Source organism: Mustela putorius, unplaced genomic scaffold, assembly GCF_011764305.1.
Source record: "Mustela putorius furo isolate JIRA1106 unplaced genomic scaffold, ASM1176430v1.1 tig00003845_pilon_pilon_pilon, whole genome shotgun sequence".
In the NCBI taxonomy this organism is placed as follows: Eukaryota; Metazoa; Chordata; class Mammalia; order Carnivora; family Mustelidae; genus Mustela; species Mustela putorius.
Window position 1 is genome coordinate 91,565,948 of NW_025421998.1, and position 123,786 is coordinate 91,689,733.

Genomic DNA, 123,786 nt, shown 5'->3' on the forward strand with positions numbered 1-123,786 from the left:
AGTTTAGTGTTAGAAAATATTTAATTTTCTCAAGGTAAATAAGAAAACTGAGACTCTGTGACTGCCCAAGCATTATACTCCCAGAAGATCCATTCAGCTAGACGCATATCAAAACCACCTTTTCAGGCACTTAAGGATGCATGCTCTGTATAACATGCAGACTTTTCTGTTTGTGGTTCTTTTTTTTGTTTTTTAAAGAGAATCTTTTTTTTTAAATTATTATTATTTTTTAAAATTTATTTGACACAGAGAGAGAGAGAGATCACAAGTAGGCAGAGAGGCAGGCGGGGTGGTGGGGGGAAGCAGGCTCCCTGCTAAGCAGAGAGCCCAATGTGGGGCTCGATCCAGGACCCTGAGATCGTGACCTGAGCCAAAGGCAGAGGCTTAACCCACTGAGGCACCCAGGCGCCCCTATCTGTGGTTCTCATAGGGTGTTGATTCTAAATGTATTCAAGTAAGTAGTACCTGGACGTATTATTGTGTATCTCTTGTCATCTGACCAGTGGACATTTCTTTTTTTAGTCAATTCCTTTTTTAAATCAATTTTTTATTCAGTATCTGTATCTATTGCAAAATGATCACCACAATAAGTCTAGTTAACAACCATCACCATAGAGAGTTATAATTTTTTTTCTTGTAAGGAGAACTTTTAAGCTTCTAAGTCTATCAGCATCTTTCAAATATGTAATACAACATTATCAACTATAGTCACCATGCAGTACATTACAGCCCATGCCTTATTTTTTTAATAACTAAAAGTCCGTGCCTTTTGACCCCCTTCCCCCGTTTCACCTACCCCTAACTTCCTGACCCCCCCGTCTCTGGCAGCCATGAATCTATTCTCTGTATCTATGACCTCTATGGGGTTGTTTTTTTTTTTTTTTTGAAGGGGGGGCTGTTTGTTGTTTGTTTAGAAACTAAATACAAGGGATGCCTGGGTGGCTCAGTAGGTTAAGCAGCTGCCTTCGGCTCAGGTCATGATCCCAGCGTCCTGGGATCGATTCCCACATCAGGCTCCTTGCTCAGCAGGGAGCCTGCTTCTCCCTCTGCCTCTGCCTGCCATTCTGTCTGCCTGTGCTCGCTCTCTCTCCCCCTCTCTCTCTGATAAATAAATAAAATCTTAAAAAAAAAAAAAAAGAAAGAAACTAAATACAAGTAAGATCATATGGTATTTATCTTTCTCCGTCTGACTTATTCACTTAGGTTAATACCCTTGAAGACCATCGTGTTGTCACAGATGGCAAGATTTCTTCTTTTCTTATGGTTGAATAATATCCCCTTGTATGTATACACTACATTTAGTTATTCTAGGATTTTATTCCATTTTAGTGTTTCAGAGGAATATTTTAAATTTTTTCAATCATTCTTATAATAAGAGATAGGCTTTTTTCTTTGGGGGGTAAGTCTATTTTTCAAGTCAAAATGTGAGAAGTTGAAGAGCCATATTGAACAGTTAAAACTTAAATTTTATCATGTTATGTGGCCAACAGCCCCTGATGGTTTTTCAAAGTCTCCATAGAGCTTGGTGAAAAAAACTCCACAGTGAATGAATTCTATTACTTATCATTATAATGTCTTCACCTTGGATGTTTCTGGAATGTTCGTGAGCCTGAAATACTTAGAACTGTCCATTTGGTTACATTTTGTGATATTTTCCTCTTTTCATTATTCTCATTAAATTAAGTGTGGTTTTGTTGCTATTGTTTTTAGGATTACAAATCCTTTTGTGGAATCTTTCACAAATAAAATTTCTTCTTTATGTACAAGGAATTCTAAGGGGCGAAAGTCTCCGCTTCTCTGTATCGACAGCTTTCTTTGTTGCCAAACCAGGCTTTGCTGCCACTTTTCCCTAAGGAGTCTGCCACACATATTTTCAAGTACTACCTTGTGTTCATGTAGCCATTATAAAGTGCTATTGTGTCTGTCTTCCATTAGCGATTTTTGTTTTTGTTTTTGTTTTGAGGAAACTCCGTATTCTTTTCCATAGAGGCTGCACCAGTTTACATTCCTACCGATAGTATAAAGGGTTCCCTTTCCCCTACATTCTCAAAAAATCCCATTATCTTTTCTACGTCTCCCCCTCCTCCTTCCCCTTCTTCTTCCCCTTCTTCTTCTTCTCCTCCTCCTTTTCCTCCTCTTCCTCCTCCTCCTCCTCCCCTTTCTTCTTCTTCTTGATAGCAGCCATCCCAACATATAAGGGGATACTTCATTGTGGTTTTGATTTGACTTTCCCTGATAATTAATGATGCGAGAACATTTTCATATACCTGCTGGCCATCTGTATCTCTTCTTTGAAGAAATACCTATTCGATTCCTTTTCCCATTTTTAAAATCATTTGTTTCATTTTGTTTTTGCTGTACTTTGGGTATTAATCATTTACCAGATACATGGTTTGCCAGTATTTTCTCCTGTTCTGTAGGTTTCTTTTTCTTTGTGTTAATTGTTTCCTTTGCCATGCAGAATCTTTTAGTTTGATGTCCATTGCAAAAAGAATAACTAAAAAACTGTAGCTATATTATACAATATAATTATGGAGCATTTTAAAAGGAGGTAGTTTGGAAAACCTGGATGACTCAATCAGCTGGGCATCCAACTCTTGATTTCGGCTCAAGTCATGATTTGGGGGTCATGGGATCAGCTCCAGATCAGCCTCCAGGCTCAGCACAGAGACTGCTTGTCCCTCTCCCTCTGCTCCTCTTCCCCGTCTTGTGCTCTCTTCCTCCAAAATAAATAAGTAAAGTCTTAAAAAAAAAAAAGAAAAAGGAGGTAGTTTTATATATACTAGGTAACATTCATCCCAGTCTACCCAGTTTAGACTGGATCTCCAATTCATGCTCTAAAGTACCCCATTGGATAGATCCTATTTTTGAGTGGTGGGGGGGGGGAAGCAGGAAACCCAAAGCTACAAAGTGGGTGGCTTAAAATAACAGAAATTCATTGTTTCGTAGTTCTGGGGGCTAGAAGTTCAAAATCAAGGTGTCAGCAGAACTATGCCCCTTTTGAAAGCTATAAGGGAATCCTTCCTCCTCCTAGGGGGAATATGCTTCCTAGCTTCTGGTGGCTCCACGTGTTCTCCGCTTAGGGCAGCCTAACTCCTGTCCTCCATCTTCACGTGACAGTCTCCCTGTGTCTTCACATTGTCTTCCCTCTGTATGTGTCTGTCTCCATGTCCAAATTTCCCTCTACGTAAGGACACCAGCCCTACTTTGGTAAACCAATAAATATTTCTACCTCTTAATTCTGTTTTCAGAAGAAACCACTGTTTAACTATTAGCTGCATCTCTTAATACTTACCTTTGTTGATTTAAATAACACACTTAAGGAGATGGAATAATTTCTGCCTCATAGCATCACTGAGAGGAGCAAATGAATTATTCCATGTCAAGAACTTAGAACTGTGCTTGGCACATTAATACTTAATATAGGTTGGCTGTTAGTATTTTCATTATACTATTGTTTTGTCACTTATCCATTTTAGACATTACTTATTGACTTCAGGAGAGATACCACTCTCTCCCTCTCTCATCATCTCAATTGTTTAATCTATTCAACCACTGATTAACTCAGTTTGAAGTTCTTCCAAGTTGTTGTAATTCTCCCATTGCTTCAGCTTCAAACCCACCACTACCTAGCAGGCTTTTGTCAGAATTACTGCCCTAAAATCTGGAAGAGATTCCAGTTGCCTTGATTGTGGAGAAGTGGCTTTTAATTTATTGCAAAAGCTCCCTCTTTCTCGGCTTTTTCTTTTGTAAATTGAACTAGATAGACTATTACTGTTCTATTCTGTATCCCTTCAGCTTCTAGAGATCTAGTTTCAGAGTACTGACCTAAAGGATACTGTCAACAATACATATCTGTTACATAGGGAATATAGTCAACAATACTGCAATAACTTTGTATGGTGTTGTGTGGTAACTAGGCTGATTGTGGGGATCGTGTCAAAATGTATAAAAATTCTGAATCACTGTGAAGTACACCTAAAACTCATAAGATATTGTATGTCAATTGTCCTTGAATAAAAAAATAAATATTTGTTGATGGACTGCAGGCTCTTTTATTATTGTTTTTACTATAATGATGTGTTTTAGTCTTACTAAGCTACACTTGAACTCACTGTGAAAACCTACTCACAACCCACATATCAAGTTATTACATTTCCCATGTGCAAGTTATTCTTCACAACACTGTATGGGAAGATCTAATTTTTTTTTAAAACAGAGCTTTTTAAAAACAAAATTTATGTATTTGGCAGAGAGAGAAAGATCACAAGTAGGCAAAGAGGCAGGCAGATGGGGGTGGGGGTGGGGGGCGAACTCTCCATCGTGCTGAGAGCTCAATGCAGGGCTCAATCCCAGGACCCTGAGACCATGCAAGACCTGAGCAAAGGCTTAACCCACTGAGCCACCCAGGCACCTGGAAAATCTGATATTTATAAGACCTCTTTATTTTAAAACATTTTATTGTGGCTTAAATATATACAAAATAAGAGAATAGTATAATGACCTGGTACTTCTCTTATCACCTTGATTAAAAGTATATCGACATATAACCAATCTTATTTATATATAATCCTGTATACTCCCCTTCCCAAACTGGTTTTTTTATTTACTTACTTAATTTATTCTTATTATTTTTTTCAAACTGAATCATTTTAAAGTGAATTCCAGATTTCACCTATGGATATGTAGGAGATCAGAATATGCCACCCAAAATATGCCACTGGTAGCACGAGGATTGAAAAAGACACAGGATGAACTGTCTGCCGTCCTTCTATCTTCCTGAAGCCACCGTAGATCCTCCTTCCAAAGATGCATGCCCCTTTCCCATACCAGGGAGAGAATAACAACCTGAGGAGAAACGGCAGCAAGAAAGAGTTTATACAAATAAACGTTGCACCTTATTTTCCACTAGTTTCCCCCATTTACTTGCCTTCCTACAACTTGCCACCTTTTTTTTTTTTTTTTTTTTTAGATTTTATTTATTTATTTGACAGAGAGATCACAAGTAGGCAGAGAGGCAGGCAGAGAGAGAGAGGGAAGCAGGCTCCCCGCTGAGCAGAGAGCCCGATGCGGGGCTCGGTCCCAGGACCCTGAGATCATGACCGGAGCCAAAGGCAAAGGCTTAACCCACTGAGTCATGCAGGTGCCCCAACTTGCCACTTCTTGAAGCTCCAAACCTCTTTCCTTTGTCTTGTCATTTCTCTTGTAATTTATCCTCTCTTGGCAGATTAGTGCCTCCAAGCTTACCCATTTCTTGGGGGGGGGGGGTTCTTCACTCTACACAGTCCCTCTCTCATGCTCTGCAAAATGTTTAACATCAAATAAATGTGTGTGTCTTTTGACCTGTTAATCTCTCTTTTTGTCAGTTTATTTTGCAGATCCAGCTGGAGAATCTAAGAGTTTAGAGGGAAATTTTCTGCCCCAAAGAATTTGAGTTTGTATTTCTAAGATCTCCTCTCTCTCATTCTCCCCTTTAGCATCGCCAAAAATCATTTACCATATTTCCTTCATATCGTTAAATAATATAATATCCAATCAGTGTTTCAACTTCTATCATCTCATAAACATTTGTTTTTTACAATTTTTTTTTCTAAAGGATACAAACAATGTCTTCTTCCTATTGCACATGGTTGATGTATTTCTTAGGTCTCTTTTAACCTATAGTCTGCCTTTCTCTCTCTCTGTCACTTTGCTGCTGATGTTGAAGAACGTAGGTTATCTGTGTTTATACTTCCCATTTTCTGACTATTAGCCAGTTCTCTACCTCCACCCTACAATGTTCTTCAATTTTCTGAATTTCCTATAAACTGGTTAGATATAGAGCCTTGATTATCACTTCTGATTTTTCCCCCCAAAATAGTTTATTGGTGGTAATATACGTTCTACTACCTCCAGACACATGGAATGTAATTGATGTTCTTTCTTTCTGTGATATTAAGATTGACCTTTGGTTTCTAGTATCTTTTCTTTATAAAGTTGCCCACCAACTTTTCACCCAATGATTTTCACAGCCATTAACAATCAATTCCTAGAGCTATTATTTCATTAAGAGATGTGTGGTGATGTTGTAACTGTATAAAACGTTCTGTACTTCCAATCTAGAATTCGTCTACAAGGAAGAATTTTCGCACATGATTTCCCCGAGGTACAGTTCTTATGGAGAGGTGGTGTCGGAGGCAGGCCCCTGGCCAGGGCGGCCTCCGCCATTAAAAGATGGCGCCTGGCTAGTTGCCAGGTTAGGATTGCCTCGTGAGACTAAGCAGAACGCCCAAAGAGGAAGTAAACAGCATTGGTTGCTAGCGAAGTTGTTGGTTTAGGTGCACAGCCTGATTCGCTCCCTGCTGTACCCTGCTTGCTGATTGGTCATGTAAGCGTATATAAGTGTGTAGACTTGTGGAAATAAAGAGAGAGAAGAGAGAGAAGATGCATCCGAACCAGGGTTCTTGTCGTCCTTGTGCGCCGAGGGCGATAAATGGCGCCGGACCCCGGGAACTAAATAAAGGAATCTTGCAAGGTAATCCGCAGGAAAGCAGGGAGTAAAGGTCTGCAGGTAAGCGGGGACATTAGCCACGTTCAAAAGTGGGAATTCCGCGGTAAAGCGGGGAGTAAAGGCCACGTTCAAGTGGAAATTCCGCGGTAAAGCGGGGAGTAAAAATAGAAAAACCTTGCAAGGGAGAAGTCAGCAGGTAAGCTGGGTAAAACCATGACAAAGGTGGTAGGAAACTTGTACAAGTCCGCAATAAGAAGCGGGGCGGCCTTAGAGCCGGGATTTAGCGGCGAGTCTTTAACGTCTGCGTCTGTTGTCTGTGTGTTCATAATGGGATCTGAAGTATCTAAAGTGCGGTTGGAAGGGTCTTTAGAAGACCTGCTGAAAGCCAATGGAACTCCACTAAAAGCAAAAACTGCTGGGCCTTTTTGAATACAGTGGAAAAGGCGGCTCCATGGTTCCTAGATGAAGGCTTGCTAAACATACCTCAATGGGACCACTTAGGGGAGGATTTGAAGAAACAGGATGCTTGAACTCTTCGCCTCAAATTTAACATAACAAAAGCACAGGCACGGGACATAGTAGTCTCCTGCAGAAATTGCGTGATCTTACTACCTGCACCGTCCTTGGGGGTTAATACCAAGGGTTTGTTACCTAATCATATATGGCATATGGATGTCACATATGTTTCAGAATTTGGAAAGTTAAGATATGTTCATGTCTCTGTAGATACCTGCTCTGGAAAAATTTTCACCTCAGTGCATACGGGGGGAAAAATCCAGAGATGTTATCGCCCATTGCCTACAGGCTTTCGCGGCATGGGGAAAGCCACGCCAATTAAAGACAGATAATGATCCAGGCTACACCTCACAACCCTTTAAAGCCTTCCTACAACAACTTGACATTCACTTGATACATGGAATACCCTATAACCCACAAGGACAGGGTGTTGTGGAGCGTGCGCATCTTACAATAAAAAATGCGCTTTATAAACAAAAAGGGGGAATAGGGGACACCTTCAGGTCCCCTAAAGATAAGCTCAACACCATTCTCTTTATTTTGAATTTTTTAATGTTGGACAAAACGGGTAAATCAGCTGCAGACAGACATGCAAGTGATGCTGCTGCTTCCCTTAAGCCTTTAGTACTTTGGAAGGACATCCTCACAGGAAAGTGGAATGGACCAGATCCAGTGTTAGTATGGAGTAGGGGGTCTGAATATGTTTTTCCACAGGAAAAGGAGGCTCCAATTTGGATCCCAGAGCGGCTGGTGCGTGCAGCCTTGCTTCCAAACACCAGTCATGATGCTGAAGATGCTGATGATAACTCTGGGGATGCTAAACCTCCTGCGGCAGACTCAAGCCAGAGAGCTGTGAGCAGTGGTTAAAGCATGGCTATATCCTTTACCAGTGACTAACTCTTCTCTCATATTCCCTCCTCTCCCTTTGATGCATGGCAGGTCTGTAACTTGCTAGGAGCATGTACTGATATCTCAGCAGTGTCCATGTTAAATGGTGGCAAATTCCTCAACTGTTCTTATAAACAAAATGACTCTAGTATCTTTGAGACAACAGTTAATGTGTCTTGTCCCAATAATATTACTTATCAGCCCACTCCCATATGCGTCTGGCCACCGTTCCCTTTCCTCGTAACAAATGCTAGTGAGCTGAATGATACGTAGAATTGCACTAAGAATTGCTATCTTTCCCAGTGCTGGAATGTCATGGCCTTCAAGCTGGCTGTGATTATGCGTATCCCTACCCATGTTCCTATCCCAGTTTCCATTCCAGAGGACAAGTTACCGGTGGTGCTATCCAGAAAGAAGAGAGATTTTGGTATCACAGCCGCCATTGTGACAGCATTGGCTATATCTACAGCAGCTGCCACGGCAACAACAGTCTCGCTTGCTGCAACTATACCCACTGCAGAAGCTGTGAACACCCTTGCAGAAGGAACGGCGGCTGCCCTTCAAACACAGACTCAGATCAATGCACATCTGCAAGCAGGAATCCTGATAGTCAACCCGAGAGTGGATTTGGTTCAAGAACAAGTGGACATATGGGGGGCCCTATTGGGACTGGGATGTATAGTACCCTTCCCGGCAATTTGTGTAACTCCCATAGCCTATACTAATATGAGTGACTAACAGAATGTCTCCTGACAGCTCTCCCAATACTTGCGGGGGAATTAGTCCGCAGAATTCCAAAACTATACTCAGCACCTGCTACTAGGCATAACAAGGATAAATAACACCAGAGTTGAGCTTGCAACCCTCCCAGAGATAATCAAAACATTGCAAGATGTGTTAACCTTTACGAAACAATGGGCTAGCATAATTGGTCTGATGACAATCCTCGTAGTGGGCTTGATTCTACTAGTAAGGAAACTGCAAATTTGGAGGCGACAGCAACATAGGCAACAGCAAGCCATGGTGCAGGCCTTGTTAGCCATCGAGGCTGGAACATCCCCCCAAGTGTGGCTAAGTATGCTGGATCGGTAGTCAACGACGGGTAAGATTGGTGGGGGAAATATACCAACCTAAGACAGGATGCAGATCATTGATATCTGCCGTCTGATGATGGGTAAGGATATTCCCCGCCACTGACAACCTAAGACAGGCACAATCCCTGCCATAAAAGAAAAAAGGGGGAGATGTCGGAGGCAGGCCCCTGGCCAGGGCTACCTCCGCCATGAAAAGATGGCGCCTGGCTAGTTGCCAGGTTAGGATTGCCTCGTGAGACTAAGCAGAACGCCCAAAGAGGAAGTAAACAGCATTGGTTGCTAGCGAAGTTGTTGGTCTAGGTGCACAGCCTGATTCGCTCCCTGCTGTACCCTGCTCACTGATTGGTCATGTAAGCATATATAAGTGTGTAGACTTGCGGAAATAAAGAGAGAGAAGAGAGAGAAGATGCATCCGAACCAGGGCGTCTTGTCGTCCTTGCGGGGCGAGGGCGATAAGGTGGGATAACTTTGGTTAGTCGGCAAATGAGTTGGTTCTCTGGCATCCCCAAAGATGTTCAGTGTGATTTAGTGTTAACTATATATGAATACTTAAGCTTTCATACCTGATGATATGTTTAATTCATTGTGGTTATCATTCTCCTTCTTAATGTTCAAATTATCACTTTTGTCAATGGAAGCCTCTTCAAGTTGGTTCCTGTATTCTTTTGATGTGACCAACAGTAGTCTTTCACAGTTTCTTTGCTTTCTGGTTAGAACAAGATTTTCTAGGATCATTTTAGACATTTCCTGCTCTAAATCTGAGATCAGTCATTTCTCCAAGGAGTCCTGGCTTAAAGAGCCTAACCAAAGTCTATCAAAAAATTGCTTAAAACATTTTCTTAGAAATGCTAGATACTTCCCAGAAAGTGGTTTTATTATTACATCACAATGAAGTTCTACTCTAAATCACTTTTTTTTTCAAATTTGATACATTTTTATTTCCCTTAAATAGTAAAATGTTTCATAAATTATTTAAAAAGCTATATAAAATATAGACTTAAAATTATGCATGGTCCCAATGTTTTAAAGAAGATGTGATTTAGAGGGCCCCTGGGTGACTCAGTTGGTCAGGGGACTACCTTTGGCTCAGGTCATGATCCTAGAGTCCTGGGATAGAGTCCCACTGATCTCTCTCCTCTCATGCTCTCTCTCTCTCATTCTTTCTCGCTCTCTCTCTCAAATAAATTTTTTTAAAAATCTTAAAAAAAAAAAAAAAGAAGATGTGAGATGAGATTTAGAGAATAAAAAGAGATGAGCAGAATAGAGATGATTAACAAAATCAGGAGATTAGTTACTGAATCTACCACTTGACCCAACATCAGTACCTATGCTTTGACTTTCTCCCCTTTTATTTCTTATGTATTTATCTGTACTTATTTTAATAAACTTTCATTTTTAGAGCAGTCTTAGGTCACAGCAAAATTGAGTAGAAGGTCCAGAGACATCCTATATACTCCCTACTTTCACATATGTATAGCTTCCTCCGCTATCAACATTCCCTACCAAAGTGATACATTTGTTACAACTGGTAAACCCACAATGACACAGCATTATCACCCAAAGTGCATAGTTTACATTAGGGTATGTTCAGGGTTGTTTTGAATTTTTTTTTAAAGATTTTATATTTATTTATTCATTTGTCAGAAAGAGAGAGAGAGAAAGTACACAAGCAGGCAGAGAGGCAGGCACAGGCAGAGAGAGGCAGGCTCCCTGCCAAGCAAGGAGCCTGATGTGGGACTCGATCCCAGGACTCTGTGATCATGACCTGAGCCGAAGGCAGTGGCTTAACCCACTGAGCCACCCAGGCATCCCTTGAATTTTTATTTATTAAAATCTGTTGCCTGATTTTAAAAGAAAATTTATTATCTAAAATCTTGGAAAAGCAGAAAAGCACATAGAAGATAATAAAAAGCACTTGCACTCTTACTCAGGAAAAGACCACTGAAATATAGACCTCTGGTATAGAGAGATTTCAGATCTTTCCTTCCTTTTTTCCTTCTTTTTTTTCTTTCTGTCTTTTGAAACTTAGTTGGTCACCTATTGACAAGAGAATATTTTAAGGCTACATAGTATTTCATTACGTGGTTGCAACACAATTTATTTATGCAAACTTAGTACTGGTTTATAGGTTATTTCTACTTATTTGACTATCATAATCACTATTATTATTTTTTAAACTGTACATATGCAATTATTTACATGTGTGCAAACTTTTTCATAAAATAAAGTTTTAATTTGGGGGGCAAATTTATACATGCAATTAAGATTTTAGCTATAGGAATGCCTGGCTTGCTCAGTGGGAAAAGCACGTGACTTTTGATCTCAGGTAATGTGTTGGAGCCTCACACTGAGTGTAGAAATAATTTAAATGAATAAGTAAAAACTAAAAAAAAAAAAAGATTTTTGGTACATATTTCAAGTTGAACTGATTTATACTCCCACTAGTGCACTCCTATTTTTTTTTTTTTTTTGGCACTCCTACTTCTATAGTGCCATGCCTTCATAAAAAGAAATGGCAGATAGCACCTTCTGGTCATGTGGTCTAGAGAAACTAAATTGATATACTTTTCCAATTCCAAGGAATGAGTGCTCACCAGTATGAGGGTCAAACTGGCATCATTCATTGTACAACTCAGTAAAAAAGTGCCTTGAAGCTCTAAAAAGTTCTGAAATCAACTATTCTGATAGAAAACAAGACTTCAAATTGCATATTTTATTACCAAATCTCATTTGTAGTGATTCAATTCAAATATTTATGAGCAATGAATAATGAATTGAGTGTAATAAATAGTTCTTTCTCTTAATGATTGAAGTGTGATCAGACCTCGGGATTTCAACATTAATTTGTTTTTTCCTATGCAACAAATTGTAGGAAATCATGGTTTGAGAGAACCCTTTCCCTTACTTTGAGGGAGGAGAGGTGTTGGGGAGGAAGTCTGAAATAATGGAAAAGTTGTTCAACAGATTTCCAAAGATAAAAAATTACTCCAGGTGGAAGAGCATTCAGCTCATAGCTGTTGAACCCCTACCACGTTCAAGGTCCTATGCTAGGCAAGCGGGGGTAGTGAGATGATTAAGCTGAGCTTCTGACCCTTAAAATCTAATGAGGAGACAATTAATCATAACACAAAATAAGTCACATTGGCGTTCTGAAAAGAAGAATGAATTCTCCTTGGGAGGCAGGTAGGAGAGGGGGCAGGGCTCCTCAAGGAAGACCTCACAACTTCCCAGGGCATCCTGTCATAAAGTCTGTCACAGGCAACACTTCACAACGATTATAATGTTAAAAACAGGCCAGAGACAGTGTTCCCATGAGATTACTTTTTAGGCTTGTGAGGGGTTAAGAATACATATAATCACAGAGCTATGAACTGATGTTATCTTTTTAAAAATCAAGTGAATACTATGGATACAATTTCAGGATTGGTAATATTTTTTCCTTATAATCTAACGGCTCTTTCCCCATTGTCTTGTAGCTTCCCATGTGGCTGTTGGGAAGTTTGATTCCATCAGACTCACAGGCCTTTATATCTGAGCTGTTCATCTTCTCTTTAGAAGCTTTGAGGATGTCTAGTTCCCTCTTATTCTAAGTTGTACCCCCTTCTCTCCTATTTCTGTATTTTAAACATGGGCATGCACACTTCCTTCCATTCCCAATGGTGACAGCTAAGACATGGCTGGAACATTGAACAAGACTTAAATGCTTAAAGATTTCAGAATGGAATTCAACACATCAGGCTAAATTTTTTGAATTTATCATTCTTGACCCATAGTGACTATTCAGTATACTACAACTTTTCACCACAATAGCTATAATGGCACTTTTCTGACAAGTCATGTTTCCAGTACAGCATATTTTCACTCAAAAACATTAAACAAATATTCTACAAACAGCGGTATTTTGACATTATCGTTTTAAACAAAGACCCACTCACCAATTCACTTGACACAACAATTTCTAGCTAAAGAGTATCATGTGGATACTCTTTAATGTGAATTATGTGCTATGTTTGACTTGTATTGTGTGTGTTTTTCATGTCCATTAAGTGAGAGGGATTCTTCAGTGTTTTGAAGTGCTTTTCTGCTTAGCCTTCATTTTGTCCTAAAGGGTCTTTCGTATTACAACTTTATTTTTAAGAGCATCACAAGTACAAAGCAGTATGAGCCTTCAAAATGTTCAAATATTGGTGGAAAGGAAATGGTACAGAAAGAAGAGAAGAATGAGAAACTTAGCCATTCAGAAAAGATGGGTGTGATAAGCAAAATGAAAAGGGAGAGAAGGCAACTCTTTCTGCCCAGGGGTCCTGTTCCCATGATAAAACCACATTTCTTTGGGGGGAAAAAGGAGAAAGAACAAAATACTTCAAATGTTTTTAAGGGGGAGTTCATCATATTGGGTATGAAATTTTTGCAAATTATGAGAAGATTAAGTCTGAATCAGTCGTATCTTCTGGGAAATCAATCACGTCCACAAAAGAAACCATTTCTAGTTGTAGTCTCAAGAAAGAGAAAATTATTATCAAGTGTGTCTCACTCTGATCTTGAATGTCTGGGTGGAAGTTTCCTTAGGTTCCCCCGCTTCCTCCTCCTCTACCCACCACGAGGTCCTTAATTCATCTGTTGGCAAGTACATTAAACCTTCATTACATTATGCTTTACACACAAATCATGTTCATTTATTTTCAAATTGTTCTTTGTTACTTATACAAATTTGTATTATTTAGTTGTTCTATTTTTCTGCAAAAAAATATAGGATCTGGGCTGGGATTTAAGGCATCATAATTCTTCCCTTTAAAACAAGTGAAAATTATTTTTTTGAAAATGGATTTTTAATTAGCACCCGTGTTTCGGGGAATGAGTTAAAGATGTTCAGTAAAAGGATAGTTGTATCTGGTATTTCTCAAACTCTGTAGGTCCAAGTCCTAACTGGGGTCTTACACTAGGAGTCTCTGAGCCTGGCCACAAGCCAAACTGCAGGGCTAGTTTACTGCTCAGTAAAAGGAGTGACCTTGAACTAGAATAACCAAATATTTATTGTGCAAACTAGACACTTGTCAGCAGTGAAGGGGGAGCTATTAATACTTACATCAGGAAAATGGTGGTGTAATGAGACTGTCCCAGGCAAATGAGGGATGTGTTTGAGTCCATCTCTTTTACCCGGAGTCAGTAATGTGTCCATAGATGTTGAACAACTAACTCTCTAGGGGGCGAGAAGCCCATTTCAGTGTTTGCTTTTACCTGCTAGAAAAAGCCCATTTCGATGTTTGCTCCTATCTAGTAGATTTCCATAGTGCAAATATTCCCACCAGGGCCAATTTTAAGGTACTAACAGTCTAACAACCAGCTTGCAAGACTCTTGAAAACTTGGCAGCCGTTTTATGCCAGCCAAGAACCAGCACAACACAAGCCAGATACAGTACACCAATGCCTGGAGTGCAGACATTAAATTATTTGCAGTTCAGAGTAGAATTCCTCTTCCCTTCATCTATATCCTATATTCCTGTTTCCTCTCCGTGGAATTCTTCCTAGCAGACTAGAAATTCTATTATCTTCAGAGGAATCCCCATTCTCAGCCACAGACAGGGTCTTGCTTTTTCATCCCTCCAAACATCGTTTACTTAATCTATTCAAGAAGTGTTTCATGTGTTTTCAGTACTCTGGGGTATCGTGGTATATAAGAAGACAGCAACCCAGTATCAGTCGTGTTATCAGAGTCCAGGATATTCCATCTTGAATGAAATCATGTGCTATCCACAGTCCAGTTGGTGTCAGGCAGCATCAAGATCAGCATGGTTTGGGGCAGGTTCCTGGGTGGCTCAGTGGGTTAGGCCTCTGCCTTTGGCTCAGGTCATGATCTCGGGGTCCTGGGATCAAGTCCCGCATCAGGCTCTCTGCTCGGCAGGGAGCCTGCTTCCTCCTCTCTCTCTCTGCCTGCCTCTCTGCCTGCTTGTGATCTCTCTATCAAAAAAATAAATAAAATCTTTAAAAAAAAAAAAGATCAACATGGTTCCTTGAACAATTTCTCCTGCACCATTTATTATGCACCAGGCTTGCATAATATTTCAGGGTTTTTTTTTTACTTCCTGTGGGCAACTAATGGTATAAATGGTCTAACTACAGATATGGCCCAAGAATGTGCAAAAGTCATTACATGGGACAATTGGAATCCGGGAAGCAAACGTTTCTCTAAACGAGAATATAAAGGAAACACAATATTCAGACACAGTTCTTTCCAGCTAGAAGACAAATGTTATAGAATTATGAAGAGTGCTTTAGCTCCTAGACCACAGCTCCTTACTTTACTTTGCACAACAGAAGCAAAATTAGGTTTACCTAAACTCGTGGATGGTCTTCCTCCACGTACATCAAATCTCTCCTTCTAGGAGACAGATGCTTGTTTATACATTTTAAGCAATGATTTTTTTTTTTTTTCAGTTTTCAATGTCTACTCCTGCTGGATCTCAGTCTTAATATAGCCCACCTTCTTATATATCAAGTACGTTCTCTCTCCTTAATTATATCCCAGGACTTTGGGCTGTATTCTTGGCACTGGGCTGCAAAGAGAAGCGAACACAAATACTGTCCCCAAGAAGTTCACACTTCTATTGGGGAGAGAGAGACAATTCTATGTACCATTAACCATAAAATAATAATAATAATAAGAGAAAAATAGAGGTACAAATCAAAGACAGAATTAATGGTCAGGACATAAACTAAGGACATAAGGATCATAAATTCATTCTCTACTACCCATTAGCATCTATGTGCTGTCTGCTTTGTCTGCTTTCCAGTGTGCACACATTCACTTTGAATTTTGCATCAGACCCATGTATTTCCTGTTCAAAAATACTTTATTTCATTTTTAAAAATCACTACTAGGTTTTTTATGGAACTTGACAAACTGATCACAAAATGTACGTGTATGGTGATGTGGTATTTCCCTGACGGTGTGAAGTTTACGTTATAGATCCTGACTAGAATACATACGATTGTGCAAAACAAAATTTGTATTCCTATTCAAATTGCTTCCGAGAAGCGAAATGCTAAACACATTATGGAAGGTAATAAAGATACTTTGTTTCCTTGCAGAAACAAATATGTGGAATAGTAAATATATAAGAATAGTTTAAACAATTTGAAAAGAGAAATAAGAGGGAGGGTGGACTTACTCTTAACAATCCATTTAATAGAGATGTAGATAGTATTCAGAAAGAAACCAATCAATCTCTGAAATAACATCTGAAACAGATCCATGCATATACGGAAATCTGGCATCAACTACAGGTAGCATTTCAATTTAGGAAGAGATAGATGAACCATTTAATGATTGTAGTTGGTCATCCGTAGAGAAACAAGAATGAATTTGCTTTTCCTTTCCTTCTAAATAACAAACGTTCACGTCACAGAGCTGTTACCACATTATGTGGTTGTTAAAAAGAATGAAGTACATTTATGTGTAAAAATATGAAATGATCTTCAGACTATAAAGTAAAAAGAGCAAGTCATAAAAGCAATTTATATAACACAGTCTTATTCACATGTATTCGGGTGGGGCGGGGGTTGACAAACGTGAAACCTGCGATACACACATATATATGAACACACATGTGTAGAAAAAGGGTCTGGAAGTATATACAACCAACTACTACCATGGTGACACAAGGAGGCGTATAAGAGCAGGCTTGGGATATCTGTGGGAACATATTAGTCTTTATTCCAAACTTCCATAACTGTTTAATTCAGAAAGAAATAGTACTGTGAAGCAGTCACATGGAAAAGGCTATCAAAATTACAAATCACTAAATAAGTATGTAATTATTGAAAAAGAATCTGTTCAGCTAGCTTTCATGCAGTCTTCCCTCTCCTAGTAATGGGCTGGCTCAGTGGTTTTCTAATGTGGTCTGGGAACTCCTGAAGGTTTCTAGTGCCATCTCAGGGGGTCCATGAGGTCAAAACCATTTTAAAAATAAAACTTTTTTTTCCCCCCTTTTTCTGCTCTCCTGAGTTTACAGTGGACTTTCCAGAGGAGGAGGAAGGTCATGGGGTCAATGAGATTGAAGAGGCCAGATCGAATAGCAAGATTTTTCACTGGGTAGTTTTATATTTTTGTTTTCATACCATACAAATGTGTTACCCATTAAAATATATATCTTAGAAGATAATATTTGTATAATCTCTGGATGGGAGGCATTTCTGATTATGCACAAAACTGAAATCCAGAAAGCCAAAAAACAATACATTGGACTATATGAAAAGTTAACAGTTTTGCCTAGCAGAATAAGAAATCTGCAAATTAAAAGACCAACGACACATAGGCAACTTTTTTTTTTTTTTTTGCAAGATATGGTGTGTGAAAAACAACAATCCCTTTCAAATCAGTAAGAAAAATGATGAGCACCCAATGGAAAAATAGGCCAAGGCCATGATCAGGTAATCTCAAATGAAAAAGATACAAATGCCCCCATATATATGAAGATATGTTCTGTCTCAGCGTTAATCAAAGATGAAAATAATATCAATACTGGGTTACTTTTTTTTAGACATTCAGATTAGCAAAGATTAACTAGAATAATGGCAAAGAGGTAGGGAAATTGGCATTTATGTAAAACATTGGTAGAGTGTGGTATAAATTATTCCTGAAGGGCAGTGTGGCAATAAATACAGAGATATTAATTGTGCAACCCTTGTTCTAAGAGTTTCACTTCTAGGAATTCAGGGTAAGGTCATAGAGATAAGTGAAATGCTGAAAACAATCATATGTTAGATTACTAATTTTTGTCCCCATCTACCCAGATCCAACTTTCCCTTATCCCTTTACTAATAGAATGTCTACTTCTGCTGAGTTTTTTTGTTTGTTTGTTTATTTATTTTATTTCTTTTCAGCGTAACAGTATTCAGTGTTTTTTTTTAATTTTTTATTTTTTCAGCGTAACAGTATTCATTGTTTTTGCCCCACACCCAGTGCTCCATGCAGTCTGTGCCCTCTCCAATACCCACCACCTGGTTCCCCCAACCTCCCACCCCCCACCCCTTCAAAACCCTCAGATTGTTTTTCAGAGTCCATAGTCTCTCATGGTTCACCTCCCCTTCCAATTTCCCCCAACTCCCTTCTCCTCTCCATCTCCCCTTGTCATCCATGCTATTTGTTATGCTCCACAAATAAGTGAAACCATATGATAATTGACTCTCTCTGCTTGACTTCTTTCACTCAGCATAATCTCTTCCAGTCCCGTCCATGTTGCTACAAAAGTTGGGTATTCATCCTTTCTGATGGAGGCATAATACTCCATAGTGTATATGGACCACATCTTCCTTATCCATTCGTCCGTTGAAGGGCATCTTGGTTCTTTTTTTTTTATTTATTTTTTATTTTTTTCAGCATAACAGTATTCATTATTTTTGCACCACACCCAGTGCTCCATGCAATCTGTGCCCTCTCCAATACCCACCACCTGGATCCCCCAATCTCTGCTGAGTTTTAAGATGTATGACTATTCCACTGAAGAGGACATTTCCCAGCTTACCTTGAAGCTAGGTGTGGCCCCGTGACAACATAGTGTGAGTGGAAGCAAACTCCCAACTATTGTGTTACCTGATGGAAATTGCCAGTTCCTCTCCTCAGGTGAAGACATAGTACTTGTGGGCCCAATCTGGCCATGTTGACAAAGACACCATTTTAAGGGATGACAAAATAACAAGCTAGAAGAACTGTTGCTTTGAATGATTGAGAAACAGAGCTGGGGACCTACAGTGGGGCATAGTACATGACAGAAAAATTAACTTGATATTGTTTGAGCTGCTGGAATTGTCATACCAGCTCAGCCCATAATTTAATTAATACAGATTTAAATGTCGGTCAATATAGTCTTTTAAACATAAATTTTGTTATAATGGAAGCATAAGCAATCATTAAAAGTAATTTCATAAATCTTTAAATGTCTACCTGCATTGTTGTGGTTTTTTAGGCTTTTTTTTTTTTTTAAAGATTTTAATTTATTTATTTGGCAGAGATCACAAGCAGCAGTTTGGGGGTGGGGGGTAAGCAGGCTCCCTGCTGAGCAGAGAGCCCAATGAGGGGTTCAATCCCAGGACCCTGAGATCATAACTTGAGCCAAAGGCAGAGACTTAACCCACTGAGCCACCCAGATGCCCCCTTTTTAGGCTTCTTGAGCTGCTATAATAACGTACTATAGATGGAAGGATTTAAACAACAGAAACTTACTTCTCACAGTTCAGGAGGCTAGGAAGTATAAGATCAAGGTTCTAGCCAATGCAGTTTCTGATGAGAGCTCTCCTCCTGGCTTGCAGATGGCCGTCCTGCTAGGTCTTCACATGGTCTTTCCTTGTTGTATGTGCTAGGGGGTGGGAGAGGCAGGGGAGGAGAATGCACTCTGGTCTCTTCCTACTCTTACAAGGACACCAACCCAATCAGACTAGATCTCTACTCTGATGACCTCATTTAATCTTAATTAAGTCCCAAGGACCCTATCTCCAAAAACACTCACATATGGGATTAGAGTTTAAACATTTGAATTTAAAGGACGACACAATTCAGTTCATAGCATTGATTTTAAAAAATTACTAAAATCATGTGTATTATGACTCCAGTTATGTCAAATTATATATGTGTTGGTGTGTATGTATGGAATATGTTTACATAGATTCCGAAAACATGTGCCTCAGAAGCAATAAATTCTTAGGGGGGCTATGTCAGACACCTTTGGGCTAAATTAAGAACAAGTTATAGAAAGGAAGAACAGGCAGAGCTAAAAGTAGTCCTTGATACACATCACATCATAAAAGCAGACAAAAAGCTATGTAACAAATGAAGATTTGTTTCATATGGGGTAAATGTTAGGGGGAAAAAAAAACCTCAAAAGAATGACAATTTCCAAAAGTACAGATGTGTACCAGGAATTCTATTATCACATGAAATATTTCTTGGGAAGAAGAAATGGCCTCTGCTCTGTTTGTGTTTTATGTCGGGTTGTGCTAGGATACATTTTTTATAAGTTATTTCTCGGAATACACCATGTCATCAGTTTCAGAGTTCTTTCAAATCCCCACTGTGGTCCACCCACTCATTTCTCACCTATTTTCCCCCTTTCCCCACAGAGGGTTATGAATCTCCTCATTGTCTTTCCAGCTGCTAGCTACTCCACTTTTTCTTCTCTTGTTATCTGCAGTTGTTACTCCTTTTTCCTTTTATTCTATTTGTTTTCTTTCATTTGTTCCCGTATTATCTTCTTTGTTCTCACCCTCTTTTTTTTCCCCCCTTGGTCATCTGATTGACTTGCACTTGATCTATGAGTTTTCTGTTGCTTCTTTCTTCTTTTTCTTCTCTGCAATTCTTAATCTCATAATAAAACCCGAAGTGCTTCCACAGAGCAGGCAGAATATTAAAATGTGGGGCTGCTCTCTGCTCTTAGATATTCCCAGAATGGTCTGCAGAGGTATTGCTCCCAGCACCTAAGTTAACTTGCTCCAAATGTCTGTAACATCTCAGTCCACTAAATTTCATGAGTCAATATTCAGTTTACAGGCCACTTCATTGCTCTCGTCCATCAGACAAGGGAATAAATGTGCCCCTTTGCCTGTCACTCCCCAGCCCTTCGGCGACTTCTATTCCTCCACACTTCATGTTCTAAAACCAACGTTTACCTAAAAAAATGACTACAGGAGGGAGGTAATTCGGGGAAAGGGAAATCACTGCAGTGACCTCTCCCGAGCCTTCCTCTTCAAGCAAATGGCTCACAAGAAGCAACAAACAAACAAACAAGCAAACAAAACCATTGAGCAAAGGAGCTATAATTGAGGTTGAAGCAAAGGGTGAAAGGAAGAAAGCAGGAGGAGCCAACCTCTAGATTTTTTGCTTCCAGGCGATTTTTGGGATATGAAAAGAATACGAAAGAGAAGAGTTGGTTCTTAGTCCAAAGGAGTTACAATCTAGTAGGAGAAATGGTATGCCCTTTGTCTTGGCTGTCCCCAAGACCACCTCCGTTTCAAAGATCTGCTGGAAGGATTCATAGGACTCAGAAAAATAGATCCATCTCTATCCCAGTTACTAATCATTATGGCAAAAGGATACAGATTAAAATTAGTAAAGGAAAAAGGCACATAGGCAAAGCCCAGGAGAAACCAGAAGGGAGCCTCCAGGAGTCTTCTGCCAGTGGAGTCTCACCAGAGGGCTTAATTCTCTAGCAGTTTTGTGTAACGACATGGGTAAAGTTGCCAGCAAGGGACAGACACCAAGTCTTGGTATCAGGGATTTTAACTGGGGGTCAGTCACACCAGCATGGAGTGCCCAGGTGACTGACCTTAACTATTTAGGCTACTGCCTTCACAAGGTCAAACACACTGTGACCCAGAGATTCAAGTATATTTAAAAAAAAAAAGTGTGAGCATAAGTCATATTGTTAGTATAAATTATGATCAAACTGTTAAGAGTGTAGGGCTAAAGCCTCAGGCATACAGCAACACTTTTATCAGGTAGGATAGAGGTTCAAAGGGCATCTCCCAAGAGCCCATTAAGGACCAAGTCTTTCTTTGGAATGTGCAGGATTTGAGTTACCCATGCTCACTGGGTTAACCCTTTATCCTGATGGCAGAAAATTTAACCTAATCCTATTCTCAGTTTCTTCAGGTTTTGTTTCCATTTTGGTTTTGGTCATCATTTTGGATTTTAAATCCATCAATATCATATTCATTTACCTTTCTAGGGCCATTTTGAAGATCGAAGGGTTTAATAGGCCATGGCATATGTGGGAAAGACAGTGGATCTAGGACATCCGCTCATGATGGCATACACAGAATGTGCCTTGCTTGCATTCGTACTCGATTGCTGAGACCGCCTTCGGTCCCTGCACAAGGCGTCCTTGTGCTAACAATGAGGTTGCAAGTTATCCAAGCCTCTCAGCTACTACAGAAGGTGCAGAAATCTTTTCCTTATTCCTCTGTGGCTATAGAAAATTAGGTAAAGGGGGCTGTTTCACATCCTCCTTGCCTAGACATGTATCATAACCTCGAAGAATACTACTCAAAAATGATTTTGTTAAAGTCTCCTGGGAGACTGGAATTTCTATTCATCACTACCATGGAAGGGGTACACATGAGAGATCCTCACTGGCCTCAAATGTTCATGCTCTCCTTGCAGAGCCCTTTCTCTTCTAGCAGAGACAGATATTACCCCCCCTCTCTCAGAGGGATGATAGGGGTGGTGTTGGTGCAGTTTAGAAAATCACAAGCCATCCAGTTAGGCTGGAACTTAGAGTAGATATGGGCCAGCTGTAGGACCAGGCAGGGAGATCAGATAGGGCTGAAATTATGGAGAGCCTTGGATGAAGAAGGGAGTCAGAGCCATTATAGAACAAGAGTGGGAGAGAGATGAGAGTTATAATTAAGGAAGAATCATCTATCATAGTGTGGATCCCTGTGAAATATTTTTGCAATGCACTTGGGAAGACAATACCTAGGTAAGAAAGGCACATGATAAAAACAGTTAAAACAATAAATCCCTTTTCTGGAATTAAAAAGATCAGAAACCATATATAGTTGAACAAACTAAAACACACGATTGCTTTAACTACATGAGACTAGGAAGCCTAAGAATATGGAAAATAAAATTTTCTCTAAAACTGATTATCCATGATGATTTAAGAAACTAATCTAGGGAGTTGTTATCAAATTGTGTGGAATTCTCCAAAAACAAACTTCCACAATTTACCCTCATTTTTTCCTTCTGTACCACCATCATCAAAGGGAATAAAAGGCACTTGTCTTTAGTCTGCTTGAATCCTGTATACCATCTCTGTAATGAATTATTAGCATATTAAATCATTAATTTATAAAGCAGAATCTGCTTTCCTAGGATATAAAGATTTGCAAGGTGCAGCTACAAAAAGATGGGGTACAGAATGAGTACTGGGGAAAGAATGATGAACTTCATCTGGGGTGGTTTAGGGAGACAACTGGTAAGTCTGATTTTTAGGGAAAAGCATTCCAAAACAAAGGGAACAGCATGTGCAAAGCAGGGAGGTATTAAAATTGCTGTGTTATGCCCGAGTTTTCGTGTCTGAGAGACCACCAAGGAGCCAACACTGATGTAATCACACGAGGGTTTATTTGACAAGCTTAAGCTTGGGCCCCAGTATACCCGATGCAGTGGAGTAGGGACTTGGACCCCGAGCTTAGTTAAGGCATGGGTATTTATGGGTTCCTGTTACTAAAGCAGGGTGGGGATTCCTGGAACCAAAGCAGGGTGGAGGTCTCTGGAACCAAAGCAGGGTAGGGCTTACTAAAGCAGGGTGGGAGAAAGTTCAGCCCTGAGATGGCTGCTGGAGCTAAGATGGCTGTACCTACACTAAGGCTAAACCTGAGGTGGGATGGCCTTGATTTTTCTCAGCCTCCACAGCTGGTGCATAAAGTATGAGAGTAGAGGGAGAATCAGCTTGAGAGGTATAGGAAGGAAGAGGGATGAAATCATAGAGGGACGACGAGGGACGTTAGGTGGGTTAAGAAATTTGAGATGGCCCCTATTTTCCTAAGGGTTGTCCTGGATGGACCAGATCATAGTCACCAGATGCATCTAAAATTGGAATATTTGCTTTTAAGTAAGCTTGCCAGGTGATTCTTATGCAAACTAAGGTTTAAGTAACTACCACGGTACAAAATAAATAGATAGCCCTTGAAGGTCTTTAAGAAGGAGAACTTCACTCTTGGAGACCTACGGTGATTGGATTTAGGATTTGTTTGGGAAAGAGGCTAGTGGAAAAGGTAAGGAGAGTCAAGTTGCTCACCTTCATGCGTTTTTTTCTCCCAGGATCGTTCAACTTTAACAAGATCTTCTGACCCTATCCCACTTTCCTCAATGATCCCGCACTATTTCATTTGTATTTAAAATGGCACTTACATACAATTTTTTTACATGTGTGTGCAAAAGTTTGCCCCCCCCTTTTCTATACTTCAAGCTCTGAAAAAATAATTTTTTTTAGTCTCCACTCCCAGTATGGGGCTTGAACTTACAACCTTAAGATCAAGAGTCACATGTTCTACTGACGGAGACAGCCTGGCACCCCAAATTTGGCCATTTTTTGAGTGAAAATGTGTGTCCCTTCTGTGTAAGTCTGTGTTTTGGGGGGCAGGACGAAAAAAAATTTGAAGGAATTACTTGGACTTCAGTACTGAGATTTATTTTTATTTCTCAAAGTGATGCCACATTCATACAATAAAGACAGTTTCAAACAATCTTTATATATGTTTCTTGGAGAAAGAACCATCTTTATTCATTTGAAAAGCAAATCACTGACTTTAAAAATTAATTTCACCCTTTTCACTGGGGGGGAATCCTTTAAATTAAAAATCCCCGACTTTGCAAAAAGAACCTCCACCCTTATTCCTCATGTTCCCTCATTTCCTAATGGAGAAGAGTGAATTCAGGTGGCACATCCATGCTGTGGACAGCATCTTTCTCACCAACATTTCTCCATTTATAAAATTCTTCCCTTGTTTGCTCTTCACAATCTCTACTTCGTCATCCTTTGACCCTCCCACCATATTTACTCTTCCTACCGGACCCGGGTCTTTCAGCAGTAAAACGAGACTTTTCGGAGCAGTTACTTAATTAACCGCGTTGAGTACACACGGTGGAGCTCCGCCCCATAGGAGGGGCTAACACAGGCGGACCGAATTAGTCGGTCTGTCATTAACAAATGATCCCTTAATCTTTTCAGAGGAGCGAAACACACACAAAGGCCCAATCAGAAGCCGCGGCTCTAGGAGTTCGGTGGGGGCGGGGCTGGGCAAGCGCCTTCCCACCTCCCAGCCTCCCGCCGCGGCCGTCGGAGCCTCGCGGGCTCGGGCAGGCCCCGCCCCCTGGCCAGGCGCGGCGGCTATTGGGCGGCGCGTTCCTTGCCGTCGCCTCAGTTGCTGGGAGAGGGTGGGTGGGGGCGGGGCTTGAGGTGGGCCGGGGGCCCAGGGAGAAAGGCGGGGAGACGAGGGCGGGCTGGGCGGATTCGACGAGCGCCGCGGCGGTTGGCGAAGCGGACGGGGCGCAGCCTTCCCGGTGCGAGGAACGGTTCCCGCTGACAGATCCCCTTCTTCCGGCCGCGCCACCCGGGAGGCGGATCCCCGGGGCCTGAGGAGGCTTCCTCGGCCCGGCCCGGCCTCCCTCCCTCTCCCGCGGGTCACCCGAGCGGCCTGTGAGGAGGAGACGGAGGAGGTCGTCGGGGGCGGCGGCAGGCGGAGACCGCGCTCCCCCTTTCCCGGCGGCGGCGGGGGCAGGACAATGGAGGTGGCTGTGGAGAAGGCGGCGACGGCGGCCGCGGCGGCTTCGGCGGCGGCCGCCGGGGGGCCCTCGGCGGCGCCAAGCGGGGAGAACGAGGCCGAGAGTCGGCAGGGCCCCGACTCGGAGCGCGGAGGCGAGGCGGCCCGGCTCAACCTGTTGGACACTTGCGCCGTGTGCCACCAGAACATCCAGAGCCGGGCGCCCAAGCTGCTGCCCTGCCTGCACTCCTTCTGCCAGCGCTGCCTGCCCGCGCCCCAGCGCTACCTCATGCTGCCCGCGCCCATGCTGGGTTCGGCCGAGACCCCGCCGCCCGTCCCCGCCCCCGGCTCGCCGGTCAGCGGCTCCTCGCCGTTCGCCACCCAAGGTGAGAGCCGGCCGTGGGCGCGGGGGAGCCCGGGGAGGGGCTCGGGGAGGCGAGCGCCCTTGTGCGGCGCGACCCGCTGTCATGTCGCCGCCGCCCGGGGTGCGCGGCGGGGGAGGGGCGAGGAGGAGGGTCTGTGTTGGCGGCGGTGACATGGAGGGCCCGCGCGCTCTGCGGCGTGCCGCGCGCCCCGCGAGCAACTTCCACGGGTGCCGAGGACTTGGCGGCGCCGCTGCCGCTCCTCCTGCTGCTCGGCGTTCTCCTCCGGGGTTGGGTGGCCCGGGCGACCCGCACTTTTGAAAACCTCTGTTGGAGTGGGCTCTAGTGGGTATCTCGGATTCTTTGCCGACTGCATCTTGTTAACTGCTACCCTCTGCCTCCCCAGAGCTTTGTCCGGGTCCATATGATCCTAATCATCTCGTGTATACCCACGTTATTTGAGCTGGAGGGGGGGAAGGGAGGGATGAAGATGAAGTGATGGTGACTTTCTTCGGTGATTGATTACAGGTCGGATGCCGTCTGTTTACTATCTTGCCTGTTTCAGGTTCTTTACCTTAACGAGTCCCCGATTTTACTCCCTTCTGCTAGGGACAAAGGAACCAAAAGAAACGGCATTTTGTTGTCTTTTCTCATTGGAAGATTTTCTTTTGAAACGGTAAAGGGTAAAGAGAAACAGAACAAAGTGACTTGGGGGGCAGGCTTTTCTTGTATTTCTTAGAGGACAGCTAGAAATGTTGAAGTTGCTGTTCTCTTTGTGGTATTTGTTACGGTATAATGAGACTTTTGACAGGTAGTTCCCTTTGCTAACGTTAACAGGTTTGAAACATTTAAAGTTAGTCGAAGTAAGTACAGTAGTTATTCTGGAAGAATGCTTGAGGATTTTAAATTGTAATAGTGCAAATATTGGAGCACCCCTTTTTTTAAAAATAGAAAGTAACTGGAAAAGGGAATAATTCATTTTTAATACATACTTTGTTAGAGGGTCTAGTTGATTCGAGATAAAATGCTGATTAAATAATTGAAGCTGGGTCAAGGTGTATATATAAAATTGATGCATAAATAGTGGTTTTAGACTCTTCATTTGATTATATGTTACAAACAGTATCTAGTTGAGGGAGCCAGTTTTCCATGGGTCGCTCAGTTTCTGCAGGTCATGCCAGGGAGGTACTGACTGCCCTTTGTTTCTATTTTTAGAAGATGTTTCTGTAAGGATCAGCCTTGAAAGATAGAGATAGTGTCTTCCACCAGAGCAAAGATCAGGCATGCACACGGTCCAGTTAATGTCTACTGGAGTTAAAGGCCGGCATGCTTACTGCCCATGATAAAAGATTGGGCTTCTCTAAGCTTAGGTGTCCTCCTGTGTAACACAACCCACTCCTCTGCAGGTGTCAGCTGGCCCTTTTCACCTTGTCTGGTGGGAAATGGAATTCTGGCAACCAGTGCAAAAATGTTGATGCTCTGGCTTATGTTATTGCGAGTAACTAATAAACTGCCCCTTGTCTCATCCCTGAGTCTTTGTATCTTGTACCAGATGGTAAGCTAGCTTGCAAGTAGGCTGAAGTCTCAGATCTTTCACACTGTTTTCTCTGATGTGGCTCACCTGTGGAAATTTCGTGTAAGTGAAACTTCAATCTTTGTTCTTAATTTTTAGACACATTTTAAGGTTTCTTTTATTTATATTTTAACTGGTCAAGCAGGCTGGTAGCCAATTAGGATCTGGGTTTTGCATAATTCTAGAATTAAGACATCATATTCCTGGCCATGATGCTTAGACCTGAATGAATGAGAACATGGGTTCTCATTAATAACTCTGAAAACATGTTTTCAATTTCAGATTTCTCAAAATGTTCTGTGTAATTCTAGTCTCTCAGTGTATTTTATCTTAGTGTTTGTATTATCAGCAAGAGTTCCAAGAAAGCATTTAAATTAGAAGGTAATGTTTTTGTTTTTATACTAAGAAAGACAAAGTCTCTAACAATGGTATTTTAAATATAGTACAAGAGAAGTTAGGGTTATGTTCAATAAATTAAAGATACATCTATCCTGAATCTTACCGACTTGAATATATTCTCCCTTCTCTCCTTGCAAACTTATTTTAATACTAGCTGAAGTAAAACTTGAGCCAGTACATTTTATAAATATATAGGGTTCATTTGATCACCTGTACTGCCTTCTCCTAATGAAACTGGATAGTCATTATGGGTCAGTCTTTAATACCTGCAGGAGCTAAGCTAACTATCTGAGTTAGAGACCTATGATCTTGGGGGTGAAATAATAGGAATGAGGGGGAAGGGAAAGGGAGAGGAAGCAAACTAAGCTCCAGCAGGTTGTCATGCAAGAGAGGGGAGGACCAGTATTAAAGGATATATATATATATATATATAATTTTTCTTAATGAGAAGTCTGAAGCCCAGATTTCTGTGAGAGCTTTCTCTAGTATTAGATATTGGCAAGTAAATTAAAAAAAATAAAAATAATAAACATGCACACAGGCCCATTCTATAGGTCAAACAAAACAAGTTTTGTGGAGGCCATAATCATGTTGTAGTTACACTCTTCCCTTTTAGATTTAGATAGTGGTTTTCAAATTTGTAGCTGTACTAGAGTCATTGGTGTATTTGTTAAAAATTTAGATTTCTAGAGGTGACTGGGTGGCTCAGTTGGTTAAGTGTCTCCCTTCAGGCCAGGTCATCATCTCAGGATCCTGGGATCCTAGCCCCTACGGGGTAGCGGACTCTGTGCTCAGCAGAGAGCCTGCATCTGCCTCTTCCTCTGCCCCTCCTCCCTGCTTTTTCACCCACACTCTCTCTCTGAAATAAATAAAAATCTTAAAAAAATTTAGATTTCTAGGCCCACCCTCCAGAGAGCTTGGTGTATTTGTAGAATTCTAGAGTATAGTATTAAACCCTAGTATTTCTTTAGTTCAAGCAGTATTATATTCCAAAATAAAATGATCATAAGAGGATTCTTTAGGAAATTAAGACCAAAATTCAAGGTATAGAATAATAGTTTACTATCAGGCCGAATTTTTCTATTTAGTAATTTTTGGTGCTCCCTGTTAATCCTAAATGAAATTCATAGAAAATAAATCCTTCTAAAATATTTTTTGTGAAAAAGAAATAAGGCTCACTTATAATAACAAAAAGATATATATTATAATTTATAAATGCTCAGACACAATTATGCTAGTTCCCAACACTTCATTGAGAACATGGGTTGAAACTGTCCTTTGTAAGGCTGCCAGTTGGAAGGAATGAGGTTGAGTGACCACATGCTAAAAGTTGGATGACTACCTCAAGTGTGACTGTCATTTTCTTAGTGTGAGGTTATATCCAGGAAAGAGGGAAGAGCTTAGAAAATAGATTTTCTTTAGGTACATTATAGGTACCTGAAGTCAGAAGACGAACTGATCTTAAAGAAGTGTTAAACATTGTGCAATATTTTGTGGCATTCGTGTAGTGTTCAGTAAGAGTTGCAAGCTCTAAGCTATTTTTTCCTTTTAAATTTTTTGTTTATATTAAATTAGCCAACATATAGTACATCATTAGTTTCAGGTGTAGTGTTCAATAATTTATTGGTTGCCTGTTACTCCCAGTGTTCATCACATCATGTGCCCTCCTTAATGCCCATCACCCAGTTACCCCATTCCCTCACCCTAAGCTATTTTTACAAGAATACTGGGCATACTCTTGAAAAGGGTCACATTATTTGCCCATGGAGAGTAAAAAATAGGAATCCATCAGTTTTCTTACACTTTTTTTTTTTTTAAGATTTTATTTATTTTTCTGACAGACTGAGATCATAAGGAGGCAGAGAGGCAGGCAGAGAGAGAGAGGAGGAAGCAGGCTCCCCGCTGAGTAGAGAGCCCGATGCTGGGCTCTGGGATCATGACCTGAGCCGAAGGCAGAGGCTTTAACCCACTGAGCCACCCAGGTGCCCAGTTTTCTTACACTTCTTAACTGGCAGTCTATAACATGTAACTGTCAATTCTGGGATATAATTTTTTTGGGTTCTTGGTGAGAGGTATAAATCACCTTGTGAATACAAGATACAATGTCAGAGAATTAATAGTATTTGAGACAGATCCATATTGCCTACCAGTTTTGTACATAAACAGTTCTATATATGGTATTCACCTGTTAATGGAAATTATACTATTGTTTTGAATTGGGGGCTATTATGAATAAAACTGTTACAAATATTTGTAGACAAGTCTTTATGTGGATGTGTTCATTTCCTTGAGTAAATACTTAGAATTGGAATTTCTTGTTTGCATCATAAATGTGTATTTACACTGGTTGTACTGTTTTGCATTCCTTCCAGCAACGTTTGAGAATTCCAGTTGGTTCATATCCTCGCCAGTTTGGGTGTTAGTCTTTAATTTTATTCATTCTAGTATGTGCAAAGGGGAGTCTCATGGTTTTAATTTTCATTTCCCTGATGAATAATGATGTGCTTATTAGTTATTACAGCTTTTTGGTAGAATTTCAGTTTGTCTTTTGTAGATTTTTAAAATTATGTAATTGGTTACATTATTGAAAAGTAAATATTCTTGATATACATTCTATAATCTGGTCCTTTGTTAGATGATACATGCACATATTTACATCTGTGGCTTGCCTCTTCATTTTCTTAATAGTGTCTTTTGAAGAGCTGAAGTTTTAAATTTTACTTAAATCTGATTTGTCATTTTTTTTTCTTTTACAGTTAATTCTTTGCCTACCCTAAGTTTACTAAGACTTTGTCCTTTCAGCACTTTTATAGTTTTGGTTTTTATATTTAGATGTATCCTCTATTTGAGCAATTTTTGTATGAGGCATAAGAGTTGAGGTTCATGTTTTCAACCATATGTTAAAGTACCATTTATTGAAAAGGGTACTTTTCCCATTATGTCACTTTGGCATTTTTGTTAAAAATCAGTTTAACATATATGTCTGGCTCTATTTCTATACACTTTTCTGTTCTTTTGAGCTATCCGGTCAATAATAAGTGGGTTTTTTTTGTTGTTGTTGTTTTTGTTTTTTTGTTGTTTTTTTTTAATTGGTGTAGCTTCTTTCTTTCTTTCTTTCTTTTTTAGATTTTATTTATTTATATGAGAGCACCAGAGAGCACATGGCAGCATGAGCAGAGGGAGGGGCAGATGCAGAGGGAGAAGCAGAAATAGACTTCTGCTGGGCAGGGAGCTTGGTGTGGGGCGCCAGCCCAGGACCCTCGAATGGTGACCTAAGCCGAAGGCAGCCGCTTAACCGACTGAGCCACCCAGGTGCCCCTGTTGCCATAGCTTTTAAAGTAAATTTTCAGTTGGACAGTTTTGTTATTGTTTTGCTCTTTGAAGTCCTTTACATTTCTTCATAAATTTTAAAATCATCTTGTTAATTTCTGCTACGATTTTGATTAGAATTGCATTAAATCCAGATACTACTTTGGGAGAATGATCTAACAACATTGAGTATTCCTATCTATAAACATGTTTTATCTCCTATTTAGATCTTTAATTGCTTTCAACACTATTTTATCATAGTAGTCTTGCACAGTATTTTAGTTTATTCCAAAAATATTTTATGATGTTGTTTAATGATACCGGTATTTTTAGGAAATATCATTTCTAATTGTTGATAGCTAAAATACAATTTACTTTTGTTTATTGATTGTATCCCATTATCTTTCTAAATTTGATTATTAAATCTTAGGAGTTTTTATTTTAAAAATCATAGTTTTTTTTGTCTATTAAGATTTTCTTCTTAGACTATCCTGTTGCTCACAGGTAGATAGTTTTACTTCTTTCTTTCCTAATTTCTGTTATCTTCTTCCCTTATTAAACTAAATAGGACCTCCAGTTCAATATTGAATAGAAGTTTAATTTCACTGTTAAATGAGAGGTGACATTCTTGCCTTATTCCTGATCTTAGGAGGATAACGTTAGTTGTTCATCATATGTTAGAACTATTAGCTTTTTACAGTTGCCTATTATCAAAATTAAGAAGCTCCCTTCTGTTCATAGTGTGCTGTGGATTTTAATTGTGTTGGATGATGAATTTTGTTAAATGCAGTTTCTGCATCTGTTAAAATGGTGATCTGGGTTTTCACCTTTTTTCTGTTAATGTCATGAAGATGTTAAACCTATCTTGCATTCTTGGGATATGCTCTGCTTGGTCACCATGTATTATCCTGTTTGTGTACTTATGGATTTGATTTGCTAATATTTTAAGGACTTTTTATGTTCTTGGGGAATATTGGTGATAAGAGTTTTCTTGTATCTTTATCTGATTTTGGTATCAGGGTAGTAACTGGCCTCAAAAACTATATAAAGTGTTCCATCTCTAGTTTTCTGAAAAAGGTTTTGTAAAATTACTATTAATTCTTTAAATATTTGACAGAATTCAATGAATCCATTTGGGTTTAGAGTTTTATTTATGAGAAGGTTTTTGATTAGGAATTCAGTGTCTTTACTTGATAAAGGGCTGTTCAGATGTTTTATTTCTTCATGAATCTGTTTAGATAAATTGAAAATTTTCTGTTTCATCTAATTGGTACATTTTTAGCATATATTTGTTCATACATTCCCTTTCCCTTTTAATGTTTTCAGGGCCTGAACAATGTCCCGGACCTCCTTTGTTTCTATTTGTAGTGTTTGCTCTTTTTCTTGCTTGCTATTCCTAAGGGCTTATCAACTAACTTTTGGCTTTGTTAATTTTACTTGTCTCTGCTTTAAGGGTAGAGTTTTTCTCTCTAAGCACACACGTTGGCCACCTCAAACAAATTTTGTGTTTTTAACATTCTATTAAAATATTTTAAAATTTTTCTTGTGATTTCTTTTGTGACTGATGGATTGCTCAGAAATGTGTTAATTTAAAGTTATTTCGAGGCAGGGTGGGGGAGGGGGTTGCGCCCGGGTGGCTCAGTGGGTTAAAGCCCTTGCCTTGGGCTCAGGTCCTGATCCCAGAGTCCTGGGATTGAGCCCCGCCATGGGGCTTTCTGCTCAGCGGGGGGCCTGCTTCTTCCTCTCTTTCTGCCTGCCTCTCTACTTGTGATCTCTGTCTGTCAAATAAATAAAATCTTAAAAAGAATTTAAAGTTATTTGAGGATTTTCTGTATCACTTATTTCCATTGTAGCAAGAAAAAAATACTGTTTTTTTGCTAAGTCTGTAAGACTTCACTCTTTTAAAGTTATTGAGACATTTCATTTCCTAATATATTGTATTGTATATTGAATGGTCTGTGTGTATTTGAAAATAATTTAAATTATATCCATAGTTGTTTGGTGTAGTTCTGTGCATGTCAGTTAGGTCAAGTTGTTTGAGATTGTTGTGAAAATCTTTGTTTTGGTTTGGTTTTCTTTTTTAGGGGGGTAGTTCTAATTGTTCTATCTGTAATGGAGAGAAGAATGTTAAAATCTCATGGTTGTTGACCTTTTTATTCCTTTAATGCTGATTTTTGCTGCAAGTATTTTGAAGCTTTATCTAATTGATTGTCTGCCTTTTGAACACTATGAAATGTTCTTTCTCTCTCATACTACTTTTTCATGAAGTCTTCATTGTCTTAGGTTAATACAACTATACCAATTTTCTACCTCTGTTTGAATGGTGTATTTTTCCATTCTTTTACCTTTTAACCTTTCTATTTAAAGTAGGTCTCTTGTACATAGTAAATAGTAGTGTCTTGCTTTTTAAATCCAACCTATAAATTTTTGCTTTTAATTGTTTAACCATTTACATTTTAAGTAATTATTAGTATGGTCAAGTTTAAGGCTACTTTTTAAAACTTTTTCTCTTTGTTCCTCCTGGGCCTTTAGTATCTTTGTTTTTCTCAATCCCTTAGCTACTGTTCTCTGGTAAGCTTCGCAAAGTCTTGCTGTGCACATGCATGGTATCCTTCAGCCAAGGACTTGGAGAAACCCTGGAGAGACAGCGGGCACCCTCACTATTTGGGGCTCTCCTCTGTTCGGTGTTTAATTTGTTTCAAGCCCTAGATCTTTCTCAGGCTTTTTAAGCTATGTTCTATTTAGGCTCTTGCTGCCTACATTATGGTTGGGAAATGGTCCCCAGGCAGAGAATCAGGACATCTTAGAGTTCACCTCCTGAATGTCCCCTTTTTCAGGGATCACAGTCCTCATTGCCAGTTGTCCAATGCCGGAAGACAGATGCGTCATGTATTCTTCCCAGTTACATACAGTTGTTTATGGTAGACAAACTTGTCTTGTTACTGGTTACACTGTCCTGGTGGAAAGTTGATGTCAAAATACCATTTTTAGATTGCATTGCTCCTTTTTAATATACTTACATGTGGGTAATTTGGTTCTTGTGTCTCTAGGTCTCACCAAGTTAAACTATCATCCTAAATGCATGAGCCCTACATTTCTTCTTATAACCTTGACCCCTTTCTCAAATTTACATCTTCATTTTCAAGTACATACCAGACCAGTAGTCTCCAGAATGGGATGTGTGTCACACATTATGAGGTAACATAATTCATTGAGTTGAAAGAAAACATTAGAACTTTTTAAAGTTAAGCTTTAAAGTACTTGATAAGTGGAATGTCACATGAATAAGCATGGATAATAAACATGAATAAGCATTAATGGTCACATGAATAAGCATGTCAAATGGCTACATTTTGCATATAGCATACAGAGTATTCTAAGGGGGAGGAATGAGGGCTGCTGCAAGTCCAAAAGGTATCTTTGACAGAGTTAGGAATACCTGTCCTCTTGGCATATGTAGCACCAACAACTACATGGCATAAGAAGTAGAATGCATATTAATCTTTATTTGCCCTCTTAAATTAAGTAGTCCCTTGTGCTGTACAACCAAACTTTCCACAGCTGCTCTGGAGGTAGTAGGATTTCTATACTGCAGACCCTATTATGATCCCCACTCCACCCCTAGCACACATAGACATGTATTGTAACAATTTACATGTTCTTGGATAAGTTGGCTTATAGTTTGTAACCTCTATTTTTAACTAAAATGACTGACAAAAATTGAAGATCATGATAAGCCCTTACCAGGACCCTGACATAAAAAACCCTGTAATCTCAGTTCCTGGGAAATTCCCATATGGAGGCCACTTGAAAAAGCCCCTCAGTTTCAGCAGCCTGGAGAATCCCTAAGTTGTAGGATGTAGGGCACATGTGTAATGGCAATAAAAAGTGGTCCCCAGCTTCAATTAATAGAACAGAGAGTTGCATTTAAGTCTGTCATCAAGGTTGGATGCTGATAACTTGGCTCCTCTGCAGTTTAGGAAAATAAAGAAAGCTCCTCAGGGCTTCCCATATTTGATGACTTCTTTAGTGTCATGTACAGGGATAGGTATTTGTCATTTCCTGGCACCTGAATATGCAGTCAGTGGTGGTTTAGCCAGCAAGGAAATCTGTCTTCTATAGAAAGCTATAATTGTTGCTGCTCCATTTTGTTTTTCATTTTATTAGGTGTATGGACTTGATAGGAGTCATGATTTTCCAGCAGCCCTAAATTATCTGAATCTTTGAAGTCTCATTTTCAGCTATGATAAAGATAATACTAATTTGAAAGTATGAAAGCATTGGAGTGGCAGAACTGATAATGTCATAGGTTCTTTTTCTTTTTTTTTTTTTAAGATTTTATTTATTTATTTGACAGAGAGAGATTACAAGTAGGCAGAGAAGCAGGCAGAGAGAGAGGAGGAAGCAGGCTCCCCGCTGAGCAGAGAGCCCAATGCGGGACCCGATCCCAGGACCCTGAGATCACGACCTGAGCTGAAGGCAGCGGCTTAACCCACTGAGCCACCCAGGCACCCTGTCATAGGTTCTTTATCAGTCTTATTGTGAGGTTAACAGAAGTGATTTTCTAACCAAATCTAATAATTGGGCCTAAAAGTTTCAGAATTATTGAGAAGACTCTTTGAAAATGACTGACATCCTCTATATTAATGGCAAACTGCGCCTAAGTGTGTATTGTATCTTGTACCATTAGAGAATATTGGTATGAAGCTATCGTGATTAGCAAGGTATTTAAAAATATTTAACCCTGATTTTAGTCTTCCAAAATGTCTTGTTTGTGTCATATATTATATACGGGGTACACTAGTTTTGTAGTATATATACATAATAAATAAATATATAGGTGCATGTTCAAATACTTGTTTTTAAGACAACATGTGAATATATCTATCAGCTGACTTGCCTCAGTGTTTTTCTCTGTTTACTTCATCTTTAAAAATGGTTTTCATATCCTCTTCTAAGTTGTAAAAATAGAGGATACCTAAGAAAACTTTATTCTGATTTCTTCTAAAATAACATAGTCCATAGGTACTCTTGTCATGATACAATAAATTTAAAAGAAAACTGTCATTTATAATAATTGGGAATCATAACTACCAGACGATCTCTATTTTTACCTTGATTATGAATAAATCAAGGATCTCTGGGATCTTTTGACTGTCTATATTCAGCATTAAGGATAACCAGGAGGAGAGCCTCTAGCACATGACATTCCTAGTGTCTGTCTCTTTGTACTGGTGCATGTTGATTTATGTTTCTTCTGGTCCTCATCAGTCTTCTATACTTGACTTGTGTGTTGTATGCAAGTTAGCTCTTACTCATTTTCTCAGCTCACTTTCTCACCTATCTTTTGGTATTAAGATTTCCTCCCACTTCGATAAGATTTCCTCCCACTTCTTCGACCCTTCGTTTTTGGTCTTTTGTCCTCTGTTCCTTTCTCTTCTTCTCTGGAGATTAGAGTGAGTAGATTACCTAGGACAGGACTTTAGGAAATCAAACATGTAATGGGTATGTAGGATGGAAACCTAGAAAGGAGACTGAGAATAGGTAAAGAAAACCAGGAAGATACAGTGTCACGGAAGGCAAGGAAGGAAAAGCAGTGGTGCTTCACAGTGTGGTGTTCCTGCAAGGTCAAATAAGAGGCCAAAACCATTTTGAGTGTTAGAAACATGGCAGTCATGCAAAAGCATATTTTGGTGGAGAAGTAGAAGGGGATACCCCAATGGGTGGGTTATATGATGGGTGGGCAGTTAAGACCATTCTGGAGAAGTTTAAAGGGATAAGGAAATATGTGGGGAGAAAAATTGGGAGATAGGGAGGGTTTGTTTATTGCCTAAATCGGAAAGGCTTAAGTATGTTTATGTGAAAGTGAAAAAGTTCAGTCAAGTGAGCTATTGAACATATCAAAGAAGGGATTTGTAAGTGAGTGTGTGAGGGTTCTGAGAAGGCAGGTTAGGAATGATCCAAGGCATAGGTGGAGAGGTTGGTGACTTTGGATAGGAGAGAGGTTTTGTTATCCACAGGGGAGAAGGCAAGAATAGGTGTATATATAGAAGGTTTGTCTGTGTGTTCAGAGTGGATTGCATTTCCCAGTAAAATGTAGCATGACTGCAGATCTTGGTGAGGCCCACTTGCTTCTAGAGATCATACATTTATAGTGATACCTATCTGCCTTCTTCTAGAGCTACCCAGCACCTCTCTAAAAAAGCAGAGTATTTTAGAGCAGTGCTATTCAAAGTGTGGTCCACAAACTGCTAATCGGGTTTGAAATGAGACCGTTTGCTGCCCAAAAGTACGAGGGAGGCCGGGACAGCCTGGTTCCTGAGATGAGATTCTTAGAAATATTCAGTCAAAGAACAGAGCTCCACACTGAGAAGAAACTGCTGCAAATAAACAAAAGTTGATGAGAGTAGGAATTTGGAGGCAAAGAAGAGAAAAGGCTCAGATACCTGTGGCAAGGGGGCATGGAGGAGGCGGATCTTAGAAAATCTTAGGGAAGTAGTTACGCTAAAGTACCATAGATTTGAATGCTTTGTGGTAACAGCATAAGAGGAAACCTTACAACTCAATCTAGGAAAGCTATCTTAGTCTTTTTACAGATCGAGTATAGGAAAACCCCTTCTACTATGATACGATTTATAGAAAGTACTATAATTTAATTGAAAGATAGTATAAGAAAAAAAAGTCTTCTGAATAAAAGATCTGAGGAAATGAAGGTAGCAGGATACTTTGGTCTCAAAGCAGAGATATAATGAAACCGATTTCTAAAAAATGAGCTGGGAAAATTAAACAGTATGTTAGGAAAAAAATATAGATCGAATTAGAAAGTTTAGAAATAAGCTCCTATGCTATAGAAGGTCATGAAAAGAAAAAGTGACAGACTTGAGGAAGTAATTAGAAATTTTTCAGAAATGAAGATGAATCAGAAAAGTTCTTGAATGAGTAGACTCTAGAAAGTACCATGAAAGAAAGAAATGATGGAAGGAAAAGAACAGGTGAAAACAAATCAAGTAAAGAGATAAAAGAAATTTCATGAAGTGACAAGAAGATCTTATATGCATATGCACATAAATATATGGACATTAATAATAGTACCTGGAGACTATTTGGAAAAAAGCAAAAACAAAAACAAGAAAATGTTAAAAGATAAACATTTGTATTATAAGGGTTCACTGTGTGCTTAGAAAAGCTGAAACAACAGCCACCACTGAAACATGTTCTAGGGCTTTAAAATTTTTAAAAAAGTAATACTTTGGGCGTCTACACAAAAAGACTACATTAGTTAGATGGAAAGAATGCCAAATTATCATTAGATTCTCCAACATTAGTACTTGAATCTGGAAGACTGTGGAGTAAAGGTTTTTAAGATTTTCACAGAAAAAAATGTGAATTGAGACACATACTCAGCCAACTGATGTTTAAGCATAAAGAACATATGTAAGAACTTCAAAACTACTGTTCCTGTGAGCCCTTTCTAAGGATACTAGATTTTGCTGCATTTTCTGTATTTCTCACTTCAGTATACTTGGTGTTATTTTTTCTGATTTATATGGGAGCAGGTTGTAGACATGAACCTTGAGCCCCAAATATCTCAATGTGTCTCTGAAGTACAGATTCTCTTTTTTAAAAAGTTTTGGTTTTTTTGTGTTGTTTTGTTTTGTTTTTAAGCTTTACTGAGAAAAGATTAATATACAGAAAGCTGCATGTACTTAAAATGTACAAGTTGGGGCACCTGGATGGCTCAGTGGGTTTAAAGCCTCTGCTTTCGGCTCAGGTCATGATCCCAGGGTCCTGTGATAGAGCCCAGCATTGGGCTCTCTGCTCAGCGGGGAGCCTGCTTCCTCGGAACACTCTCTCTACCTGCTTCTCTGCCTACTTGTGATCTCTGTCAAATAAATAAATAAAATCTTTAAAAGAAAATAAATAAAATGTACAAGTTGATGAGTTCTGAGATGTGCAAGGATAATCCTCTGTAACCACAGTAGAATTACCAAATTCAGGATATTTGACAGTAATTCAGTGCTAATAAGTAAATGTAATAAGTAATCTATATTCAAATTTTGCCAGTTGTCACAATAATGTCCTTCACAGCCCCCTTTCTTCCCCGGTTGATAGTGGGAGAAATCCAGGACACAGATTGCCAGCATGTATCATAGCATAGATTTGTGGACAAGTTCCAGAGGGTGAATTCCAGCAAATCCCAGGGATACAGCACCAAAGTGTGAATGATGGGTGTTATCTTTTCTAACAAGGTCTCTTGCCACCTCTGAAGAGAAAGTTCTTCCTTGGGCACTGTGTTCTAGCCTTAGAGGTGGTGGCTATTATATATCATATTTATGATATCGGCTATTGTACTTAATATTCTTGAGCATTGTCTCCACTTCTTACTAGCCAGTCCTTGTTATCCTAGTTCCTTGATGTAGTTAATGATTATTTATGTCAAACGTTTTTTCAAACCTAATGTTTGTTTTCTCTCCATATTGTACCCAGCCTGATTCATCATTTTTGGCAAAAGTAGTGTGTCCCCTCAGGTGCTTTACATTAGGAAACCGTGATGTCATTCTGTCCCATTGTTGTTGGTGTTTGGCTTTGATCACTAGTTTGAATAGCCAGATTTCTCCACTTTACAGATATTTTTCCCCCTTTGTAATTAATAAGTAACCTCTTGCAAGATACTTTGGGGCCTGTGTGCCTGCTGTTCCCAAAAGCCGCAGCTAGTATCCACTGTTGCTTCTTCCCCTTTATCATTTATTATTGTGGTGTTGCAAAAATAGTGATTTTTCCGCCATTATTTTTCTGCTTATTAGTTGATATTCTACTGTATGGATGAGATTTTCCGTTTCCATTTACTTATTATAAACCATTCCTTTCATTATTTATTTTGATAACCACATTGTTCCAGTCTGGGCAATAGAAATCCCTTCAAGTTGAAATCTTATCCTTTGACATGCCCCTGTTGACTTTTGAGTACTTTTTACTTTCTGCCAAACCAGAGAGGTTCTAGGTTCATCTTTTACTTTTCTGTACCAGCCTTGGTTGTTTCTCCAAGGAGCTCCAATTCCTTATTTTAGTGAAGTCCAATTTATCTTTTATGAATTTTTCTTTTGTTTGGTATCTAAGAAATCTTTATCTAACATAAATGTCTTCTCCTTGGACTTTATAGTTTTAAGTTTAGATCTGTGATCCATTTTGAGCTAATTTTTATATGAGATATGAGGTGTGAATCCAAGTTCAGTTTGCATGGAGATACTTAATTTTTTCACCACTGCTAGTGAAAAAGCCATCCTTTCTCCTACTGAATTGCCTTTGTCAGTTATCAGTTGTTCATGTGTGTCTGGGTTTATTTTTCTACTCTCTGTTCTGTGGAACAGAGTTTGTTTTTATACTGATAACCATGCTATTGAGTCTTTATATTAATGCCAAGAGATCTTTTAGTAGGAAAACAATAGACAAGATGTTCAGAGAATTTTTTTTTAAGTTTTTAATTTCAGTATAGTTAACATACCATGTTATATTAATTTCAGATGTACAATATAGTGATTCTTTATTTCTGTACATTGTACAGTGCTCATCATGGTAAGTATTCTCTTTGATACTCTTTGTAGTATACTCTTTGAAGTATACTACTTTGAAGTATACTTTGACCTGTTTCACCCATCCCCCTACCCACTTCCCTTCTGGTAACCATTAGTTCTCTTTAGTTAAGAGTGTGTTTTTTGGATTGTCTCCTTTTTTTCTTTGCTCATTTGTTTACTTAATTTTCACATATGAATGAAATCATACGGTATTTGTCTTCCTCTGATTAACTTCTTTCTCTTAGCATTATATCCGCCAGACTCATCCATGTTATTGCAGATGGCAAGATTTCGTTCTTTTTTATGGCTGAGTAATTTTCCAGTGTGTGTATATGTGTGTGTACCTTTTCTTTATCCATTTATCCATTGATGGAAACTGGGGCTGCTTCTGTAATTTGGCTATTGTAAATAGTGCTGCAGTAAACATAGGGTTTGATATATCTTTTCAAATTAGTGTTTTTGTATTGTGTAGGTAAACACTGAGTAGTAGAATTACTGAATTATAGGGTAATTCGGTTTTTAAATTTTCAGAGACAGTCCATACTGTGTTCCACAGTGGCTGTACCAATTTGCATTCCCACCAACAGAACACAAATGTTCCTTTCTCTCTACATCCTTGCCAACACTTGTGTTTTTTATTTTAGCCATTCTGACAGGCATGAAGTGAAATCTTATTGTGATTTTGATTTGCATTTCCCCCATGATGAGTGGTGGTGAGCATCTTTTCAAGTATCTATTGGTCATCTGTATGTCTTCTTCAGAGAAATGTGTGTTCATCTCTTCTGCCCATTTTTTGAATATTGAGTTTTCTAAGTTCTTTTCTTTTGGACACTAACCCTCTATCAGTTATGTTGTTTACAAATACCTTCTCCCATTCTGCATGTTGCCTTTCAGTTTTGTTCATTGTTTGCTTTGCTCTACAGAAGCTTTTTATTTTGATGTAGTCCCAACAATTTATTTTTGCTTTTGTTTTCATTGCCTCAGGAGACATATCTAAGAAAAATGTTGATATGGCTGATGTCAGAGAAATTACTGCCTGAGCTCTCTTTTAGGATTTTTATGGTTTCCAGTCTCACATTTAGGTATTTCATCCATTTTGAGTTTATTTTTGTATATGGTGTAAAAAGTGGGCCAGTTTTATTCTTTTACATGTAGCAGTCTAGTTTTCCCAGCACTCTGTGCGAGGAGTGTTAATTATGAGGCATCTTTTGAGCTAAACGTCATTGATGCTTATTTTACGATGATGTGTTACTATGATGAATATTCTGATGCATCTGGTTATGTGCTCTTTTTCCAAGACCAAGCAGTGGTGAAGAGAGAACATGCAAAGCAGTTCAAAAAAATAAAAGACTGTCAGAGTAAAATCTGCCTTCCGGTGACTAAGAGCCCTGACGTAGACTACTGGGGAATTGATCTGCAAGCTATCAAGCTGAAGAGCTTGGCTTCTAAGAATACTGAAACTGATCTCTTAGAATTCCTGAAAAAGTTCTTGAGTAAACAGAAAAGGAACGTAAGGTATCTGCAATTCCAGCATAGCTATTAGGAGAAATTAGGAAGGCTGACTTGGAAGGAAGGCACACCTGAACTGTTTGTGGAAACATGGGGCCAAGAGGCTTCAACATCTGCAGGCTACACAGCAAGTCTTCCATTACAATAGTTCTTGAGGACAGCTACTTAAGAATCTTGATCTCTGTTTGACAGAAGACTGCTTTCCTTTTAATCTAGTATCCCAGTCTTCACTGTTATGCATGGAAATAAATTTGATTTTGCATTACCAAAAAAAAAAAGACAGTTGTTGAAGAGACAGTCTTTTTGCCCCAGATATTCTTTCTTGCTTTGTTGAAGATTAATTAACCATGTCGTTGTAGGTTTATTTCTGGGTTTTCTATTCTGTTCCATTGATCTTTGTGTCTATTTTTATGCCAGTACCATAGTTGGTTGTTTACCTCAGCTTTGTAGTGATACTTCCAATTTTGCTTTTCATTTTCAAGATGGCTTTGGCTATTTGGGGTCTTTTGTGGTTCCATACAACTTTTAGGATATCTTGTTCTAGCTTTGTGGAAAATACTGGTATTTTTGGTATTTTGGTAGAGATTGCATTAAATCTGTACATTGCTTTTGGTAGTGTAGACATTTAACAGTATTTGTTCTTCCAGCCCATGAGCATAGAATGCCTTTCCATTTCTTTGTAGTATCTTTGATTTCTTTCATCAGTGTTTTGCAGTTTCCAGAGTGCAGATGTTTCACCTCTTCATTTAAATTTATGCCCAGGTATTGTTTTTAGTGCAATTGTAAATGGGATTGTTTTTGTAATTTCTTTTTCTCTGCTTTTTCATTATTACTGTATAGAAATGCAACAGATTTCTGTACACTGATTTTGTGTCCCGTGACCTTACTGAATTCAGTTCTTATTGTTTTTTGGTGGAATCTTTAGGGTTTTCTATATATAGTATCACGTCATCTGCAAATAGTGAAAGTTTGACTTCTCCCTCACCAGTTTGGATGCCTTTTATTTCTTTTTGTTGTCTGATTGCTGTGGCTAGGACTTTCAGTACTGTGTTGAATAAAAATGGTTAGAGCAGACATCATGGTCTTGTTTCCAACTTTAGCAGAAAAGCTTTCAGTTTCTTCCCCATTGAGTATGATATTCCCTGTGGGTTTTTCATTTAAGGCCATTTATTATGGTGAAGTAAGTTCCCTCTAGACATAATTTGTTGAGGGTTTTTATGGAGCATGGATGTTATACTTTGTAAAGTGCTTTTTCTGAATCTGTTGAAATGATCAGATGGTTTTTATCCTTTCTCTTAGTGATGTGATGAATCACATTGATTGATGTATCATGTTGCAAATATTGAATATTACTGGTTGCATCCCAGGAATAAGTCCCACTTGATCGAGGTGAATGATTTTTTTAAGTATTATTGGATTCAGCTTGCTAATATTTTGTGGAGGATTTTTGCATCTAGTTCAGCAGAGATACTAGCCTGTACTTCTCTTTTATTTTGTGGTATCTTCATCTGGTTTTACTATCACTAATATTGGCCTCATAGAATGAATTTGAAAGGTTTCCTTCCTCTTCTATTTTTTTGGACTAGTTTGAGAAGAATAAGTGCTAACTTTTTATTTATTTGTTTGTTTGTCTGTAAAATAAAATAAATAAAGAAACAGAGACCACAAGTAGGCAGAGAGGCAGGCAGGAGGTGGGGGAGCAGGCTCTGGGCTGAGCAGCTCAATCCCAGGAGGGATTTAACCCACTGAGCCACCAGGCGCCCCAAGTGTTAACTCTTTCAGTGATTGCTAGAATTCACCTGTGATGCCATCTCTTCCTAGACTTTTGTTGATAGAGGGTTTTCTGATTACTGAGTTAATTGCATTGCTATTTATTAGTCTGTTCATTTTCTTTTTTTCTATTTAGTTTCGGTAATTTCTGTTCCTAGGAATTGATCTACTCCTTTCAGGTTATCCAATTTGTTGGCATATAACATCTTATAATGTTCTCCTATAATTGTGATGTTGGTTGTTATTTCTCCTCTCTCATTTGTGATCTTATTTATTTGGGTTCTTTCTCTTTTCGATAAGTCTGGTTAGAGGTTGATCAATTGTATTAATTTTTTCAAAGAACCAGCTCCTGGTTTTATTGATTATTTTTTGTTTAGCTGTCCTGTCCATTGATGTAAGTGGGATGTTAAAGTCCCCTACTATTATTGTACTACTATCAGTGAGTTCCTTTATGTTTGTTGTTTTATATATTTGTGTGCTCTTGTGTTCAATGCATAAATATTTGTGATTGTTACATCTTCTTGTTGGATTATTCCCTTTATTATTATATAGTGCTATTCTTTGTCTCTTGTTACAGTCTTTGTTTTTTTTTTCTTTAAGATTTTATTCATTTATTTTACAGACAGAGATCACAAGTAGGCTGAGAGGCAGAGAGAGAGAGGAGGAATCAGGCTTCCCGGTGAGCAGAGAGCCTGATGCGGGGCTTGATCCCAGGAGCCTGGGATCGGGACCTGAGCCAACTGAGGCGCCCCACAGTCTTTGTTTTAAAGTCTAGTTTGCCCCATATAAGTATTGCTGCTACTGCTTTCCTTTGATATCATTTACATGATAAATGTTTCTACATCTCCTCACTTTCAATCTGCAGGTGTCTTTACATCTTAAAGAGTTTCTTGTAGGCAGCATGTAGATGGGTCTTGTTTTTTTAAAATCCATTCTGTCACCCTTTGTCTTTTTAAAGATTTCTTTATTTGGGAGGGAGGCAGGAATGGAGTACAGGTAGAGGGAGAGAGGAGCTCAAGGAGACTGTGCTAAGCATGGAGTCCAACATGAGGCTCAATCTCACAACCCATGAGATCATGAATTGAGCCGAAACCAGGATTCATTCACATAAGCAACCATCCGTGCCACCAAGTTGCCCCATCCTGTGTCTTTTGATTGGAGTGTTTACTCCATTTCCATTCAAAGTAATTATTGACAGATGTACATTTAGTGCCATTTTATTACTTGTTTTGTAGTTTCTGGAGATTTTCTTGGATTCTTTCTTGTCTTTCTCTCTGTGTTGCAGATTTTCTTTAGTGATAATATTTGGAATTCTTTTTATTCTCTGCATGTTTATTAATGGTTTTTAATATATGAGGGCCATTAGGTCTATGTATATAGCATCTTCTAAACTCAGCAATCTATATTAAATTGGTGGTTGTTCACGTTTTAACCCATTCTTCTCTCCACCCCATGTTTTAAGTATATGTTATACTTTATATCCTTTTTTGGGGTGAATTCCTTGACTGATTTTTACAGAAATATTCATTATTACTGGTTTTGTGTTTCCTGCTCTTATACTGTTACTTTTGGTCTTTCCTTTCCACTGGCAGAGTCCCCTTCAATTATTTCTTGAAGTGCTGGGTTACAGTCACAAACTGCTTTAAGTTTGTTTGTCTAGGAAACACTTTATCTCTCCTATTTTGTATGATTGCCTTGCTGGATAGAGAATATTCTTGGCTACAGATTATTCCCACTCAGCACTTGGAATATATCATGCCACTCTCTTCAGGCTTGCCAAGTTTCTGTTGAGAAATCTCCAGCTAGCCTTATGGGTTTTCCCTTGTAAGTTAAGGACTTCTTTGGTCTTGCTGCTTTTGAGATTTTTTTTTTTTCTTTGTCACTGTATTTTGCGATTTCAATTTCAATATGTCTTGGTGTTGGCCTGCTCTTATTGATTTCGATGGAAGTTCTCTGTGCTTCCGGAATCTGGATGTCTATTTCCTTCTTCAGATTAGGGAAGTTTTCTTCAGATTTCTTCAGATTAATTTTCTGCCCCCTTTTCTCTCTCTTCCTGTTCTAGAATTCCTATAATATGAATATTATTAACCTTCGATGGAGTCATTGAGGTCCCTCACTCTGTTCTCATGTTCCATATTTCTTTCTCTTTTGTTCAGCTTGATTAATTTTCATTACTTTGTCTTCTAGGTCATTCATTCATTCCTCTGCTTCTTACAGCCTGCTGTTCATTGCATTAAGCATGTTTCTGACCTTGCTTATTGCCGTCTTTGTCTGATTGATTCTTTTTTAACTCTTTTATCTCTGTGGTAAAGTTCTCACTGATATCTTCCATTCTTTTTTCAAGCTCAGTGAGTATCTTTATGATCATTAATTTAAATTCTCTATCAGGCATGTTACTTTCATCTGTTTCACTCTGATCTCAGAGCCTGGTCTTATCTTATTCTCTTACTTGGGATAAAATCCTCTTTTCTCTGTGCCCTTCTCTGTGTTAGAAAAGCCAGTTATTTCTCCTGTTTCTGAAAGTAATGGCCTTACGAGGAAGGTAGCATGTAGTGCCCAGGGCCTGGTGCTGCAGAAAGTGTCTCTGGTGTGTGCTGCATGTGCCTGCTGTTGTCTGGCTGCTCTACCCTAGAGGCTGTCTTTACCTGCTGTGGGCAGTATTTGGTTCCTGGCCTGAGTGTGCTGAGGTTTAACTAGGTGTACTTTGATCTGCTTGTGAGATGAGTCCTGTTACCACCTCCACCAGAATGGAAGTCCTGCAAAACTCTCTCGTCAGGAAGGATGGCACGGGCTGGGGTTTGCGCTGGTCTTCAGAGGGAGGGGCTAGCCATGCTGGGACTGAGGCAATTGTGACTGAGAAGGGCACTTCCACCGGGGGTTGATGTTTGGCTTAAGCAAGTTAGGCAACCAGTGTTGGCACTTTGTTGCTTTCCACATGTGACTGTTTATTTGGGGATGGAGGGAGGTGGAGGGGGGTGGGAGGGTGGAGGGGGTGGAGGGGGGTGGGAGGAAGGAAATGAAACCAGTCAGCTCCTTCGTTATTTGAGAGATGTCTCTGTGAACTCCCTCTCAGGGACCCTCTCTGAGAGAGAGGAGCAAGACTTCCCCTCCTGTATGCCCCAGGTACTCTTCTGATTGATCGCTTTTCCCACACTGTGTGCTCCTGGGTAGTTTGCCTGCCTTCTCTCTGGGAGCAGCACAGTGCCCCCTGGGGCTCTATCATAGCAAGCCACTGGCCTTTAAAACTCCCAAGTTTTAGGCCCCACTGGTTACAAAAACTCATGAAATTCAGCCCTTGTTTTCTAAGCCAGTGGCTTGGTGGAAATGTTCTCTGTATATTCCCTGTGTGTGTTCCACTCTCTCTCCCTCTGTCTCCCTCTCCCTCTCTAATTCTCTCATCCTTCTCTGTCACCATGGCTCCCTCCCCTCTGCAGCAGCCATAATGTTTCTCCTCTAAATCACATCTCCACACTTCTGCCTTCTTCACTGTGGCCTCTTCTCTCCCTTTAGTTATGGAGTTTGTTCTGTCAGGCTAAAAGTCATATGCTGGGGTATCTAGGATGATTTGGTAGTTAACAAGTTGTGTGCATGGTACAAGGTGAGCCTTGGATCCTCCTACTACACTGCCATCTTCTCCTTTTCTGTGATTTTCCTTTTTTATACTACTCTGATGAGCTTTTTTTGTAGAGTTATATGAGCTTCATAAAAATGAATTGGAGAGTGCTAGTTTTTCAGTTCTCTGAAAGAGTTTGTGTAAGGTTGGAATTTCTTTCTTGAATATATAACAGCATTCAGGGCTTGTGTTTTTCTTTGTGGGAAGATTTTTTTCTGGATTCAGGTTTGTAAGACTCTTCAAGTTTTGTTTCACTTGAGAAACTGGTAGTTAACTGATTTTCTTGTCATTTACTTGGGTTTACTATACTATATGGGTACTATGCCTTACCAACTCTTCAAGTATTTCTCTTATTGTGGCAAAATATACATAATGTAAAGTTTACCATATTAACTTTTTTGTTGTTGTTGTTTAGAGAGAGAGAGAGAGTGCGCGCGTGCATGGGGTGGAGAGGGAGAAGGAAAATCTTAAACAGGCTCCATCCCCAGCTTGGAGTCTGACTCAGGGCCTAATGTCACAACCCTGAGATCATGACCTGAACTAAAATCAAGAGTCACACATATAAGCTACTGAGCCATCCAGGTGCCCCCCATTTAAATCATTTTCAAGCCTGCAATTTCATGGCATTAGGTACAATTATTATGTTGTGTAACCATCACCACCATTCCCAGAACATTTTTCATCGTCCTAAATAGAAATTCTGTACTTATTAAGCAATAACTCATATCCCCCTCCCTGTCCTTGGTAACCTCTGTTTCACCTTCTGTCTTTCTGAATTTGCCTGTTGTCAATACCTCATATAAGTAGAATTATATATCATTTCCCCTTGTTTGCCTGGCTTATTTTATTTCGTATTTTAAAAGATGATCAGTGTTGTGGCATATATCAGAATTTCATTTCTTTTAATGGTCAGATAATACTCTATTTTGCAGCTACAAAACATTTTGTTTATTCCTTCATCTGTGATGGATGCAGCCACCACCCCACTGTTGTGAATAATGCTGATGTGGACAGTGGTGTACAAATACATGTTTGAGTCCTGTTTTCAGTTCTTTTGGGCATATACCTAGGACTGGAATTTCTAGATCATATAATTATTCTATGTTTAACTCTGAGAACTGCCAAACTCTTTTTTGCTACAGCAGAATTTTATCTGCTGTATGCCACCTGCAATGTATGAGGGTCTCGTTTCTCCACATCCTCCACCCTCTGCAACACTTATATTCCTTTTTGGAATAATAGTCATTCTTGTGGTGTGAAGTGGTATCTTACTGTGGTTTTGAGGTACATTTCCCTAATAACTAATGATGAGAATCATTTCATATGCTTACTTGTCGTTTGTGTATCTTTTCTGGAGATGTGTCTATTTCAAATCCTTTGCCTGGTATGGAATTTTTGTTGTTGTTGAGGTGTGGGGTTTCTTTATATATTGTGGATATTAAAGTCTTATTAAATATTTGATTTGCAAATGTTTTTCTCCTGTGTATTGTCTTTTCACCCTCTTGATAGTGCTGTTTGATGTACAATAGTTTTAAATTCTAATTAAGTCAAAGCTCCATCATGCATAATAACACAGTAGTACTTTGTAGGGATCGTTCTTTTCAGTGAAATAACCAATAACCTGGAGAAAATTACTAGAGTCAACTATTTTAAACTCTGGACCTTGGTCAGACTCAAAAGAACCAGGAGAGAGTTTGGTTGAAGGGAGGGGGTGTTGCTCTTTGGTGGAGGGCTCCAAAAACTTGGGGTTGGGTGTTTTGATTGGTCTGACAGATTCCTGAAGACTGAACATTGATGTTTGCTGAAATTTAAAATGTCAGTACCTCCTTTACCTTTTGGAGCTAGATATTTAAGGAAATCTTTGTCAGGTTACCAACTGGCCACCAGACAGCGTTGAACAGAAACTTCAGTGACTACATTCAACAAGGAATATATACATACTTTGCAAAATAGTTTGGAAAAGTCACAAATGAACTATTTCCTCCATCAATAAGGAAAAATCAGCAATCCATGAGGAGTGAGACCATCAGAGTTCCCTCCCCCTCAACTCCCCTGCTTCTTAGATTCTTTAGTGTCTTTCATTACATTTAGGAGGTGTTCATCCATTATTTTTTCAGATTATCCCCACAGGTCCTTCAGGTTCTGTTCAGCTTTCTTCATCATTATTTTCATTCTACTCTTCATACTAGATTGCTCATTATTTCTTCTGCCTGTTCATACCTGCCATTTCTGTCAAATTCTTGTTTCCTATGAGTGAATTATATTTCTTGGTTTCTTTAAATGCTTTCTAATTTGTTTGCTGAAAAGTGGACATTTCAAGTAGCATGTTGTGGTAACTCTGGAAACCAAGTTCTCTTCAGGAATTGATTTTGTTGCTTATTGAGGTCTTCAGTTGTCTGTTTATATAGTGACTTTTCTAAACTGCTTTTGCAAAGCCTTCCTTGTGCTTATTACTGACCTGTTACCTTGGCACTCAGCCTGTGACATCTCAGAGGTTTTTTGTTTTCTGTTTTGTGTGTGTGTGTGTGTGTGTGTGTGTGTCTGTGTGTGTGTGTGTGTGTGTGTTTTAAGTGTTTATGCCTCTCTAGGTGTTCCAGTAGATGCCACTAAAGAAGGTGCCATTTCCTGGGGATGCTAAATAAAGCCAGACATCCTAGCTGACCCTCAGGGAATGTTATACTACCCAAATTACACAACTCTAGAATTTTAGAGTACAAGATATTTACTGTCCACCATGAAACCAGCCAGTCACTTGAGGAATGCAGGCTGCTGTCCCGCACATTGCAGCAGGATTAAGGAAAGATGCGTAGTCATTGGTTTACCCAAGCAGCTCTTTTACCAAAAGTTCAGTAGCCTCTGTCTCCATTAAGCATTTCTCTTGATTTTTATAAATGTCTGAGTAAGCTCCAGAGTTCTGAAGTAGTACAGATAGTGTTTTTCCAGCTTAATGTTTGTTTTAGTGGACAGACCAACCCCAGAAGATATATTTGAGAGAGAGAGAGAGAGAGAGTGCATGAGCAGGGAGAGTGAGAGATGGAGAAGCAGGCTCACTAAGCAGGGAGCCCAATGTGGGGCTCGATCCCAGGACCTGAGATCATGACCTGAGCTGAAAGCAGATGCTTAATTGACTGAGCCACTTAGGTGCCCCATTTTTACTGCTATTTAAAAGTAAATCACAGATTTCATTTGGCATTTCATCCTTAAATACCTAAACTTGAATTTCCCAAAACAAGAACAATCACCTGGATAATCCCATATCATTATCATGGGTAACTAAAATAGCTATTATTTCTAATGTTCTAAGACAAGTGGGATTTCACGTTTGCCTTCTTGTACTCAAAATGCCCTTTATGGCTGTTTTGTTCAAACCAGAATGCAGTCAAGGATTGACCACATTAAGTTACTATGTTTCTTTCTTTTTTTTTTTTTAATTGTTTGTTTATTTGACAGATCACAAGTAGGCAGGCAGAGAGAGAGAGGGAGAAGCAGGCTCCCAGCTGAGCAGAGAGCCTAATGTGGAGCTCAATCCTAGAACCCTGAGATCATTACCTGAGCCAAAGGCAGATGTGTAACCTACTGAGCCACCCAGATACCCCAGTCATTGTGTTTCTTAAGTCTTTCTTGATGTAGAAGAGTTCCTTCTCCTATCCCTGTTTCTATTAATTTGGACTTGGAAAGAACAGGTCATTTGGAGTGATAAAATGCTTTGCATTCTGGGTTTCTGTGGTATTTCTTTATATGCTCTTTACGTTATTCCTTTCAACTAGAAGTTTAGGTAATTAAATTCAGGTTTAACCTTGTTAGATAATAATATTCCATAGAAGATGCTATATTCTTCATGCATCACATCAGGAAGCATAGAATGTCAATAAAGATTTGCTAGTAGGGTAGTATTGAGGTTGATTGGCCAGATTATATATTATAAAGTTATTTATCTCTCATGTAGTGCATCATAATTGATCTTTAAAGATATTTCTGCTGGATTTAGAGGTCTGGCGAGGCGATTACTTTTGTATTTAACACTTGGAAAGATGTCTTTCTACTGTCTTCTGATTTCCATTGTTGCTGATGAGAATTAGGTGATTAGTATTACTTTCATTCTGTTTGATGATAATCCATTTTTTTTTCTTTGCTTTGAAGATTTTTCCTCTTGGTGGGATTTATCACATCTACAAAATTCTTAGCTGTATTTGTTCACAGTCCTTCCTGAGACGATTAAATACTTATTTTATATTCTATATGTATATGTCTATTTCTGGAGTTCATTCTGTTCCATTGTTTGTATTTCTGTTCTTAGATAAATACCATCCTGTCGAGATTACTGTGGCTCTATAGTAAGTCCTGAAATCAGATCACATAAGTCCTCCAAATTTGTTATTTTTCTAATTGATTTTGCTATTCTCAGTCCTTCTGCATGTTCGTATAAATTTTAGCATCAGTTTGTCAGTTTCTACAAAAAGCCTGCTGGGATTATAATTGGAATTGCACTGAATCTTGAGCTAGTTTGGAGAGAAGGAGCATCCTACCCATATTGAATGTTCCAATCTAGGGACAAGTTTAATGTCTCTTTTAAGGGTGATCATTAATTTTTGTTTCTTAGTTTTCATTATACAGGTCTTCATATAGTTTGTTAAAAGTATATCTAAGTATTTCATGTGTTGTTTTTGTTTTGTTTGTTTTTATGTGTGTATGCTTTACAATTTTTTACATAGATGATTGTTTCCTGTAACTTAAAACAATTTTACTTCTCCCTTTCCAACCTGTTCATCCTCTATTTCTTTGTGTTGATTTATTTTGTACTAACTAAAACAGCTTGGAATAGAAGTTGTGAGTGGAAGTCATTTGCTTTCTTCTGAGTCACACTGTAAAGCATTTACTGCTTTACAGTTTCATCATTAAATACGTTTCTACTTATTATTTCATCATTAAATACGTTTAAGAGTTTCATACATTACTTTTGTCAGGTTGAGGAAGTTTCCTTCTGTTCCTAGAGTGCTTAAAGTTTTTATGTTAAATGGGTGCTCAATTTTTCAAGGATAATCATTTAACTTTTTCTCCTTTATTATGTTAATATAATGAATTAGTTTAATTAATTTGAATGCTCAGCCAGCCTTGTATTTCTGTAATAAACTTAACCGTGGTGTGTTATCCTTTTTATATATTTCTGAACTTGGTATTCTGATATTCTGTTAATGATTTTTGTTCATCTTTGTTCATGAGACATACCGATCTCTACTTTTCTGTCCTAGTATTGACTGCAGCTGATTTTAGTATCAGGGCATTACAGGCCTTATAAAATGACATGAGAAGTGTGTTCTTTCTCTGTTTTCTAAGAGTTGTGTAGATTTGATATTATCTTCATTAAATGTTTGTTGAATTCACCAGTGGATCCTTCTAGAGATAGGCTTTTTTCTGTGGAAAGTTTTTAGGCACAAAATCAGTTTCTTTGATATAGGGCAGTTCCATTTTTCTGTATTTTTAAGATTTTAGATAATTGTGTCTTTCAGAAAATTAACACATTTAATCAAGTTGATCACAATAATCCTATACTACTTTTTTAAGGTCCACACTGTCTGTACAGTGACCTCTATTTTTCTTATTTTTATTATTTTTTTGATCAGTCTAGCTAGAATATTAATTTTAACAACCCTCTCGCCCTCCTGACCTGACTTCAGTTTCATTGACTTGTTTTCCTTTATTCCCATTTTCTTTTCTCCACCCCCCCCCAGTAGTTTCTACTCATTATTTCCTTCATTCTACTTTCTTTGGGATTAATTTGCAATTCTTTTTCTAAATTCTTGACATGGAAGCTTCCTAGATCATTGATTTTTTTTTTATGCCTTTCTTCATTAACATGGAAATCAGTTGTTTAATTTCCACAGATTTGGGGATTTTCCAGTTCTGTTTCTAATTTCCAAGTTTATCTCATTGTGGTCATGGAACGGATTGTGTGTATATTTAGTTCTTTTAATTTATTCATACTTGTTTTGTTGCCCAGCATATGGTATATCTTGGTAAATATTCCAAACACACTTGAAGAATATATATTCTGCTAATGTTGGGTATTCTTTAAACATCAGTTATATCAAGTTATTTGATTCTTTTGTCCAAGTCTTTTATATCTTTCTAAATCTATGTCTTACTGAGTTGTCAGAGGAAAGTTAAAACCTCTATCATGTGGATTTGTCCGTTTTTCTTTTCAGCTGTATCAGTTTTTACATTGTGTTATGAACCTTTGTTAATTAAATGCCTGTGCATTTAGGATTTATAGTCTTTGTAAGGAATTGACCTGTATATTATTACACATTGTCCCCAAATTGTATCTGTTAATGGTTCTTGTTCTGTTGTGTACTCTGATATTATTATAAAGTCCTCCAGATGTTATAGGCTTATTGCTGAATGTGTATCTGTTTCTGCCCTTTGATTTTTTTTTTTAACCATGTAACCATGTATGTAATTGGGTGTCTTGTAGGTAGTATTTAATAAGGTCTTTTGTTATATACATGTGTATGTATGCTTAAGTAGGAAGCCATCAGTGGTATTGATAGCACCATGGACAGAGCATTATTTTGTACGGTATAGATCCTCTACCTTTTTTTTTTTTTTTTTAATAGATTTTTATTTAGGGGCGTCTGGGTGGCTCAGTGGGTTGGGCCTCTGCCTTTGGCTCAGGTCATGATCCCAGAGTCCTGGGATTGAGCCCCGCATCGGGCTTTTTCTGCTCAGCGGGGAGCCTGCTTCTTCCCTTCCTCTCTCTCTGCCTGCCTCTCTGCCTACTTGTGATCGCTGTTTGTCAAATAAATAAAATCTTTAAAAAAATTTTTTTTTAAATAGATTTTTATTTATTTGTCAGGGAGAGAGAGAGAGAGAGAACACAAGCAGTCAAAGTGGCAAGAAGAGGCAGAGAGAGAAGCATGCTCCTCACTGAGCAAGGAGCCCGATGCAGGACTCCATCTAAGGACCCTGGCATCATGACCTGAGCTGAAGGCAGCGGCTTAATCAACTGAGCCACCCAGGCGTCCCTAGATCTCTACTTTTTAGAACTCCAGTGGATGTTGAACTATAGATTCCTGATTGGTGGTGATCCATTGCATGGTCCTATCATTCAACTCACTTGTGTCTCTGATCCACAGTGTTTAATAAGAGACTTTAAATCCACATATGTCTCTTTTGTGGAGATGAGTAGTCAGAATTGCCAGTCATTCTTAGTACTTAATGTCAAAACAGAAGCTCTGCATTATGCTTAGGTTTAGAAACTAAAACTTCACAAAAAGGAGATAGCAGATAATATTCATATCTCCAGAACCCAAAAGCTGTAAACATTTAATTTGTAGAAAAAAGAATAATACCAGTAGGTTCATTTTAATTCTACCTGCTTTTGTAAGTGAATAATTTCATAAGTGTATAATCCTGTGACTCCTGTTTTATAACCTTATAGTTATCCATGTTTCATGATTTCATTTAGCATAGAAATTTACATTTAGATAATGAACATATAACTCCAATAGTCCTTTTCCTTTAAAATGCAGAAAAATATAATACTGAAGTATTATTTCAATAAATAGGTGATTTCCTCATTTAGCTTCTTCCCAGGACATTCTCCATATTCTTACTTCTGGTATCAGCTAAGAGAAGCAATTTATAGCATTTATGAGATCCATTTGTTTTATTCTTTCTTTTAATTATAAAGTTGACTTCCTGCTTGTCTTTTGGATTTCAATTTTTCCCATTCCAAAATGGGATGTGAATTGTTTTCACATTATTCCCAGTCTTCCCAGAACAGTGTGTCAAAGGAATCACTTCCTTCATATAGGTGTCAGCTGTTTACCCTATGATATGCAATGTCTGGTTTTTCTTATACTCATAATTGTGAGCTTAGAATGAAGTTTGGGTGGAGACACAAATTTAAGATACACCCAACATTTATTCCCTTTTGTTACTTTTATTTATGTATTTGTTTTCCTGTTGTAACTTTTAGGTAGAGGTGCATTTATGGCTCTGAAATCATATATAGCATTAGTAGAGCATAGTTTGAGGGAATCAGACAAATGAGGTCATGCTGACCCTTTCAGAAGGTATCCCTTAGTACCTGGTTTTAGTTGGAAGGCACAAAGTTTGTAATGCACAGGTTTATCAGCCTGACATCAGTAGGCCCTTTTTGTACATTTATTCATATAATCCTTATTACAGTCCTGCCTCATATTTGTGCTAAAGAGTGTGAAGCATTTAGCACAATAACTGGAACACAGCAGACTCTCAATATGGTCACCATTATAATTTACTGTTGTTTTACAGAAGAGGAAATAGAAGCTCAAAAGGATTTAAGGGTTATAGAGCAATCAGTAAAAGGAACAACCTAGTTCTATATTGTTTTAAACTCCATATTCTATCTCTTTTTATTTAAATGAGTTCCATGTAGAATGTGTACAAGATGTGTCATTAGGCAGGATTCAAATCCCACATTTGCCACTTAGTAGTTTTATGATCCTGGGCAAGTGATGGTGGCCAGTTTTCTGATCTGTAAGATGGGGATTTATTGATTTGCTAGAGGATTACTAGACATCTAGTAACTAGTCTAGCGTTAGAAGAGAGCTCTGACAAAAGCCAGCAGGTCTTTCACTGGGCCTCTGGTCTCATTTGCACCCATTCATCTCCCCTTGCTTTTAGGCCTTGGAAACAATTTAGTTCAGGAACAATGGATAGTTTGAAGTTAGTACTGGAGAGGAGCTGCTGCTTCTCTCTTTCCTAGGCCTAGCCACTCTCCAACTTGTGTGCTAATCATTCCCTTGGCTTTTTATAGTTCATTATCTATGTATGCTTTCCTATTTAATATTTTATTTGGATTGTATTGGATTTTTTAACTTAAATGGTCAGTATTCTTCTAGGACTTCCTTTCTTCACTCAATATTTTTTGGGGATTCAGTCATGTTGATATCTGTAGGTTAAGTGGATTGATTTCATTGCTGTAAAGTATTTTATTATTCAAATATATCACAGTATTTTGTTTCTACTGTTGATGGACATTGGATTGTTTCCAGTTGTGAGCTTTTATAAGAAATGCTATGATGAACATTCTTGAACATACCTTCTCATGCTGAAGTATAAGAGTTTCTCAGTGTTGGAATTGTGAATCATATGGTATATGTATTATTAAAGGAGTTTATCATTTACCAAATACTTACTGAGCACTATGCCAGGGATTAATTCATGGACTAATATCCTATCTGTCAAAATGACATGATCTTTTAACCCATGGTTTTCTAAACATACTTGTAAAGTATAGCAGTACAGAGCCTGCACTTGGGTCAGTCAGCCAAGGGTTCAAATCATAATTCCAATGATGTGTGACCTTGATCAGATTAGCTGGAGTTTCTGATCTGTTTCCTCATCTTTATGAGGATAATGCAGTACATATAAGGAGAACACTGAAGAAATGTTAGTTCATTTTAGGGTGTTTTTGTTCTGTTTTGTTTTTTACTTTTTATTTTGAAATAAATAAAAATAGGTTGATGGGAATTTACAGAGAGATCTAAGGTACCCAGTTTTTCCCAATGATTACATCTTCTGTAACTAGTACAAATCAAAACAAGAAAATTAGCACTGATAAAATAGTGCCTATAGTTCTTTACCATTTTATCACATGTGTAGATTCATATATCCATCATCACAATCAAGATACTAGCATTCTTGTTTTATTCCATCATCACCAAAGCTCTCTTTGTAGTCATATCTACCCTTTCCTTTCCCCATACTCCATCCCTAAATTCAGGCAAAGCACTAATTATTTTCCATCTCTGCAGTCTTATTTTGAGAATGTTATGTAAATGGAATCATTCATAAGTGGCCTTTTGAAATTAGCTCTTTTACTCAGAATGATACTTTTCATGTGTTTTGCCCATTTTCTAATGGAATGTTTGTTGTTTTCATTGTTGAGGTTTGAGGGTTCTTTATATATGGGAGATATGAATCGTTTCTCAGATCTTTGCTCTTTTAGTTTTTTTCCTTTTCCACGTAAATATTGTAATAACATTGTCTATACTTAAAAAGTATATACTTACTTGTTTAGGATTTTGATAGGAATATACAGGTCTGTAGGTCAGTTTGGAGAGAATTGACATCTTTACTGCAGTGAATCTTCTAATCCATGAACACAGTATATCTCTCCTCAGCATTTTGTACTTTGAGTGCTAAGATGCTTTTACACATCTGTCAAAAATGAATTGGCCCTACTTGTGTGGATCTATTTCAGTTGTCCTGTTTTATTCATCTTTGTCTATCTCTTAATCAGTAACAGACATTCTTGATTATAGTAGCTATGTAATATCTTGAAATTAGATAGAATAGTTCCTCTTTCTTGTTTTCAGTATTGACTTAGCTACTATTATACATTTGCTTTTCTATATAAATTTAAAAATCTTGTCTATATCTACAAAAAAATGTTGCTGGGATATTAGGAATTGTGTAAAAACCACAGCTCACATTAAGGAGAATTGGCATCTTTACTACACTAATTATCTCTATCCATGAACGCTCTGTGTTTCTCCATTTATTATATGATTTCTGCTTGTTCTCATCAGCATTTTATAGTTTTCGGCATATAAGTTCAATACAGGTTTTGCTATATTTACACCTAAGTGTTTCGGTTTGTTCAGAGCCAATTTCCAAATGGCTTTTCAAAACTGGGTAAGTCATAGTAGTTTGTACTTTTTGAGTAATCTGTTTTACTTGCATTGTTAAATTTCTGTGACAAGTGTTAGTATTCCTCTATTATCCTTTTGATACCTGCATCATCTGTAGTGCTATTCCCTTTTTTTAATTCTTTGGTAAATTGTGTCTTCTCCTTTGCCATCTTCAGTCTTGCTGAAGGTTTGTTAACTTTATTGGCCTTTTCAAATAACCAGCTTTTTGTTTGATTGACTTCAGTTATCAATTCCATTAGTCTCTGCTCTTATATTTATTATTTTCTGTCTCCTTTAAGATTGAAATTGAGTAGTCCGTGTTTCTTATGCTGCCTCTCTTAACATCTGGAAGAGGAGGGCCTCCTCCTTACTACTGGTGGATGGTGTTGAAGTCTCTTGTTACATCTTGATACCTCCCTTGGTAATAGGGGCATGGGTGTCTGTTCAACACTTCCCATTGTTCTTCATTGACGTATGGAAGGAGTGGGGACAGAGGTTACTGGTAGGCAGTAGTAAAAGTTCTGACTATCCACTAGTCTTTTTCTAACACCAACCCAGCACAGAGGTAGAGGAGTACTGCATTACTGTCCTGGAGGGGCAAAATTCAGGCTCTTCCCATGATCTCCACTAATACTGCAGGGGGCCAAATTAGCACCCAGTAAGGATGAAAGCCACAGCTCCCTACCAGTCTTCTCTGACAGACACAGCAGTGTGTGGTTGGGGGTACTTGGTTTCTTCTTAGCCAGGGTGGAAGTCTAGGCTTCCCACTGGACCTTTGCTCGTGGGAAAAAGAGCACAATTTTATCTGTTGTGTTTGGCTGGAGCAGAGCAGTTATTGTCTAGAAGTTTTGTCTTGGTGAGCTGCCCATTTCCTGGTCCTTTGGATAAAGAGGAGCAGGTTTCTGTGGGATTTTTTTGTTTGTTTATACCTGTTGATGTACATAGGATGGTGATTTCATGACTGCCTACTTTGGAATATATGAGGCTAAAAGAAAATCCAGTGAACTCATCACTGTGTCACTCTTTGGGTCCTGAGGACTCTAGCTAGTCTTCTTATGATTGTTTTGTATAGACAATCTCTCTTTCAGTCTTCTTATGGTTGTTTTGTATAGAACACCCAGAGGTTTTAGCTGATAAGGAAAAATATGTTTATTCAATCTTACTCTTTTGTGAAATGCTTTGTCACATACTTTGCAGATTGTTGTTATTAATTCATTGTTAGTAGCACATATTAGGTATATCTTTCCCAGGTTGGGCATTGTCTTGTTACTTTCTTCATGGTAATCTTTTGACTAGCTGTAGTTCTGATTGTAAATGAAATCAAGTTCATTAATCTTTCCCTTAATATCTCAGTTTTTGTTTCTTTAGAAATTTATTCCCGCTCTAAGGTTATACAGATGTTCTCTTATATTTCTTTGGAAAGTTACAATGTCCTTAATCTTTTGAAAGAACTATTATTTTTAACTGGGTAGCGGTCTAATTCTTCCCCCTCCCACTTTGGAGAACTATAGCACCCTGAAAAGTTCATCCCTTTTCGCATTGATCCCTAATGTCACATCTATCCTGTATAAAATGTACTTACATATGAGCCTGTTTCTGGTATTGTGTATGTGTATTCTGTTACACTTTTTTTTATCCTTAAATAAATTTTACACCATTTTAATTACCATAGCTTTAGAATAAGTCCTTTACTTGGTAGGCATATCCCCCCAGCTTGTTGAAATTCCTGTTAGGATTATTAAAATTGCATTGAATCTATAGATGCATTTGGGAAGAATTGGTATCTTTTACCATCGTGAACAGGTTTTTCTTTACTTAGATATATTTTAATATTTCTAAATACAACTTAACATTTTTCTCCACAGTGACCTTATATATTTAAAGCAATTATTTCCGAGTACTTGGTATATTTTTGTTATTGTTGTAAAATAGATTCTTTAATTTAAAAAATTTGTTTTTTGCTTATATATACAAATGAAATTGACCTTTGGATTACTTTATACTCATTCTTATGCATTTCATTTTACAAAAAAATGTACCTGGGAACTTTATCACAGTCTCCTTGGTAGAAATTACAGCATCAAGTGAATATTAGATTTTTAAAATTTTAATCAATTTAGATTTTAATTCATTAATTAGTTATTACTTACTGTTTTACGAAGCACTATGAAAGATTATTCTCCCCCACCAAGACACATATTTGCCCTTGTTAAAGAAAACACAATGGTGTTTCTTAATCTCACATGGAGATTTTAGGTAAAACAAGTAGGTTTGTACTCTCCTTTCAGAAATCCTGATTCTGTAGGTCCAAAAAAATTTGGAAGTCCCTTTTTAAAAACTCCACACGAGATTTTGAAAACCACTGCCAAGGGGAGTTGCTAACCGATAAGAGAGTAGCCCATGGGGTTATTAGAGGGTCATCTCATTGAAAATAATGAACTTTTATTCATTATTAAATAAACTAGGTGTGGGATATGTCTATATGTGTACATATGTGTATACATATAATCCATATATGTATATAAACTGGATTGTTTTGTATTAAGTAATAATAGATATGACTTTGAAGAAAGTGGGCATTATAAAAGAACCCAGTTACAGTTGGAATGAGACGTGCTTGTTTGGTGTTTACCGTATTTGTATTAAAACTTGGGATGAGAGCTCATGGATATAGAGAACAAATTGGTGGTTGTCTGAGGTGTAAAGGGTCATGGGTGGGTGAAAGAATGAAGAGGGTCAAAGAATGAAGAGGTACAGATTTCCAGTTATAAAATGAGTAAATCATTGGGTTGTAATGCACAGCCTGGTGACTGTACTTATGCTGTATTGCATATTTGAAAGTAACTAGAAGAGTGGATCTTGAAAATCTTACCACAAGAAGAAAGCTTTTATAAATGTGCATGGTGACAGATGTTAACGAAACTTACTGTGGTGGTCATTTTGCAGTTACATACAATCAATCAAATCATTATGCTGTGCAAACCAAAAAAACTTAGAACACAATTTTGTTTTCCCCAGTTGGAGTCATTCGATGTCCAGTTTGCAGCCAAGAATGTGCAGAGAGACACATCATAGATAATTTTTTTGTGAAGGACACTACTGAGGTTCCCAGCAGTACAGTAGAAAAGTCTAATCAGGTAAGTGTACTAATTAAGTCTTAAACATTTTGCTTCTTCTTAATGAGGTGGCCTGGATTGTTGAAGGACTCTAAAATAAAAGGTGTCTGACTTTGACCATTATGTCTGTCCAATTATGTAATATTTTAAAAGGTAATAGAGTAATGAATAATTCATCTTAATGAATAAAATAGTGCCAATTCAGAAGCCTTGTTTGTACCCCCACCTTCCCTATCCCTTCAGAGAGAAAACCACTATTCTATACTTGACAGTATCTCTTTTTTTTTTGTAACTTTACTGTGTATTGACGGGTTTTTTTTAATTTCAAGCCCAACCTTTTTCATTTTTTTCTGTTTTAATGATGAACTCTATAATGATACATATGAAACATATGTATCATTCCATAACCCACACATAGAACATTTTTATTGCCCCTTTAAATCTAAATTCATTTGATTCTAAATGAACTCTATAATGATACATATGAAACATATGTATCATTCCATAACCCACACATAGAACATTTCTATTGCCCCTTTAAATCTAAATGGCCAGTCGCTGGTGGGTGAATTATAGTGCTCTGGTGGAGGTGAGCTATGATTTAATTCTGTAGTGTACACTAAAGTGTAGTGTATTAGTGTACTTTTGAATCGTGATTCATTGATGATTTTTCTAGGCATTTCCTTAAAGTTGGAGCATAGTATCTGTGAAGGAACAGAATCTGACAATGGAAAAAAAATGTTCATTAACCTAACATGTAAAAATTGAAAAGGTAATGTTTATGACACTTAAGGAATCACATAGCAAAGTTTCCATACTTTTCATTTTCAATTTTTTATTTCATGAGGGAACTGAGGGAATTTAGGGTTCACTTAAAATGAATATAGCCATTACTAACTAAAATATCCCTTTTGGGGGGCACCTGGGTAGCTCAGCTGGTTAGGCAGCCATCTCTTTCTTACGGCTCGGGTCATCATCTCATGGTTGTGTTATTGAGTCTCGTCTGGGCAAGGAGGCTGCTTGGGATTCTCTCTCTTTCCCTCTCCATCTGCCCTTACCCCCTTCCGTTATGCACACATGGGTTTGCTTGCTCTCTCCCTCAAAAAAAATTTTTTCTTTAAATACTGCTTTTGTTTCAAAAATATCCATAGTTCATCAGAGGTCAAAACAGGGCTTGGTGCAGGGAATAAACTTTCTAGTTGTGAAACTGGTTTTAAAGCATGAAAATATAATTATTTATGTGAGCTACAGTGTCAAGTACTTAACACCTCTGAAAGTTTCCCTGTGAATACCAGTGATTTTTTTGTCTTCTAGAGTGTCAGGTCACTTTGCTTCATATGTGATTATATTTATACTAGATATACTTTGTTGGTCATATCACTCACTCATTATGCTTCATCAGATGAACTCTAGCAGTGTGTCTGAGTGCTCAATCCAGAAAATTCAAAAGCAAAGCAGCATAAATCATTAACAGGATGGAGTTCAGATCCTCTATGAATTGATGGTGATAAGAGATGAGTATTGAAGGGATTCTAAACTAAAGGACAAATTTAAGAGGCTGCTTTATGACTCTGTATAATCAGTTTTTGTAAGTTTACTCTGTTTTTTCCATAAAACATAATAGGAAAAAGTTATAAATTAGAGATAGTTCAAATTGACATCTTCATTTTAGATAAGTGAGGATAGGAAGGTTGTTAAACATGGTTCAGGAATAGGGTAATTGGAGGAATATTTGGGAATGAAGACAAGAGAGATGATAATGGTGGATGAAGGAAGCACTAGGCAAGAGGTAATGAGAGGGGCGCCTGGGTAGCTCAGTGGGTTAAGCCTCTGCCTTCTACTCAGGTCATGATCTTAAGGTCTTAGGATCGAGCCCTGGCTCTCTGTTCAGCAGAGAGCCTGCTTCCCTCTCTCTCTCTCTCTCTGCCTGCCTACTCTCTGCCTAACTTTCTCTCTTTCTCTCTCTCTGTCAAATAAATAGATAAAATCTTAAAAAAAAAAAAAAAAAAAGAGAGAGAGAGAGAGACTGAGAGCTGAGTTGAATTAGCCTGGTAGCAGTAAGGAGAGGGGAAGGTTTGATATACCTGCTTGGGTATGGAGGTGAGAGGGACCTCACTAACAGGACGTTGGTGCTTTTCACAGAGAGAAAGGAGGTAGCAAAGTAGATAGAGAATTGGTTTTGAATATGATTGAGTTTACCTATAAGATTAAAGTAGTGTCACCTATATTCAAACTAGAACTCAGGATATTTTATAGCTGAAGAAAAATTCTCATTACAGATAAGTTTAAGCATTAGAGGAAAAGGGACGGTTTCACATAACGGACTCCCATATACATTACCTCACTTAATAGTCGTAAACTCGTTTTATGTTTAACCTGACACTCCCTCCGCGCCCACAGACACACACTATATTAAGTTGAAGTTATTCCCAGGCATTATATCATCTAATCCATAAATCTTTCAGTACTCCTATAGAAAAATATTTTTTTTATAAACATAACCACCGTATTTTCATCTGTAAAAGAAATTTACAGTAATTCCTTAATATCATCAAAAATCCAGTGATAATGCTCTAATTGTGGTTTCTTTTTTTAAAACAGTGGTTTGCTTTTGTAAGGATCCAGTAAGGCCTACACAGTGCATTTGGTTGATTAGTCTCAACCCTATCTTTTAATCTCAAATTATCCCTTTACTTCGCTGGCTTTCTTTTTCCTCCCTTTTCAACATTTGATAGATAAACTTGGTGTTAATCCTATACAGTTAGCCTTATTCTGCCTTTTGCTGGCCATCTTTGTAAAGTTATTTAACATTCTTCTGTCTCCTGTATTTTGTGTACATTGGCAGTAAAAATGTAGAGGCAGGTTTAGTTTCAGGTTCCATTGGGTGAGAGAATACTTTTGATCCATATGTCTGTGTGGAGGCATAGGAGTTTGGTTGTCTTTCTTTTTCCTGATGTCAGTGGCCATTAATGACCATTGCCATGCTCCCATGTTACATTACAGCCTTGGAAAATTATGACAGTCTCATTCTGTCATGCCCCTATATTTCTTAACTGGCTTCCTTCATTATTCTTTGTTATAAAGGAAAGGTAGGTTAAACACTTCTTTTCCTTTAGTTGCTAATTTTTAGTAGTCACTTAGTTTCTTAGCATTCTTCAGATGTTGACTAATAAGTGGTGTATGTGTGTGTATCATGAATTCATGGATTTTTTTTTTTTTTTTTTTTTTTTTTTTTTTTTGGACAGATCAGAAGTAGGCAGAGAGACAGGCAGAGAGAGAGGAGAGAGAGAGGAGGAAGCAGGCTCGCCGCCGAGCAGAGAGCTCGATGCAGGGCTCAAGCCCTGAGATCATAACCTGAGCTGAAGGCAGAGGCTTAACCCACTGAGCCACCCAGGCACCCCAAATTCATGGATTTTTAACATAAAATGTGTTACAGTAATTGTTGTTATTGATGCTCCACTTGTGCCATCTTGGCAACAGGAGCCTCACATTGATTCCTGAGTCATTCTGATACAATCGCAGTCATCACTGCTGTCTCCCCTGCCTTCTGTTTTGACGTATTGTTAGATGTTTTGGTTCCTTTTGGTCGGATATGGTATCTGGAGACCACAGTATACGTGTGGGGTTACTCATCACCATTGGTTTGGTCATTTTTCTAGGCCTTGCAGGAGAATGATTTAGCAAACACTCTTTATTCAAAAAAGAGAGTGACTCCACTTACTGTGTTGAACACTGCATGATATATAGAATTTTCAAATCCTAAAATTATACACCTGAAACTAATATAACACTATGTTAATTACACTTGAATAAAAAAGAATAAACAAGTCCATCTGTCTTGATCTTGAATTTAGGCCACATAGTATCTCTTGGGGCTCAGGCAGGATTCCTCTCTAAGGCATCTTTTTATTAAGAAGCTCATCAGCCAGGTATCTGGGTGGCTCAGTTGGTTAAGCGACTGTCTTCAGCTCCGGTCATGATCCCAGAGTCCTAGGATCAAATCCTATATTGGGCTGCCCCTACTTTGCGGTGACCCTGCTTTTCCCTCTCCCTCTGCCTGCCACTCCCTCTGCTTGAGCACGCTCTCTTTCTTTCTCTTTGTGTCAAATAAGTAAAATCTTTAAAAAAAAAAAAAAGAAGCAGCTCATCAACCTCAAACACGTGGAATTATTATAATAGAATCTTTGAAATCTTTTTTTTTTTAAAGATTTTATTTATTTATTTGACAGACAGAGATCACAAGTAGGCAGAGAAGCAGGCAGAGAGAGAGGAGGAAGCAGGCTCCCCGCTGAGCAGAGAGCCCGATGCCGGGCTTGATCCCAGGACCCTGGGATCATGACCTGAGCTGAAGGCAGAGGCTTTAACCCACTGAGCCACCCAGGCGCCCCGAATCTTTGAAATCTTTATTAAGTGTCAGGGAAAGGGATAAACAGAATACAAGTGATAGAAAACTATTAACCTTAGTAAGGAAACTAGTGTTTTTAAGAAGGCTAGGATTTTAGAAAAATAATGGGTGCAGATTTGTAACAGAAAAGCAACCAAGTTTAGTATTAATGGTCAAAATGTGTTTACCAAGTGAACAAATTTCTGGAGCAAAAAATGTGAGAAATGATCCCAAAACCTCAGGCAGCAAATGGCTATTCTCTACATCAAAAGAACCCTGAAACTGCATCCCCCTCGTGACAGAACCACCAGATGATAGCGTAAAAATTCAGTATATAGATATTTGATCTGTAGGATACCAAATGTCTAACTGTCATGTTTTGTTCCTGTTATATTTCCACCAAACAGATAACTTGACCTGGTATGCTACAGAGTATGTGAGAAATTAGGGTTGTAGCCGTGCCTTCTGGGCCATCCCGTAAGATGACCAGGATCATCTCCAGTGCAGCAAGTCTTTGAGGCTCTATCTTGACCCTGCTGAGGATCACAGAAGGCTCCCCTTTTCCCTTCCCTTCCCTGCCCTGTCATTTGAATAGCACCGAAGAAGACTGATAACCCGCTCAGTTATCAGGAGAGTTGTGGATCTGCTGAAAATTCAAATTCAGCAGAGAGGATCAAATCTGTGATTATTAAATGTGGCTGTGTTCCACCCCTAAGCAAACTGAAAGCCTGACTGGATGCTCATGAGAAGTTACTGAGGGAGGATGTAACATCTATCTCTAAGATTCCAGTAGCTAGAAGACTTTAAGAAGAGAAGTAGATTTCATTTGGCTCAATAGTGCACTCTCCAAAGTTAAAATATGCTTCTGTATGAGGTAATGGGTGCCTAATTGTTGATAATATACAAGCAGCAACTGTCTAGGAAGGAAAAAGCAAATACACCACAAGTATATATTGATATTTATAAGTCCAATTTAGATTTGTAGATCTTACTTTTTAAATTTTATGTTTATCTCACTTGTCTGACATTGGAAATTTTAGTTCGTAATTACATTGACATAATTATTTATTTTCTCCAAATATATATAATTACGTTATAGGGTATATCATCAGTTTTGGTATAATCAGGAGCCATCTTAATTCTTAAGAATTAACTAGATATAAACTTGTTTACTGAAAGGATAAGTAAAAAAATACTTAAAGTATCATATGGCAACTATAAAGATGCAGCTCAGAGAACAAAGAGAAAAGGTTGAAATTAGGCAAAGTTAGAGGAAGGGTCTTGTGGAACATCAGCTCAAACATCTGAAGAGAGGCAGTGCTGTTTGTCCCATATTGGTGTCTGAGTGTTTGGCCTTGGGATTGCAGACCTAGGAGGAGCGGGAGTAGGCCTGTGGTGTCATTATCTCCAAAGCTGATTCCATGAGGATTGGAAAAACTGCAAACTAGAGCTAAGTGCTGCTCCCAGGGTGAAGTAGCATTGATTGGCATGATGTTCACAGAAAATGCAAGCAGATAGCAAGACAACTAAGATGAAGTACCTTCTTCCCTCTGGCATTGCAGTCTCCCCCCAGCACCATCTGTTGTTAGAATCTAATGTGGAACCAGGTCATAAAGCATAAATACGGTTTGCAGAGTCAGAGTAAGGAAGAATAGAGTTGGGACTGAAAGTAGAAATTATAGTGCTGTTTCTGTCAAAATAGAAAGCAAGGAAGACAGTAATCACTGCATGTATGTACTGGAGATAGTGAATCAAATCATAATTTTTTCCAAGTTTTTATATAAATTCCAGTTAACATAGACTGTAATATTTCGAAGTTACTTGAAATAAATAATTCTTTGAAGTTAAGCCACCCACTTGATAGGCATATTCATTTGTTTCACTTGCTTTTGGTTTTTAGGGATTTAACTTTTTTAATTTAAATTTGTAGGACTACATATAAAACATTCCTATAGTTCTAAAGTAAAATCCATAAAACACAGTGTGTTGAGAGAACTCGAACTTCTTTTGCTGTTTAATCTACCCTTATACCTTATTTCTTCTCTACCCTATAGGTAACTATTTATTTTCCTTTATTCTTTCATTTAAAATATTTTACATATAATTTTAAGTAATTTTATATTATTTAAGAAATATTAGCAAATGTTATTTCACCTATCTCCATCTTTCTTAGAAGAGCAGTAGCATGATACGCTTGTCCACTTTACCTTTTTCATTTTACCTCATATACTATAGATACTGTATTCTTTCTTGTAGCATAGTGTGGAGATTAAATTTTAGGTGATATCCTTAAAGACAAGATAGTTGAAGCTAAGGGAGTATGGACAAGACAATCCCCAGATCTAGCAAAAATGTACAGAATTGGAGGAGGAAGGTGGGGTTGGTATCCGGAGGGCAATCAGGGAGATAAGAGGATCTGGAGGTATCAAGGAATCAGAAGTAGGAAGTAGGAGTCAATAATGTTAGAAACGTTAGCTGATAAGAGCTGAGAAAAGGCAGTGTTTGAATTAATGAAAATGTTATCTAGGTATTTGGAATTTGGCTACCATAAAGTGCTAACTGAGGGGGACCCCCCCCCCAAGCTACGGAAGATAACATGAGGACTGCTTACATGTAACTTTAATATCTTTTCTCAGAGAAGAGTGCCACCCTCTGCACAGTTACACACACTGGCAACAGAGGAGCTGTCCCTCCTTCACCCCCCATATCCAGGGCATCCTCTGAACCAGTTTTACCATCAGTCTTCCTCATTCATTCCCATTTCCACCTAAACCACTGGAAAAAACCTCTTGTCTCCGCAGAAAGTACTTGCCCCTTTTATAATCTGTTCTCTATATTACAGTGACAGTGATTTTTTAAAACTGCAAGTATGGCCATGTCACTTACTAAAAAGCTTTTAGAAGACTTCTTCAGACAAGGACCCAAATGGCCATGTGATCGTGCTTGATCCGGCCCCTCTGCCAGCCTTGTCCCTAGCTGCTTCTCTTGCCAGTCTTTCCTTGATCTCTGCACTTCAGTCATACTTTCTGTCAGTTCTTTGAACCTGCTGTACTCTTCTTGCCAGAGGCTTTTGTACATGGTGTTCTCTCTGCCTAGAAGTCTTTTCATCAGTAATTGATGACTCAACTTTCATATCTTAGTATTAATATGACCTCCTTAGAGAAAGCCTTGCCTGGGTAATCTCTGCTTTCTCCAACACTCCAGCCCCATTAAAATGAGATCAGTTTCCCCTATCATGCACTTTTATAGCTTCTCATACTTTTCCCTTATAGCATTTCTCAGTTTGTAATTACGTATTGGTGTAATTCTTCCACTAATGTTTGTGTGCCTCACATTTCATCTCAGCACTACTCAACAAAATCTGTTACTAACCGCACTTTAAAGATGAGCATTCTAAGTAACCTGACCAAGACTACCCAGCTAGTAAGTGTGGAATGGGGATATGAACCCACACTCCCATCTGTGAGACTCCTGGTATCATAAGAGCAGGAACCACATTTGCTTTTCCACATTGTTAATCCTCAGCACTTAGCATTGTGTCTGGAGTATTTGATCCATTGAGTGAAGGACAATGCCATATTTCCATTTCATATGCTTATAATTTAAAACATGTCAGTTTAAATTTATACAAACTGTTAAGATAACTGTGATAGAGCAAGTATGATTTGTATATCATTTTTATATGATTAATTGACCACCTTTTCCTTTTTCTTAAAACTTAATGTGACTTATTTCTCTTATAGGTGTGTACAAGCTGTGAGGACAATGCAGAAGCTAATGGGTTTTGTGTAGAATGTGTTGAGTGGCTCTGCAAGACCTGCATCCGAGCTCATCAAAGAGTGAAGTTCACGAAAGACCACACTGTGAGACAGAAGGAGGAGGTATCTCCAGGTACTAAATTGGTTTTAATCTCTTTTTGTCTCTTTCCATCCCACTCTTCTTTCTCTTCCTCTACTGACTTTGTTTTGATACAATTGTAAGCATTAAATACACTCTTGTTTTTTTAGTACAAGGAGGTCTGTATTGTAACTGAACTTTGGAGACTTAAAAATATTGTTAAATATGAATAGATAGAGAATCTTTCTGCCTTACATCCATACTCCCAACCCCCTCTTCTGGAAATGCTTGAATTTGGTGTAAATGTATAGCAAATGAAAAAAAAATGCTTTTTAAACTTCACTTGTCTTGATTCTAAGGTGACAAGAGGTGGGCTTAACCAAAGTTTTATAACTCTTTCCCCTCTGATATTGTTGTGGTAAACCTGGTTCATGATATTTGATATGTAGATAACTAAAGAAGCTCTGCTTTTTATGTAATATACGGTTTCTGTTTTTATGGTATTGCTTATAATGTGAAGTTTACTAATGTATTCTTTTATTGTAGTAAAATATTGTAGTAAAATGCAAGCAACTTAAAAACTTGCCATTTAAACCATTTTTAAGTGTACCACTCATTAAGGTGCATTAATGGCATTCACAATGCTATGCAGTCATCACCACTGTGTGTTTTCAAAGCTTTTTCATTATCACAGAATGAAACCAAACCTAATAAGTAATAATGCTTATTCCCCTCTTTCCTCTGCCCCTGTGAACTTCTGATCTACCATGTGTCTTTATGACTTTGCTCATTTTTGCAAGTGGAATCATATAGCTTTGTCCTTTCGTGTCTGGCTTGTTTCACTTACCACAGTATTGTCAGGGTTTATTCATGTTGTAATATTTATCAGACTTCCATTTGTTTTTATGGCTTATTTGTATATTTTTGTTTAAAAATTACTTTATTGGTTTTAATTCAGGTCAACCAGTATTTGTATATCTATTCAATATTCCAGGAACTTTGCTAAGCATTAGAGATGTAAAGTGAATCAAACAGTTCTGCCCCACAGAAGCTATAAGTATGATGAAGGCTACAAACAAATTAGCAATCATGGTTTGGCCTCCTAAGTTCTATAGGAGCACATGAAAGAAGCACCAAACTCATTGGGGATTTAGGTTGGAGGCCAGATCTGGGGCTTGAAGGAGGAAAAGAAGTTCATCACAGGAAGAAGGGTGGGGGAAACTGAAATACATGCCCAGATTTCCAGAAGGAGACAGTTGAGTGTAGCTAGAGAGTAAGATTCAGGAGGAGGAGGAATAATATAAGGCTAGGAGTCTGGTGACACAGGAAAAGGGGATATAATTTCTGAGGACACTAATGGGGAAAAGACAAAAAAGAAGACACCAGGTAGAGATTCAGATAAATTGAATAGTGCTAGAAAGACTTCTCTTTTTTGTGAATTCAGTCATCTATTGAAAAGTAAAGCAGAGGAAATAGGATGAAAAAGGTCAGGAATGTGTGGGATACTTGAAATAACTCTGGTAAAAGAGAGCTCCAGCTTCAGAAACAGATTGTTTGGTAGCATCCAGGTTACATTTGATGTATAGGCCTTAAAACTACCTCCATCCTGCGCATCTGGGTGGCTCAATTGGTTCAGCATCTGCTGTTTGTTCAAGTTGTGATTCCCAGGGCCCTGGGATCAAGTCCCGCATCTGACTTCCTGCTTCGTGGGGAGCCTGCTTCTCCCTCTGCCTCTTTCTCTGTCTGACAGGAATAGATAAATAAAAACTTTAAAAAAATAAATAAAAAGAAAACTTCTCCATTGGGCCTCAGCAGTGTGCATGTGGGTATAGAGAAGAATTTATCTTACTTAGGGTTTGGGTTTAGCTGCATACACCTTGCAGAAGTTCAGTAGAGTAAAAGGTACAAACAATACCATTTACTAAAATGAAGGATTTTTTTTTAACTGTATAAAGGAAATGAAGTTGATAGTGTCAGTTGATAGAGTGAAAGAATTATTAGGAACCTAGAGATCCTTGAGTTACATTGAGAGTAGTTAAGAATTGGAAGGTTAGGAAGTAGAAGTTACTAGAGTGGATGTTTGAATTTATGATTATAGAAATGGCATAGTTACGGACAATCAAAAGTCTAGGGTGGGACCATGATGTGAGGAGCTAAAATGGAGTCTAGGTCTCTGGAGATGAGAAAGTCTGAGAGACTTGTTTTTATGTGGATTTCTGAATCATCCAGAGTGATGGTGACACTGAAGACTAGGAAGATGACTGAGTTAGGATCTAAATTCTTTGATAAGTCAACGAAGTCCTTAAAGGGGGCTTATGATGTTCCAATTCCCTAAACCAAAAGCTCTATAGTTACTGTTGAAGAGTGGACACAAACCCAGAATGTCCTAAGCCAACTAAAGATGTATGGTCACTCTATCTACCATGATGCCCAGATGACATGCACACCAAGGAGAAGGGTACAGGGGAGCTGTGAGGATATTCACATTACTGATACGGAGCCATTTTTGTTGCATTGCTAGAATTAATTGCATTTGGTCTTGATGTGTTGTGCTTTTAATAATCTTTTACCATATTGCTAATTTTCTCTAATTATTTTCCTCCTTTCATAAGAATTTTAAGCATTTTTGCCTGGATTTTGATGGGACTAGATAGTAGGTTATTCTCTTGTTTTTCTTCACAGAAGAAGCTTTGAAATTTATCTGAATATCCTTTATATATTTTTAGTTCGTTATTTTTAATTCTCCCAAAATTCTCTCCCAAGAATTTTTAATTCTTACCCTTATTTTATTTTAAAGTTCTATTACTAACTTCTTTGACATAAATACTTGATAATTTATTTTTATCTTTTGTAGAGTTGTAAGTGTTTAAAGCTTGATATAATCTGTCACTTAGATTTACTATTTTACTATTTTTTTAATATTCTGCGTGTAGGGGGGCACCTGTCTGGTTCAATGGGTAGAGCATGCAGCTCTTGATCTCAGGATGGTGAGTTCAAGCCCCACATTGGGTGTGGAACCTACTTAATTTAAAAAAACAAAAACAAAAAACTAAGTATTCTGCATTTATGATTACCATGCAATTGAAGATTTATGAATTTTTGCATTTGTTATTTTCCACTTTGGTAGGTTATAAATCTAATGATATGGAAAGAAGGCCATGATGTATATTAAATGCAGAAAGCCAAGTTGCTTAACAGTGTGGTTATTATGAAGCCAAGAATTCATTGAAAGGAAAAAGAAAATGTTCCCATTGCTTGGATATTTTTGTTTCCCGTTTCAACTTTGTAGTTTTATTATCAGAAAATGTGAGTCTGTGAACTCATTCTATGTGCCGACACACATGCAAGGTTTTGTAAATCTTGATAGTACAACTGATCTTGAACAGCATGAGACTTAGGGGTGCTAACCCCTGTGTAGTCGAAAATCACATAAACCTTTGACTCCCCAAAACTTTACTACTAGTAGCCTACTATTGACTAGAAACCTTACTGATAACAGTCAATTAATACATTTCTTTAAAAATTTTTACTGATTTGTTTGGGAGGGGGAGTGTGAGTACACATACACGTGCAGGCGTGCACACGTGTGGAGGAGGCAGAGAGACCAGCAGACTCTCTGCTCAGCAGGGAGCTTAACTCAGGGCTCTGAGATCGTGAGCTGATTTGAAGTCAGATGCTTAATCAGCTGAGCCATTCAGTTGCCCCAAAATACATTTTGTAAGAAGTGTGTGTGGTTGTGTGTGTGTGCGTGTGTGTATTGCATACAGTGTTCTTACAAAGTAAGCTAGAGAAAAGAAAATGTTAAGAAAACCATGAAGAAGAGAAAATACATTTATAGTAACCATACTGTGTTTGTCAAAAAGAAACCATGTATAAGTGGACCCATGCACTTAAAACCCATGTTGTTCAAGGTCAATTGTATATGAAATGTCAGATAAATATAAAATTTATATTAAAAAAAGAAACCATAAAATTTCACTATAAGAGAAAGAAAGTTAACACTTATAATTAGGAAGAAGCCTTTCTAGAAGCAGTTCTCTAAAACTAAAAAATTAATTTTTCTATAAAATGTTTCAAGGATCTATTGGAAAAATACCATAAACCAAGTCAGACTGGAGAAAATATTTGTAAAGTCTTTGGCAAGCAATATATCAAATGTGTCTACAAATTGGTAAGAAAGACAGTTGGATGGAAAAGTTGTAGAGTTATGAACAGACCATTCTTTTTTTTTTTTTTTTTTAAGATTTTATTTACTTATTTGACAGACAGACAAAGTGAGAGAGGGGACACAACAGAGGGAGTGGGAGATGGAGAAGCAGGGAGCCTGATGCAGGGCTCAATCGCAGGACCCTGGGATCATGACCTGAGCTGAAGGCAGATGTTTAACAGCTGAGCCACCCAGGGGCCACATGAACAGACAATTCCTAAAAGAAATACAAATGATTAATGAATGTGAAAAGTTGTTCTATCTCAATTATTAAAGAAATATGTCCAAAGATGGTGAAATCTTTTTTTTTTTCCCCTACGAGATTGGCGAAGATTAAAAATACTGACAAAACACTTAGTAAAGTAGGTAACAGCCACTCTACACTCGTAAGAGTATGAATTGGTATAATTTTTTGGAAGATGATGTACTTACGTTTGTATAAATCACTTTTTGACCCAACAGTTCTGCTACTTGGAATTTATCTGTGTAAACATTCAATGACTTACAAATTTCATATGTTTATTTTAGCATTATCATACAATATTGAAAAATGAGAAATCTTCAAATGTTCACAGCAGAGGTTGTATTCATTTGATGAAATACTATGCAGTTAATAAATAAGTTGATCTGTTTACTCACTGAAAGGTTTCTAAGAGGAGTGCCTGGGTGGCTCATTCAGTGAAGCATCCGACTCTTGATTTGGGGGCTTGGGTCATGATCTCAGGGTGATGAGATTGAGCCCCATGTCTGGCTCCACACTCAGCGCGGATGGTCTTGAGATTCTCTCTCTCTCTCTCTGCCATTCCTCCTGCTCGTATGTGTGAGCCCTTACACCAGTACGCTCTCAAACTAAAATAAAATAAGAAAGGTATTTAAGAGTTAAGTGAATAGATCTTACAAGACAGTGTGTGTAATAGCATTTTTTAAAATTTTATAAAACAAAGTACCTACTAATGTATATAGTTATATATGTAGAAAAACAACCAGAAGAAAACATACCAGGTTATTAATAGTGGTTATTGCTGGAATGTGGAATTATTTCTGAAATGTTTGGGTTTTTCCTTTGATTAGTGAAATAACTGATATTTACTGTTGAAGCAATCATTTGTATTGTGATTTTTTTAACTTTAACATTATAACATAAGCGTTGCTCAATTTTACTGTCACTCTGGGTAACCATTAAGAAGTTAGTCAAATGTCTGGGGTGCTTGGGTGTCTTAGTTAGTTAATCATGGACTCTTGATTTCAGCTTGGGTTGTGGTCTCAGTGTCGTGAGACTCAGCTCCCTATCCTGCTCCATGTTGGGCATGGAGCCTGCTTGAGATTCTTTCTCTCCCTTTCTTCCCACCACCACTTGTGTGCTGTCTCTTAAGAAAGAAAGAAAATTAAAAAGAAGTTCCATGGAGGACTATAGTACATAGTATAAGCTAATTATTTATGTGTTAATGGGTACCCTCTGTAAGGATTTTTACAAAAGTAGGAAAACAACTTTTTCATCACAGTTTATACATGTTATTAGATTCTCTGAGCTCCATTTAAAACTGTTTCCACCCATATTTGGAGTAGAAAACATCTAGTTGGTTCACACTCACTTACCTGGGCTATTTTCTTAAAGACTTTTAAATTCCATTAAGCATATTTTTAACTACATACTTTGTTTTTCTCTTGAGTTAATTTGGATTTCTGGAAAGAAAAGCATATTTATTTTTTCCTTCTAAAATGCTAGGAATAGTTAATATTTTATTTCTTCTTTTCTTTTCTTAATTGAAGTATAGTTGACATAATGTTACATAAGTTTCAGGTGTACAACATAGTGATGTGACAAGTCTGTATAATATGTTGTGCTCACCACAGGCGTAGCTGCCATCTGTCACCAGACAATGCTATTTTAATATATATAAAGACTAGTAGTAGTGATGGTGTCAGAAACTGTTATGGCTCTTTTGTATCTTTTTTTTTTTTTTAAAGATTTTATTTATTTATTTGACAGAGAGATCACAAGTAGGCAGAGAGGCAGGTAGAGAGAGAGGCAGAAGCAGGCTCCCCACTGAGCAGAGAGCCTGATGCGGGGCTTGATTCCAGGACCCTGAGATTGTGACCTGAGCCAAAGGCAAAGGCTTAACCCACTGAGCCACCCAGGTGCCCTCTTTTATATCTTAATGGGTTCAAATTTAAATGAATAATCTAATAATTATATAGTATTCAATTACATTAATTTTCATCCCATTGTTTCTACAGAGGCAGTTGGAGTGACCAGTCAGCGACCAGTGTTTTGTCCTTTTCATAAGAAGGAGCAGCTGAAGCTTTACTGTGAAACATGTGATAAATTGACATGCCGGGACTGCCAGTTATTAGAGCATAAAGAGCATAGGTACTGGCATCTTTAATTATATATTTACATATGTAATAAACTTTATGAGGAATAGAGGACTGCTGGCGCCCCAGCCAAATGACAGTTAGCAAAGTTTTGTTTGGCCGGCCGTATGTTGGCTTGTTCCAGGATTTTTCAACTTGGGCACTATTAATAGTTGTTGTGGGGGGGCATTTCTGCTGCATTGTATGGTGTTTGGCTGTATCTTTGACCTGTATTCACTAGATCCCAGTAATATCCTCCCCATGTAACAAACAAAAATGTCTCCAGATGTTGCCAGATGCCCTACAGAACAAAATCACCCTGAGTTGAGAACCACTGGCCTACACACTATGTGAAAATAAATGGAATTTGTTGCCAAATTGTTGTGTGTAAAATGAGGAGATTTTAGATTAAGAAAAAAAAAATTAGATCTTTGGGGTTTTGAGAAAATGAAATCTGTTATGGCTGTGGGCCCCTTGCATGTCAGCATTCGGATGGAATTCATTTTCGTGTTCTGTAGAATGAGGCATGCCTTTCCCAATTCATCATGATTCCTACTGAAGCTTACTTTTAAATCTGACTTCCCATAGGCAATTGAGTTAGCAACCACTGATTTATTTAAAATAGTAGGATTCTGATTGATACAAATAAAATTGCTTAAAATAGTCTAGTCTCACAAACTGATGGTTATCAGAGAGTAGGGGGAGGGATGGATTAAATAGGTGATGGGGATTAAGGTGGGCACTTGTGATGAGCACTGGGTGTTGTATGTAAGTGTTGAATCACTAAATTGTACACCTGAAACTAATACTATTTTACTGTATGGTAACTAACTGGAATTTAAATAAAAACTAAAAAAAAAAGAAAAAGAAAAAGAAAAAAAAATTCACCTAGAGTTCCAGTAATGGCAGACTAGGCAATTTAGACCAAACAATATCAGTGAGGATAACTAGAAAACCTGGAGAAACTACAGGAGTCATTAATAAAAAATTTTAGATCTTATTAGTAAAGAATTACTAGATGGGGTTGGAATGGGGACAGAGTTATGATAGGAGTTTTTTTCCCCATTGAGGCATTTACCAGATTGGGGAAAACTTCTGCTAGGCCACAGGGCTGGGAAGATAGAAATTGGAGTTCAGGGGTTACAGGGGTTGAAGGCTTCACCTTGCCTTGATTTGGAATCCTGAAAGTCTACACTATTACAGTAAAGACAAACTAGCTACAAAGAGTTCCTGAGTGGGACTGAAGCCTTAGCATCAAATTTTTTCAGTACCCAAAGACAGAGTAAATGGAAATCATACTGCTGGTGCCCCAAGGCATAAATCCTTCCTGAAGAGAGAAAACATCATCTTCTGCCTTAAATTTATTCAGTAATGAATTTTGCAAAATGATCCAACACATAATTAGAAGTAATCAAGTATTCTAGAAGATTAAACAATGTGAACAAAACCTAGCAGATACAACAAATAATATAAAAAGACGCCTAGGGCCACATCTTTACATATTAAAGATAAGAGACAAAAATAGAAAATTTGAGTAGAGAACTGAAAACTATAAAAAAGAATGAGAACTGAAAATTACCGTAACAAATTAACTCATTAGTGGCTAGAACAGATTTGGCATGCGGGAAATGAGTATTAATGGACTAAAAGAAAAGTAAGAAAATAGCCAGAATGAAGCCTGGTAAACAGAAGGATGGGAAGTAGAAGTAAACCAGGGTGTAACTGGGGCCCAAGAAGGAGAAAAGAGAGAGGGAATGGGAAGGAAGCAACATGTAAGGACAGAATATAATGGCTTAGAATATGGTAATACTGAAGAAAGATGTCTAGCCCATATTTAGGAAGCCCCATAAATCCCCAGCAGGATCAAAAGAAATATTTTTAAAGTACAAAAAGAAAATAATTTATACTTGGTGAAAAATTTTTAAAATGAAGATTAATGAAAGATGTTTTCAGACAAAATAAACTAGAATAATATATCCCCAGTAAACCCTCATTAAAATATACCTTAGGCAAAAGAGAAATGGTTGTTAATGCATGGTGGAAAGAAGAGCAGTTAAAAAGGTGCATATGAGTAAATCTAAGTAAATGTTGACTTATGAAACAAATAGGTCTTACTGGTGTGTGTCGTGTGTGTGTATTATACAACAGACGTGTTAGGATATGGAGTTCGTGTTCTAGGATTCAAGAGGGTAAAAAAGTACAAATTAATTTTAGATGGTAAGTCCAGAGCTATATTTTGTTATGTTTAGAGTAATCACTAAAAGAATAGTGAAAGTGTCTATGATTATCAGAGTTAACAGAGAGGGGAAGTGGAATAATTAATCCATCTAAACACAGCCCAAAAAAGACAACGGATGGGCTTGAATAAGGTCTTGGTAAGTTGGTAAATCTATAAGTGTATTTGTAACTATAATAAGTGTAAATGGATAAAATGTTCCAAATTAAAAGATTTCACCCTGGATAAGAAAGAGAATAGAAAATCTGCTATTTGCTTTTTATAAGAAGAACAACTAAAACCTAAGTATATGGAAAGAATAATGGGAAAAGATGTGCTACACAAACACTAACCAGAGGCATGCTGTTATATCACAGTGCCTTGTTTGAGATAAAGAGGGATACGTTATGCAATAGAAGGCTGTCTTCATTTAAAAGATATAACAATTCTAAATATATATGTGCCCTTAGGCTTAAAATATATAACAAAAATGACAGAACTTAAAAAAGACAAATCCATATAGTGGGAAATTTTAACATACTTTTTTCAGTAATTTACAAAACAGATTAAAAATCAGGATAATTCAGTAAGATTCAAATAATCTGATTAGCAAAGACTGAACATTAGGAACACTGCACCTAATAATACATACTCTTTTCAAAGAGCAAAAAAAAAAAAAATTTAATTGACTAAATGTCAAGGCAGTCTTAAATTTCAGAGGGTTAAAATCATACAAAGTCTTGCATAAACTCAATACAGTTAAATCTAGAAGGTAAGAATAGATGAGACAATTCTTCAAAAACTTGAAAATGAAGAAATGAAATTCATAATGAAAGCTAAATGTAGCAATGAGTGATCCCATACTGCAACCTAGACTAGAAGAGAGAAAGTGATCGAGAGAACATGACTGAAACAAATGATGTAACTAGAATATGATGTGTAGAGTAGGTGAGAGTATTATCTCAGTGTCCATTTTCTTTATTATACTGTGATTGAATAATAATACTATGTGTTTAGGAAATGCATACTGATTATTAAAGTGTTAAATAGCTATGAATCAATATTTGAAAAACCAAGCTATGTAAAGGTATAGATCTCTGTACCATTGTAGATTTGACTTGGAAATTATTTCAAAATAGGCAATTAGAAATAAATCTACATAAAGCAGCAAAGAAGAAATCCCAGTGGATATCAGAAAGTATTTTTATCTGAATGATAATGGAAATAATATCCTAAATATATTGTTAAGGCCATGATGAAAGGTAAATATGTATCATGAAATATATATAGTAGATAGTAAGGATAAAAAGTAAAAGTAGATAGTAAGGATAAAAACTAAACATTTATCTCAAATTAGAAAGAGTATATTAAACCTAAAGTAAGTGGAGAAAAGGACATGATAAGGGCAGGCATTAATGAAGCAAAGTCAAAAATCCGATCATTCTGAAGACTAGTAAATTGACAAATTCCTTTACAAGTGACTGAGAACAGACCCACCTGATGGATGCCAGGAGAAAAGGGGGGCATCAATACATCTCTAAAGACATTTAAAATTATGAAAAGGATATCTGTCAATAGATACGAAAATTTTAACCTGAAAGAGGATAATTCTTAGAAAATACAACTTACCAAACTAGCACACGATAAGCTAGAAAATCAGAATAGCCCTTTAATGTAAATCCGTAATTTTTAACTTTCTCACAAAACTACAGACCCATATGATTTAATTGATGTATCAGCAACATAGGTGTGGTAAAAAATAACACCTTTAAGTACATACAACCTTGCAGAGAACGATGAAAGAATGAATTCTCTCCGACTTGTTTTATGGGGAATAAAAATAGAAAATGACAGACTAGTCTAACCCATGAAATGAATGTGAAAATTCTAAGAAATGAAGTAGGAAACCAAATCCAATAATACTGTGCGTTTCGGGCAATATAACTGCAACCAAGTTGGCTTTGTTCTAGGGGTACAGTTCATTTAACATTTGAAAATCTTCCGTGTAATTCATATCAAGAGAATAAAGGGAAAAATACATGATGATTTCAGGAGACAGAAGAAACATTCTGTAAATACACACACACACACCTGTGATAGAAGATCTTAGCAAATGAGGAATAAAGGAAATTTCCTATATCTGGTAAAAATTATCTACTAAAAGAACTAGAATATTGGAAATTTTTAGATTGAATTTAGGAACAAGATAACAATTACCATTTTGACCATTTCATTTAACATTACACTGACCAGGGTCCCAAAGAGTGCATTATGTATGAAGGAAATCCAACAATTATTAACTATGTTCCCCTTTTTTTCTAGTGCTGGCAACGCTGTGTATAATACTGATTTAAGTGTGCTTGCACTTTTAAATCATACTATGTAAAATACTGTATTTTATGCATCTTATGAAAAATTAGTAAAACTGGTAATCTTCTATATTACTGTTTCCCTGGAGCTACTCTTGAGTTATCTGCATAGTTTGTCAGAGGCTCTCACCTCGACTTCCAAGTTAAATTTTTTAAGTGCTGTATTGTATGTTGGTTAAAGCATTATTGCATACAAGGCATAACATCAAGAGTGTTTCTTATTCTTCCATTTTTCCCAAAGGCATATATTTGTGCCCTCTGTGGCATGACTACCTAATGTTTAAAAGTGATCTTTATGTTTATAGTATCAAACTCTTATAATTGTAAAAATGCAAAATAGTAAATAAATCTACTTAAATATCTGTGATTACTTTTTGCCAGGTCAGCCAACTGAACTGTCTAAGACGCTAAAACTATGAATGGTAGATGTGTATCTTCAAGTTTCCAAAGTAATTTAAGAGTATCCATGACTAATATCTGTAACAACTCCCTTTTTCTTAGGGAAAACTTTGAAAGCATGAAAAACCTCCCTTCTAGGGACATTTAGAGGTTTGTTGTGTTTTTTTGTTTTTGTTTTTAAAGATTATTGTTACTATGTCTTTTATAATCTTAAATAGCTTCTGTGTGGTAGCTTTTCCTCATTTTAGATACATTAGCTTGAAATAATTGGCTTGTTTACTTGTCTTTCCAGATATCAATTTATAGAAGAAGCTTTTCAGAATCAGAAAGTGATCATAGATACACTAATCACCAAATTGATGGAAAAAACAAAATACATAAAATTCACAGGAAATCAGATCCAAAACAGGTAAATTTACATTTGTGGTGTTATTAAAGTCATCTTTATATAAGATATTAAGTATATTCACTTTGAGAATAGACATTTTACTTAGTTCATGGTGAAGTAGGTCCAAGTAAGCTTGTTAGATGGCTCTAATAACACATAGCTTAGAAGACTTCTCCAGAAACTTTGGGTTTCTGGAAACTGGGCTGGAAAGCATTCTTTTCAGCCATGAAATTTCAAAACTGTTACTGTAATAAACTACATTGAGTAATGGCTCATTTATCTGGCAGATATTGATAATTTATAATTATCTAGTGTTTCAAATTTTGAAGAAATGCCAGGATTTAAAAACAAAATCAGCTGCTTTTGCCAGTATTGTTAAATACTTTAATACTTGATTATATATATATATATATATATATATATATATATATATATATATATATCAAATAGCTTTTTTAAGTGTTGGCAAACTTTGAGATGCCTTCTCTGGGGTGTCAACTTTTAACTGCAATAAAGTGGAGATCTTAGGACACCAGGAAACAGGGATCATGGACCAGTTTCACACACCTTTTGTTCCTTATCAGAGACAATACTGACATCGTTTCTGCATATTAGCCTTTACACGTTTTGGAGTCCTTCTCTTCAACTGTCCAGAGGCTCATATATCACAATTCGGTGATTAGGGGACTAAATCACTAACCATGTGAGGAGTTGGTCTAGCCTCTGCATTTTTTTTTTATCACATTTGGAACCCAAATTGACAGATTTACAACCTTTACAACACCTGTGAAATCCTGTATCTCCCTTCTTTTGTTGTTCTGCGTACAAAAGAAACCTATCATTATCTAAATAAATCAAGAAATGCTTTTTATAAAGAGCCTGAATAAGAGAGTCCTCACAGGGGATTTGAATGCTACTCACAGAGAAAAAGTCTTTTGTGGCTCATCTTCCTTAAGACCAATCATCATAATCTGTTATACTTATCATTTTGGATCATGGCTATGGTGGAAATTTTTTCCAAGGAATTCCCTGGTTTAATTCTTTTAAAGATATTCTTAAATTTACCCTCTTCTTGGTGCTTCAGTATTATACCCATTTTTATTTATTGTGATAATAACAGTTCTATTGTGTATCTTTTGTATTTATTATTTTTATCAGTTCTCATTTCATTTTACCTTTCTTTTTCACATAACAACTATGTTAACCAAATACTGTTTCATTTACCATATTCTAATCATAATACTATTTTTGCCAAATAGAGTAAGTGGTGGGTTTAAAAGTTTCTGAGTAGTTGAAAATTTGTAAAGGAATTTATGGAATGTTGAAGAGAGAGGGAGTTCTGGGTGCTTCTAAATGGCAAATGGTAGCAAGTGTAAAATAACTAATTTTGTGTAAAAGATCCACCCTTGACAGACTGTATTCTTGACTTTTATCTTACTCTCTGATGTACATGGTGTGAGCTATAAGCCAAAGTTCACTTTTTTGTAACATACAGATGTTCATTTGTTCCTACACTTCTTTTATTTTGTTATTATTGCTTTGATTCCTTTGTAGAAAATCAGTTGACAACATATGTATAAGATTTCTTCTGAACTCTGTCTGTTCCCTTGTGTTTTTCTTTTTTGCCAATACACCCCCACTTTCTTCATGACTGTAGCTTTTTATAGAAAGTCTTCAAATCCGGTAGTGTGAATTCTCCACATCTGCTTTTTTGCCTTTCTATTAGTGGTTTATGCTGTTTTTACAAAGTCATACATTATTGAATGGAAGGATTTTGGTTTTTGAATTGTGCTAAGACTTAAAGAATCCTTGGATTAGGTGCTAATTGCTCATCTCTATATAGATTACCTGATTATAAAAGGATTCCATTTACGGGTATGGCTTACTTTGGTATTAATTCATTTTTATGCATGTGCAAACACAGCATTGCTTGTCCTTTTTTCATCATGTTCAACCATCATGAGGATTTATTTTTTTTATTTTTATTTTTTTTTAAGATTTTATTTATTCATTTGACAGAGATCACAAGTAAGCAGAGAGGCAGGCAGAGAGAGAGGAAGGGAAGCAGGCTCCCTGCTGAGCAGAGAGCCCGATGCGGGACTCGATCCCAGGACCCTGAGATCATGACCTGAGCCGAAGGCAGCGGCTTAACCCACTGAGCCACCCAGGCGCCCCATCATGAGGATTTAAATTAGTTTTTTGGGGTTTGTTTTGTTTCAGGGGATTGTTCACTTCCCAGATCTGAGTTTCTTAATCTTCTAGCCAATGTTGGTGCTAGTTAACTACCTTAAAGAATTTGCAAAAGAGTATAATCTATGCCCTATTGGTTTTAAGTTTCAGTGGGTAACTATTAGAGAAGCATACTGGAGAAATGAAACTTAATTTATCTCAAAATGTTTAGTGGGTGTCCCATTTTTCTTTTCTGCTTCTATAAGATAGTCTGGTATGATGCTATGTATTTTCTTTCTGTCTATCTCAATCTCCATGAAAACAGCTTTCCATTTTCTCTAATCAAAGGAGAAACTGTACATGGTAGTTGATGAAACATAAAGTTGTATTTAGCTGCTTATTTTAAGACAAATGTGTTATTAAAAGTAGCAAACTACTGTTGTTCTCTTTGCCTCTGTGCAGGTATAATGAGTGCGTAGCTGTTCAGATGACTAGGGGTGACCCATTTACACTTTCCTAACTTCTTAGTTATAGTAGATATAATCGAACACTTTCAGAGTCATGGTTTTCTTGTTTATAAATCACTTTTTTGTCTGACCTTTTAGGCCAAGTATTGATTTGCTTGGATGATTTTCATCATGACCTTTCCAAACCATATTTTCTTAAAATGTGTTCATTCTCTTGCAATTTTATACATTTTGGTTTTAAGATTGAATTAAGTGACTGTGTCTTTCAGAAGAATTACATTTCTGCTATGTCATCTTCAAGAAAGTCAATTTAAACTGAAGGACCCTTAGAAACAGCTGAGCTTTTTAGAGTTGAAAACATTTTGGCCTAAATTACACACTAAAAAATCAATTTTAAATATTGTAAAACAATCTTCTGCCTTAGATTTTAGATTTTTCCCCCTTTCATTTAATTTTCAGGATAATTGAAGTAAATCAAAATCAAAAGCAGGTGGAACAGGATATTAAAGTTGCTATATTTACATTGATGGTAGAAATAAATAAAAAAGGAAAAGCTCTACTGCACCAGCTTGAGGTAAGTTACTGTTAATGGGACAGTATGTTATAGCAATTTAATATAGTATTTTCTCATGTATTTGTGAATTTGGAATCCCAGCCTTTTTCATATAATTGTTTCCATTTATGACTCAATAATACTTCTCCATTCCCGAGTTTTCTTTTGCTGAATTCTGCATTGTAGCTCAGAGTTTATGGCTTAGTGTGTACTTGGTAACACAAAGCACAATGCTTCTTCAAGAAAGAGCTCTGTAAAATGTTGAAGGGATTAATCATTTTAGATTCATTGAAATGACAGTTTTGGATCCCTGAAGCAGTACAATTGAGCAAAAATTTTTAGAAAGATAACAAGGCTGTATTTCATTTTGAAACATAAACATTTAACCTGATGAGAAATTAGATAAAAGGACGTGTCTCCTGCTTTTCAACGTTTTACAGTCTTGACTGTAAAAGCAGTATGTAGTGAGGGATGCTCAAGGCACTTAAGATAGTTGTTTCTCACAATGGGAAGAAAGATATTATGGTCTTCATGGGCTTTATTACATTAATGAAGGTCAGGATCCAAAGTCAGTGTTTGACTCCAAATAATATGAGGTTACAACTTCTCCGTGGTATATTAACATAATATTAATTGCATGGTATTTTAGTATTCTTTAGTGTATTGGTGCAGAAAGAATTCACAGTAAAGCAAGCAATTTACAATGATAAGAGAATTAGAATTCTGATGTTTGAAGATGGGGGGGAAACCACTCCTAGAAATAATTTAGTTCAGACTCTTTATTTTGTAGTTGACAAAATTATAAGGTCTTTGTCCCATGGAGTCCTATCCCTCCTGGGAAAGCATGATCATTCCCATGGCTTATCAGACATACAGGAAACAAAGACTAAAATTGCTGTTCTTTTGAAAACAGATACTTATTTAGTGAAGAAGTGTTCTGTCCAGACAGCCTTATTTACAGAAACTATTTTTTTCAAGGTTCTGTGATTATTTTTTTTCTTTAAAGAACCATTTTAAACAAGGTTTTCCCAAGTTCCGCTTAAAATGAGACCTCACTTAGATTTGCTTTCTCAAAGATTAGCAGTGCATGCATTGCTGTGGCTCTTTCCAGACTTCTCTGTAAATAAGAATCACTTGAAGATAACAAAAGATAACCAGATCCCAAATCTCTAGGAATGAAGAACCTAGTCCTCAGCATTATTTATAATCAACTTTATTGACTTACAGTTTTTATAGCACCTTTTAAATATGCCTCTGGTCCTCATATCCATTCTCCTGGTTCACAGAATCCTTCTTAAACAAATGGAGCCACTTTTACCTAAGAATCCAGAAATTGGCTCAAATAGTTGTTACCATAGAAGACCCAAGTAACTAAGGCTTCTTATTGTCAATGTACAACCTCTCCCAAAGTCAACAAAACTTACATTCTTTCTGGTATGTCTCTAAAGAAACATTTAGGCTATTTCTGACCACTGTAAAAAGTAAGTAATCTCTAAACTTGACTAAAATTGACTGTCATTGCAGTTTTTCCCTTAATTCACTTCAGCACCTGTGTATTTTCCAAATTTGAAATTGACTAGGCTCAGGATCTAGGTTCATTTTTTAAAAATGAGAATATAAATCCATATTGGAGTATAGCAATTTTTATTTTTAAACTTAAGGATCAGTACAAAACTCTATTGTTTTCCTCTTTCCTTAAAAGACTTTTGGATAGAGAATTTTAAAATAATCCAAGTTCAGTACTCTCTCCTTTTTGTTTTTAAGATTTTATTTATTTATTTTAGAACATGCACATATGAACAGGCGAAGGGCAATGGGAGAGAGAAAGTCCCAGGCAGACTCCCCGCTAAACACAGAGTTGGATGCAGGGTTCTATCCCAGGACCCTGAGATCATGATCTGTGCTGATACCAGCTAGACGCTTAACTGACTGAGCTGCCCAAGCACCCCCAGGGCTCTCTACTTTTGATTAATCTGTGTTCTTGCTTGTGTGCTTCGCTTAGAGATATTCTTTATTCTGCTTTTATGTAGTTTTTCTGAGAATGCTTTGGAACTTCTAGTCATTTTATCAATTGGCTCCCAAGGTAATTCTCAATAGACAAAAAACATACCCCTTTCTAACTACATACAAAGTATAAATGTTGTCTACCATATGGCAAGAGTGGCCAGAAAGTGGTTGCAGTCAAGACTAGAATGCCTGAAAAGGCGAAACCCTGTGATTGCACAAATCGTGTGATCTGGTAATTTTATTAGATTGCTGGATGATACATCTATTTTATTTGTGAGTATTGAATTTAATAGGCGTTTACTATATCGTAGTTAATCCATGACTTTTGTCCCTTTTTGGATATTAGAAGTTACATGAACAGAGACCTAAATTTGCAGAATATGTCCAACTACTAGACCAAGGGTCTGGAGTGGGGGTGCGGGGGCAGTGATAGCAGTGGTGATGGTGGCAGCAGCAGAAGCTCCACAGTGTTTGGGGCACAGGTTTTTGGGGCAATGAGAGCAATCCTTCATACCGAGGGAGAAAACCACTAAGCATATTTTAAGTTTCTATCATTTGAGTTCTCAGAGGTGGTATTTGGTAATTTGGTAATCTAAAAATGACAATTAAAATATGTTATATGCAAGACAAATGTTGAAATTTTCTTCTTTTCAGAGCCTTGCCAAGGACCATCGCATGAAACTTATGCAACAACAACAGGAAGTGGCTGGGCTTTCTAAACAGTTGGAGCATGTCATGCATTTCTCTAAATGGGCAGTTTCCAGTGGCAGCAGTACAGCGTTACTTTATAGCAAGCGACTGGTAAGATAGACTGAATAATGCATTTCGCATACCATCAAAACACAGAGAAACAGTGGCGGTATTAGAATATTTAACATTCAGAAATGTTCGTTAGTCTATTTGTACTTCATTGCCCTTTAGTTCTATATTTTTTACCTATTTCTAATTTTAATCAAAATATTTTGGTTTTAAAAAATATATTAACTGCCATGGTTTAGGTGTGACTTCAGTTTTAATCTACCATAGTCATTCCTGTCTTACTCTTTTCCAGGTTTTCTCTCAGTGGCTATTACACTTAATACCAAAACCAATGATAATAGTAAATGTTTCTTGATCACCTATAGTGTGTCAGACACTAATTCCAAGCATTTTTCATGTAATATTTCATTTAAACTTTTGCATCATTTTGGTGGTGGGGTGTGTGTGTTTGTTTGAAGTTTTTATTTAAATTCTAGTTAATTAACATATTGTGTAATACTGGTTTCAGGAGTAGAGTTTAGTGATTCATCAGTTACATGTAACACCCAGTGCTCATCAGGACAAGGGCCCTCCTTAATCTGCATCACCCATTTAGCCCATTCCCTGCGCCCTCCCCCCACCATCCACGCTAAATTTGTTGTAATTGGGAAATCTTTGCTTATTTGACAGGGAAAACAGTAGTATTTTAGGGGCGCCTGGGTGGCTCAATGGGCTAAGCTTCTGCTCAGGTCATGATCTCAAGGTCCTGGGATTGAGCCCCGCATAGGGTTCTCTGCTCAACAGATAGCCTGCTTTTCCCACTTTCTCTGCCTGCCTCTCTGCCTACTTGTAATCTCTGTCTGTCAAATAAATAAAATATTTTTAAAAAACAAATAAAAAACTGATTAGTAACTATTTCTGAAACTATTCCGAGTCATGCATTGTATTCACTCTTAGAATTTTTTCTTTCATAATAGTCAATGATAGAATCTTTCTTGAGTCTTTTCTTTTTTAAAGTGCTTTATTGATATAATGAAAAACAGCTTCTATATAGACATCTATCTTCTCTGTTTTCCGGAATATTTTTCTGAAAGTGTAACAGAAAAAGAAAAGTAGAAAATGAGAGAATTCTTTTTTCAATTACGATGAAAAATTAGGATTATTGAATATTGTTACTATATATGTTTAAGACATTCATACAGATATTCAATCTCTTCTGTTTAAAAATTTCTCTAATTTTATTCTATGATTTTGTTTACAATTATAATAGAAAACAATAAAAATAGAAGCTCAATTATTTAGTTATGTTAATGATTTCTTGACATAGGAGAGAAGGAGATTGTTTCATTTTATATATAGGAGAAAATGGGCTCAGCAAATTATAAGGAATCAGTTATAAGGAACCAATACCTAATTGACTAAATCATTTTTTTCCTAGTTTTTAAAAGCCTGTGCAACCCAAGTGGGCCTCAAGGCATTACCAGTAGCCAGTGTGGTTAATAAAATAATTTGCCTGTAATGCCTACAGAGCTAAGGCTCATGATTATCTGTAAACACTCACAAGGGTTTCCAACCTCGAAAGCTTTGAAAATTGCTACATTCTACACTAGTTTTCATCATTCTTAGGCTTGTTTCCTGTAGCCATGTTTACTCAGGTTATCCTTTAAGTGATGGCTTTTATGTGCTTAAAAAAATAAGAAATCTCTTGCAGGTCTGAAATTTCAAACTTGACTTGTAATTCTCAGTTCATCTTTTTGCTATAGGAATTATGGCTAATAAACAAAACCCAATGCAACAGTGGAATCTTTTCAGAAGTCCAGTTTTAAATATATTGAAACATTTTCACAGTATTTCCTCAGGGTTCATCTGTCAGCATGTTAACACTGAATTTATTATTATGTAATTTAGAAGGAGGGCAAGAAATATTGACAGAAGAAAGACCAGGAGAGTAAAGCACTATCATCCATTTTACTAGCAATAAATATTTCTATAATAATAGCAATTAGGAAACTATTAAGTTACAAAAGAAATTTTACAATCTCTTCTTTTTCCTCTGCTCCCATCTAATTACTCTTTGAAGACCCTCTTTATGTTTTCCTGAAGGTGTCATTGGCAGCACCTTGCTTCTATTCCTTGGAGCTCCCAGTATATGATGCTTCTTGCCTGGGTACTGGTACCCTTTCTTAGAATGCCTCTTCTTTCCTGAGTAACTAATGTTCATCTTTTTTAAAGACTGCCAGCTTCAGTTTAGGTTTATCTTCCTTTCCTTTTGGCAGCCTTTCATGACCAAAACTGGATTGAATTTCTGTTCTCTGTGCTTGTAAATCCTTTGTGCATATGTTCATCATATTATTACTGACTTTTATCTACTATTGTATTTGCATGTTTTTATGACTGTCATTAGACTTTATACTTCTTAAAGGTAGGAATTTTGTGTTACTCACTGCTTGATGTATAGGAATGAAACAAAGATTGATGGTGAAAAAATGGCAGATAAAACATCTTTTGTCAGAAATTCAAAGTATAAACAAAGCTGCGTGTTAATTTTTACAGGATTGGAAATTCAAATATTAAATCTCTTCTTTAAGTTTAACTTCAATAGAAAGGAGACAGTATACAGTATTACTATCTTGAAAGCTGTTTTCATATCTTTATATCTTAAAAAACTTTTTTCATCTTTTGTTTTTTTAAGTTTTCAGTGTGAAACCTGAGTATATTTAAGTTCAGATACATCTGAAAGGATTAACAAGTATACTTCAGGAACCACTGGGGCACCTGGTTGGCTCAGTCAGTTAAGTGTCTTCCTTTGGCTAAGGTCTTGATCTCCAGGTCCTTGCTCAGTAGGGAGCTTGCTTCGCCCTCTCCCTCCGCTGGCTGATCTCCCTGCTTGTGTACTCTCTTTCTCTGGCTCAGAAAAAAAATAAATAAAATCTAAAAAAAAAAAAAAGTATATTTAATAAACCATTATCTTCTACACTAGCCAGGCTTTATGACCTTTCAAAATGATCTAAAACATGTATCAGGAGTTTTGACAAGGTTTACATTTTAGATGGGTAGTAAAATAATTTGACAGAAGAGCTCTTACATCTTGACAGCAAAGTACATCATTATTTAATGAATAGAGTTTGCCCAAGTTTGATAATATTTTTAGACCTTTGCACAACTTAATTAGCAAATAGATACTATCTGAGTTGTAATTAAATTGTGTCTTTTAGCTTTTCAATAGCAAAAGAAAGGATTTTACAGCATAGTACCTGAAGGGGGGAAAGGTATATCCCGGGGATTTACGTCATAGTACCCTTTATTTAACAGCTGATTTTCTTTTAAGGAAGTGCTCACATTTCTGATTTTAATCATTTTTTCTACAGCAATGATAAAGAAGGGAAAAGTTTATTTCACAATGTAAATCAATAAATGTAAAAAGAATAGTAGATAAGCAGCACATTTCGGTTACTATCGTAGAGGTAATTAAGGAGTCATCAGAGTACACTAACCTAGTGAATAGAGAATTGATGGAAAAGGATTTCAGTGTAACCCTAGAGTACCTCTTTGCAAAATACTAACCAGTTACAAAGGGGGAAATCCAATGAATTTAAGGTGGAGAAACTGGGCGACAGAATTGCCAGGTGATGAGGATTTGTATCAGCAGTTATGAGACAGATTGACATCCTGAGTTTCCTGATCTGATGCGCTAAGAAATGCACATTATCTTTGTGTGGGATTCCTGACAAAAAAGCTTTACTAAGTCTGATCAGGAGGAACTACACTCAGACCTGTGTTGTCATCTTGCAGAATATAAGCCCCAAACTCTTCAAAGCTATCAAGGACAAAATGACAGGGAAAGATGAAGGAACTGGAGAGATGTGGCAACTAAACCCAACCTGTGTTCCTTGATGGCATTCTGGGAAGTGACACTGTTGCGAGAGTTGCCATTTGAATGAGATCTTTGGATTGGAATGTAGTGTTGTGACAAACCTGCTTTTGGAATTTGGAACTTGCCACTTATGTTAGAGGATCACTGTTTTAAGATATGCTCAGTGGAGTGCTTGGGGTAGACAGAACCTCATGTCTTCAACTTGCTGTCAAGAGGTTCAGAAAAAGATAAGTAATAGTGTATGTGTGCAGAAGCAGTTGGGCAGGCACTGGAACAAATCTGCTAATACATTAACAGTTGGGAAATCTGGGTAAAGAGTTCTTTTCCGTTTTCTACAATTTTAAAATTATTTCAAAATGATCAAATTTGGGAAATGATTAAACATGAGTGTATTAATGAGGGAAAATTCTAGGAATAATTACTTTGGTTAGCATTCTTTCAGTGAGAACTGTTACAGGATGTAAAAATTAGAGGGAGAAAAACTTAGGGAGAAGAACACTGTGTTGAGTGCTGTTTGTTACACACTGTGCCATGTGTTCCGCATAGTCCCAAAATAAGTTCAAGGTTTTTGACTCAGAACTTATGATAGCTGTTGGAAATAATTTAGCAACTGAAGCAAATTTATTTACCCAACACTTAGTTATTGAATACCTGCTATATATTAGGCAGCATTCTAAGCACAGGGAAAACGGAGTTTGCCCAACCCAAGGAGTTGGGTTTTAGTGGAGAGCGTACAGAAATAAGTAAAATATGTATACTGTTACATGGTGTTAAGTACTCTAGAGAAAAGTAAATTAAGGAAATGAGTCTGGGAAGTTTGGGGTAGGGATTGTAGTTTTAGATACATAAAACTATCTAAAAAGGGTGATATTTGAGCAGATATGGAAGGACGTGAGGAAGCAAGCCCTGTTGGAAGTAAGGACTCAAGGGAGAGAAATTTTGGCAGAGAACACAACAAATGCAAAGATAGAGGTGGAAGTTTTTGTGGTACGGATACAAAGAAGCCCGGGGGGGCCAGAAGGGTGAAGGAGCAGAAAGTGGTATGAGTAAGAGAAGTAATGCGAAGTCAAGTAGCACAAGCATTATAGTTCATTATGAGGACTTTGGTTTTTAATCTGAGTAAGATGGGGACCCATTTGAGAGGGACTTGAGAAAAAGAACAGAATATGATTTATATTTTAACAATCACTGCTATTGAGAGCAAAGAAGAAATAAAGGAGACCAGTTAGAATCTTACTACAATAAGGTGGTTTTCTAAGGTAGTAGGAGGAGAATTAATAGAGTTGATAGGTAGGGTTATCCATGTCTTTTAAGGATAGAAGCAGTAGGATTTGCTGGCAGATTGAATGTAAGGCTTGAGAAAAAGAGGAACCAAGGACTGACAAAGTGGTGGAGAAGTAGTGCTGCCAATAGTGGAGATGGAGAAGATTATAAGACAAGTAGACTTGAAGAGAAAGATCAGAAATTCTCTTTTAGACATATTAAATTTGAGGTGCCTGTCAGACAAGCAGGTGGAGATGTTGACTTAGCAGCTGGACATGCAAATTCAAAAGAGAGATCCAGACTTGAGCTACAAATTAAAGAGTAATTTAAACTATGAGACTATATGAGATCACTAAAACTATGTGGGTATAGGAGAGTAGAGGGCAGTTGCAAGACTGGAAGAACAAACACTGGAGACTGGGATGGTGCATTGGAACTGAAACCTATTTTCAGTGGCTCTGAAAAATAGCAGTCTGTAAAATAAAGGCAAAACCATGAGAGTATAGTATGCTGAAAGCCAAGTGAAAGAAATGGTTTCACAAAAGAATGGGAAGAGGGGAACAGGGAGCAGTAAAAATAGATGAGTTTTTTAAAGAGTTTTCTATAAAAAGAAGAGCAGGAAAATGGAGCAGTGGGTGTCAGAGGAGCAAAGGAGCCAAGAGTTTTGTTTTCAGCTGGGAAAAGTTAAAACACATTTATAAGTTGATAAGAGTGATCCAGTAAAATGAAAGCCTAGGTGATAGAGGAGAGGGAAGAAAATTGCTGAGCAGTGTCTGTGAGTAGACAAGAAGGGTTGGGTTCTGTTGCACAAGTGGAAGGACTGGCTTTAGAAGTATGGCCATTTAGGAGCACCTGGGTGGCTCAGTCTTTTAAGCTTATGACTCTTCATTTCAGCTCATTTCAGGTCATGATCTCAGGGTCCTAGAATCAAACCCCACATCACTCTCCAGGCTCCAGGGGGAGTTTGCTTGATATTCTCTACACCCACCACCCCATTCCTCCCTCTGGCTCCGGGTATATGCTCTCTTGCTTATTCTCTGTCTCTCTCAAAAAAACTCTTAAAAAAAAAAAAAAAAAGGCCATTTAATCCATTGTGATAAGAGGGAACACTTATACTGACAAGTAGTGAGAATTTGTAGAAGGTCCCTAATTGTTCCTTGCTTTCTCAGTAAAATTATAAGCAAAATCATCAGCTGAGATTGAGAATGGAAAAAGGAAGGAGGTGCTAGAGATTTGAGAAGAAAATTTGAGTAGTTATTTAGGAGGGTAGGGAAGTAAGGTACCAGAAAAATGTCAGGATAGCCGGTCAAATTTAGGGGCCTACCTGAAGTAAATTGTAATGTGTTTATTAGTCCATTTATATCTGGGCAAACGTTGGATATAAAACCAGGGTTGTTTTGTTTTGTTTGGGGAAAAGTTGAGAGGGAAAGAAGTACATGTGCTAGAGCATGTGAGAGAAAGAGATACAAGGGTATATCCAAGGTGATTTTGGTGATTGACCCTGGGCTTTCAGTTGGAAAAGGTTAATGGTGAGGTGAGCTCAAAGGACAGGGGAAAATTTTAAGAGCAAACACTGATAGGACCCTTAAGGTTTATACCATTCTTGGTACCTGGGACTAGAGGCAGCTGGAAAGAAGGATCAGCTGGTTGGATATTAAAATCACTAAGAAGTAATGACAAGAGTAATGTTAGAGATGGTGATCATGAGCCAGGAACTAAATTCTTCAAGGACTGAGGGAAAATGACCGACTACTCACTGAGAACTACAATGTGGAAGGAGGTGGGGGATATGGTGTGATGACGTGATATCCCAAACATAGAAGCAAGGAGAACAATCCCTAGCTGAGATTAATTTGTACTTACCATAACTCATTAGCCCCGTAATATAAATGTTAAATCCTTCTTTAAATGAGTAAGTAAAATAAAAGAGCAAAATGTGTTAGGATTTATTTTACAAATACTTAATTGGTGCTTCTCTGAGGTTTTATTAATTCAAAAAACTGACTTTAACCTATCACTTTAAGATACTTTTCAGTTTTGTATTCAGTAGTATAGCTAATCGAATTATATCTCAAAACTTTTAACATGTTTAAAAATAAAAACCTGCTTTCCACATTGATAACTTAGAGAGGATTACTTATTTTGTGTTAGCATACATACCAGAGATCATTTTTGTGTATTTACTGGGAACTTAATGAATTATTTGCCTGATTAAAGATGCCAATGTTTAGTCGTCTCTCCTTTCTTTTAGATTACATACCGGTTACGGCACCTTCTTCGAGCGAGGTGTGATGCTTCCCCAGTGACCAACAATACCATCCAGTTTCACTGTGATCCTAGTTTCTGGGCTCAAAATATTATCAATCTAGGTATGCCCTTCTGTCCATTTTTCAACATGCCATTTGTTTCTGGAATTCTTAATGATTATGATATGTTACTGAAAATGTATTCCCTTCTACCCCCAAAGAGTTTTTATTACCCTGTTTTGAAGACCTGGAATTTTGCTAGTTTTTTATTAATGTTATGTGTCTGCGTGACACATGCATGAATACAAATACACATGTAACTAAATGGATGATATGAACATCCTTTATATTGACCCACAGAGTAGACTTCGGGATTTAGAAGTTCTTTTTTCCATACAATCTTGTTTGTACTGTAGTTAGTAAAACTTTTGACTCGTGACTGCCATCAGTACAGGATTTTTTTACATTTGGAATGTTTTCTGATGAAATAGTATGTCTCCTATTGGCTTACTTACTCTTAATACCCAGTTATGACGTGCCTAAAGGTTCATTTGCTTGATCTTGCTAGGGAAGACTTCTCATTTTTAAATTCTGTCTTTTATGTAATAACTATATATTTTTAAACTTCCTAATTAGAGTGTAACATGCACACAGAAAAGTGCCCCAGTTTTAAGTATTAGAGCCCACCGAATAATCACAAAGGGAAACTATCATTTTTGGTCAGTTCACATACCTTCGCAGGCAGGTCAGCAGAAAGTAATTACTTTCATTTCCCTATATTATTTGCTAGTAGAAAAAGTCTTCACTTCTTTGCTTCTTAATTTCTCACAGGGAACCTATAGAAGTAGAAATTTAAGAATTCCCTATACATTCTTCATTCAACCACCAATGTATTCCCTTTGATGACAGTTTTTGGTCTCATTGACTATGTTTCGAAGACATCAAAGATAGTTACCCTTTCATTTCCTAGGCTAGATTCTGGGTAGGAAAGGAAGAAGTGGCTAGAAAGAGAGACAGTGCTGTCATAATATACCAAGAAAGAAAGCAGTAAGCTTACACAGATCTCATCCATACAACAGAAGAACAAAAAGGATGGTGATAAGATGACCCCTGAGGCTTAGTTTCAAAGTGCATGCAGCAGTGTATTTATTATTGGTGGGTGACAGGCAACTGGAATCACACATGATCTCACCTCTATTACTAAAAAGAAGCATCTTAATACAAAGTGTGTTTATAAGTAACTATCTGTTATCCTACCCCACCAAACCACCGTACCTTTAGCTCTACAGAGAACCTATCCACATAAATAGTCACATACAGAAATATGTGTACTTACAAGCATATTGCTTACACTATAAACCACATGATGTAGACGTAGGTAAAATTAAGAGTATGTGTGTAACTATACACACATAAGTGGATATAATTTTACATGAATCTGTATCAGCAAAAACAAAATAAAACAGCATCCCTATTTGTGAAGTTTGTGCAAATCCTGTAAAAAAATTAAACAGTATCGTTTACTATAAGACTTCTCAGAGCTATCATTTACAGTTGTATAAATTGTCATTTACAATGAAGTTTGTGTCTTAAATACTCTAACAAGGAGACAAGCTTTCCTAAACTTGTTTATCCATGGCTTCTGAGAAATAGAAGAGTACAAGGGAAAAATTGATCTAGGTGAATGTTCAGTAAATGTCTTAGTGAGTTTGGGTAAGTTGTTGAATCTCTCTGAACCCTTAGATCCCTTGTCCAAAGAAAGGACTTAAACAAGGATATGCATAGACTTACTATCATATTGCCTGCATACAATGAGTATTTAATGAATGATAACCACATTTTTTTAGGATGTTTTTGCTTAGTAAATCAGAAACATTTGATTCTGTACTTTTGAAGAACTCAAGCTTTGGCCTTGTGCTTTAATCAGATCCAGTTAGAGGCACCTTTGAATTCTAAAAGTGTAACTGTAAGCCAGAGTATTGTCTCTCAGAGGACTGATGTAGTGTGCACTGTGAAGATATAAGGAACTTGAAAGGTTACGAATTGCTCATACTAGAGAATCAGAAATATATTGTGGGAATTTTAGAACCAGTGTGAGGTTTGCTTGTTTTGTTTTGATAAACAACAGCAGTTCTCAAGATACAGTATGAGGCTGTTTTAGGAGACCACAAGGACTCCCTTTTCCAACTACATGCCAGTCTGTGGCCAGATATTTTTCTTCAGATATTTCAGATATTTCTTCAGATATTTCAATCCAAAGTATAATGACAGATAATGCAAAAACAGAAGAGTTCAACTTTTAGGCGAAACATGTAGAGGAGACTTTTAAAATAATAAGACAATGACACTCCACTGATTTTTTTTAAAAAATTATTTTTCATAAAAATATTATGAGTTTGTTATTTTTAAATGAATTGATAGGTAAAAAGTGCTTTTAATGGGTTCTAATATGGTAAAATTTGATTAGAACTTATATAAACAAAAGCTCTTTGGGGCCTTCTATTTTTAAGAGTCTGAAGTGTTTCTGAGACCAGAAAATTTCTGGGCAATTTGAAGCTCAGCAAAAATAGCCTTATTTTACTATCAGAAAAACTTTACAACTTAACTTTTTCTCTTTGATTAGGTTCTTTAGTAATTGAAGATAAAGAGAGTCAGCCACAAATGCCTAAGCAGAATCCTGTTGTGGAACAGAATTCACAGCCACCAGGTGGTTTATCTTCAAACCAGTTATCCAAGTTTCCAACACAGATCAGCCTAGCTCAATTACGACTCCAGCATATGCAGCAACAGGTAATGGCTCAGAGGCAACAGGTGCAACGGAGGCCAGCACCTGTGGGTTTACCAAACCCTAGAATGCAGGGGCCCATCCAGCAACCTTCCATCTCTCATCAGGTAAATTTGGAAGCAGGCCTGTCCTAACTTAGATAATTATAGTACAATTGTATTCAGCATCTTTTAAAATAACCAAGACATCTATCATCTATGATATAAATATATGAATTTATAAAAATTTATCAAAGTATCCCTGATTTTACTCCTAGTTTTTGGTCTTTCTCAAAAAGGAATTAATGGTTTATTTAGCCGGTACAACTATTTTCATCTACTCTTTGTTCTCTTCAGTTATAACCGAGGATAAATGTTTGCATTCCTAACCAACTCCTGCCTATGGCTGACGATACAGTTGTGTATCTGTAACTCATCATTCCCATATTAATGCTTCAGAATGATTTCTACTTCAGTTATCTGGTCTTTGCGGGGATGCAGTGTTTAGGAAAACTGCAGTGCGTCTTAGAAATTAGGGTAAAACGAAAGAGAAAAAGGCTGGGGAGTGGTTCACTAGAAATCTCCCTTCTTCAGACTCTGAGCAGGTATTCCATGAACATTCTTATTTTTGCTAGCTACAAAGTATTCCATTTACTTTTAATCTATTTTTGAAGATAAGTTTATATGCTCTGTTAAAGAGTTTTATCCCGCTCAAGTGAGATCTGGATATGCTTAATAGTTTACTCAAGAATGTAAAGTCTGATTAATTCATACAAATGTTATTTTACAGTTACATTTATTTATTTGTACTCTTCTATTTGTAAGAAGGATTTGAAGTAGTATACTTTAAATGGATTGGCACAAAGGAATGAAATAGAACAAGGCTTAATAAGAATCAAAAGTGTGCAGAACTAGGTTAAGAATTCCTTTACTTGAGAACAAGACTTAGACGAGAAATTTTTTCACAACCAAAGAAAACAAGAAACAGATGTAATATCTATATTATTTGGTAAAAAGGAAACATGCCAGTTAACTAGGAAAGAACCTTTTAACTAGTATTTTTCCAGTGCTAAGGAGGAATGTATAATGTGGTTCTTTATGAAAAAGTAATTAAGAATGGCATAATAATACTTTTTGTAGCAATTTTACAAAACAGGGAGTTTGTCTTCATAGGGCTCTTACTTACCCTGAATGAAGTTATGGACATGTATAGATCCTGATTTTGTTAAGTTGCTTCTGTGAAGACCTAAAGCAATTTATTTCAGGCTTATGGCTTTCTAGTAATTTGATTAAGAAGGCATATCAAATCCAGGGGAATATTAATGTACCCAGTAGATTATTCCTCTAGAACTTTGTTTTAACTCATGTTTCACAGGAAGTAATTAACAAAGAATTTAAGACGTCTTTGGTGGGTGTTCCATGGGAAAAAACTTTGTACACTTTAGATACCAGGAGCACAACTGACAGAGTTGAAATTTTAAGAAAATTGAGGAATAATTTTATCATTACCTCTGCAGATTGATACAGTGCAGATAGACCTTAAAAAGTACCAAAATATTTGTAAAGATAAATCTGAAGAGAAGAGAGAGTTCAGTGCCTAGTGCTAAGCATTTTCATGATTACTATTTATGTTAAGTGTCTGGGAGATTGAAAAGTGATTTTTATTTAAGTTTATTAACATGAAAAAAGATAAATTCATTATTTTTGTTAATTGCCTTTTCACTAAGAAGTAAGAAACTGAGGCATTTAGTAGATACTATGTGACTTGGTCCCTCTATCATTGTTATTTACAAGGAGTCACAAAGAAAATGACGTCTCAGCATTCGCCTACTTATCTCAGAAATTTGCTTTTGATCTTATTTTTTTCCTCTCTAGGATTTACTGCTGTATAATCTATATAATACACAATTTCTATTCTGAAACCTAGTTTTTCCTCATAGAAATAAAGTAATTTTTACATCTTTTGGTTGTTCCCTCACACAGTATTGTTTTTCTACTACTCTCAGTGACTCCTGAATCTTCTTTCACACTCATCTCTCATTTTTATGTGTTCTCTGCCAAATACTCATACATTTTTCACGCATCAGTCTGTCCTCCATAAGCTTTTACAGTGCTCTGCCCAGCTATATACTTAGTTTTCTACCAGTTTATTTACATATAAGTGTGGGAAGGTATCTGTCTATAAGGAGGTTGTGTGTGCCTCTGGCTTTGTGGATATGTTCAAATCTCACCCTATATCTGTCCATAGGACACAGTTAAGTTTAAAGGACTGCTTATAAAAATTGCTTGCATGAGAGTTCCTTATTTCTTATTCCTTTGAATATTAGCCAGGTAGTCTGCATGGTTAAAGAGTTGTATGGTGCAGAGGTAAGACGGAACTAAGTGTTACAAACCTGGTAGACAGTGCATCTGTTTATTCAGCAATATGCAGTCTATTTCAGTGGACAGATCACACCTGGTTAGAGAGCACTGTCACCTGTTATTTTATACACACTCCACAGCAATGCTTCTCACTCCTGAGTCACATTTACTGCTGTGGAGATACTCTTGCTCATGTGTATACATTAATTTTCCTGAACAGTGAATAGATGTTAGAAGGACATCTGCTATCCTTCATGGTTATTATGCGCAGTTGGGAACTACTGACCTAAAATACAGTCAAAACCTATAATCATAAAGGTACTTAGAGTGAGGGTGAAGATAATGGTGTTTATATGTCAGTTTGCTTAAGCGCTCAATTATCTCTCTTTTTTTCTTTCTGTATCGTCCTTGCAAATTAGTTGATTCCATTTAATTAAAGTTGCACTGGTTTTGGTTTTTCTCTTATGAGCATAACTAGTTCCTAGTCCTATTCTTCAAAGTTGCCTCCCCTGTCTAACACAATCAACTATAACAGTTTAGGAGAGGGAAGAACACCTGACGTCTTACCAAACTGTGAGCTCTTTGAGGGCAGGGCTGACACCATTCTAACACCAGTTGCTCAGACTACATTACTCTAGCGCCAAGTGTCGTTCCTTGACTGTATCAATGTCTAAATCTGAGTGTGGCTGTGAGAGTGGGGTAGCAAAGGACTAATGGAAGTTCCTTCATTGTCTCTTAAGGACCGTTTTGGATGATTTCCCACTCTTTAAAAAGTTACCTCTTAGATAAATTAAGAACTTTTTCACTATTTCCACTGTAATTCCCCAGTTGTTTTCTGTTAACGTTTCTCTGCTACAGAACTCTTCAAGCCACAAAACTTGAAAAATCAAAGAGAATGACTATGGCTTCAGGCTTATGCATCTGTACAGTTGTGACATTTTCTCTAATACTTTTCTCTTCTTCACCCACAGAATTTCCCTTGTATTGAAACAGTATCTAAATCTATTTTTGAGTCTGTAATTGCTGGCCACTCTTGAGAGTTGTTACCCAGTGCCAACTGATTTGTAAGAGTGGGGGGAAAGAAGTATTTACCCAGGAAAAGAGAGTAAATTCCACAAATGAGAAAGGAAAAGTAAAAATAGAGGGCAAAATTAGAGCTACCTTTTATAGCTCTCTCCATCGGAGGACCGAAAGTTAAGGTGCTGTTACTTCAGCCCTGTACATTTCACGTTTGTCTCCTTGTGAATATGGAGGTTAATACTTCCCCTTCTGAGAAGTTCTAATCACATACAGTTGAGAGAGCTAAAAATAAGTACTTGCTTTACAACAAATTGCCAACCATAGAATTGGTTCACCATGAGACTGCGACTGGCATATAAGGTTACCTTTTTCTAGAACACTGGTCTCAATTTCCAGGGCTAGCATTTCTGCACAAAGTAGGCTTGCCTTCCCAGCCCTTGCCCTATCGTATAACCCACCATTGTTGTCCTTGAAGCGTTTCCATTTGAAATCTATTTTCCTTTAGGGAAATTCATCCTCTCAGCTCTAATTAGTACCTTAATCCACCCCCAGCTACACACCAGCAGGTGTTTTGGTAATGACATAGCGGAGTAGATTTGGATGAAAGCTCTAGTGCTGCCTTTCACTAGCCGTGTGACCTTTTTCAAGTTCTCTAAGCTTTCTAATGTTTAGTGTCCTAATTTGTAAAATGAGGGGAAGATAATAATGAGGTAACTCATGTAAAATGCTAATCATAATGCCTGACATATGGTTTGACCTCAGTGAGATCTAAAACTCATTAATTTTTAAATGTTATTAATAACAACTATTTTCATAATTCATGATTTATTGGTTAGGAGTGCAGACCTTGGAGCCACAGTGCCTGAGTTCAAGTTCTAGCTTCATCTTTAATTATCTTCATTAATCTGGGGCAGGTTATTTAACTTCTCTATACCTCGGTTTCCTTTTCTCAAAAATGAAGAGAATTCCTACCTCATAGTATTGTTGGGAAGATTAAATGAGTTAACTCACATAAAGTCCTTAAAGCAGTACTTGGCATGTAACAGCTGCTCAGTAAATGCTAGCAATTACTATTCTACCATCACATTACTTGAGGACATCTGAAGAGGGCAGTTCTTTGCAAAATGTAATCATCAGAGACTTCGAAGTATACCAAACACAAATTTTCCCTACTTCCTTAACATGGCCTATGTCCAGTCCTTTTTTAACCTGCTTAAAGTTGGAAACCTTACCCCAAGGCTCTTTCCTAATAAAACTTTTCACATAGTTATACACATTCTAGAAGGCTGCCTCTTTCCCCCATACCCATGCTATAGTGTTAATAAGTTATTCATCTGTGACAGAGGTGCTGTCTTTCTGTGAAAGATTTGTCTTTCAAGGGATGATTTTTACTAAATTGGTTTAATTTCTTTTTTCCAGCAGCCCCCTCCACGTTTGATAAATTTTCAGAATCACAGCCCCAAACCCAATGGACCAGTTCTTCCCCCACATCCTCAACAGCTGAGATATCCACCAAACCAGAACATACCACGACAAGCAATAAAGCCCAACCCACTACAGATGGCTTTTTTGGCTCAACAAGCTATAAAACAGGTATCCATATTTGCTTTCTTTGGCTTCTTGTTCTGCTTCTCTATTTTTAGATCACATTAAATTTATAGATAAAGCAATGAAGAGCAAGAGCAAGTCCCCCTGCCCCCTGGATTGGTTGATTTGAGAGAGAGAAAGTGCATGAGTGGTGGGGAGGAGCAGAGGTAGGAGAGAGAATCCTCAGGCAGACTCCCTGATGAGTGTGGCTTCTGATGTGGGGCTCAATCCCAGGTCCCTGAGATTATGACCTGAGCTGAAACCAAGGGGTTGGATACTTAACTGACTGAGCCACCCAGGCACCACCGCCCCCCCCTTTTTTTAAATAAATGTGAGTTACCAGGTTTTATTATACACAGACTAATAGAGACAAAGCTAAGAGAAAAGGTCTTGATTTGTAATTAACAAGAAAAATCAAGCCACTTATGTTGATACTGGAGTGAAGTCCCAGAATAATCAATGAGTCATAGTATGAATTTTGGCAATACTGATAGGTGTAGCTTTTAGCTGAATTCATTAAGACAGAAATATTCTAACAAATACAGGTTATATTTCTGCAAAAGAGAACGTAAATGAATCTTTAAGTTGTTATAAGGAGACTTCTTAAAAACAAACTTAAAGTTTTAATATGAGGTACATAAATATCTGATTAAGCTTAATATTTACAGTTATAAGTCCAATGAAGTTTAATATTTATATTCTTAATGTTTTGGATAAAATTATTTTTTAGATAAGACATTACTTTTTAATAAGTAAAAGTTCTCTTTGTCTTCTCCAAGAACTTGTGTCAGCAGTCTTTCCAGCTTAACACTTATAGATTGATTTCAGTTTTCAGGTTTTTTTGCCAAGACCAAATTAAGGAATATGCTATTTTCATAATTCTGTGATATTTGTTTAATCAAATGATCTGAAAATTCTGTTGTAAAAAGTACATACACTATAAGTGTGTGTGTGCGCGCGCGCGTGTGTGTATAATTAATTAGGCTTTATTGTAATACCACTAAATTTTCTTAAATAGTATTTTACAAAAATACTTTTATTTAAAAGTCATACCTCTATTTCATCAGTAAAGGGAGGTGCAAAGGGCCCAAACTACAGTTTAGCCTTAAACTTTCCTAATAATTTTGTGACCTTGTGCAAGCTTAATCTTTTAAATGTCATTTGCCCAAACTATGCATTGAGTACCTTGTAGAGTTGTGCTGAAAGTGAATGCTAACATATACAGAAACATCTAGCACATTCTGTGTATACAAATGTGTACTTTCCTTCTTCCCCATTTATTATTTTTAATGGGTAGACACACACTCTAAGAATGTTTTTTAAAATGTTTCCTGGTCAGAATGTAAACATGAACAAATAAATGAACAAACTAAGAGAATATAGATAGTGAGGAATTGGTTTTCAGTTGGTTAATGTAATAAACTGTAGCATACTTGCACGGTGAGAATACTTTAACCTATTGAGAAAATGCGGTAATCTATATGTGATTATGTTATATGGGAAACGTTCTAGAATTTTTGTGGGGCATTACCTCATTTTCCTGGTTGTGTATCTGTTTTATCGTATGTGTGACATATATGATTTATATTTACATCATATGTATATGACATATATGTATGATATATATGTATATACATGATATATAAAAACCTGGAAAAATAAAAACATTATCTATAACTTTGATTATTCTGTGGAAGGGAAGGAGGATTAAGGTCCAGAGAAAAAGAAAAAGATGGATGATGGATGGATGGATGGATACATATGATGGGTAGGTGGTGAAGAGAGGACATTCACAGGTTTCTTTACACAGTATTTTCAGTAAAGAATATAAATTAGATTTTTCAAAATTGGAATGCTTTGACACTATCAGTCTTTATAGTGTAGTCTGTATATAAACCTTGTGTTTGGAGATCTTTTTTTCCCTTGCATAGTCTTGAGATGCCTCTCAGTTGATTTCCTTTTATTTTATATTTCATTGTTATATTATGAAAATTTTCAAACACAGCAAGTTGAAAAGTTGTATAGGAGACATATTGTTCTATTTGCCTTCTCATTTATTATTCCATATACCTATCTATTCATCCATCTACCAATCAGGTGTTTTTATTTTTTGACAGGTTTTGAAGTCATTTGTAGAGAGCATCATGGTTCACCTCTATACTTCTCATTCCTAGTATTCTCTGGATTAATGTATTTGTCTCAGCTTTAACTGAGATTTAACTTAAATAACAAAAATTTTCCTCCAGTGCTTGTTGAGGTTTGATTATCTGTTCATATTTAAGAAGTGGGTTAAAAAAAAAATCCTAAAAGCCTTGGGCTAGAGCTAACGTTTGATGATTGAGATTTCATGCTAGATTAAGGCTATGAGGCAGATTTATTGGGAGAATTCCGAGTGTTGCCATTTTTAAATGTTAGGCTGGCCCAGTTCCCAGAGGATCTTCCTGTCCTCCATCTTCAAGGGCCTGGCTGCTCCTTGAAGCCACATGGGTAAGAAGAATGGTAGGGTGCCAGTGGCAGAGTGTGAGGGAAGCTCAGCATTCAGTTTGAGTATGGTTTCTTAATCTTTGTTTTCAGTGCAGTACTTTTCTTCCTTCTCCTGAACCTGGTGCCTTTCAGTCAAATGACACTGTTTTACCTATTTTAGACAATAAACTTCCAGCCTTCATCTGTGGAGATGGAGGAAGTCCACATTATCTTGGGGTAACTGCAGGTAAAGAAGGAAAGGAACATGGGCTTTAGTGCTTCTTAAACAGACTCTCAGCAGATCTTCCTGTTTTCAGCCCCAGATTCACCTTTCATGCTTCTAATTTCCAAGCCCATAAGGGTTCTGCAGTATATATTGACTTCTCTGTTTTCCGCACTGCCAGCTTAGGTTTCAGCTTTAGCAAATTGACTAAATGATTTGCTGTTCGTCCATCTTCTTTACAGCTTCCAAAATGGGATTTCTGTCTTCTTTCCTATGTTCTTTGAGTCAAAATCCTTTTTTAAAAATTCCCCATAACCATTACTTTAGTTTCAGATGTGTCAGGTAGGGACTGAAGAAAATGTATGTGTTTAGCCCTCCATCTTTACCTCAAAGTTCCTGTCTATGTATGTATTCCTTTTGCAATATATATAAGCTTTCTGAGATGGGGTATTATGGTTTTCTGGTTTAAAAAAAATCAGTGCTTTTAATTTTTTTTATTTTTGGACAGGATTAATGATAATTTTATATATCTGTCCATCTCCTCCCCTTCCCCCCGCCTTTCAGTTGAAATTCTAGTTGAATTCAAATAGCAGAATGTATCTTCTACTTTGTTTTGTAACAGAGGAACAGGGATTAGTTGGACATTTTGTGTTTTGGCCTGCTGATAGACCACCTTTCTCCTCTCTCGCTACTGTAGTGGCAGATCAGCAGTGGGCAGGCTACCGCATCAACTGCCAACAGCACATCCTCTACTCCTTCTAGTCCCACCATTACTAGTGCAGCAGGATATGATGCAAAGGCTTTCGGTTCACCTATGATTGATTTGAGCTCACCAGTGGGAGGTTCTTATAATCTTCCTTCTCTTCCAGATGTAAGTATACAGAAGATTTATACTAAGAATCTTTTGATAATTTTTAAGTGAACTTAGATCTGGTAAAAAGCCTTGAGTTAGTCAGATTATAGGTTGTGTGTTTGGTTTTAGAAGTCATTTTTATTCTTTAGAAATCTAACAGGAGGAAAAATAAAAATGCTAAGCATTTAAATATACTATGGAATATATTTCATGGCACTGCAGTTAAAGGTGTCTGTGAATGAAGGATTACAGTGATGGAACAGGGAAAGCAGGGAAGTGGAGGATCTGAGAAGAGGTACTGGCAAGTTGAATTGCTGGAATGTGCTCTTTTAGAGTAAGGCTGGCAGGGGAGACTAGAATTGAAGACATCAGAAGAGGTGGAGACAATTTTAACAATGGAAATGAAAACATTTCCTCCCAGATCATACTGGCCAGTGCAGAATTACCTCTGATTTATTTTATATTTAAATTAAATACATGCACTTGCTATTTTTGTAAATATGACTTTTTAAAAAATCTCCAAAGGCAGAAAATCCAACATTCTATAGACAGATCTCCAAGTATAAGTTGATACTTATTTTACCTTATCTTAACCCTGTAAGGTTAGAAAATTGTGACAGAAACATTACAAACTTAAAAGAAATATCTTGTCAGATTGTAAAATAATTTTTTAATTTTCATTTAGTTGGTTTTTCAAGTTATTGAGATCAACTAATACTTCAATGTTAATCTTACCAGAGTTTCTTAATTTTTAAAATAATGGTGTATACTTTAAATGGGTGAAGTACATGTATTTTTCATACTATGATACTTCCTATGTGGTACATAGCAAAGCTTCTTTTGTCTCATTCCTATAATTTTATTTTAGCTTTTAGGATTACCTTGCAATGTAAATAACTTTTCTTACATTAAGAGCCAGTAGATCCAGTCACATTGCAGTATGTTTTACACTCTGAAAAGTATTGGCCAAGGTATTGCCCAAGAAATATTAAACATAATTTAACATAAAGGTGTGCTTACTACCTACCCTAAAGAGGACCCACAGAAAGTAGAATTGTCCTTCTGCTCTTTTCTCTGCAGTCCTCAGGTACAGGTGACACTTTGTCTCCCAGGCTTGCTCGACTGAAATTCTTTATCTGAACCATAGAATAAAGAAGCTTTTTCTCAGTCCTCTCAAAGATGGTTCATAACTAGCACCATTCTAGATGGAAAGTTGAAAAGTAAATTTATCACACACAATCTGTGCCCTAGGACCATAAGACTTAAGCCCCTCATAGAATCCTGATTGAAAAGGGCTGGAACTATGTTAGAGAACTGAACTTGAACTTTAATCACAAAGACATTTTGGGGAAATAACTGGTCTATTTAAGTATGATAAGTATTTGCATCTAGAGAATTAAAGTCTTACTCAGTAGAAATTTATCAGTATTTTAACCAAGAAGTCAATTAAGAAAAAAGTGTTTCCTTTATACCTATTACATTAAAGCAAGAATCTAGAGAGGATCCATTCTTCCTACCAAATAGTAGTAATGTACTTAAATGAGTTAGTGTTCTAGAAATGTGTGATGTGTGGGCCTACTTGATCTATGTAGTCATACCAGAGCACCAGTTCTCAATGTGAGCCAAAGACAGTGGGGGTTGGGGGCTCCACAAGATCCTTCCTTTGTAAGGCCATATTTTCTTCATATTGTTCAACCAAAACCACACAGCACAACAGATTGTGTGCGGAAGCAGATATAAGAATCTAGTTGGCTGTTAGTAAGCCAAATTAAAGAGGTTTGCTAACATGTAAAACTGTGCTGTTTTTCTCATCACCTTTTTTTTTATTGACTACCATTTGTTATTTTTAAATAAGTATTTTTTGTTTCAATTTTGATGGGTTTGAATGACACATGATACTCTTATCTTTGCTGATAACTTCTGAACTACTATGTCCTCAGCATATTTACTAAGATGGAACATTAAGAAGAATGAAAGCTTTTTCAAGATTGTTTATGGGGAAAATATGCATCAGAACTTCTCAAATAGGATATTTACATATTTTATTATTTGATAGTAATTATACTATTAAACTTTTCTATTAAATTTAAAGTAGTTTTTAACTTGCAAAGTCAGGATGCCGTGAAATAAATTTCTTTTCTTATAAGATTGACTGTTCAAGTACTATTATGCTGGACAATATTGTGAGGAAAGATACTAGTATAGATCATGGCCAGCCAAGACCGCCCTCAAACAGAACCGTCCAGTCACCAAATTCATCAGTGCCATCTCCAGGCCTTGCAGGTAAAGTGGGCTTCTTTGGATTTTGTGAGTGTGTCCCATTTTTTAACTCTACTTGCAATGACCCCTATACCCCTTTTTGTTGGATGATTAAAATGAGTCTTGAGTTTTTGGCACTATTTAAAATTAATATACTTTCAAAGTGGGAAGCAAAGGTTAAACCTCTGTACCTTTCCAATTTCAATAAAACTTACAGGCATTAGAGCATTCCCAAGAGGAAATTAGTATTGTGGTCTCTTTTGGGGTGTAAGTTGCCTAGGGTCCAAATTTAGCAGTGTCATTCACTTCTTTGGTGGTTTTGGTGGTTTTGTTATTTAATTAATGTTTACAAACTTTTTAACATACCTATTCATTTCCTTTAAAGCACTCTATACCTACCCCCAGAGACCTTGGCAAAATAGGTACTCTAGAACAAAATAAGGAAGGAGGAGAATTTCTCAGGTCATTCAGCAGTCACACAACAGTAATGAGGCAGTTACACAATTTAAAAGGAAATGCTTACTTAAAACATAAACTGGAAGAACACTGTTGGCAAAATATGGCAGAGAAAATGTTTAATTATAAAACAAGTTTGTACAAATAAATAAGGCAAGTACTCAGTATTGCCAGAGGACATGAGTAGATAATTCCCTGAAGAGGAAATACAAATAGCCAGTAACTTGGGGGATTAAGTCTCACTAGTGGTCATTAAAAATATCAAAACAAGACATAATTTCTAACTGTTAAAGTAGCAAAGACTTAAAATAGTGAAAATACTCATTGATAAGAATGTGAGAAGAGAATACTCCGATACATAGCTGGCGGGAATGTAAGTTGACAAAACATTTCTGTGAGCCATTTTTACAATATTACTAAAGCTAACATTTATCCATTGCTGACTCTGTGCTAGGCATTGGACAAAGTATCTTAAGGTCATTGCCTGTAGAATACTTGTTTCAGTATCTCCATTAATTGGTCTCTGTGTGGCTTTCTTACTTGGACTGCTTTTATATCAGCGCCTGCCACTTTTTATTGTCTTCTGTAGCTTTCACTGATGCTGGTGTCCTCACTGACATTTTACCATGGTTATTCTAACTTGGAACATTTGACAGTGTTTGGAAACATTTTTGGTTGTCACATCCTAGGTGGAAAATACAGAGGGATACTGCTAAGCATCCTACAGTGCACAGAACCCTGCCCCCCCCCCCAAACAAAGAATTATCTGGCCTAAGATGCTAACAATAGGCTGAGACCCCTGTTAGTCTAAGGGAGTTAGACTTTGCTGGGAGTCCAACAACTGCTTACTGTTTTCTATTATTTAGTTGTGTTCCGGTTTCAATGTAGTATTATGTCAGCACATTCAATAGGAATTTAATACATAATTATTAACTCATTTTATGAATGTGAATGATTTCCTCTTCTTCAGGACCTGTTACCATGACTAGTGTACATCCACCAATACGTTCACCTAGTGCCTCCAGTGTTGGGAGCCGAGGAAGGTAAACTGACTCAACCTTTATTCTCTCATATATAAATCTCCAGTTAGATTTCTCTTGACTGTTGTTCCAACGTGCTCTTTTTTTGAACAGCTTCCTTTATTTTTAACTTTTAAATTAAAATGTTAATAATTATTATATATTAATTTGATAAACTAGTGGATCAAGTAAATAAAGTGCAGTTTTGTCTTTAAAGGTACAGAAATTGGGATGGGGGTTAATATGTTGAAAATAAGAAAATACATTTGACTTTGCCTAATAGCAAGGAAAATTTAAATGAAGTAGGTATCACATGCTGTACTATATAGGAATGTATATAAATACAAGCTTAGGGGGAAAAGAAACAATAACTTTATACTAACTTCAGTGTTCTGACTTTTTTTAAAGCCAAACATTAATTCTGCCTTAAAATAAATGAACTCATAATAGTTGAAATTCTATCTCAGCTTACTGCTTTGCTCCTCTACTTCTTATACTTGCAAATTTCTCCTAGATAATGAACCCAGTTCTTAACTTGCCTAATCATATGGAAGAAGCATTCTCTGCAGAGAAAAAGGTTGCTTTTAATCCCCTAGAACACAGTGGCTATCTGTAAAAGGTTTTTGTCCCACTACACTTTTAAATAGCAAAACACCAATAATTTATGTCTCTAGTTAATTGTCTTCACACTTCGTGACAGTAAATCATTAATGGGAGTCCAGGGTCTCTGTCACTGAATAGAGAAGGAAATGGGACATGGGAAAGCCTAAAAAGAAGATGCTAGCTCTAAGATACTGAGTTTCAGTTGTAGAGCTTCAAAATATTGAAGCCAATTTTCTTTTAATTCAGATTTTTATTTAAATGTATTTAAATGTCTTTCCAGAAGTATAATGTAACTATTTAGATAGGCTAATATATAAGACTTTTTATACATGAAGCAGTTGCTCTTCAGTTATGTATCATTTATTGATAATGGAACATAGTAACCATTGCTGTGAAGATATAGCATTATTCCTAAAAGCAGTTGTTACACTTTGTCTTGAAATGTTTAAGGTGGCATTCTTTGATTTTTTTCCCCCTCTTTCTTTCTTATAGTTCTGGCTCTTCCAGCAAGCCAGCAGGAGCAGATTCTACACACAGAGTCCCAGTGGTCATGTTGGAGCCAATCCGAATAAAACAGGAAAATAGTGGACCTCCGGAAAATTATGATTTTCCTGTTGTTATAGTGAAACAAGAATCAGATGAAGAATCTAGGCCTCAAAATGTAATTATATTAATTTGGGGAATATTATGCCTATTTGGGGGATAGGATGAAAGAAACTTTTAAATAGCAGATAGGAGATTATAATTTGTTATATTTGAAAACCAGGAAATAGTCAACCAGGGTCGAAAAATTTAAGGAACTCTCTCAGTAAATTAAAAGAAAAAGATGGATAAAAAACAGAAGAGTTTGAGAAATCAGAGGCTCAAACAAGGAGGTTGGGCATTTGAATAAAACAACATGGAAGATAACTGCCCAAAAAATAATACAAGGAAGCTTACTGTAACTGAAAAGTATGATCATCTGAGTTGAAAGGACCCATCAAGTACCAGAACATTAAATGAAAAAAGGACACAAGTTACTACCATAAGTTTCAGAATACTGGGATTTCTAAAAGCCTCCACATGGAAAAAAAAACATACAAAGGAGCAGACATCATAATGGCACCAGGTCCTCAAAATGGACACTTGAATCTGAAAGATAGTAAGGAAATATCCAAATTGTGAAGGGGAAAATATTTCATAGCCAGAATTCTGTATCAATCATGCATAAAGATTAAATAAGCATTTTTTAGACATGTATGTAGGGTCTCAGAAATTTTAACTCTCATGCATTCATTCTCAGATATTTGAGAATATGCTTCATCAAACATGATTGAACCAAGAAAGAAGGCATAAGATCCCAGAAATGGGATCTAACACAGAAAAGAGTAGCTCCCAGTACAACAGCTTCTCTAGTACACCATGTAGCAGAGGACAGAAGACTTCACAGGGGTGTATGTAAAGGCAAAAATGTTTGGCAGTATTGAAAGGCATTTTATTGCCCTATGGAGTTTGTAAGAAAGACTTAGGACTAGAAAAGTAAGCAAATGAAAGGAAGGAAGGGAAGCAGGAACAATTGAACCATAGTAAAAACAAAAAGACGAAAGAGGAAGTGTAGTCATAGTACATTGTGTAGTTATGTAATGAGCAATATTTATAGTCCTAATTAGATAAACAGACACCTGTATTACACAAATTTGACTAAAAACGAGATCTGATCAGGATATAACCTGAATACACATTTAACCAAAAATTGAATTTTTCAGGATACTTAACCAGTGCAACAATGATAGTGACATGGAATCGATGTTGGCCATAAAGTTACACTGGTACCTAACAACTTAAAAACAATTAAAAAATAAATAAATTGGTCCTTAATAAAGCTTAAGAGGGTGGCATGAATGGCATGTGTGTGTAGGGAGGGGATGGAGAGGCAGGAAAGATTAGAAAAATCTAATCTTCGATACTAAGGAATATATACATATGTTTAAAACTGAGCATGACCTGAGCTAAAGGCAGATGCCTAACTGACTGAGCCACCCAGGTGTCCCAAATTTAGATTCATCTTAGAATTATCAATGATTTCTGCAGAAGTGAAATTCTAGGATTTAAAGCACTGTACTTTTCTGTGAATGATAAAAATTCAACAGTAGGCATAGTTTGTCTGAGTATAATTTGAACTAATAGCTCAGTGTATTTACAATTCATATGGTTGACTCTCCACTACACACCTATTCTCCCATTTCTGTAGCTGTCAGCAAATAAAAAGAGATTTCTTATATTATCCACACTCCCATTCTGCTGATTGTGTATTTTGATGATAGTTTTTAGTAGAGGTTCATGTTTTTATCCCTGGGGACTCCTATAACAGCAATAAACCTGTCTCTTACATTTTTACTTCTTCATTACTTCCTTTGAAGTACCCGGGTGCCTATGAGAGAGGATTCTGCAGTCCAGAATTGTAATAGTACAAATAAAGTCAGTTTTGAGAAATAAGACCTATTCTTCTTTCCATTGCAGGCCAACTACCCAAGAAGCATACTCACCTCCCTGCTCTTAAATAGCAGTCAGAGCTCTACCTCTGAGGAGTCTGTGCTAAGGTCAGATGCCCCTGATAGCACAGGAGATCAACCTGGACTTCACCAGGAAGGTTCCTCACATGGAAAGTCTGACTGGCTAGATGCCTCCCAGAAGTCACCCCTTCATGGTGGAGAGACCAGGAAAGAGGATGACCCCAATGAGGACTGGTGTGCAGTTTGTCAGAATGGAGGGGAACTCCTGTGCTGTGAGAAGTGTCCCAAAGTATTTCATCTTTCTTGTCATGTGCCCACTTTGGCAAATTTTCCAAGGTAAGACGGTATTTGCTTCCCTTTCCCACATTCTTTCACTATAAAGAACAATCCCTGATCATTGTAATGTAACATGAAACTTTAGAAATGTAAATAAAAGTCCACTTCACACAAATGCATACTCCAAAACCTTCAACATAGGGTTTTCAATACTCTGCTTCCCATTGCCTGTGCATCTCTCAAAAACCTAGACTGTTGGGACGCCTGGGTGGCTCAGTTCGTTAAGTGCCTGCTTTCCCCTCATGTCGTGATCCCAGGGTCCTAGGATCGAGTCCCACATCGGGCTCCTGGCTCAGCAGAGAGCTTGCTTCTTCCTCCCACTCTTGCTTGTACTCTCCCTCTCTGTTAAATGAATAAATAAAACCTTAAAAAAATTCTAAAAAAAAAAAAAAAGAAAGAAACCTAGACTGTTAAGAAAGAAAAAAAAAAAATAGCCAGTCCTTCAAATTATTACAGGTTCTTAACCTAAAGAACAATGATCCTGGTACATAATAATTGCCAAAATACTCCATCGTATTTGCCAAGCATTAAGCTGTATCATTTACAAATATGTCAAGTACATTTTCAAACCAGCCCTGTGCGATGCTGCTGCTGCTGCTGCTGCTGATCATGATGACGATGACGTCGAACAGCAGCCACTGGGCTGATCTCTTCAGTTCTTCAAAAGCTATACTTTTTAAATTTTAATTTTACGCTTAAAGTTGTAAGAATAGTACCAAGAACATTTCTTTTTCTTGAATCATTTTAGGGAAGATGCCAGTTTTGCCTCACATCAGCCATAAATTAATGTGTGTGTGTTTGTTTTATGTGTTTATTTCGCATATGTGTTTCATGCCTCTTTGACTAGACTAATAATTACGGCTTTGACCCTCGCGCTGTATTGCTGCTGAAAGGCTCTCCCAGCATGGTGCTATGTACACAGTAGTTATGCATGCAGTAAACCCTCAGTGATTACAGTTGATGCCCAACAAACAAATCTGTACCGTAGATGGTGGGGAGGAGTGGGAAAGGGAGATGGTGAAGCGAGAAATGATGCAGTAGGAATTCAGAAGTACTTTATCCCCCAACAGTGGAGAATGGATTTGCACTTTCTGCAGAGACTTATCTAAACCAGAAGTTGAATATGATTGTGATGCTCCCAGTCACAACTCAGAAAAAAAGAAGACTGAAAACCTTGTTAAATTAACACCAATAGATAAAAGGGTAAGTTTTTTTTTCCCCCAACATTTCTAACATACATTGTTAGTTAAACAGGTTTGTTTTTGTTTTTGTTTTTGTTTTGTTAGATGGGGATTATTGTAATGCCAGTGTGCCTTTCATTAGAGAAGTGTATATTCAATCAAATTTTACACTGGCCTCTTTTTCTTTAGTTTTTCTTTAAGAGTATAGAAATCTTGAATAATATAACTTACAACTTTTTCTGGTTAAAAATAATCACATTACTGCCTATACATTTTCTAGAAGCTTAAAAGACTGTACTGGAGCAAGGTAAAACATGTATCCTCTATGTGGTCAAGAATTGTAGTTTACCTTTAGTAAACTTGTTTTATTTCTCCTGTAAATAAATTTTCTTCCTAATTTGTTGAGAATCAGCAGGAAAGAGAAGGGCTTTTCTATTTACTCTTCCTGGAAATAGTTCCATTCTTTTACCAGATGGTACTGGGTTTATACCTCAAAGCCAACTAATATAGTTAAGTGTAATTGACATTTAAAGCTACTACACCAACACTTCTTTAGTAGTTAAAGAAGTTCTTTGCTAAAATATTGAGTAAAACAATCAGTATGAAAGTTACTGTGCAAGAGGGGGCCCAAACACACACTGCCAGTGCTACACAATAGTTACTGGGATTAAACCCTCAGCAGAGAAGTAGCCAAGTGCCTGGATAGCACCATGTGCATTCAAAGAAGCAGCCTTAGGACTAGACACACCATAGAAAAGGGTCCCTCTGTGGATCTCTTAACATACATATACCCTTTTTTATTGACTATTAATAAATCAGTATATAAATTAGAGAGATAATTGGAAATTTGTTTTTAGAAAGAGCTTTAGGTGGGTTTCATATGATACTGCTTTTTGTTCCTATAAGAACTGCTCTCCTATATCACATACAGCCCAAACTGTTAAACAGTAGAATTCAGTAAATGACTGAAGAGATCAGAACTCTAAGTATTGATATTTTTCTGGTATTCATCTGGTTTTAATTTTTATTGTATTTTGAGACCCATGGCATTGGTATTAAAAATAAGCTGTGACTTCATTATTTTACTATATTTTTATTTTTTTGCTCAGAAGTGTGAACGCCTACTTTTATTTCTTTACTGCCATGAAATGAGCCTGGCTTTTCAAGACCCAGTTCCTCTAACTGTAAGTATTAACATCATTTTGTGCATTTTTACATAGTTGGATGATTTTTGTTGTTGCTTTTTAGAGTGCACACTAGTGGGAGCAAGGGGGTGGTATAGGGAGAAAGAATCTTAAGCAGACTCCATGCCTAGTGCAGGGCTCAGTTTCATGACCCTGAGATCATTACCTGAGTCGAAATCAAGAGTTGGACCTCAGCCACCCAAGCACCCCACAGTAAGATGATTTTTCTAAACTTGATTTGTGAGAATGTGGTTTTTCTAGCATTCTGTGGTAGTTAGTTTCCTATATCTAATCCAAATCTTAAAGCTTTATTAACACAAATGGAATACTTTGATCTTGAATACACTTTGATGTTCACAAATTGGCCCCAAGCTTGTATTCATTTCTCATAAATTTTCATGTATTTTACCCACTACTCTCTGCAGTGATTTCTGTTAATCTCTTTCAAGAGGCTTAGGCATATAGCCTAAGCTATTGGGGAAAAACCTATAACTTAAGATAAATTCTTTGTACATATTTTGATTTACACAGGTCCAGACTTCAAGTACTAAGTAAATTTATAACAGTAGAGGAAGGGGTGTCTGTGTGTGTGTGTGTGTGGAGGGGGTGGTTTCTTTATCAGTGACAAAATAGTACACGGAAAAGCAATGAGAACAATCTGAATTTTATTTTCCTGCTTGCAAAATGTATTTAGGACTGGTAGAATTTAGTCTTTTTATTAAACCATCTCATTTATTTTGAAAGGTGCCTGATTATTACAGAATAATAAAAAATCCAATGGACTTGTCAACTATCAAAAAGAGACTACAAGATGATTATTCCATGTACACAAAGCCTGAAGATTTTGTAGCTGATTTTAGATTGATCTTTCAAAACTGTGCCGAATTCAATGAGGTAAGAGGAAAAAGAAAAAAAAAGGGAAGAAGAAAGAAATAAAAAACCACAGCAATGGGGAGGTAATATTAAACCAAACACTTTCTCAGCAAAAGAGATGAAGATCTATAATAGCATAAATTTCTAGAAGTTCAAGTTTGTCAGGTAATGAAAGGTAATTAGGAAGACTATGTCCACATTCCTATTATTCCTTTTCAAAGGTTTCTTATATGGTACATGGAAATGCAAATTATAGCTGACAACTTGAAAACAATTTAGAAAATATTTTTATCTAGAAGCAGCCTTTGTTATTCCCACCTTTATTTCTTAAAATATGGCACTTCCAGACTAAAGTCTTCTTGATGCTGATCTTGAAATATTAAGGTTGTGGTCTAAATAGCTCTGGTATTTAAGTTTTCTCAGTTTTTGATCTGTCAGTTGATCTGAACATCTGTCAGACTTACAGACTTTTGTTGATGGTTTGTTTCTGTATTGGTTACTTGCTCCAGAGATCCATATTTCATTTAATTTGCTTTAAAAAACACCCGTTCCGTGATTCTGTGACTATGGCATCTCTTTGATAATCTCAATTTAGTAATACAGTCATATAGCTATCACTACCTTTAGAAAAATCCAGATGATTCCAAGCCTTTTTTTTTACTTACTTGACCTTCTCTAGACTTTGCTAGCCCCAGACTATTACTTCCTTTATATCAGTGATGATGCATAAACATTTTCCCAAACTTGAGTTAAAAGAGAAAATGTGAGAAACATACTTTTTATTGACTGTCTGAAATATTGGTGTTTGTTTTTAATTCATGTTTTTATTTTTATCCACAGCCTGATTCAGAAGTAGCCAATGCTGGTATAAAACTTGAAAGCTATTTTGAAGAACTTCTAAAGAACCTTTATCCAGAAAAAAGGTTTCCTAAACTAGAATTCAGGAATGAATCAGAAGATAATAAATTTAGTGATGACTCAGATGATGACTTTGTACAGCCCCGGAAGAAACGCCTCAAAAGCATAGAGGAACGCCAGTTGCTTAAATAAGCAACACCATTGGTGTGTGCTGGTTTTTAGATTTTTGGGTTTTGTTTTTAAAAAACATTTTGTCGGTAATTTTAACATCATTACAAAAAGAGTTTGTGACCACTCTGATCTGTACGTTTTTGATGTTTACTAGATTTTGATTTCCTTAATAAACCATTTCTTTTAATCTTCTTATTAAGAACAAAAAAGAAGGGAAGTAAGGAAAGGAGTAAAAGGGAGTCGGAGAAGGGTGGCAGGAAGGAAGGGAGGAAGAAGCATCAACAACAAAAAGACATGCTTCCTACTTCTTGGATTTCAGAGCTACAGTTGGAGTGATAGCAACTATAGAAAGGAAATAGAGTATGTATGAACTCTTAAGTTGAAAATTTAATGTGGTTTGGATGTGTGCATTAACCGATTTTTAGAAAATACCACTACCCATTAATTATGGCCCAACCATGAGTTTAGGTGTATGGTACTTAAGAACAGTACTCCGCGAACATGAGTGGTAATAAGAGTTCTATCCTAGAATGCTGACTGGTACAACAAAAAAGTAGATTAGATGCTATTAAGAAGGCACCTAACAGTATATCATGTAAGATGGCAACTGTATTAAAGAAAAAGCAGGAAAACAAATGTTTGATTTTTGTTTTGTTTTTCCCTTGTCTGTAGAGGTGTTTGGTATAGCAGGTGTTCAAAGCCATTTTTCGTACATTTCTAAATATAACTTCTTCCACTGAAGAAGTAAGTGTACACGTTTAGTTTGCTGTGTGTGTCTGTGTGGTTTGTTGTTTGCTTTTTATCTGTGCAGGTGATCCTTTTATAACGACTCATTGTTTGCAGTATGGCTGTTAGTGGAACTACCAAGAACATAAAACTACAGCAGTGTGTGCCATGTTTGATGTGAGGATTCTTCAACATATACCCTGGGCATTAAATATAAGTTCCCCTAAAAGGGACTAGTTTTGTGGTTTTCATCTTTCTTTATAATTTGGAATAAAAATCTGTTCTGGAATTTGGGAGCAGGCAGTTGGAGGGAATTACAATGAAAATTTAATTTTTCCTGAAGCTTCTGTTTCCTATTTTTAAAGTCAGTACCCGAAATTGAATCTTTTATCTTACTTGATTTTGAATTTCATTTTCATCCTCCCGATAGAGATACAAAAGACCAATCTTCTGAGAGTAAGCACAGTGCTAATGAGCCAGACCTCACTAGTTAAACTGACATTCATTTATTCCTTTCGCTTGTTCAGTGTCAAAGAAGGAAACTAAATTTAGAAGAAAAAAATTGTGCCAGTCTAACATTTGACAAAATATTTACACATAAAGTTTTTCAAAGTAACCTTTATAAAACATTAGTTGACTGAGGGAATTTTTCTCTCTAGGCTGATAGAATAAAAATAAGGCTGAGGTGAAAAAACCTTAAATCTTCTTTGGATGGTTTCAACTTCCATGAATTACACCTAGAGTCCTTGCTTTTTTCCACAAGGCATTACTTCTTAAAATGGACAATTTGAAAATATCCTGGGGCTAGTTCATTGTTTTCATCATTGTTGTTAAAGATAAAATAGAAAACTTAGGAACAATAGCTTCTTGTCGTAGACTTAGGTCTTGTCGATAATATGTCAATTACTTATTAATGGTTAAGAAGTCTTAATCACTTTTCCAAATATGTGTTTCAGAATAGTTGTTGTATTGTGAATATGTGTTAGACATTTATTCTCCAAAGTCTGAACAAATTTTAATACCAGTGCATATCCCATTTAATTTTTTTTTCTCTCTAGCATTTTTAGCACAGCAGCTGTGGAGGTTTTGCTAGTAAGTTTATTGTTATCTCAGAATTCTCTTCTTCTGACCATTTGTTCTTCCATACTTGTTTCCCAAGTTAAAACAGCAACACATAAATTTTGAGGAGGGTACAAAGGGAAATAGCACTTAAGGGAGAAAAATATGTATATATAATTTCTTAAATGCATCTGAGCCAGAATTTCTTCTATTGTGCCCAAAACTTTCATTGTTACATTTAGTCATCATAATCTTTTAAAAACAGTATTTCACCTTTACTTTTTTTTTTTTTTTTGCTGATTGAAAGGTAGTGTTAAGAACCATCTTTCCTATAATCACACATAATATAAATTACATTAAAACTAGTATTTCTCTCTCCAAACAACCTTTTCATAATGGTCTTTATTAAAGTCCTGTGACCTTATTAACAAGCACCTGTGTCTGGGTGGATCCCAGTTTAGTAGCTCTTATGAGGTGAGCCTCACCCATAGTTCAATGTGATTCAAACAACCTTGACCTAAACTTAAAACACTCCAGTGTTTACCTCTGATCAAAAACTCCAGATTTCCTTCTAGATTTGGAACCACGGCCCAGTGTCATAGATGTAAGACCCTGTAATACTAGATGTGATAACATGATGACACCTTTGGCCAGAGCTTGTGAATTGAACAGACCATGTGGGAGCTAGGATTTACCTAATTCTGGCTCATCAAAAGCTTTTGCATGTATCAAGCATCTGATATTTTTGGCTTAAGGAAATAATGTATTCAGAATACATTTGGACATGAGCATCTGGCAATGCAGTTATTTTGTCCTTTCAATTAATAGGCCTTGCTTGTCTTCTCTGAGTGGAGGGGTAAGAAGTCGGATGTGCTAAAAGGAAAATGCCCTCTTGGTAGTTTTACTTGCTTTTCCAAGCTAAAGAACAGGCTCCACATTTTACTCCTACGCCATAGGATAAATGCAGTATAACTTAGGAATACTTCAAAAAGATTCACTCCACAATCAGAAGGGTGAGTATACAGTTGATTGCTCCATTTATGAATTTGCATTTCAAATTTCTGTGTTGTTACGGTGCTTAAACTTTCAAATTTGGGTTCCATAAACAGACTAGTTAGAAATGAAAGGAGGAACCCTTCCTTTTGCTGAGGCCTGATCCATAAATTGTGAATCCCTAAAGTTGCTACATGTGAGCAAAAGGTTTGTAGGTGTAAATAAAAGATGTGCTTATTTTCTGTTATGAATGAGAGAAATTGATCGGATTGGTTATTATGGACATGACTATGAGTTGGACCATCTACTTTCTTATGGAAGCCCTCCTTTTAAGTAAAATGTACATATTTTTTAAAGTATTTTGTAACCTCATGTAAATTAATAGTTGATATCTTTTTACATATATTGCCCTTTCCTCTTGGGTGTGAATTTAGTTAAGTCATAGTTCACAAAGTGGTAGCTCGTGTTCCTTAGTGAGAATCATGCTGGCCAGTCAGACCACCGGTTATTTTCCCCACAAAGATTCGCTTATTGTGAAGGACCTCATAGGCAGCCGTCTTTGTTGTTTGGTGTTTTGTTTTGTTTTGTTTTGTTTTAATTTGGGGGGGAGGGGCAACTGGTGCTTTGATTTTTAATAAAAATTAGCTTTGATGGATTTTAACTGTGAATGTTTTACCACAAGGAATTTTAATGGAAAAATTACACTATGTCATTCAGTAGAATCTTAACTAGTTTGAGTCTCTCTTCGTTACTGCCTTTGTGTGTTCCTCTAAAGAAGTGATGCATATAGGAATGAGCTACTAGTCTGTAAATAAGAAAACTTTCTTAAAAATTCTAACATGTATTTCATGAGCCTTATAAGCAAAAAGTAATTTTACAAACAGGAAGGAAGGGGGTGATAACTTTAGTTGCTGATTCCCATCCCCCTCAAAGTAGGAAAACGAAAGATGTCATAAAAAATTTTTCCTTGTCTAAAACCTGTTGGAAGAGGAGGGGAAGACAGAGTAGGGACTTTTACAGGTCACTTACAAAGTTTACTTATGTTAATTTCACCTATAAACTTTAAAAAGTTTTAATTCTCAGAAATTATGACTTTTTAAAAACTCCACTATTGGATATGGCACCTGGGTGGCTCAGTAGGTTGGGCAACTGGCTCTTGGCTCGTGATTTCAACTCAAATCATGATCTCAGGGTCCTGAGACTATGCTTAGCAGGGATTCTGCTTGAGAATTCTTTCTCTCCCCCGTGCCCCTCTCCCTACTCAGACCTGCTCCCTATTTCTCAAATAAATCTTTAAAACTCACTGTTGGATATTAAACATCTTACTTTGATAGGGCTGAGAATAGCCTTCTGTTTGAGTCTTGAGTTTTTAAGTAGAATAATTAAGTCTTACTTTGAATCCTAAAAATGGCCCTTACCTAAAAATTCCAAGTTAAAAATTTAGCAAAATTCTGTTTCTCCTATCTTCAAATGTAGATGTGGAAGGAAGTCTAACGTCCTCTGCCATGTATCTGGATACTTGTGAATTCCTTACCCATGCTCTCTAATGCCTTTAAACCTAACACAAATGCACTAGAGAATTCAGTCCAGAATCTCTGCATACTACTGATTAAAGCCAAGTTATTGGGGGGGGGGGCAGGGAGTTGGGGATATAATATATAGATCAACCAGGGTAAGCACTTCTCAACCTTGGAATGGGAATGTATGGACCTGAGAGGTAGCATTTCTCCAAAGAAAATCAGGGTATTAAGAGGAAAGAGGAAAACGCCAACAAGACAAGAATGAGGTACCATGCTTTAACAATAATGCTAGTTCTCTAATCTAATTGATTTTAGGGATTTATTGATGAGGGTATATGCTGAGAAAGCCCAAAATACAAAAAGTTTAAAACAAAGGTTTCAGCATTCATATTACAGGACGAGTTTCTGCCATTGTAGACTATGCTTTAACGAGACTTAAATCTTGGGGCACCTGGTGGCTCAGTCTCTTAAGTATCTGCTTTCGGTATAGGTCATGACCCCAGGGTCTTGGATTGAGCCCCGCGTCAGGCTCCCTGCTCAGCAGGAATTCTGCTTCTCTTTCTACCCTCTCCCAATTCATGTTCTCTCAAACATCTTTTTAAAAAAAAATTTTTTAAGGACTTAAATCAGTTTCTATATATAAAACTATTAGGTTTGGGGTGACTTGAAATTGACCTCCATTTCTACTAATGACTAACACTAGTAGGGAGGGTAAACAATACACTTGAGTTTATAAAGGATTTCTTGAATTTAGTATTCAATTAAAATCACGTTAATAAAATTTTCTGTAGACTAATTCAGTATCTTCCTGGGAGCCTGGGTATTAGACTGGTGGACAACATCGTAAAGTTACTTCAGCCCGGATACCTCCACAGGTACCAAGCGTCCTGAAATTCTTAAGAAGGTACTTGAGCATCAGCTTTTTCCTTGTTGACTGTGATCGTCAACCACTACTATCCTCTGGTTTTATTATATTACTCTTGGGCTTAATTATAAGTTGCTAACACCAGCATCTGGATTTTCAGTTATGATTGGGGGTGGGTTGTTTGGTTAACCCTCTATGTGTAGCCTAGACATCTTTGCATCAGAAATATTTGGGTCTGGGGCGCCTGAGTGGCTCAGTGGGTTAAAGCCTCTGCCTTTGGCTCAGGTCATGATCCTAGGGTCCTGGGATCGAGCTCCGCATCAGGTTCTCTGGTCAGCAGGGAGTCTGCTTCCCCCTCTCTCTCTGCCTGCCTCTCTGCCTACTTGTGATCTGTCAAATGAATAAATAAAATCTTCTAAAAAAAAAAATTGGAGCCTACAATTTTTAATAGCTGTGCCAAGGTAGGCTTGTAAACTTTTAAAAATGACTGAAGAAAACAAATCAGGAGATTCAAACAAACACTTTTTGACGTAGGCAGTCTCCATTCTCAAGGGTCCAGGGAACTGCAGAACTGCGGTAGAAGGCAAGAAGCTTTCATAGGATGAAGAATGAAGAACAAGTAAGTATTAGAGCCCAAAGGTGGCTTGGCACTTGGGGTTTGGCCGACTGGATATATTATGTGTCTGACCAAGTGGAACATTTATAGGGACCTGGACATGCAGTTGTGGTTTGCTGGTGGGGACACAGCCTGAGCAGAGCAGTTCCATCTTGGACCTAGAAATTTATTTCTGTAGCCCTCTGTCCCATTTTTAATCATCCTTTTGACCATTTAAGAAATTTGATCCAAAATAATGTGACTCTCGGTGTAGTATTCAGAAAAGATGTCAGGCTTGTATTGTTGGGGCTTGGTAATGTTCTTGGATTCTCTTGTTAAGTGCATGTGAGCAGCCACTGACTAACACTTAATGAGAGAATACAGCACATTAGATACCAATGCTTAGCAAAATATTGCCTATGGTTTACATAGTGCTCCCGGGTCAAGGTTCCAACTGATGTGGGGTGGCAAATGAACAGTCAAGGAAGAATTCTTAAGAATTTTTTTGGTACAAAAAGGTGCTTTTATTAGAGCACAGGGACAGGACCTGTGTGCAGAAAGAGCTGTCCTTTTGCTGGTAGTTATATGCCTGGTGCTCAAGGGGTAAGGGGTGTGTACAGTATTAGATCACAAATATCTGAATTTCTGTTTGTAAAATTACTTCCATAAGATTCAGCTCATTACTAACAGTGAAATGTACAGGCA

General features: G+C 37.2%; 1 protein-coding gene across 4 annotated transcripts; it reads left to right on the forward strand.

Moving 5' to 3' along the window:
* The first annotated feature begins 25,027 nt into the window (after positions 1-25,027).
* Positions 25,028-120,829, forward strand: TRIM24 (tripartite motif containing 24). 4 transcript variants are annotated; one of them, XM_013050010.2, is made up of 19 exons: positions 25,028-25,634; positions 61,053-61,171; positions 69,278-69,425; positions 75,817-75,949; positions 81,209-81,325; positions 84,400-84,514; positions 87,155-87,301; positions 94,627-94,744; positions 97,245-97,513; positions 102,188-102,358; positions 105,736-105,909; positions 108,039-108,174; positions 109,577-109,649; positions 110,721-110,889; positions 112,728-113,056; positions 114,127-114,259; positions 115,347-115,421; positions 116,166-116,315; positions 117,135-120,829. In XM_013050010.2, the coding sequence occupies exons 1-19, from the start codon at positions 25,271-25,273 to the stop codon at positions 117,342-117,344; spliced, it is 3,150 nt and encodes a 1,049-aa protein (XP_012905464.2). In that variant the 5' UTR covers positions 25,028-25,270; the 3' UTR covers positions 117,345-120,829. The 4 variants fall into 4 exon arrangements, with proteins under 4 accessions (XP_012905464.2, XP_044918954.1, XP_044918955.1 ...); XM_045063019.1 differs by having other exon boundaries at positions 25,029-25,634; positions 97,245-97,411; positions 102,185-102,358; XM_045063020.1 differs by having other exon boundaries at positions 25,029-25,634; positions 97,245-97,411.
* Positions 120,830-123,786: the final 2,957 nt, after the last annotated feature.

Excerpts from the sequence above, each read along its gene's own strand:
- TRIM24 (XM_013050006.2), top strand. The coding sequence starts at position 25,271 with ATGGAGGTGGCTGTGGAGAAGGCGGCGACGGCGGCCGCGGCGGCTTCG. Across the intron at positions 25,635-61,052 it reads CTCGCCGTTCGCCACCCAAG|TTGGAGTCATTCGATGTCCA; the intron begins GTGAGAGCCGGC and ends TGTTTTCCCCAG. Across the intron at positions 108,175-109,576 it reads GCCATCTCCAGGCCTTGCAG|GACCTGTTACCATGACTAGT; the intron begins GTAAAGTGGGCT and ends CCTCTTCTTCAG.